General features: G+C 36.9%; 2 protein-coding genes across 5 annotated transcripts; one reads left to right on the forward strand and one right to left on the reverse strand.

The window, feature by feature from the left end:
* The first annotated feature begins 21,895 nt into the window (after window positions 1-21,895).
* Window positions 21,896-66,212, forward strand: ZC2HC1A (zinc finger C2HC-type containing 1A). 2 transcript variants are annotated; one of them, XM_036264110.1, is made up of 10 exons: window positions 21,896-21,971; window positions 30,740-30,813; window positions 32,850-32,966; window positions 37,607-37,748; window positions 40,261-40,409; window positions 44,165-44,264; window positions 45,099-45,198; window positions 52,128-52,244; window positions 55,906-56,013; window positions 66,019-66,212. In XM_036264110.1, exons 1-10 carry the CDS (start codon window positions 21,956-21,958, stop codon window positions 66,182-66,184), a joined length of 1,089 nt encoding a protein of 362 aa, XP_036120003.1. In that variant the 5' UTR covers window positions 21,896-21,955; the 3' UTR covers window positions 66,185-66,212. The 2 variants fall into 2 exon arrangements, with proteins under 2 accessions (XP_036120003.1, XP_036120002.1); XM_036264109.1 differs by lacking the exon at window positions 52,128-52,244.
* Window positions 66,213-71,169: 4,957 nt separating this feature from the next.
* Window positions 71,170-109,293, reverse strand: IL7 (interleukin 7). Of its 3 annotated transcripts, XM_036264207.1 has the most exons (7): window positions 109,231-109,293; window positions 102,940-103,068; window positions 80,702-80,714; window positions 80,179-80,254; window positions 78,967-79,098; window positions 74,215-74,268; window positions 71,170-71,594 (listed from the first exon to the last, which is right to left on the reverse strand). In XM_036264207.1, exons 1-7 carry the CDS (start codon window positions 109,238-109,240, stop codon window positions 71,475-71,477), a joined length of 534 nt encoding a protein of 177 aa, XP_036120100.1. In that variant the 5' UTR covers window positions 109,241-109,293; the 3' UTR covers window positions 71,170-71,474. The 3 variants fall into 3 exon arrangements, with proteins under 3 accessions (XP_036120100.1, XP_036120103.1, XP_036120101.1); XM_036264210.1 differs by lacking the exon at window positions 78,967-79,098; XM_036264208.1 differs by lacking the exon at window positions 74,215-74,268.
* Between the last annotated feature and the right edge of the window lie 34,886 nt (window positions 109,294-144,179).

Here is a 144,179-nt window from a genome sequence, read left to right on the forward strand (position 1 = left end):
TTAGTTGATACCTGTAAAGCAATAAGAATAATGCCTGGCACTAGGCATAAATATTGGCTGGCAACATTATTCTGGTGATTGTGTTATTACAAGGTAAGTATTTATAGTCTTAGATAATTCAGAGAGCATTGTCAAATGGCTCTTACCTCATATTAGTGGTGCCTCCCACCAGCACAAAGGTTTTATCTATTCACTTGTGAAGAAATATGAATGAGTTCCTTCCTTATACTTTTGGATGATAACTATATACAATGGTTTAACCACAGGGACGATCTCCAACCATATGAAGCTCATAAACTAGTAAAACCTGGTTTAGTTAGATCCTAGCAAATGATATACTTAGATCACTTCCTTCAGTCTATTGTATGAAAGCCAAATTTTGAGGAGCAGAATGAGAAGAGAGAAAGAGTAAGCACTTCAGGACTGCCTTAGAGTAAATTCAAGTTCATGTCTGACTTTTTCTTACAACTGTTACCTTTCATGTTCACAATGCCAGTAGATAGTAGAAGGGGACGTAAATTCTCATAATACATACAAAGCCACCAGGATTGGCCCTGGAAGGACAGGGAGGGTCATGGGATAGGCTCAGTCATTTGATGACATTGAGTTCCTCTGTCATCTCTTGATGGCACCCCGAGAGTTGTTTCTTTTTAGTCTTCTGATTCAGGTACATACAAAATCCCACTCTCTTGTTACCCTTAGAAAACTGAGACCGGACAAAGAGTCTGGTAAACACCAAGGTAATAAAAAGGAGGAAAAACAGAGAGAACGGATTGTTGGCTGACTAAAGAAAGGTTTCTCGTTTTTAATCTAGGCAACTTCAGTCCAGAGCTCCAGGCCTACCCGTTACTCACAGGATCCTCTCTAAATAGAGATGAGACACTATTCAGCAAATTCTCCTTTTTCGTTCATAGATCCTTTCTCCTATCCCAGTTTCTAGACTAAGAGACTCCTCTCCCACTAGTTAGATGAACATGAAGGCCATCTTTAAATAAGTATCACCTTCCAGCATATAATATTAATTATACAATTAATGTCACACTCACCCATTATTCATACATACTAAAGAAGTGTTTTCTAATCGATATATATTTTTAAATGGCCCTCAAGCCCTCATAATCTCAACTAGCATACACACGGGTTACAAAACTTATCAGCCTATTTATTCAACCAGAAAAGCTAACTTTTAAAATTATTTATAATACTTTAAAAATAAAAGGTATTATCCTGTTAATACTAAGAAAATTCATATAATAGATATTCTGGTCAATAAGATATCTAATGTACTTGTCCTTGAATAAATATTTGTGCTAAATAAGGTGCATCTCTCACTCCTACAGAGAAACCAAGTCACTTAACAATAATTAAATCAGTCTTTCATATATCTCAAGTGAAAAATAAAAATGTACTTTCATATTTCTCTATGTCTCTATATTTTCCTATATTTCTGTTTTCTAGCCTGTGTTTCTGTAAATATTGGTAAATAATAAGTAATAGATATCTGCCTCCTGGTGGCCATATGCAGTTAAAAAAAAAAAATACCACGTGTCTCTTACAACACAACAAAGAGGGTTTGTTTTAGAATTTTGTTTAGAAAGCTGCTCACTCTGAAAAGCAATGGTAGGTAGGCTTGGTACCAAGAGGGAAAGAGGCCGGCAGTGGCCGCCAACACGAATGACTTCCAAGGACACTGAGGACACAACACATCCCCTTCCACTCAATTGGCCTATAAACTGTAAATATATGCTCATAATCTCCAGAGTCCCCAGGAAAGCCAGTTTAATAAAACTGATGTGTTTGCCTGGTAATTCAAATACATTTATTACAAATATCTTCCCTTAAGCCTCAAAGTCCTAATGTACAGTATAATTAGCCTTTACTACCTTTAGGCAAATGAAATACCCTCATCTATATTCTCCTGGTGTTAGGTCTCTATGTCAGTCAGATATGACTAAAGAAATAGATGCTTCTTTGTTTGGTGAAGTGCCTTTACTTAGCAATGGAATACATCCTTTTGGGAAGTAGCCGACATTGCCAGGAAGAAAGCATTGCTAGTAAAACTGCATGTTAGAAATGCAGGAAACATTGTCAAAATCATCACTAACTGAAGCCATTTTTAAAACTATGATTGATCAAGATCCGAGTCAGTTTTTGAAGTGTTGCCTCTATAGAAATAATAGTAAAATATAGTGTATGTCATGCCACTAATAAATATTTAACTTAAATACTTAAACGTGTTATCATACAGAATAATTTTTAAATAGAAGGAGCATATTTCAATAGACAATCTTAGCAGATAATTTGTAAAAATCTGTAATTTTGAAATTTTTACATGAATCAACTCAAAACTAAGTATTTAAATCACTTTTGATCGCAACATTGGATTTAGTTGGAAAAGTAATATGGAAAATATTTATGATTTATTGCATGTATCTCACCATATTCTTTTGATTACAACTGGCCTGAAGAAGGAAACGGATTGAGTGGCTATTGTTTTAACATAAGTATAAACATAATAGACAAGATACCTAAACCCAGATCAATGAATATACTTGTATGTAAACTATTTTGTTCAACTGTATCAGAATTTTTTTACTATTGTTTGAGAATAAAAAAGGCTTGTATTATCATAGGAGAATGCTGTCTTAAACTATTGTAGCAACAATGAGTTCATGAGAAAAAATAATGTATTTGACTACCAAGGACAAGCATTCATTTACTCATGACACCTCTCTAATATGAATTTTAACTTTAAACATTTATTAACAAGAACTTTTAAACATATACTAAGTAAAAAAAATAAATAAACTTTCTAGTCACTATCCAACTTCAGCACTACCAGTTCTTAGGGAATGTGTCCTCTACACATCCACAATCCCCAACTCAACTGGATTATCGTGAGGAAGGCCCAGACATCGTATCATTTTACCTTTACATAGTTCAGTTTGTATCTCTAAAAGATAAAGACTGTTTTATACATTATCACAACTAAAGAAAAAGAATAATGTGCTATTATCAAATATTTAGTCACTGTTCCAGTTTTTGATAGTTTCACAAATGTCTCTACAGTTACTTGGCTTGAATCTGGGTTCATAATATATCCATACACTGTTATCTTTAATAGGTCTCTTGCAGCTCTTTTTTTAATTAATAAATGTTATTATTTAGAACAGTTTGAGTTGTGCAGATTAATGGAGCAGATAATATAGGGAGTTCCCATATACAACTCTCACACGAGTTTCCCCTTATCAACATCTTACATTATCATGGTACATTTGTTAGAATTTGTTTTTAAATGTTGCATCTCTCTCACTTCCCTATAATAAATCCCAGGTGGTCATGGTTTATTATTTTTTAATATGATGATAGATTCTATTTGTGCATGTATTTTTAGAATTTTATATATATAATTGGCCTGCTGTAAAGTCTTCCTTTCTGTCAAGTTCAGCAAGGATTTCGTTGAATTTTACAAAATCCCCGTTTCCCCATGAGTTAGCCTAAACAAGTTATCTGATATTCTGGCCCTCCTTCAGTCGGACCAAACGCGTATCTCAATGGGCAAGTGAAAAATCTCCCTCCCTGATATTGAGGAAGATTCCAATGTCCAGACTTTGGCTACAGTGGACTGGCTTTGAAAACCTAAAAATTCCATTTCAAACTCAAGAATATTGGTGTTTCGCATTTCACAAAATGCAGATAAGAATGAATTATGATTCAACAACAGACAAAAGCTTCCTTGAAAATAACATTTACAGGAGAGAGCTTCATGGCCTCCCTGAAATATTACTGCTATTGACCTAAAAGCTTTCACTGTGTGTGAAATTAAATATTCAACAGGCAACCCACTTGAACCACATTACTCAATATCCATTCAAAAAAATGCCTTCCCAGAGTTAGAACTATCTTTGAACTCTCATCATTGAGAAAAGATCAGTATAAGAAATTACCCACAAGCCCTGGCTAAGTGGTTGGAGCAAATGGTTGTGTGTTTGTGTCCCTGTCAGGGCATATACCTAGGTTGTGGGTTTGATCCCTGGTTGGAGAGTGCACAGGAGGCAACAGATGGATGTTTCTCTCTCACTTTGATATTTCTCTCTCTTCCTTTCTCTCTCTAAAATCAATAGACACATCCTCAGGTGAGGATAAAAAAAATTACCCACAATAAAAATGTTTCTGTACTTACATCTAACATTATAGTTGAAAACATTGGGCAACATCCTTTATACATAGTCCTATAGAATAAATTCCTACTAAAGTTAATGTGTGGTCAGAAAAAAAAAATGCATTTTCTCCAGACACTAATAGTATCTGCTTCCTGGAAAATCCAGCCTAAGAGATAAGTCAGGCATATGTAGGGTAGGGCAAAAGTAGGTTTACAGTAGTGAGTACATGAAACACAAAGTTTGTTCTTGTATCATTATTTATTAATTATTGTATTATTTTCAATATGCACAACTGTAAACTTAGTTTTGCCCCACCCTGTATGATATGAATAAAACAAAACAAGACCAGAACAGTAACAAACCAGCAGGACATATAAAACCAAATAGATTCATGGAACTCAAAGGACCACTCTGACCACCACCAACAGTCCTCTGACTCCAACATTTGAACAACTTCTTCCTTAATAAAATTCTAGAGTACACAGTTCTCCTTAGTGACTACCACTGACCCCAAGCCTTTGACCACCAACTATGCTTCCATTTTCCACTTGATTTTCCACTGGGCCACATTTGTGCCCATGGTGGCCAACAGAAACAGAACCCGTGAGCACTTGACAGAGCAAACCACATCCATAGTCACAGACGTGGGAAGGTTCAAATTTGTGAACTAGTGAAACGTATGAAGAATTTTAATCTAAGATTCATTTTATAATTTTAATAGAAGAGACAGTATTTCTTGATTGCTCTCATTTACCACTTCTGCAAAGTTAAAGAAATGTAACAGCTAACCAACCTCTCACCTACCACATTGTACTTAGGTCACCCCGAGAGCAACAGAGCCATAAAGTCTCACATTTCTGAAAATGATTATATACCTTTTGCTAACATGAAAATGGACACTGTAATAGTGCTGTACTACTGAAATCCTTTCTTCTTCTAAGTGCCAAGGTCAACTCTAGCTGACTCCGATACAATGATCTGAATTTTCAAATACTGCACATGTCAGCAATCCAGTGAAGAAAAGAACAAAAGAGACTTGTTTCCATTCACCCAGAAAATCCACAGGCTTGAGCTGACTTGTCTGGTGTTCCTAACAAACCGCAAATGGTGCTGGACTGCTGAGAACTAAAATACTTCCTGCTATTCCTAACAGAATGTAAATCTGTCTCCTGGCTCTCCAGCAGTTGTCTTTGTCTGTTAAGCAAGACACCACAGAGCCCCTTTGTGTCCCAGTTTGCCTATTACGCAAGGCTATTTGCTTTGGGGATAGAAAGTAGCTTAATTTAATTTAACTTTGGTTGAGAATGACCACACATTTAATTCATAAAAAAAAAAAAAAATAACAACAACAAAAATAAAAAACCTTATGATTGAGAATAATATAGTGTTCAGCAGTGAAGTTGCAGTTACAGATCCACAGAGCATGGTCTTCCAGGAGATAAACTCTTTATCTACAATTGTCTCAAAAGATTTACCATCCTGAAGATATGGGGTAAAATAATATTAAAGTTCTGAGGCAGTTCGTTTTATTTCAAATGTGGTTGAATGTACCCTGTCACGTGGCTCTGAAACTCGTAGAATAAATATTTTGCAAGTGCCGTGGGCTATAAATTTTGACTATAGCAGTGGCTCTCAATCTTCCTAATGATGCGACCCTTTAATACAGTTCCTCATGTTGTGGTGACCCCCAACCATAAAATTATTTCTGTTGCTACTTCATAACTGTAATTTTGCTGCTGTTATGAATTGCCATTGGAAATGTGTGTTTTCTGATGGTCTTAGCGACCCCTGCGAAAAGGTCATTTGACCCCAAAGGGGTCGCAACCCACAGGTTGAGAACCACTGGACTATAGAGAGAGCCATCCACTGGTGGTTGCTATACAAATTATGAGGTATATTTGCTTTCTTGGCTCCTAACATTAAGCAGATAAAATTAGGCTAATATGAAATATTAAGGACAACTTTAAGAAAATAAGTGTGTTACAAAACAAAAGAAAATAAGTATGTTAAAAGTCAGGAAGCAGGGGAGAGGCCAACTTGGCACCTGGTCCTCACTGCAGCCTTGAATGTTGAATCTAGAAGAAGACTACGATGTATAAAAAATTAGCTTTTTTCCAAAGTTATCAACAATGAGCGTCCTACTGAACATTCAAATTCTGTTCATTTTGTTAGAAATATTCCTGTGCAGGCTCCACAGAAAAGGACTAAAAAGCTACTCCTACCCTTGGTAGAATAGTGGCAAAGCATCAGGTTTGTGTTTGGTAACAACCATTATCGTTTCTTCCACCCAGTCCCCCCACCATGTCTCTACCACAGACTCAGGCCCTTTAACGAGGGATCCTCAGAGGACATTAACCATGCCATAATAGAGCCATAATTTTGGCAGCAGGACACGAACATCATATCCAGTTCACAATCTATTTCTTATTCATGAACAGTTCATATTTTGTAGTAAATATATCTTGCTTTGACAATCTAAAGCCTATTAGGAAAAACACACCCTGCCAAAACCCTCATCTCCTCCTCCACTCCCCTCACTCAACACGTACTTTATTCCTTTGTGTGTTTGGGAGTGCATCCATCTCCTGAGCACAGCAACTATAATTCCTCAGTTTGTATTCTTTTTGCTGGGAAAAAAAATCTCTCAGCATAGGCTTGCCATGTATGTGTGTATATGTATATGTACATCGATATACATATGTATGACATTTTTAATATGTACTGAGCTAGTTTTACTCAGTAAAACAAGACTAGCCCCCTTTTAAAGAGCTAATAGGGTTCAAGAATAAACGAACAAACAAAATTGAAACAGACTCATAGACAGAGAATAGACTGGTGGTTGCCAAAGGGAGGGGTTTTGGAGGACTGGGTGAAAAAGGTGAAGGGATTGAGAAATACAGATTGACAGTTATAAAACAGTCATGGGGATAGAAAGTATAACATAAGGAATATAATCAATAATACTGTAATAACTGTGTATGGTACCAAGTGGGTACTGGAAATATCGGAGGGAATACTTTCTAAAGTATATGATTGTCTAATCACTAGGCTGCACACTGGAAACTAATACAAATTTATATTGAATAGAAACTATAATTGAAAAATAAATGGTAATAGAGTCCAGTTGTTTCGGTTTCTTTTGTTTTCAGCTTTATTCATGTGTTTTTTACTATAATATATGGATCGAAGTAGAAAACTTCTACTAATTGGGATGTCCTCTCTTGTCTTTGGCCAATGGGTGACATCATGCTTGTCCTTAAGCCCTGACAGAGGAAGGATGAGCCATTTTGGGGGGACAAATGAGAGTGCGTGTCAATGTGAATATATTCATCCCGGTGGCCATGTGAGGAAGGCAGAGTTGTGGTCAACAGTGAAAGAGATCGCATTCCAAGAATACAGTGATTTCAGTCGAAAGAGTTCAAGAGAAGACATGCTGCACTGTATATGCTATGAAATTAAAAACAGTAAATATAATGTAAACAGAAAACGAATGCAGTTCCCATTTCCCTGTATATTTGGATTAAGCCACGGATTTGTAACATGGTCAATGGAGCAGTAACACACTTTGGGAGAGATGCTGGGAGACACTATTCATACACAGGTTGCATGATGGATGACTCAGCAACCTAAGTAATAATATAGCAGACTTTTTAAACTGTATTTGAAAACACATTGGCAAGAAAATCATTTTTAAGATATTTCAAAAAGAGTCATGGCATTGTACTAACAACTATCTCTTTATTGTAAATGTGAGTTATGATATTAACCGAGAGTGATAAATTTGACAATAGGAATATGATGAGATGATTTGGTAACACGAACAAGAAGATATGGTGTGGGGATACTACAAAGAACATTTATGTGCATTGATTGTACATTAAACAAATAACAAGGGCCTCTTCCCTACCTCATTCTAAATCTATATTAATAAATCTCTATTTATTATCTCTATTTATTACATTGGTCCATAAATTTTGTTACATATTTTTAAATCAAATTGCTAATAAACCTCACTTTTAATTAAGATGGAGTAATAGGGCCCTGGCTGGTTTGGCTCAGCAGTTAGAGTGTCAGCCTGTGGTCCAGAGAGACCCGGGTTCGGTTTCCATGAAGGGCACTTGCCTAGGTTATGGTTTGTCCCTGGCCCTGGTTGGGTCGTGCGAGTGGCAGCCACTCGATGTGTCCCTTTCACATCGATGTTTCTCTCTCTCCCTCCTGCTCTGTCTGAACAAAAAGTGGAAAAATGTCCTAAAGTGAGGATAAAAAAAAAAAAAAAGATGGAGTAAATGGAGTAATAGGGACAACATTTACCTAAACACCTGTACATAATGGCAAAGAAATGTATCTATTTTTATAGAAAGATATTATGAATAGAGCAAATGATTTAAAATAAGCAATTGAATACAAGTTGGTATTATGGTCCATATACTCTCCTATAAGTTATATTGTGTGTCCTGTAGCTTCAGTAGGCTGTTAGCAACATAGCCCTTGCCTTTGGTTTCTTTCTGTTGCTTAGCTTTTCAGTATTAAGCCCTTCTGCCCAGCCAGTGTGGCTCAGTGGCTGAGCGTTGATCCATGCACCAAGAGGTTGCCAATTCAATTCCCAGTCAGGGCACATGCCCAGGTTGTGGCCCAAATCCCCAGTGTGGGGCATGCAGGAGGCGGCCGCTCAATGCTCTCTCATCGATGTTTCTATCTCTCTCTCCCTCTCCTTTCCTCTCTCTCTCTAAAACTCAATTTTTAAAAAAAAGCCCTTCCATATCCACTCAGGTTTTCTCTTATGACTTCAAGTTCCTGAAACTATCCTCAGAGCTGTGCTTATGGTATGTATGATTGAGAGAGAAAATTTCAGCAGGGAGAAAAAGCTCTGAGTCTATCATTTTATACCAAAAGATTCTGCCTCCTGGTTTTCCTCTATGTGTTAGGAGAAAGGAACATGGAAACATACTATAGGGCTTTTATTTTTTAGATTTTCGCCCTGGCCGGTTTGGCTCAGCGGTTAGAGTGTTGGCCTGTGGTCCAGAGAGACCCGGGTTCGGTTTCCGCTAAGGGCGCGTACCTCGGTTGCAGTTTGTCCCCGGCCCTGGTCGGTTGTGCGGGTGGCAGCCACTCGATGTGTCCCTTCACGTCGATGTTTCTCTCTCTCTCTCTGTTCCTCTCTCTCCCTCCCACTCTACCTGAACAAAAAATGGAAAAATGTCCTCCGGTGAGGATTAAAAAAAAAAATATATATATATATATATATATATATATATATATATATGGCTTTTATTTTTTAGATTTTAAAACAGTAACCTTAACTACCCATGTACAAAGACAACCTTTCTTTCCCAGTATGAATTTTACTGCTAATTACTGTATTTCCTAGTCATTTACATTGACCACTTAGAAACTTGCATCATCCTTAGTCACAATCACACATACGGGGTCAGCTAGACATGTTTCTGAATCAAAGTCTTGTTGTCAGGTCAAGTGGGACTTGTAAATACATAATCAAAGCCCTTGAAAAATTCAAAACTGTATTTTCAACATAATTTTACCACAAGAGACAAAGAGAGTAGGTTGAAGTTGACTGTGACCTTTGGCCCTGAAGAATGGTACTAATCATTAAGAGAAGTTGGAGAAGCTCTGGAGGGAGAGGTTTTGGGAGACTGAGTGCATTTAATTTTACTATTTAGGATCATGACAAGATATTCAAGACAAAATGTCCTGCAGGCCATCAGAAATGGGAACACGTAGAGCTCTATGCACTCAACAACTATGTTGGCATTATCGTTACTTCACATAACGCTGTGAACTGGGCACGTGTAAACTTTAAAGATACACGTCTCAGACACCTCTGAACCACCAGTAAATTTCTATACCACATATAAAGTATAGAAATATACTTCTGAGATCTATGTTCTTATGAATGTCAGACTCCACTTTTCTTGCTCTAAAATAAACAGTAATGGATAGAAAAAATGCATCTAAATCACTTTCCCACTTCCTCTTTTTATTACACATACTGGCAAAAGTTAGATACTGTTTCTACCTCCCTGTCTTAACCGTCAATCTTCTACTCTTCCTTCAAACACTCTTGTTTTTAACAGAATGAAATCTCCACTTTGCAGAAAGTTCTCAGATTTTGAAACAAGAGTATTTTTAGAGACCTTGAAAATAAAATTATAGCATAACACAAGTCGACTTTACATGTACCTTTCATAATTTCTTCTGGACATAAACTAAACAATACTAGTTAAAAATGAAGATTAAAAAATTAAAGAATTTGAAGGAAACTCTGCTTTCTAAAAAATCTGAGCTCATGCTAATATAGATAGAAACACATTCAGGAAAAAATATTATCTTTTCAGCACTTAAGTAGAAAGTACTAGAACTTCATTATCTCTGCTTCTCACTAGAGATCTACATTTTTGTTTACAGATAATAGACAGAGACATACAGCAGTTGTTTGCCTCAAATCATATTTGCAACTAGCCAAAAGAGGATTCAAAAATCTAAGTTTTCTCTTAACTGCCAAACATAACTGCGTACCAGAAAGTATAAAGTGACAGGTAAATGTAAGCATTGTATCGTAGAAGATACAATAGTAACAGTAATTATAAAAAGTCTACACATGTTCCAACCTATTATTTTTATTTCATTTTCAAAACCTAAAAATGTATTTAATCCATGTTTTATATCTTGATCAGAAACATGTGAGATGAAAAATATGAGGAATTCAAATTTTATGCATGTGTAAAGTGATACTAAAATTATTTATTCATAAGAAAACAGCATGCAAAATCAGCAGATCTGGTAAATAATGGCACTCAATTCTAGTTACATTATTAAAATATAAACAGATAATTTCTAAGTATACTAATTATTAATAAGAAAAGTAAAATAAACATCTTCTAATAATTGCAAGTTTAGAGCAAGATTATGTCATTTCCATGAGCAGCTGTTAAATATGTTTTATTTTCCAAAAGGAAAATTTAAGTTACTTTTTGAGAAACTCTTCTTAAGTTCTTATTCACTATTTCTACAGTGATTTACTGATGCAGACTTAATGTAATCAAACAGCCCTGATAACTGTATCTATTTCACATAAACATAATTTACATACACATTTACGTCACGTTACTACACATATATTTTTCTTTGTGGTTCCCATTCTAATACAGCTTCTCCTCGTTAATTTTTAATGAAGCACCACTAGGGGTTAACCAACCATCATTTCTTTCTCTTGTCTTGTTCTGGTTACTAATATTATTCAGATAATATGAACATTGTATAAATGTCCCACTATAACTTAATTCTTTGGTATTCCTGACAATTTTCCAAGTTAACAGAACTGTTTGAACAAAACTGAATCCAATACAAATTAGTCACAAAAAGTTTAAGTATTTTCAACTCCCACATTTTGTTTAAAGCATTTGATCCAGCAGTTACAATCCTCTTAAAATCTGAATGAAGGTCAAATGTAAACTATGACTTGTTTATTCAAGCAGAAGTGAATTTTTTACTTACTCTGAGATTGTGTATTACATAAATTAACTGTAAATTTGAAAATAAAATAAGTAATCTGAAACAATGGGTTTTAGGAGACGTTCTTAGCATTTGAAAAAGTATATGCTAACATAAAGAAAATAAACTATAATAAATGGCAAGTCTATTTTGAGGAAAGTAATCAATTGGTTAGCATACAGATACATTTTTTTTTATTCTACTTTTCCTGGAGCTTATCTTGAGAAACATTAAAATATATACTAATAATCACAAATAGAAAAATTATAATAGTCTTTATTTTAAAAGAAATGTTTTCATAGTTTTAACTTTCAAAGGTTTGAAGCTTGATAAGACACTTGAAAAAATACAAATGAACTTATCTGTTGACATTTCTGAAATGATAAGCAACTATGTAATAAAGTATTTTGTATACAAAAACAGAATGAATAGTTATTATTTAAATCAATGACAATAGAGAGAGAAGTCTTTTTAAAAACAGGTAGTGACCTGTCAATCCTCCCAGCCTCAGATCATGAAGCAGGCTCTGCTAAATAAACAAGTCAATGCCATCCCCTTATTTTCCAGACAGAACATGCCTCTGGAGTCAAGCCAGTAGACTTTGAAATCAGGTTCTGTCATTTGCTAATTGTGTGACCTTGAGAAAACTAGTTAACCCCTCTAAGCCGCATTTGGGAGAATAAGTAGTCCCTCTCTCATGAGGTGGCTCAGGGAATTAGATACTGTATATGATGCATTAAGCGCCAAGCTCCCACTCAATAAATGTAGAAATATTATCTCATGAGAATGGGTTGAATGAGATGCATCACTTCACAGTACTCTTACCACAGTCTCACAGACAGACTAGTGTTACATACCGTCTCCTCTTCTCTTAGCTTTCAAATTCTCTCTCTCAGGTGTGTCAAAATATCCCATTTCAAGAATTTTAGATATTTGATTTCACAAAAGCTTTTGGAATCATAAAACAGGGCCTCTCCTGGCAACTCAGAGCACAAAGGAGACCCCACCCTGGAAAGGATGCCCTTCCATCCATCACAGGGCCACTCACACACACCCATATCCACACAGACTGGGAAATGTGGACAACCTTCGTCACCTTGGGATGTGAAAAAAAAATCCAGAGAACCTGGGAAAACCCACACAGACATGAGGAGAACATGCAAACTCCACACAGACAGGGCCCTGGCTGGGAATTGATTTTGTTTTCCCATCAACGTTATAATGAAATGACATTGAACAAAATAATGTTATGATCTCACTTATTCGTAGAATATAATGAACAAAACAAACTGATGAACAAAATAGACCCAGAGACATAGAAGTAGGGTACAGACTGACAAACCTCAGAAGAGGGGGCAGATAAACCACATAATTTATATACATGTATGCATAATCAATGGACATAGACAACAATGCTGGGAACAGGGTAGGGGGGTGGGTAGAAGGAGGGGGGTCAATGGGGAAAAAGGAGAAACATTTGTAACAAAAATAAATTAATAAAAAAATTAAAATAAAATAAACAAAAACAACAACAATGTTATATGAGGACCTGCTGTATGATAAGGCCACACCCCTGGATTTACCAAATCTGTTACCAGTAGGTCAGACCATCATCATGTCAGGTTTGGGTCATTTCAGGTCCTTCTACAGGATCACCCTGTTCACTGTCTCTACCAGATAGTGGCCTTAAATTATACTTTTAAAAAATGTTTCACCCTGTCCAAAGCCAGCAAGGCTGAAATCCTGCACTGTCTCTCAGCTGTATTTTAATCTGCATGCTTAGCACTCATGTTCCTCTGTTATCGGGGCCTACTTTAAGTTTTTCACATGTAACAAATGTTCAGTAAACACTTGTATAATTAATTTTCCATCTTTACATGGTCTCACTGTCCCCAGAACTTGCTATTATTATTCCTGCTTTTTTTTACCTTGGTTTCTCCTGTGATCAACCCTCTACCTAAAATACTTATACACTAAAAGAAAAAATACAAATCCATTTTCTATAAGAAACTTCCCCAATTCCAAACCACGTGGACATTTTTTTCCCTATAACTCTTCTGCTTCTTCTGACCTGGACTCTTCATTCTAGCACTGTGTGCATTACATGTGTGACATGTGTTCCTAGTATTTTTTAATATTCTATTACCCCATCTAGATTATAAACCTCTGTAGGGCTTCCGTTCTCAGTCCCCAGTCTTCTCTATTAATACTTCCCTGGAAACTGTCTCCAACAACCTTTCTATTGTGAATAGTTAATACTTAATTCCTATAGTTTTATTTGCTATTTGTCATGTAATATTATAGTCTTCACATGTTCTTGCTCAATTCACTAAATTTAAAATTCCCTGAGCTCACAAGCTTTTATGCTTATAATGCCCAGAGCTGAACTATGTAACTAAAAATTTGCAAATAAAGAGACAATTACAGCCTGAAAGGCAAAGAGCCAGTGGAAGTCCTGAGCTCTAGTTATGGGTTTAGCCAGTCAACCACATAAGACTCTATGGGAAACGGTGTGCACAGTAACATATTAATCATAACCATTATGCGTTAAATAAAATCTCTCTGCTTACTTAAAAGAACTGTTTGAAGACCACCCCATTCACTTGTATCTATTCAGTCATTTAGCAAATACTTATGGACCATCACTAAGTATTGTTTTTTCGTTATTGATTTTTAGAGAGAGAGGAAGGGAGAATGAGAGAGAGATAGAAACATCGATGAGAGAGAACATCGATTAGCTGCCTCCTGCATGCCCCCCACTGGGGATTGGGCCCATAATCTGGGCATGTGCCCTGATCGGGAATCGAACCAGCGACCTCTTGATGCATGGGTCGATGCTCAACCACTGAGCCACACCGGCCAGGCACTGACTTAGTATTAAACTAAGTTTCTCAAAATCAACACTGCCCTATGAAAATGTAGAGGATTATCAAAATGCACTGAATAAATACTTAATATCCAATATAGTTACTATCAACTCAAGCACAGCTGGCAACGGCTGGAATAACTTCTAACAGCAGCACTAGGTCATCAGATCGGCACGACTATGCATCTACAAACTGGGCTTGGGTCAGGTTCCCTAGAAGCAGAGACTGGGTAGGGGGAATCTTGTGAAAATGATTTTTAGAGATGGTTCCTCTGAGTGAGGGAAGCAGGTTAGGGCAGTAGAGAAGAAGAAACATAAGCAAGGATTTGATCTTTTCTGAAGACAGGCTTAGGCCCACCTTGAGTCAAAGGCTGGGCTGCTATATCCCAGAGTCAGTCAGTCATTGGCTGCTGGCTGCCCTCCTGCTAAGGACCATAACCTCCCAGAGATGGCAGCACTCTTTATAAGAAGGGCAATTCTTTAGGGAAGGAAGTAGTTGTGGGTTAACAGCCAACATTCTCATTAGCTGGGGCTGGATGTACCTTCCAGTAAAGGCAATTTGAGAAGGGCAATAACCACCTGTTATTGATGTAGTCAATAACATCAATGACTACGAAGGGTCATTGATGTTAATAATAATAACAGGCTCTGCCAAGTTGGTAAGAGCTCTCTGAATTTTCAAAGACTGATTGACATTCACTATAGTCTTTTATAGTATTCAAATTCTTTCAAAACTTGTTTTTCTTGAATTGCATGTGAATTAAGTTCCTAGGAATACTCATATTTTATTATCTAGAATTTCTCTTTCTTATGAAAGTGTAAATTTTATTATGTTTGAAAACAGAGCCAGCAAAGATTCTTATTTCTGTTTTGGTGATCATCTGTTAGCTGCCTAGAAACATAAATGTTCATAGGCTTAAGCAACTCTATGTTTATTGGAAATGCAAGCAAACAATTGTTGGCTTCATGTGATAAAATCAGATAGACAATATACCAAATTTATCATTTTGGTATACACTCTAAGAAGGAAGTAAATAGAATTTTATACTTTCAATGTAAAACTGCAAAGAAGAAACTTTTCTAGAAAGATGGGTTTGCAAAAGTGGGCATTTGTATACATAGTTAGTGGAAGATAATTCTAAATACATGTGTATCCACAATGAAAATTAGAGCTTTGGTTTTTCACTTATACCTGTTTTTTCTTAAGATAAAACCAACTAATCGATTATATTAGTAATTAGCATGTGGTTATAGGGCAAATTTTTACATAGCCATTTCCATTAAAAGGTAACTACAGAAAGGATAGTATCTAATAGTTAACTTTAACAAACAGAGCCATAAAGCTTTTAAAATTATAAAGAAGTGCTAAGATATTCATTAGGTGATTTATAATGGGAGAATTTTGCCTCTTAGTATAAATACCCTGACATCATCAACTTTATATAACACTTATTTGCACTTCTCAACATTTTAAAGGAAACTCTTTTTAAGGCCCTGGGAAGCTGCTATTATTAACAATAAGGGAAAAACGGGGAAAGGGTTCTTGATATTTTTGTCTTTTTTTCTGCTTCTCTTCCGCAGGTGGGAAAAGGAGCACCTGAAAATACTTGGCTTTCTTCAATAAAGCTAAAAATTCACAATTTCTCAAACAGTCTGGGCATTGGTTTCTATTTGAATTTTTAGAGTAACCAAATACATAAGAGAAAAATGATTTTATTGTGGCTTCCGGTTTGTATCTAAATTGTCTCTGTTTTCCTAGGACCAGGTTTGGCTACAGTAACAGGAAAATGTGTAAGCAAATGCCCTCATAATCTAGAGGTAATGAAAACTTGAATAAAAACTCAAATACACAATTTTTAAGTAAAATATATTGATGGACTTAACAGAATTAAAGTTAAGAATTTCTGTTCAATTAAAGGCATCATAAACAAAGTTATCAAACATTTGACAAACTGGAAAAAATGTTTAAATAATCATAATTAGCAAGCAGTTAACATCTAAAGTACACAAGGAATTTACAAATTTATATTAAAAGATGAGAATCTTAATATAAAATATGGATAAAAATGGACAATTCATTGAAAGCTAAATCTGAATTAGCAAGTATTTAAAGAGATTCCCAACTCTTGACTTTCAACAGATTGGCAAAAATGAGAGGTAAATCAGCTATTAGTGAAATATAGGAAGATGGGCACTGTTGCATATTGATGATGGGAGCATAAGCTAGCACAGCCATCGTAAAGAGAAATCTGGGCATACTTACTGAAAATGAATGTGATCCAGTAATCCATTCCAGGGATACATCCCAGAGAAACTGGACTCCAGGTTCATAAGGGGACAGGCACAAAGATGTTCATTGTCGAAGCAGGTAAGAGGCAACTGGATGACCATCACTGCAGAAATAGGTAAATAAATGTGGTGGATGCACACAGTAAAATACTATCCAGCATTCAGAAGCAATAAACTAGTGCTTACATAGAGCAGCATCAGTGAATCTCCAAATGAATATTTATTTTAAAACTACAAACTGAATGAAGTCAACTGTCATGTATATAAATTAAAAACATATGCATGTATAAAAAAGTACCATACATGTTTCAAGGAACCACATATATCCAGAGATATCTGTTAACTTAGAGCTTAAATACAAGATAATGGTGCTTATAGTGAGGAGGCTGATGAAGTTAAAATAAAGGATGCAAAAAAAAAAAAAAATGAAATGAAAAAGAAAGAGATGTGTTTGCATGGACAGTTAATGTTTGTGCTGTATGCTAGAAAGTATTAACTCAACAACTTGAGATTAAAAATATATAAATTATATAATAATGCCTGTACTTTGTAACTTAAACAGGAAAAAAATATACAGCATGTACAAAAATATATATTAATACTCTCCTTAATTTTTAAACTTTATTTTTATTGTTGACACTATTACAGGTGTCCCATTTTCCCTCCTTTGCTCACCTCCACCCCGCCCCTACCCCCGCTCCTTCCCTCTGGTCATGGGTTAGCACACATGTTCTTTTGCTAACTTTCCCAGAACTTTCCAGGCTTGCATTATTTTCTTAAGAATATTTAGGCCATGCTCCCCATCCTCAGTGATCTATACCTATCCAATGACACCCTTCAAGACACAATTTAAGTTCTATATCTCTATAAAACTTTTACAATTGTTTCACTCATGTACAGTAAATGTCTTCCTGAAACCAATTACTCTACATCTTCATAACATATTGAATACATTGTTCTCTACTGTTCTGTATTATGTCTTGTCCTGGGGCTTTCACTACTCTTGTTAACCTCTCAGGAAGTTAACAACCAGTACTGAACCAGCAGAGACCAGAGAGAAGTCTTTGGAGCTTCCTGTTATGCTTAGAACATTGTTGCATACATAGGAGTATTCCAGTAAGTGTCTGAATTCATAGATTTTCAGCTGAGATTTGGAATTGTGGTGGATGGGCTCAGGTATGGATAGATGGGCTCATAACTAAAGATGAAAAAATGTATCCTTTTGCAGCTAGGGATTAGTTTTGAAAGTGGAGGAGGACCCAGGTTCCTTCTGGAATTGGAGTTCCTTTTGAAACTAGAGAAAAAAAGAGATAGGCTAATCGCTATCACACTATGGATGTAGTAGCCATCTAACCCTCTGTCCATCGCTTGGTGTTTTTTTGTCTAGGACTATCACTAAATTTTCCCTGAACATGCAAAGAATTTTGTTTTTACTACAGTCTACAAAATAAAACTAATAAGAGCCAACTCAGATGTGCTTCTTCAATCTGGAACTGTTAAATAGCCCCTTCTCCTCAACATTAAGGGAACTATGCTTATATTTTTGATGAAAATTATCATTTTGTTATGATTGTTAAATGTATGAATTCATTTTTACATACTAAGTTGTAGTGGGTTATTCCTCTGTAGGCTGTGGAAGGAAGAAGCACACTACATAGCAGAGTTGATAAACTTTCGTTAGATTCTCACTGGAATTCAAAATCTCATTTAGCTGTGTGCTCTGCAAACAATTTGAATGAGAGCCAAAGGTTGTCTCTGATAGGGAAACTGATCCTTGTGTAAGAACAACAGAAGGTTGGAGCTTTGAAACAGAAGATATATGTAGCTTGCTCAGCCCTTTGAAAGATGCAGAAAAGATGTGGATTGGCTCCAGGAAATGGTGATTGAATGGAAAGGAATGCAAAGTGGAAAGAACTAGGGATATGATGTAATTTTAAAAAGGGTACAATATCTATTTCAGCTACTTGCTAGTCTTGAGATCTAGGTTGAGCCAGTAAATATCTCCGAACCTTTGCTTTTTAAAAATTTTTGTATCAAGGGTTCAGGAGATCTCTAATACATATTCATCTATGAATGTTATAGTCAGTTAAGAAAACTTGACAGCTAAAAAAACATATGAACAGAAAAGCGCTTAGGAACATAAGAGAATAAACTGAACTTCATTCATTTTAGTAAATGGCTAGTAATGAAAGCGGCCTGAAACATTATTGGTCCTCAACAAATATTTGTTGAATGAATATGTCAGAAAAATGGAATGAATTAGAGAGGAGGTAAAATCAGAAGAGAGCACCAAGATCGGAGAGACTTTCAGACCATACAAGTAGGAGGCAGAGGAAGGAACTTAGGACAGCAAATAAGATATTATCCTCTTCACCCAAGGTTCAGGACCAGAGAAAAGGTGCAGAAGCCAGGGTAGCGAGCCCAATCCTTGCAGAGGAAATTAGCAGGCATGGTTCAGAAGATTAACTTTCACAATAGTAATGACTACCCAAATATTCCTTAAATGGCATAACTGAACTTTTGCCTTTACCTTTAAGGCAGCTAGAAGGCAAGGTGAGGAATCCCATGAAATTGTCATAAAGTAGAATCAGACAGACCAGCTACCATTCATTAGTGTATAAATATTGGAGGGTGGGAGGGAATGTAATCTCTCTGAGACATCTAAAAAATGAAAACTTTAATTCTAAAAAATAAAAATTATGGTATCTATTTGGTAGAACTGTTTTTAAGGTTAAATAAGGAAATATATGAAAAAGACCTAAAACATGCCTAATGTGATTTTTTTAAATTGTTATCACTATTATTGTTTTGTTGTTACTGTAGCTTTTATGCCCAACAAGGTGTGAATCAGCCAACTCAAACTGTCTTGACTTCAGTTCAAGAACCTGTAATTTGTAAATTGCCTCTTTATTTTTTTACTCTTCCTCTTTTTTTATCCTCACCTAAGGACATTTTTGCATTTATCTTAAGATAGATCAGGAGGGAGAGACGGAGGAAGAGAGAGAGAGAAACACCAATGAGAGAGACACATAGACTGGTTGCCACCCACAGGACCCCAACCGGGTGAGGACAAACTGCAACGAGGTACTGCCCTTAGGGGAAACCAAACTGGTCTCTCTGGATTGGGGGCTGATGCTCTAACGGCTGAGCCAAACCGGCAGGGCTTGACATTTCTTTTGTGTGCTTTGTCTTCCTTAGTGTTCTTTTTAAAGTTGCCCCTAGCCCAAATATAACTTTGTCTTAGCAGCACTGAGAAAAGAGGACCTTTCCACACTTAATCCAAAGGTGGGGGTGGGAGGGACTGTATTAAGTGGGAAGCTGATTGCAGTTTGGCCAGCTAGGACCAGTGTCTCAGATCTCTGAGGCGCAGAAGAACCTGAGAGGATCAGACGATAGGCAGGTGTCCAAACAGGCAAGGTTGAAGTTTTCCCTTCTATGACTGCATGTAAGAGATGGACCATACCACATTCAAACGCACTTAAAGCACCTCCCCAGTAAAAGCTGGTCTCCCTCAAGTGTATGTTTGTAATACTTTCATCTGAATGCAGAATAGGACTCTTGCTTCTTAAAGGCTGCTGTAAGATACATACTGTTTATAATATACATTTAACAGTAAACAAAAAGAGATAACGTCAAACTTTACAGTTGAACAGATTAATAAGAAAAATCATTCTAAGATTTCTTAGGGAATAATATTAAAACTGATAAGTTGACAGTAGATATACTCACGTTAACAAACAATATAGTTTATCACTGCCGCATCAAGTTTTCAAAAAAATTTAGTTCTGGTGACATGTGTAAAACTGTCAAGCAAAGTTTTAGCTAGTTTTGAAGTTACCTTTGTCAACAAAAAGGTTGCTGCCCCCAAGCCGATGCCAACAGGTGTCCCCAGTCTGGCATGCAGTAAAAGGAGAAACTTCATTCTCTTTTTTGATGAAGTTTGCAAACTCTGAGAAACACAGCCTCAACAGGAGGAAATGCACTTTTGTGAAAATCCAGCCTCGAACGGAAACCCTGGAGAGTAGACTCCCAACCCTGGTCCCTGATTAATCCACTTTTATGCAAACGAGGAACCCATACTTGCAGTGTGATTGGCCCAGATAGCACTGTCATGATTGTTCAGAACTGCACGTCCTGATTGGTCTTTCTGGAGCCATTCTGATTGGCCAGCAAAGATGCGAATACCACTGTGCAGCTAGGACTGGAGATGCAGCTTTTCCCTCACTGGAAGCCCGAGGGAGAGGCCTCTGCAAACACTGTCTGCTAGATTCTGATTGTTCTAACTGGGCCCTTTTAACCACAAGTAGTCCATTTTGGCAGATACAGTCCTTCTTGCGAGTCGACACCTTTATTTCCAATTAGTTATGACTGATAGCAACAGGCCTCATTCGGTCAGCTGTAGATCAGTTCGTCCTTTAACTTAGTGTGGATGTTACCACATCAGTGGGGAGGCCAGCAGGCTACCTGAGCTCAACGATGGAGGGTTGGGGTGGGCCAAGAGAAGATGCAGATGAGGAATCTGTTTTCAAGTGCTCCCTACAATCTCAGTTCAACGTCCCGGACAGAAAGTGTGCTATCTGGGAACAAGGGGCTTAGTTCAGAAAGCTGTGTGAGAGATCGTCTAGGGAATGCTCTCTGGTCAAGCCATGTAACCAAAGGGCTGGAAATGGAGAGTGTGCAGCATGCAGGATGTGCATCTGGTTTGCGTGTTGGCTTAAACATTCCTTCGAGGTGCGGCCAGGAACACAGAACCGCAAGGACTGCTTGAGGGACTGGCCATGGGGAGCCTATGCGGTGCTCAGATCATCAGAACAGGAGAATAAGCCTTTCGGGCAACACGACTAGAATGGAACAAAGGCGCAGTTGCGCGGCGGAAGGCCATACACCGGGTTGGGTTTAAGGCCGTATCGCCAAGGAGCTGGCAGCCTGGAAGCAGCACCGCGGAGGCTGCGGGCGGCTCACCTCCCCAGGCCCCGCCCCTTCTAAGTCCCGCCCCCAGTGCTGACCAATAGGAGCTCAGGATGTTAGCGGGTGGGAGGCGCGGCCGCGTTGCTACAGCCGGAGCTGGGGAGCTGGGCGGTGGCGGGCGCTGCCCGAGGAGTGTCCCGGAGCCCGAGGAGGTGGCGCGATGGAGGGACTGGAAGGTGAGGGGGTGAAGGGATGCGGGTCGGGCCGCTGGAGCGGACCCGGAGCAGTTGTGGTGTCCTGGACACCGGTACCGGGGAGGTAAGGGCAGGTCCGGAGCGGCGGACGCCGCGGAGTCCCCGGAGGCCCGGGCGGGGGGGGGGGAGCCCAGGAGCCACCGACGCCGTGGGGTTCAGGACCCGCAGGCTCCCGCCTGGGACGGTCTTCGGTGGAGGTTCCCCACCCGGAGCCTCATCTGCCGCTGGCACACGCCTGCGGGTCCCTTCCGACCATTTTTTGGTATAGCCTGACTCCTACTGTCCTGTTGGTAATCACAGCCTCCGGCCAGATTTCATTTTCCTTGCAAAGAGGACCCTCCATGAATGGCCACAGCCTCCCCACCTCCAGTGTTTGCTGGGGCCCTGAAGTGTGTCGCCAGCCTCGAGCTTCTGACACTTTCCTTGGCCAGTTTTCCTAGGTAACCGTTTTTCCATTTATATAGCATCTTCTATGGGAAGGGTGCCAAGAGCATCTTCCAAGGAAGTGTCACTGGCCAGCTTTAGAGCGGGGACAATAGATTAACAGAAGGATTTAAGGGGTTATTCACAAGGACCCTGTATGGAAGAGCCATCATTGATTCCTTATCTTTGGGTTTATCGTTGTGCTGTAACCGTGACTCCAGATTTTGCTTTGTTCTCAGTTCTCCCCCCACCCCATACCCTTTACCCATTTTATCTTCTGTAATATAGCATTCGCCTAAAATCAACAAAAGAAAAAACAAAAACAGAAAAACACCCGAGTAGCATTGGCAACAACAGTTTCAAGATTATTTTTCAAATTGTGGTTAATCCTTCTGATGAAGAATAAACCTGCGGAATTGAAAGATTCTGTTGTCTGGATTTAGCTCTTTCTGTTGTCCTAATAGATTCAGGTGGAATTAAGAATAAGCAGATGCATTGAGCCTCTAGGCATTATTGCAAGTTAAAGAATAAATTATTTCAGATCGTGTTACCAAGTGAAAAGTTATAACTGCAGTGACCTAAGCTCACAAAAAAGCAAATGTAATGAGCACTATAGTCTTTCATGCTTTTGCCCTTAGTTGAAGTTCTCAGTAAACACCTCAAGGATTATGATAAATGTCTATTTGTGAGCAACTGCAGCATATTGTTCCAAATGAAGGTCTTGTTCTTTGCTTATGTAAGTCATTTTAGGCAGACCATTCAAGTTTCTATGAAATAGGAATTACAATGGTAGAACTCCTTACTTTCAGAATACTTTTGTTTAGAGGACTGCTGGAGGAATTTTTTTTCAATGAACTTTAAAAGGTAGTAGTATTGTCCGGCCAGTGTGGCTCAGTGGTTGAGCATCGACCCGTGCACCAAGAGGTTGCCAGTTGGGTTCCCAGTTAGGGCACATGCCCTGGTTGTGGGCCTGATCCCCAGTGGGGGGCGTGTGGGAGGTGGCCAATGGATGTTCTCTCTCCCACATCAATAAAGAAAAAATATATAATAAAAAAATAAAAGGTAGTAGTATTATAGCATAGTAGGATTTGGGGTTCTGAAACTCTCACAAAGTTATCATAGTACACATAAAAGTACCTAGAACAGATTCTCTGCAGATTTTTATTTTATTCAACATTTGTAATTAAGGCAAAAATCTTCATTTGATTCCTCTCTTGTGTATGCCAAGCACGTAAAACAGTGTCTGACACAAAGTAGGTACTCAGTAAATCTTTGTTGTTGAATAAATGACTTAGCTGTAATGGGCACTATTTTAGGGCCTGGGATGCAGCCACAAATAAAGAGTCAAAGCCCTGCTCTCACTGAGCCTACGTTTTAGTGAACTTATATTTTAGCAGTGCCAAGACATTGCTACTGACATCTTAAGAATGCTTTTAAAATATAATGAAAGCCTATTACAACACTCAGTTACATGGATGGAGAAATACATGAATTCTGGTATAGTAGTATGTTATGATGGGCATGTTTATGGGCCCAGCTTGTGATGTATCATGTTAAACAGTGTTTGCTCTTTACTCTTCATATGATTTTTTTGGTCCTTTATGTAGGGAAGAACAAGTGAATATTCATAATTTCAAATGGCTTAAACTAATAAAATAAAAGCTGAGAGTTTTTTTGTTGAAGTTAAAAGATAGTGCCTTTCTTTTTCTTTTTTTCTTTTTAAAAATCTGTCCCTGTGAGGTCACACTTTGCAAAGATCAAAACTTTGAGTCTTAAGGTTACCATTCAGTAATTCATCTATGTCTTTATTTGTAAACCTTGATATAATGATAGATATTTTTTTTTGCCCTATTGGAAGTTAAAGTCTAGCACCTTGAACTTGTCTAATAAATATTAAATTGCTGTATCCAGTGGAAAATCTTAGAAGTTTGCTTAGCATATCATAGTAACTGAGCAAATATTGCACTCCACAGAAAATATATGGACCCCTGAAAAATTCTGTTATCATATTTTCTTAACTTTATTTGCATGTGTACTTTATACCATTTATGTTATTTTTGGTTTTCCTGTACCTTTATGTTTCCTGAATTGTCAAGAGATTAATTAGGCTGAACACTATTTCAAAACCAAATATCAGCGATTTCTCGTGATTTTGTATAAACTATATCTGAGCACTTTTGTATTATGTGGATAATTAGACGAAAGCCTTTAATTCTTTTTCATCTATATCTTGTGACCAATAGGTAAATGTAAGGGTAGGGGGGTTAGTTCCAGACTTGGGAAGATTCCACTCTCTCATAAGCTTTTCATCTGTAAAATGGAGAGATAATAAATCCTAAGTAGATTTTATCCATATATAAAGCTTCGTCATTCCTTTGATAATACCGTGATAAGAGGTTTTTAACACCTGTGACAGAGTTCGATCAGGTTGCCCACCCTCTTTTGGACTGTTCAAGTTAGTAGATCTTGGTGTACTGCCTCTGCAACTTGATGAGAAGACTGGTTGCTCTTCTCTGGTGTAGCCCTTGATCTAGTGGAAGACAGCCATCCTGTCTTACAGGGGTTTCTTATTTGTTCTGCTTCTCTAAGCACACATTAGTTTACTGAATACTTATTCATCTTTATTAATGTATCTAACAGTCACTGTTTTTTGGTACTGAGTCAGTTGCTAGGTATTTTAGTAACCAGTATATTGGAGAGGCCTGTGTTTGGATCCTTGCTTTGTTTCTTTTTAGCTATATGATTTGTAGAGTTAATCTGAACCTCAGTTTCCTCAGCTATAAAAAATGGAGCTATTAAATACCAATCTGCCTGAAGTATATTAATTATTAAATGATGTGACATATTTAAGCATTTAGTGACGTGCCTAGCACATAGGCCTTCTCAGTACTTGTTTATTGGTTGGATAAAACCACAGAAAGTATGTTCGGAGCTTAAGAGCAGTTCAGTGTTAGTAAAACAGAGTGCTTGAAGGAATGAGGGGCAGTCCTTCTTAATAACCATGGCACCAGGAAAGTAGGAGAAGGGAGAGGTATAAATACATATGTGATGAGAATTTGAACTAAGGGAAAAGTAGCAGGAATTAAAAAGATAGATTAGATGATATTTCTGAGCTAGAAAGATGAGATACAACTGCTGGATGTGAGAAAGAAAAGGAATCAAAGATAAAGCAGCTTTCTAGCTTTGACTGAGAGGTAATATTAATATCTTTAACCAAGTTTAGGAGATGAGGTAATGAGTTTGGCTTTCAAAATGTTGTGTTTGTGCAGTACTTGGGGGATATCTGGTAGAAAAGTCTCATAGGTATTTGGAAGTATTCCTCTGGAGCTTTTAGTTTATTAGTCATCAGCATAGAAATGCTAGCAAATGGATGCATTCACCCAGGAAAGCTATATTTAAAGAAATGAGGAAAGAAACTTGGGCAGAACAGATGTAAGTATGAGCAAGAGGGGAAATTGAAGAGATTTAAACATTGTCAAGAAAGGACAGTATGTTCCAGAAAAAAAATGCCTGTGGCCCCTGGTATTCCTGGAGGTCTCTAAGTACTAACCAGGTCAGACTTAGCTTAGCTTGAGATCTGAAAAACTTGGGCTTAGGAGAGACAAACATTGCAGCCAATAGAGAAAGGACTTTAAAGTTGGAAACGATTGATCGACAGTGCCTAATGCTATAGAAAGGTCCAGTAGGATGAGGATTCAAAAGAATTTAACTTTTGAATTTGACCGTTAGTAGATGAATGGTATTTCTTAATGTCTCTACTCTAATGTCTCCTTTTTATCTTAGTTTTTTTTTTCTTTATTGATTCTAGAGAGAGAAGAAGGGAGAAGGAGAGAGAGATAGAAACATCGATGAGAGAGAACATCGATTGGCTGCCTCCCTGCATGCCCCCTGCTGGGGGCTGGCTCACAACCTGGGCATGTGCCCTGACTGGGAATCAAACCAGTGACCTCTTGGTGCATGGGTTGACGTTCAAACACTGAGCCACACCGGCCAGGCTAATATCTCCTTTTTAAAGCAGCTTTTTCTGATCCTGCCCTCTCCCAAGCACACATACACATAGCATTATATGACTGTCCTCTCTCCCCTTACTTTGCTTTATTTTTTTACATTGCACTTATCATCACCTGACATTTTATACATGTAATTGTTTTTATTTATGTTTTTTTCTGTTAGAGGAATAGAAACTTCATGAGATCTGCGTCTTTGTTTTTCTCATCACTGTTTTCCTACCTTTCAGAACAGCTCTCATCTCATAGGTGCTCAATACATATGTTCTTATTGAACCAACAAATGGATCTATTTTAATACAGTGATTAGACCTAATAAAGTTTGCCTGCAGTTTAGATAGGGAGTGAATGAGAGGTAGCAGGGAGCATCTAGTCAGTACATGAGTTTCCAAAAATGTGCTGCTTGGGACATCGGTCCTAAGTATCTCTTGGGGTGGGGGTCTGGAAAGGATTTCTGTTGGGGAAGTAACAGCATACAAACTCTCTTTTATAAAATTGAGAAAGTTTTGTTTTAAGAAAACCCATTTGTTTCATCTAAAAATTTCCAGACATTTGACCTTGGAACCAGAAATATGAGGGTGATTGGTCAAAGTTGAGAGAATGACTAGTCAGGTTCAAACTAGATAGAATGGGAAGTGCAGCCAGGATTAGGTTATCTGGAACATGGAGGTCACTCTGATATCGAGAAAGTGATGTAGAGAGCAGTAGAAGGTTCTAGTAGTCTGTGACTGGAAAGGGAGCTTGAGTTTTTTGAGTCCTGAGGCAGACCCTTGGTTTGCTGAACTGAAATGGAGTGAAGGGTGAAGGTTATGTGTTCAGTAGGTTAAGTGTGAAGGTTGAAATCTAGCATGAGCTGAAAAAGGGAAATCCTGTGAGATGGTAAAGATTGTTGAACTGGAAGTAATGGAAAGGGTATAGGGACACAGTTGATATCACAGATGCCATGTGCCTCAAAAGGGAGGTTTATTGAGTTTTAAAGGTTGGATTCATATGTGAGGAAACCAACATCCCACACAGAGGCCAGCACTATTCTTAATTTCCAGACCTTCTTTTCTGTTGAAAATGTTCTCTCCTATTTTTAAAATTTATGCATTTTAGAATGTCATAACTATTTTAGATAATAGCATATTATTTGACATCACCTACATAATGTATTATACAAAGATACCATTTTAAGACTTATTATCTTGCAGGTTTTGAAGTTGTTAAATAGAGCAACTCATAGCACAATCAATAATGTGTGCAGGATCAATTTTGTAAGGCGAGGTTGGCTTCTTGAGAGTTTTAGAATATTAAAGTACTTTATATACTTGGTTGTGTCCATCAGTTTGAATGTTTCTTTCCACAGTGTTTGCCCTCTGCTATAATAATCACCCCTCTGAATATCATTTCTCTACTGTATTTTTATAAGTTGTACAATTTGCTAGCTTTTGGTACTCAGGAGAGATTAGTGGAGTTTGCCTGCATGTCCTGGAGAGTGTATTTTTTTTTTTTATTTCATTGGTTGGGAAGCATTTTTATATGTACCATCTCAGTTGATCCTCTTAAATTTTAAGGTAGATTGAGTAGATATTATATACTTATTAAACTGAGGCTGCCTTTATGACTAGTCATACCTTATAAGGCCATTTCCTAAGACCAGCTAATATAAGAAAAATAGAAATTTATATATCTTTATTTATTCTGAACACAGTAATTTAAAATTTTTTAGATAATTGTTTATAAGTTTTTGGTTTTTTTCCTTTAATGTTGTACCTCTTTTTTAATGCCTTTTTGGTGATAATGATATTCTTTTCCTTTAAAGACAATTTGAACATGTTGCTTAATTTGTAGGAATTAATCCCAGGAGTTGAATTTATTATATTGTTGTTTTCTAGTTGCTGTTAAGTTTTAAGTTTTTGAATTAGAAAAGGTGGGAAGGTTATTTGGTTCTTAGCTATATGAAGACATAAATCATGTGGACTCTTAGCTTTATGAGAGCAGTGAATCTGTCATTCCACCCTTCTGTCATTATGTCATTATTACTGGGCATATAGTTGGCAAGTAGGTTTCCAAGTAGGCACTCACATTATTTCCATATGTTGAATTGATTTTTCTCAATAGTAAATTTTTATAAGATTTTACTTTGTCATCTGTTTAACAAAGAGATACTGAAATGTACTTTGAAGTAAAATATGTGATTCTTTTTAACAATTTGGGTTGAAGAGTTTTGAAATCATTGCTTAGAAATTAAAGGAATACTTGAAAACTATAAATAAGCAAACTAGATAGATTATGCAGCATGTGATATCACTTTGACCATCATTGTGAAGACATTTTTATTCTAATATACCTAATGTATTTTATTGACAACTGGAATTAAGTGATCCAGATAAATGAAGTTGCTCTCCCTAAATAACCTGGCCTCTGGTATTGGAGAAGGACAAATCAGGCAGATCTTAGCTTTGCTTTTGTAGTGCCCGCTGCTTAACTGCCACCACAGACATTGCCTCTATCTGAGGTGACAAATAGTCACTATCTGCAACTGAAATAGGGCAGTGGAATATTAGAAGAGAGAACAAACCAGTTCCTCTGTTACCGTCCATTGAATTACCACCAATGTCTCTTGATTCTCCTGATTAGTTTTCATGAATCCACTAAATGAAAGCTTTGGAACAAATTATATGAAGTCATAATTGTACTTTATGCATGAGTTTATTTATGTTACTTCTAAAAGAAAATGTTTTTCTATTTGTCTTTCATATGATAAAAGAATATGAACAATTAGTAAAATATTCATGAGAAAATGTGGTAAAGATACAGGTTCAAGTACCATTTTTAGAAAATTACAGGTATGGAAATAAATTTAGGTTGATATTTTGCTAGGTAATAAAATGACAAATTGATTCAGTTATGTAGAATCCCAGAGAATGTGGTTTCTATTATCATTTTCATAACAAAATTTGTTGCATGAAAGTACATGATATATGTATTCATTTTTTTTTTTTTTATCCTCACCCAAAGAATTTTTTTTATTGATTTTTAGAGAGAGACGAAGGGAGAGAGAGGGAGAGAAAGAGAAACATCTATTGGTTGCCTGCCTCACACATCCCAGTGGAGGATCTAACCTCAACCTAGGTATGTATCCTGACCAGGAACTGAACCCACAACCTTTTGGTGTAAGGGATAACACTGCAACCAACTGAGCCACCCAGTCAGGACTATATTAATGTTTGACTGAGTAGAAGTTGCTGCTACTTCTATCTTACTTAAATAATTTAATATTGTTAAGGTCAGAATATCTCATCTTGCTAGACTATTGAATTTTAATATGTCTAAAATAATGAACAATTCACATAATACACCTGTTTGCATAGTAACTGGGTGATCTTTTCCTTAAAGCATATACTTTCTACTTTATATGGTTTTAAACAGAACAAGATTCTTTTTATCCTAGATTATCTCATGAAGCCAACTCACTGATCACCAGTGTTATTTCTGAATGCTTTAAAGCAGTGGTGCTCAACCTGGGGGTCACGACCCCTTTAGGGGTCAACTGACCCTTTCGTAGGGGTCACCTAAGACCATCGGAAAACACTTATTTCCGATGGTCTTAGGAACCGAGACACCGCTCCTCTATCTGTCTCCAGGCGGGTCCGCCCATGCAGATAGGCCCACATGCAACATGAGGAACTGTATTAAAGGGTCGTGGCATTAGGAAGGTTGAGAACCACTGCTTTACAGATTAATAATGTATAATATTAGCCTTAAGATAAATTTGATTTTTTAAAGTTCAGTAATTTAGCCCTGGTCGGTTTGGCTCAGCAATTAGAGCATTGGCCCACGGACTAGTGAGTCAGTGGCACCTCCCTGGCCCCTGTCAGGTCGTGGGGTAGGCAACTAGTCCATGTGGCTCTATCTTGTTGATGTTTTCTCCGTCTCTCTCTCTCTTCCTCCCTTCCTCCCACTCTATCTGATGATAAATTGTAAAATATCGCCTGGTAAGGATTAAAAAAAAAAAGTTCAGTGATTTATAAAGGAGATATCCTGTAAATTAAGAGGATATGGTAAATTAATTTGGTTAAAAGTAAATCAGATACTTCCAACATATCAATTTGGTTATCTTGACTCAGTACTTCTGTATTTGGCATGGGTTTGTTGACCACTGATCAACTCTAAGTCTTGTGCCCATTTTAATTGATAATGTTGCTTATATCAAATAAAACGACATTTTTTCACAAGAACTGACAACTTACATATGAAGCTAAGAGCAGACATTAAAACTTGGAAGTTTCACAGTGTGAACATAAAATTTATTGAGTAAATTCCTTTCCGTTTTAGAAAATGGAAGTGTCCAAGTTGGAGAACTATTACCTTGCAAGATTTGTGGAAGAACATTTTTTCCAATGGCTTTAGTGAGTACCCTTCTTTTGTGATTTGATAGATCTGTAATTGCTCAATACTTTTGGACAACTTTTATGGAAAGAACCTGTGAAATAATTAGAAGGGATACTGGCTAGTGTTCTTTGTTCAAGAGTATAAGTCCCATCTATGTCTTTTTTCCATAGTAGTCTCTTCCCTTTAGAGTTAGGTTGGTCTTCAAAGCTTCTCTAATAAAGTGTTAAAGTATTCCTCTCTTTGTGGGGCTATTAACAAAAACAAAACAGAAAACTCTTAGAAATGCAAAATGTACTTAAAGGTACAGAATGATATAGTGTCTGGGATTTGCTTTAAAGTACTTCAGGAAAAAAAGCTGGGATAAATGAAAGAAGGTTGCTGAAATATTTGTAATTGTGGAAGCAGGGCAGTGAGTAAAGGGGAGATCATTACACTGTTTTCTCAGGAATTAAGTAAGTATGTTTGAAATAGTCCAAACAAAAATTGTTTTCAATTAAAAGTGTACCTAAAATATATTATGCATTTTTAGATACTTAGTATATACAAATAAAAAAGCAAATTTAACCGACTTTAACATAAAATAGCCATCTAAATAGAGAATAAGAAAAAAATGCCTGTGTAGCTTGCATATTCTATTATACCTTCAAAATAAATATACATTTATTAATATTTTGATGTAAAGACTTTTCTTTGAATATGGACCTGCTGATTAGAGTTCTACCACATAGCATTTTTCATCTTCTTAATAGTTCTAATTTGTTTCTTTAAAGCAAAGTGAGTAATTAATGATCCATAAATGTCAGTGACTGCAAACTCCTTTTAAATGACTGCCCCTTTCTTAATTCTTCAAACAGCTTTCCCACACTTAATTCAGTGGTTTTTAAAAATCAGTTTACTTTTTCAAATCATTTTCAAAGCATTCATCTGAGTTAGGAAAAAAAGTCTTTTTTTGCACTCATTTATTTATGTAATAGATTTAATTATATCGTGTAATCACTATAACAACTACAGCTTGGATATACCTCAGTTTTGGGGACAAGCACTACATATCTTTGACATAGAAACTCAGTATGAGAAAGACGTCTACTAGAAAGGCGCTTGCTAGCCACACTTTTTAATACTTAAAAGATTTTATTTTAATAACTATGATTACAGTGCTTCTTTGTCAAAATGAAAGCAAATATGTAAAACAATTGATTACTATTTGTATATTGAACAATATGAGAGGCTCCATGGCACTGAAACAGCCAGTTTGGAAGTTTCCTCTTGTCCCAGGTAATGTTTAACATTCTCGGCTTGTTCAGTTACTGTTTATCAAAATATAAAAGAAAAAAGTGCATTTAGTGCACTGATATCATCAGCATGTTTTATTTAGCAGAGGGAAAAGGATTATTTATCCAATAGGTTAACTGGAGGTCAGTTAAGAGAGTTTCCATTGTAGCATTCTTAATATGAATGAATATGTGAAAGATTGAATGCATGAGTTGGCAACCATGTTTAGAAAAATACCTGTAGGAATGGAACACTAGAGAGCTCAAGAAAAACCCTTGGTAAAGCATGGTAGGAAACTTGAGTCCCAGAGGGAGGAAAGGGATGATTGTGGAGAAAGGATACAAATATGACCACTTTATCCTACTGTTTTATGTTAGCTTTAGTAAATCAAACTACTTCTATTAACTTTGTAATCCTAACTCAAATGCATTCTCCTTATATACATTTTTTTAGTATTCATTTTCAAGTATTTAATGATGAAAATAACTTTTTCCTTACTCTAATAGCTTTGACTTAGTGACATTAGTACCCCTATTCTTAGCAGTGTGAAACTAAGAGAATATTAAATAACTCAATAAAATTTTGAGAGAGTATTTATCTATACTTTCTTATGGTGAGAAAGAAAGCCAATAGCATGCATTAAATATACTTTTAAACAGTTGTCTTATTTATGTATTATTTTATTTTATCTTCAGGTTTTTAAAATGGTCTAAAATGACAATTTAAAGTTTTCCTGTCTTTGGAAATGAAATTAATACATTGCATTTCTTCATCCTTACAGAGAAAACATGGACCCATTTGTCAGAAAACTGCCACTAAAAAAAGGAAGACTTTTGATTCGAGCAGACAAAGAGCTGAAGGGACTGATATTCCAACAGTAAAACCTCTTAAACCTAGGGTAATCTTATAACCTTTGAACAGTATGAACCTTGCTACTATATATATAGAAAAAAATTGTAATTATCTGTTATACTAAGATTTTATAATGTTCTCATTGTAGAATTGATCACACACTTATTTTAGACTTCAGAAATGGAAGAAGTCAAAACTCCAATTGTTGCAGTGAGGTTTTTGTAGCATTGGAGGTTCACTTGCTCAGCTGTAGCCTGGAAATCATTAAAAGTGTTCCTGACACGTTCCTTTAGGTCATTGTTAATAACCTCAGCTATACTTTAAGTGTGTTCAGGTCTCTCTTACCAGTAGTGTAATCTTTGTATGCAAAGGTAAAGCTATTATTTATAGATATTTCAGTATAATAGATATTGATGCTCTTGATTGATTGTCAATAACTATAATCTTGTTATACTTTCTGGGGGAAAGTTTTATTATTTATTTAACTATCCACACAGCAATAGTCAGCTTCTTTTCTTTCTTGTAATCAAAGCAATGAATCTCCTATGATAATGTCTCTTTAATACCACCGTGATAGGTTATACTACTCAGAATGAGTCATGTAAATATTTTATCCAAAAAAGTTTTAAAGATTTATTTCACTGAAATAGTCAAAATTTGAGAACCTCATGAATAGATTTTTTTAAACAAAACCCTGCTTTCAGTGGTAATAACTTCTCCCAGTGGTACTGGAAAAACATTTCCCTATGGGAAAATTAATCTTACTAACAAAATCTTTTGGTAATAAAAAAATCAGATGTTTTTTTTTTTTTTTTTAATTTTCACCTATCTAAGGGAATATTGGTGAAGTTTGAATAAGGTAAACCATAATTTGGAGTTTTCTTAGTCACCTGCCAGATATATGATTATATTAGCTTTAATTAGCTTACAAGATAAACTACTGAAATCTTTGGGAGCAGTGTAACATAGTGGGTTTAAGAAAGGGCTTAAGAATCAGACCGCCTAGTCTTAACCCTGGTCTGCTACTTACCATGTTGCATTGGGTGAGCTACTTACCATTTATATAAAATGGTGATAGGAGTTGTAGCATCTAGCTTTTGGTGTTGTTATGGAAATTACAAGTTTATCCATGGCAATCTCTTAATAAGTGGTATCCTATGTCTTTCTTACAGGTTTATATACTTAAATTATCTTCAGGAAAAAGCAAAGTAACAGCCATTGAATCACATTAAGTACTTTATATTCTTGCTACTTAATGGGTGATCCATAGAGTAATAGTATCAGCACCATTTGGAAACTTGTTAGAAATGCAGTCTCTGGTCCTACCCAGACTTACTTATTTAGGACCTTCATTTTAAGCCAGTCCTTGAGTGAGTCATATGCATATTAACGTTTGAGAAGCAGTATGTTAGAAGATTTTGAACATTGTAGCATAGTTCTCATATATTTATCTGTATCAAGGAAATTCTATAAAATCACAAGCGGAGTGGGGCATAGCAAATGCAGACTCCATTTTTGGAGAAAGTAAAGGCAGACATAATTCACAGACCCCCCAAAAATGGAAGGGCTGCCCAAAGCAACTGAGGTCCAGGAGAAGCTGCACATAAAGGAAGCACAGGAATTGCTCTGGGGCCTGTGGCCCAGAACCTGGGAACCTGGCATCTTACAGGTCAGGCTTCTCCTCAGTTTATAGGTAACTCCTTGACAGTGAGGGGTCTATCAGGAAGTGTATGTCCCTTGTTTACTACAGCCAGGGCAGGAATGGGATGAGCAGCAGGAGCCTGGATAGCCAGAAACTGGAATGAGCCTGGCCAAAATGGACTAAAGCCAGGAGGGAGGAGGTGGAGAGAAGAGGTACAGAGAGGTAAGAGGCCCCACCAGTGGCAGAGGCTCTCAGAAAGCACTAGCAAAAGGAAAATACCCTTTCTGAGAGCGCAGGGCCCACTCTACAGGGCCGTGTCTTGTGTGAGGGAAGTGTGCCTGGCAGCAGTATCCCTCTTGACCCGTATTGTTTTAGAGAAGCACAAGGGGTATGTCTAATCACACAGAGAGGCCTTATTTGCATCTGTATCTGATGCAAACAGAGAAGGGAGCTATCGGTTTGTGTAGCCTGGAAGGCTACCCTGGGCCTCTCCTTCTCCCTAAAACCTCTTGTAAATAGCTGTACCAGAAAAAACTAACTCATTCAATGATGAGTAATAAAAAACCATTAGCTCAGCACTGATACAGATAGTATGAGAAAAAGGTAGAAGAGGGCAGCAAGACTGACCAGTAGTTGAGTGATTCTCATTGTGGAGCATGGGAATGGTGTCATCAGACATTTCAGTATCATGTAAAAAATGTCAAAGAATCAGTCACCTCAAACATAGAAATGCCCTTATATTTAGTTAAGATTTTTGCATCTATGTTCATGAAAGACGTGGGACTATAATTTTTCTTTTAATCAAAATTTTGTTGCTCTTGTAAGACTAATAGAAAAGTTGTTCTTTTGTTTTATATTTTTTAGGGTTTTTAAAAGATTGATGCTATTTTTTTCTTAAATGTCTGCAAGAATTCAATAGGAAAGGCATCTGGGCCAGGAGTTTTCTTTATGGGTTTTTAACATAATAGATCCATTTAAAAATATATATATAAGACTATTGTGATTTTCTATTTCTTCTGGTATCTTTTTGTAGTGTTTGCTAAGGATGTTCATTTCATCTTAATTATCAAATTTATTGACATAAAATTTCTTTATAATGTTTTCTTTTTCATGTTTGTAAGAACTGGATCATGTACTATTTTCCATTCTTGGTAATTTAAAAGGTAATTAATTCTCTCTCTCTCTCTCTCTCTCTCTCTCTCTGTCTTTCTCTCTTTGTGTGTGTGGTTAGTCTTTCCTTATTAGTGTTTTGAAACAACCATTTTTTGACTTTGTTGATTCAACTTATATTCTTGATTTAAAAAATAAAGACATAATAAGAATAATTGGATATTTCAGTAATATGACTAAATCTCTGGTAGTACAAGTGCCAGCATCATGTTCAGTGGAAAGATACTTAGAAGTAGTTCCATTAAAGTCAGGAACAAGATTAACCTCTGACTAATATGGTAAGTACTAGCGGATAGATAGTATTAAGAAATTAGACGTATAAGGATTGGAAAAGAGGAGGTAAAATTGCCATTATTAAGAGACAAAAACCCCAAAGAATCAACTAATAAATTATTACCAATAATAAGAGGAGTCAGTGAAGTAATCAAGTATAATGTTAATATACAGAAATTACTAAGTTTTATATTTCATATTTCAACAATTTCAAATCAAAATGAAGAAAAAACCCTTTATTAAAGAGAAACACCAAATATAAAATATTGAGAAATAAACCTTAAGATAATAAAGGTATAAGAGTTCCACAAAGAATACTTTAAAATACTACTGAAAACAAAAGAACACTTCTTCAAATGGAAATATATCTCATCTTATATAGGTAGACTTAGCACAATAAAGATTTTAAATTCCTTAATGTAATGTTTCATTTTTACAGTTACAATAGTCTTTTTTTAATCACACAAACTAATTTTAAAATTAATATATAAAAATAGCATGCAAGAATAACCAGAAAAGATTGTAAAAGAAGCAGAATAAAGTAGGCTATCCTACCAGATGTTAAAATATCGTAAAATCTCAATATTTATAACCCTGAGACTGACAAAGGATAGTCACAAGAATGGAACAAAAGAGAAAGTTCAGAAATAAGCCTAAATACAAAAGAGAATATGAAAGTCATTATCCCAGCTTATTGGGGAGAAAAGTCAATAAAGGATACTGAGATAGCTGCATAGCTATGTTAACAAAAAAATAATAAAGTGAAATATGTATGTCACACCATCCATCAGGATAAATTCCAAATGAATGAGATTTAAAATTTTTTAGATGAAACCATGAAAGTTCAGGGTGAAAACATGGAAAATCCTCATTTTACTTTGGAGTGAGATTGGGCCTTGCTAACTGTGACCACAAATCCAGAGACAAAAAAGAAGAGATGTGTAAATGAAGCTACATTTAAAAAATAATTCTTCATATCAGAAGACCTTTAGACAAGGTCAAAAGACATGATTGTTAGGGAGGGTTGGGACTAGTCTCCTCTAAAGAGTTACTGAAAATTGTTATGTCTTTTTTAAAAAAAAGACCAATAACCTGACAGATAAGTTAACAAGGCATATATAAACAGTTCACAGAAAAGGCAATACAAATCAAATGATTGTTAATGATATGAAAAGATGTGTATTCATTATCAGAGAAAAACCAGTGCAAACCATAGAAAGAACAGTTTTTCACCACTTAGATAAAAACTAAAAAATGTGATGATAACATACTTAGTTGGAGAAACTATGGGCAAACAGGGAAATCCACTCTTAGTGGGAACTCAAATGCATGCGGCACCTGCAGAAGTCAACCTACTGTCTATCACAGTTACAGTTGCATTTTAAAAATTATATATAATATAGTTGCATAAAATTCTTTTTTGTAATTGTAAATTTGAGAAGATCATGTAAGGACTCCTGATAAGAGAATATTTAAGGTAATACGGCATTTCCTCAAGTTTTATCTCAATTAATTGTGAACAAAAAAGTTCTAAAACTGATTGGGTTTTTTGTTTGTTTGTTTGTTTGTTTGTTTGTTTGTTTGTTTGTTTGTTTTCATAGCCTGAACCACCAAAGAAACCATCTAATTGGAGAAGAAAACATGAGGAATTCATTGCCACCATAAGAGCAGCTAAAGGCCTCGATCAGGCCCTTAAAGAGGGGGGCAAGCTTCCTCCTCCTCCTCCACCTTCTTATGATCCCGGTATATGAGGACTGTTGTTGACAGTAATGTTCATGTGGCGAGAAAATATTGATAGAATTTTTATAAATTTTAAGTTTTTATTAAACTTAATTCATAATAATGGAACCTGATAAAGCATAATCCTTAAAAGCTTTCCTATGAAATAATGGTGATAATAACCATTTAGGCTTATTAAGACACATCAATGTTGAACATAGAAATGCATTATCTTTTAATCTCAATACTTTTATTTAAACATAAAGCATTATAATATCATTTTTAAAACGATTATAGTAACTATTAAATGTTAATATTCCAGGAAATATTTTAATCATGCCACTGTGAATTGAAATGTAGTCATTCAGTAAGATTAAGACAGTTATGTTGCATAGTTCTTTGGAATCTTCTCATCTGGGAAGGAAAAAAAATCAATATTGCTTCAAAAATGTACAGTTTCTGTAAGGAAATTATAATATAAACTGATATACCTAAATTATGCCCTAAAGGCATGCATTATTATATTTTCTTGATTGTGTGGGTAAAAGTTGCTTGTTATTGTTAACAAAAGCGAGGCAGAATGCTGGCCACCCCATTTGAGTTATTAAGATATTACAAGATTTAAAAATAGCACACTTGACATTTTGACATTGATTACTAGAGTAGCCTGAAGAGTAGTTATTTTAATGTAACAAATTAACTGCATGAAAGTTGTGTTAGTATTCTAGATTGGCATGCATTTCTTAGTAAAGAGAAGTTTCTTTAGAAAATCTAGATATGATCATTTTTAACATTTTTATAGAGAAGAAGTTGACAGACTATTTCTATAAGGGCCAAATAGTAAATATCTTAGGCCTCGCAGGCAACACAGTCTTTTGCAACTACTCAACTCTGTTGCCACTATTACAAGAAATCAACCATAGACAATATGTAAGTAAATGGGTGTGGCTGAGTTCTACTAAAACTTGATCCAAACAGGAAGCAGGCAGAATGGATTTGACCTAGGCGCCCTAGTTTGCCAATCTCTGTTCTAGAGTAGTTCGCTTTAATGCTAGGAGTGATTCTGGAGTGACCCAACTGAGTCTAATTTTCCCCGTGAAGTTGAATTTTCTCCGTTTTCGAGGCATTTTGTATATCACGTCTTATTCAACATAGCTGTGTTTCTCATGTTAACATATGTCAGAGAGCAAGAGTGCCAGTTGTTCAGCATGATTGGGGCTTTAGAAATTTTAAAATCTTACCTGGCCTGTGTGGCTCAGTGGATTGAACGTCATACCATGGACTGAGAGGTCCTAGTTCGATTCCCGGTCGCAGCACATGCCCAGGTTTCGGGCTCCACCCCAGCGGGGGGTGTGCAGGAGGCATCCAATTAATGTTTCTTTCTCCCATTGATGTCTCTATCTCTCTCTTCCTTCCTCTCTCTCTAAAAAATCAATAAAAACATTTTAAAAAAATTTTTTTAATCTCTTAGTCCTGACAAAACAACTTTTTAGCTATTAGAAATTCTAGAGCTACTCACAAATTAGCATGACAAGTTTCTGAGTTTCAGATGAGTAAATTCTAAAGGGTAAACTCCATCACAAAAGTAAATAAATTGAGATTTTTGGACACTGCTGAATTTTTATATTCATGTCTTTTCAGTGTCTCCATTGAGATATTTCACAGTGCTAAAAAACTTGGTTTGGTTTGAGGTAATTTGGAGATTTAATTTTTTTTAAGATTTTTTTATTTTTTAGAGAGAGAGGAAGGGAGAGAAAAATAGCAATGTGAGAACAAAACATCAATCTGCTGCCTCCTGCTTGCCCCCCACCAGGGACTGAGCCGCAAACTAAGCATGTGCCCTGACCAGGAATCAAGCTAGCAACCTTTCAGTGCATAGCATCACTCCCAGTCAACTGAGCCCCACTGCCCAGGGTTGGAGATTTAATTTTAAAATAAATGTTATTTACAGTATATATTGCATTATAGACTATTATGGAAGTATTTGCTCTTTAATTTGAATTAATTACATTAATGAGGTATATTGTTTTTACTACTTTCATCTGATGAGACCTCTAAAAGAATATAAAACTGTATACAGTTGATTAAACTACTTTATGACAGTTTTCCTCTAATTAAAATAATAGATTTTAATAGGTGATCCTAAATTTTAAAATATATTGAGTGTAATGTGTTATTATGCTTAAATAGTCTACCATATAAAATATGTACATATGATGAAAACGTGACATTATAGAGATAAAAAAGAAATAACATTTTCCTCTACTTATTTTTTTTGCATTGAGGATTTATCTTTTTTTCCCCCACTCAAATTTGATTCTAAGTTCAGAGAACATTGGATTTTATCATATACTAGCAGATTTTTTGCTTAAACATCTTTACTAAGATTGGATAAATCATGTTGGGTGGTTATAAGAAATGAGAGATTTTGTTTACCAAATGTTATTTATGCTAGTGTCTTTATATAAATTTATAATTCTTTATGTTCCATTTCAAATATTGTGTTATTAATTTGTTTTGTTTCCTTTTGCTTTAGATTATATTCAGTGTCCATATTGCCAGAGAAGATTTAATGAAAATGCAGCTGATAGACATATAAATTTCTGTAAAGAACAGGCAGCACGTATTAGCAATAAAGGGAAGTTTTTGACTGATGCCAAAGGAAAAGCGACTTCTCGGACGCAGGTGAAATGTGCTACTTAATCATTTCTACAAACAAATGAGGAAATGACTGTTTCAAGTTCACTATTTTATGTTTATGCTTTATAGAACATTTAAATAGTTTTTTCACCTGCTAAAATGTATATATTACTGTTCATGGATTTAGTAAGAAATGTGAATAGCTAATTGAAAACAAATAATTAAAATTAATCAACTTGAAATGGACTTGAGTTAGTAGAGGCTTGAAAATATACAGATTTTAAAGAGGTATTAGGAAAAATGTAAGAAAATAAGTTAAAAATAGGTGAAGCAGCTGCAGAGGAAACCAGAGGTGATAGAAGAGTAAGGAACTGGCAGTAAAATCCTGGTTTGAAAATCATGTAAGTACTGGTTGTTTCCTTATTGTGCATAAATAATGCATGTGAGGGAATGAATGTAGGGTCAAATCCAACTGCTGCTTTTAGCCTTTATTTCTTCATCTGTGAAGTGGGGATCTACATGCGTATTGTAAGAAGCAAATGGAATGATGTGTGTGAAAGCGCTTGGCGTACCATTAACCATATAAGGATTTTGTTACATGAAATGGGTTTTTACAGTACTATTGTTTTTCTTTAAGCATACTGTTACACAGTAACATTAATAATGTCTTACTTTCAAGCAGATTTCATTCTTTATAAAGCTTTCATTTGTAAATAATTTTTTTAGTACTGTTAATCTAGCAGGCAGTAAATCTATATCTCTTGGTATTTGTGGATAAAAGGACTCCATTATAAGTGGGGCCTCCTGGAGAGAATTCTTTCATTGGGTTTTTGTTAATATTATTGGAAATACAGCACCTCATTATTATTATTGTGGGGAAAGAATAGTAATTCCTTTCAAATAATTTCTAAAACAGATGTCAAACACATAATCTTTTATATAAATAGTTAATATGATTTTTTGTTTTGTTTCAAGTATAAAATATTAAAGCAAATGAAATATAATAAAATGTGTATATTCTAACAGTTTGGTGCCAAGTGATTGATAAGTGTGAAATCCAGGTAGTTGATTTTCCTACCTAAATGGTATCAGTGCTGATTCTATGCCTCGACACAGATGTTCGTTTCAGTCTAACCTCAGATTTTCTCATCTTTATGCATTCAACAAGTTTTTATTGAGTACCCTCTGTGCATCAGACACTGTAGCAAGTTTTGGGTGTACATTGATAAACTAAATACAGTGCTTTTCCTAAAGATCCTTAGATATGTCCTTGTCATATTTAACAACTGTATTTTCACCAACATGCAATATTATTTATCATCAGTTCTGGGCATTTTTAGTGCTTAGTTGGAGGAGCGGCCCAAATAGTGCCTTCTGTGATCTTATAAGAACATTTTATAAGAAATGAATGTCCTCCACGTTCTTTTAGCTTGTCCATTCAATAAAAAGTCTTTGTAAATATAAATGTTTTACTAAGGAAATTTATTTGAGTTGTGATCTTCATAAAAACACATGAAATAACCAGCACCTACCAAATACTTAATGAACGAAAAAAATATATATTGACTGTAATAGCATTAAAATTATCTTGTTCTTCTGAATGAACTTGTATGAAATTGTTGATAGCTAGAGTCATCCTGAAAGCCTTCATAACACTGGTCGAATTTCAGCAAGATGTTGTTAAATAGATAAAATACAGCTCAGTGAGGAAGGAGTCAGATTATCTAGGTCAGGGGAACAGCAACTTACAGAGAAGCAGGTGAATATGTTTTAAACAAGAGGCATTCAGAGTAGTATGAGGATTCTGAAAAGAAACTAACCTGACTAGATCTTGTTGAAACTAATAGGAAATATAGGAGATAGATAAGGTTGGGCTAGGTTCTAGGTACCTCAGAAAACCTGACAATAAAATTGAGTAAAGTGGTAGGAGGCCTAATATAGAAAGCAGAGAAACAAAGTACCTTTTGAAAGGCATATTCTGCCTTTTTCTATTTGTAAACAGTTAATAATAATAAATTCTAATATGCACATAAATATCTATAGTCCCAATGTACTGCTGCTAGGGCCCTTCCTGCCTGTGCTCAAACTAAAGGCTTCATCTCCCAATATGTACTATGCCGCCTTCATTTATGCAGATCATTTTACTCTTTTTTGGTAATTAACAAAATAGGAGTGGATCTCCAATTCTGTCCTCAATTCAGTTTTATGGGCCCTATTTTTAGAAGACATGTCTTATTTTCTAAAGACCTAATTCTTTGTTAGGTCTTCTTTTCCATATTGTGGTTCATTTTAAAATCTCGTCTAATATTTTCATTGGTATTTCTGTGGGAGAGACATACTAACATATGCCATTTTAAACCAGAAACACGTCGGCCCTGGCCGAGCAGCTCAGTTGGTTAGAGTGTCGGCTCCATATGCCAAGGTTGTGGGTTCCATCCCCAGTCAGGGCACATATAAGAATCAACGAATAAATGCATCAATAAGTGGAACAACAAATTCATCTCTCTCTGCCTCTCTCTCAAAATTAGTTTTTAAAAAATAATAAAACATAAACCAGAAACACCTCATTTTTAAAAGAAACTGTCTTTATATGGCTTATCTCCAAAGTCTTCTAGTCATTTGTTTATCTGACAGTTATTGAAGGTTTTCTATTTACCAAGCACTTAAAAAATTTTAGTTTCTAGCATAATAGTTTCAAATGTGCATGGTAGTTGAGTGTGTGTGAGACCCTCTTATCAAGATTTGTTTTTTTAAAGGTCACATACTGAATTTCCGAGTTACACGTTTGACTTTAAAATTTGTGTTTAGCCAGCAGCATTTTAGTAGTAATGCTACTACTGATTATTGGTTATAAAATATGATTTGATTTTTGAAAACCAGGTTGAAAACTCATCATAAACTCCTAAGCAGTGTAAATACTGCATTAGGCTAACTCAAGTACACACAAGTGCAGTAATCACCTTATAGTAAAGCACTGGGCTGGCACTAAGGTGGCCTGAGTCTTTATTTCTGTTCTGTTGTTAAGTTGGGGTTTAACCCTGAACCAAGTGCATTTCTTTATATCAGATCAGGCGATTGATAAGATATTTTGTATTTAGTGAATGAAAAAAATTTGGCTCAAGTTTGAACAAAATTACAGTAAAATAAAATTAATGGTGATATCCCTCTAGAAAGTGGAGCAGAAATAAAACTAAACAAGATAAGCTGATGTGCCCTGTCTTTGCTCAGCCCATACCCCATTCCTTTGGCACAGTGTGGCGAGGACATGAAGCCAGAATTGGCTGTCTCTCCCCGATGGGGATATGCCAAAGGCAGCTATTATATAACTTGTCTGGACTAATATGTAATCTTGGGAATTTTTATCAGGAAGTGTAGCCAGATTATACATTTGAACTATTAAACCACACCCAGGAACATGTAAAATTGTGACCTTTGAAAGCTGTACCGCCCAGTGAGCATTGTCTGGTGTCTCAAGTTTTTCTGTTAATACTTGCTTAGCATTTAAAATCTAACACTAAGGAAATGTTTTCCACTAAATCTTTTTTCCTCTGAACTGAGGAAGGTTGCTCTTTGTTTATTTTAGCAATAGGATGTCTGAGCCAAACTTTCAGTAACCAGTTTTGAGAAGGAACATTTCGGGAAACCTCTCTCTGAGGTAACACTTTCTAAGCTATGCTTTCTCACTTTGGGTAACAATAGGATTGTTCATTAAACAGGATGAAATACTGGTTGTGAAACACTAGTTTACTATTGATATTCAAAAATTATGTTTATAAAATATTTTATTTTTATTATTTTAGTATAAGCCACCTGCTCTTAAAAAGTCAAATTCCCCTGGGACCCTATCATCAGGATCTTCACGATTACCACAGCCAAGTGGCACCAGCAAGACTGTTGTAGGTAATGGCATCCATGAAATGACATGTTTCCTCTCTTTGTTGTCATTTACAGTGTTGGTAGAAAAGGAAATGAAGATAGTGTTCTATTTGGATTATTAAAATAGATTTATAATTAACAAGAAGCGGTAGGGAGGGTAATTATTTTTGGGTAAATAAAGTAACTTTCAATAGCTTCTACTTTAGACTTTTTTTTTTTTCAAAAATATGCTTTATTGATTTTAAACAGTTAGGGAGAGGGGGAGAGAGATAGAAACACTGATGAGAGAGAAACATCGATTGGCTGCCTCCTGTATGCTCCATATAAGGGATCAAGCCTGTGCCCTGACCAGGAAATGAACTGGTGACCTCTTGGTGTATGGTTGATGCTCAACCACTAAACCACACCAGCCAGGCTACTTTGGATATTTTATAGTCCTCTTTTCTTTTTTTTAGCTTCAGTGTATATCCTCGATGTTGTTAATGATATAGCATTTGTTCAGAATAGTCAACCAAGTTCTTTTATTGATTCTTTGACCATTTTCCCTCATTTCAACCGATACTGCTCTGAATTTGACAGTTGTCCTTAATAGACAAATGTTTAATGATTTGAAGAGGATATTGACTGAAGTGTACCTTTATATGTATGTAAGTTATAAGAAAGAAATATAGAAATTAGAAATGAAGAGTACTATATGTTGTTCCCTGGAAATTTCATTTTTTTTCAAAAATAGTTCTTAGTTGATAACTTGTTTAGATTTATTGCCGCAAAACCATTGTTGTCCTTGTCAGATGCTGTTTTGTGTGATTTTTAAAAATTTTCAGAGTGTCATTAAAACTAATACCTTTTTATTATAAGCTGTGCCTTCAGGTAAAGTGTCTTCAGTTAGCAGCTCTTTGGGAAACAAACTTCAGCCTTTATCCCCCTCGCATAAAGGGATAGCAGCCCCTCATTCAGGGTAAGTCTACATTGAGTCTACTTAATTTATTAGTGACATATATATGTATATGTGTATGTATATCTGTATAAATAATACTAAGGTTTTATTTTGTAGCTTTATATGTAGCTTTTTCATTAACCTTAATTTTTTTTCTAAGTTCTTTGTCTTATATTGCATGTCAGGACCACACTCGTTGCTAAATTAGTATAACAATATTGGAAGGATATCTGGTAACATTTACCAAAAGTCTTAAAACATTTATATTTTTGATTGAAAAAGTTTACTCAGGGAATATAGCTAAGTAATTCATTTTAAATATTGAAGATTTTTGTAATAACCATGATTTATTAAGCATTATGTATCAGGCACTGTGCTAGACATTTTACATATATTTTGGTTAAAACCACTCTACTATGGACAACCAGCGGATCAGAGAAGCTGTGCTCAAAGCCGCACAGCTGTGAAAAGTTGGAAGCAGGACACAAATCAGGGTATCTATAGCTCTAAACATTAGTCTCTTTTCATATGTTTTTATTATAATGTAAAAAATATAAAGTCACCTAAATATGTCTAGCTTTGTTTGAAGAGCAAATGTTGAAAATCAACAAAGGGATATTATGCAACCATGAAAATATATAAAAATGTTAGTAAGCGGATTCTGCTATAACATGAGTGGACTATAGGATACAAACTCCATGTTTGCTATGATAGAAAACTAGAAAAATAGGTGTAGACTAAAAAAGACCAAATATGCTGCAATAGTAATAGTGTGGGTGATTCTCTTCCTTTTAGTTAATACTTTCTAAGAACTTGTTATTTTTCTACAGTTTTATTTCATGGCTTTCAATCAAGTAGCATAATGAAGCTCTCAACCATTATGTTACTGTGGGAAAATTATTGATAACACTAGAGAGAGATTTTAATAGAAGACCTCATATTCTAGTAGAAGCTTACTTTCTCGTCCATTTTGATGTCAGAAAATGAAGGATTACTACGTGACCATTCGAACAAGGGCTTATGTCTATATTTTTAGAAACCCAAATAAAGTTGGTATGGGAAATATAGCACACATTACTTTCAGATATAGATTATCACTTTAGTTTTTATATAGTAAATATATATGAGGGTAAATGTCAAATAAGAGTAATTACCTTTTGCTTCCTAATATGGACGGTGTAGAAAGTGCAAGAATACAAGGAATTTAATTTCTTTTGTAGAAAAAGAAAATAACCAACTAACAAGATCTAATTAGTTAAATGTTTCCTTCTTTTTGTTCTGCTTCCGAAAAGAAACAGGCTATCTTTAAGAAAGAGAGAGGTTATCATTAGAACAGGTCGTTGAAAAGTAAAAGGTTCTCAGCTTCCAGTGCCAAAAACTTACTTGATTTTTTTCCTCACTTCTCTACTGATTTTACTTTAATAACTAAAGTATAGACATAGCCATATGTGTTTTAACTTACAAAGTCTTTCTAACCATATCACAAAGAATTGCTTTACATGTTATAGTTTGTGTTTGTAGTATTATTTATAGTTTCATTTGCAACTGAAGATGAATTAAAAGCTGGTATTTTTCAGTACTGCTCCTGTGCTGGTAATTCTATCAGTTGGCAATACTGAGTTGCACTGGCACCCTGTACTCTTAAATGGGGCACGTGAAGCTGGCTTGTGTAATAGAAAGGGGCACTGACTGAATTAGAAAACTAGGCATCTGGGCGCTTTTTTGCCACTAAACAGCTTTATGTCTTTGACTTTGTGCCCATCTTATTTCTCTGTCTCACTGACAACATCTGTGACTCTGCTTAGACCTTGTCAACTGACCTAAGAAAATCTGATCAACATTTACATGATCCCTTGGAGAAAATGGTTTTACTAACAATGAAAGATTTTGAGCACATAATTTTGTTACGTACTGCTTAAAATATGATGAACAGTTAAAATTTCTGATTCTCTTGCATCGTATTAAACTGTAAAACATAACTATTCAAACTCCAATTGTCCATTCATATATGATCCTTAAATATTAAAGGAGTGTTTTTAGATACTGGGAAGAGAGCGGTGGTGTTTGTATCTGGCTAATATTACTATATTAACTAGAACATTACTATATTACTCTATTAAACAGAATCATCTGGCTGTCTATTTAGTGGCAGACTTCATTCCCTTTTTAGAATTATTGGGGTAATGATCTGGTTGCCATTTCCCTTGCTAGATTCATAAGCTCTGTGATCATAAAGCTCTGTGTGTCTGCCTTACAGATATAACTACAAAGTGTTGTATAATGCCCAGTATATTTGCACACAATAAACTTTTTTTTTCCTTTATTGATCTGAGAGAGAGAAACATCAATGAGAGAGAACATCTATTGACCACCTCCTGCATGCCCCCCACTGGGTTTGGGCCCACAACCAGGGCATGTGTCCTGACCAGGAATCGAACCGGCGACCTCTTGGTGCATGGCCGATGCACAACCACTGAGCCACACTGGCCAGACTGCACACAGTAAACTTTTGACAAAAAAATGAAAAAAGGAAATGAATTAATAACTTGAATTCTTCTTTTGTCACCCTTTTGGCATATCATAGGATCATGATCCTGGGACTAATGGAATCATTATATGAAGTTTGTATGGCAACTATTACTTCCATTGACACAGGTGATTCAGGATAGTGTAAAGGAATTAAGACATCTGGTTAGCTGAAATGTTCAAGAAATTGAGTGCCTTCTGAGATTAGTAAAATGAAATAATTTCAGTGATTTGGAATTATTCTAAGCCTGTATATACAGTATTTATTTATTTATTTATTTATTTATTTATTTATGTATTTATATTAGAGAGGGGGAAGGGAGAGAGAGAGAGAGAGAGAGAGAGAGAGAGAGAGAGAGACATCGATGCAAAAGAACATCAGTTGGCCACTTCCTGCATGCCTCCCACTGGGGATCAGGCCCACAACCTGGGCATATGCCCTGACCAGGAATTGAACTGCGACCTCTTGGTGCATGGGTCAATGCTCAGCCACTGAGCCACACCTACCGGGCTACCCAGTCTTGACTGTGTTCAGCTTTAGTCGCGCATGCAAGTGATCTGTGATATTTAGCATATATTGGAATCATACCACAGAAAAATTTGTCTCTGTTCTGGGAAAAAGTCTTATGTTTGCTTCTGGATAACCTGTGGGTCAACCGATTTTAACCTTTTTTTTTTTTTTTTTTTTAAAGCTAAGCATACACCCAATGGACATTTTTCCCTTGTTCTAGAAGATGACTATCTTTAATCCTAGGAGATTTTAGAAGTATTATGAAATGCAGAGCTTTTACATAAATATTGCCACATATGAATTCTGTCACAGAGTTCACAGTCTTGCCTTGGGAATTGTGTTTTCTTAATGGTTAATTACCAGCTTTAAATGGATGTTTCAGCTGATAATTTTCAATAGCTAAACTATCACAGCTATACATCTGTTACTGTGTAAAACAACTTTACTTTGGAACAACAGAATGACTGTTAGGAATATTTCTTAATACAAAAATTGGCTTTGGTTTTTCATACTTAATATTAACAACAGTAAGAAATAAATGTCTAGTTTTTAAGTACGTTTTGCGTTGTCTGTGACTGCCTCCCTGTTCCGATGGCACAGTGGCATATTCGTGGTAGAGACGGTCTAGCCACAAAGCCTAAAGTACTTACTGTCCAGTTCTTTACAGGAAAGTTGGCTACTCCCTATTTTAGAATAAATAAATCATTATAGGCATTGGATATTTATAATTTGAAGATAGGAGTTTTTAAGGATTCTTCATTTACACCCAAAGACAGAGCTGTTATTTTTTAGCCACTTGGGCTCCCTAGGAACTTGGGCTATAGATGAGTGTTTTGTGAAACCAAAATGTTTTTTAACTTATTAACCCAACACAGTTTGGAGATTGAAATGAAAGAACAGTGAGGGACTGAAAATATACATTTATGTTGACTCTGACCAAATCCACGTGCTAATTTAAGGACATACATGAAATTGAAAATCTGTGTTATGTTGCATGATCATATTGTTGAGAATGCTAAAATGCTTGCTATGTGGGAGTGCTTGGTTAGCTTCAAATACCTTCCTTTGTCTTGCTTAGGAGAGCAAGGCTGCTTTTACTGCTGAATGGATTTGTTTATTCCTGCCTTAATTTCTTGCAGACCTTCGGTGTATAATAATTGCCATTACTGAATGGGAACCTTTAAATGAAAATGTCAATGCAGTACTCAAAAACATTGATATTGCTAGTTCCTTAATGGGGTACTATCAGATGATTGAAATTATACTCCTCAAAATACATAAAAAAGTGGATTTGTTATTGCACTTTCCCAACATCTGTGAATTCTCAAAGTAACCTCAGAAGTAGATGATGTATGAATTCAGTATGAAAATCAACAAAGGTGCATTTTTTTCATAACTTGAAACATCTAAGGCCCTTGAGGTCAAGGCAAAACCTGTAATAGATTTAGACTTCCTGGTTTCTATATTCATGTTCTTCACTTCCTTAACTGATGGTTTGCAAGACCAAGAAAGACAGAGAGAAGAAACTTCAGCCAAAGAGCAATCAGTTGGATTGAAGCCCTTAACATTCCTTTTGATAAGATCACCACTTCTGCAAAGATTTCAGATTCTTTTCAAATTTTCCTCATGCTATTTCTGCTTTGACTTATCTTTAGCGTTACTGGAGGTGGAGGCCCAGAAATTAGGGGTTTGATTGAAAAGGAGACAGGAGCAAGGAAGTATTTGTGTACACCAAAATCAATAAGAAGGTGATACATGAGAAATGTCTGTTACAGCATAGATATGGGTACTTTAAGGAAAAGATTTAAGTATTTGAAAGTTCTATCATAAACTAATATTTTAAAGATTTACTTAATTATCCCAATATTGACTATTGACTTTTATTACATGATATTTAAAAATATGTGTAATCCAGATTTTATATGTATATCTTTATATGTTTATTTTATATATAAAAAATATATAACATATTTATATGTATAAGTTTTTATGTAGGTAAAGTCGATTATATTGAAATTTATAAATTTAGTTTTTGTATGGTTATACTTTGATATTAGCATAGTATAAAGCAGCAAATTAGAACATAAATTTAAGTGATTTTAGTTTAAGACTAACATTTACTTACATTTAGCCTAAGTAACATTTGAATTGTTTGTTTATATTCACACGTGTGTACATATATATGTAGATAAATGAATAGATAAATTGAGTCGAATTTATACCATGGGTATGTGGCATGATAAATTGTCATTGGAACCTGCCTTTCAATTAGGTTTTCAAAAATCTGAAACTAACTGACAATCCTCTTATATATGGAATATATATAATATTTTCATTAGATAATTACCTCTAGATTTTTATTATGTTTTATACATCTCCTTTCTAAAATTTAACTTTGTTGTTTGTATATAATATGTAAGATCTGAGTAGTTCTTATGTTAGAGGAACCTGTCTTTAAAATGTAGTTTAAAATTTCCTAAATTTTAATTTTTGTAACTTTTTTTCTGAGACAGAAAATAAAATACTTTATTTTTTATTCTAAAGCCAGATACATTTTGTTAAGGTAGCAGTTGGAACAATGTTTTGATAATTCAAAGAAAGTTCTGATTTGTTAGTTTTAATTCCAAATATGGAACTTTTCCAGTAATCTTTCACAAATAAACTGTCAAATTCAATCTCAAACACTTTACAAATTATGTTTAATATATATTTAATGAAGGCATTTTTTAAAACTTTAAAATATTTTAAGTAATGTAAACACCACTACATACAAAGTATTCATATCAGTGACCTTTACAACAAAATGCCTGCTAAGTACAGGATAGGAAAAGAATGTAAAAGTGGGTGAAATATGTTTCTTCTTAGAGACCTTTATAATCCAGAAAAATAGATAGATTCCTTTTTAGGCACTAAACTCCATAAAACCAAGCATCCAGTCTCTTATTTACCATGATAGCCCCAGAATGTAGCACGGTGCCTGACACATTGTTAGGTGCTCAGGATTTGTACAGTCAGTGAATAGTGACAGAATGAACGAGCAAACATCCTTAAAAAGAGTGTACTTTAAAGTTACCAAGCATGGAGGTGTTTTCAGTAGGCATTTAAGGTAGTTCTCCTAATTTCATTATGTAGTTTTTCCCTGTTCCCCTACTATCAATGCATATTGTTGGTAATAGTACATATGATTCAGTTATTTGGTTAATGTACAACAATTAAATATCTACAAACCAGCAATTCCTCTATTGCCCTCTAGATGGAGATCCTTTATACTTCTGGCGTGGCCACTTCACATTTTTACATGTCATTTTTCAATTACTCTCCATGGTTTTTCACATAGGATCATTTTTACTTTGGGTAAATTTCTAAAATAGTCATTCTTTGGTAGGAAGTCAAATTGGGTAAAGATATAAATATTATTTGATTTCTTAGTTTGTATTTGGAATTTTAAAGTGCAGGGAAAATGATAAAAGAGTAAAGAAAAAAAGAAAGTTTCTGTGAATTCAGGGATGGGAAAAAGTGAGATTATATGGGAGTTCCATAAGAACAAGCGTCAGATAAATCTATCTTATTAACTAGAATAACATCCAGCATCACAAATTTTACTTGACCCAGTTGTTGTTTTCAGTGTCTTAATTGATTGCATTGCCCTGCTATGCATAAATGTGGCATTTCTTTGGCTAATCATCAGAACTGGCAAGGTGGCCTGCATAGTCGGAATTTTTATATCTAATACTGGGCATTGTATGAACTATCTGAAGATTCTTTTTGACATTAGTCCTTACCCTGGCAGTCAGATAATTAAGAGCTTGGGGGATGGCTTTCTGATGAACCGGAATAATGTCTTTAAAACAATTGATCTCAAGAAACAAACATAGCAATCTCCTTATGGGTACACCTTTATATATTTTAATAGTAAGATGGACAAGTTAGGCCCTCCACTTCGAACTGGAAGACATGTGCAAAGGTTGTATGACAGTGACACAAAATCAGACAGTGCCATCAAAAGACATGAGTTATTACCCATTTACAAGTAAGTATCTGTGACTCAGTTTGGTTAATCTTTTTCAGATATTTCCTTAAAAGTTTTATATACTGAATACTCTAAATTTGTACATTCCTATACTTTAAGAATCTTATTTAATCATTTTAATTTTTTTAAATATGTTTTCATGGATTTTTTAGAGAGAGAGATAGAAACATCGATATGAGGGAGAAACATCAATCGACTGCCTCCTCACGCCTCCTACTGGGGACCGAGCCCACAACCCAGGCGTGTGCCTTGACCAGGAATCGAACCAGGACCTCTCAGTCCATGGGACAACACTCGAACCAGGACCTCTCAGTCCATGGGACAACACTCAATCCACTGAGCCATACCGGCCAGGCTTATTTGATCATTTTTAAACCAGAAAGTACTAAATACTCTTCTAGGACTTAGTTTGCTCTTTTTGTTGAGCATTTCTATTAACCTAAAGCTGGTTTTAGAGCATATAATTTATCCATTAAATTTTAATTTGTACAGGGTTGAAATAGTAGTCACCTTTGATAATTGTTATTTTTAAGAAGCTTCCTTTTAGGAGTAATATTTTTTAAAAGAAGAGTATAGGGAATATTATGCCATATATATAATATAATATTGCTAGGTTATCTTTTAGTTAAGCAGATGATGAATTGTAAAAAAGGCAGAAAAATCTATTTTAGAAAATATTTAATCTAGGGATCTTCTGTCTTTTTATTAGATGGTTATGAATTCCACCTAAAACAGGAAAAGGGTATGAAAGTCATTTTGGAACTCTTCCACTTACATCTTCAAGGGTTACTAGTTTGGACTCCAATACAAGTCTAGCCCTCTCATTTTAACATTATGAAATTAAGGTCTAATAAGTTAAATTACTTAATAAAGTTGAAAAATATATTATTAAACAGAATTCACTTAGGTAACTTTTAAACCAAGGTGTACTATACTGTATTCTCTTACTCGTATGAAAAGTAATAAATTTAACCAGATATACAATAAAATAAAGATGGGAGAAGTCTTGAAGATATTAGCAGCCAGCAGCTCTGAGTTATTTTTAAGAAGTTAATGATAAATTCTAGAAGGAGGAATCTGTGTCCTGAACCATTTTCCTTTGTACTTCTGCTGCTGTCTGTAGCAGAGCACAAAGAAGCACTGAGAAGCAGTAAGCTAGATTAAGTACAATTCTAAAATTTAAACCTACTTGCCCTGGCCGGTTTGGCTCAGTGGTTAGAGCGTTGACCCTCAGGCCAAAGGGTCTCGGGTTTGATTCCCGATCAAGGGCACGTATTTGGGTTGTAGGTTCAATCCCCAGCCCATAACTGCTGAAACTATGTAAAGCTAACAGATTTGACCAGGTGAGGCTGGGGTAACATATGTCAAGTACTGATCAAGATTGTTCTTCACAATCTCTAAGAATGGTTCTTAACATTCAGATTCTGCTTTTTAGAAGATGTTACTAAAAATATGTGATCAGTATTTAATAATGGCAGCTATTTATAATTTTTTTCTCTATTTTTTCTAATTACATATACAACTTTAAATTATTGATATGGTGAAATTGTGTGTGTATATGCATGGATGTGTTTGTATTATCTGTATATCTCATGCACACATTATATGAAAATGATAGAATTTCTAACAAGACTTGCTTCTAGAGTCAAAAAATAAAAAGTGTGTCCTTTTGTCCAGCTGGTGTGGCTCAGTGGTTGAGCGTCAACCCATGCACCAAGAGGTTGCTGGTTCGATTCCCAATTAGGGCCAATCCCCAGGGGCGGGCATGCAGGAGGCGGCCAATCGATGTTCTCCTCTCATCGAGGTCTCTATCTCTCTTCCTCTCCCTTCCTCTCTCTATAAAATCAATAAAGAAAAATTATTTTTTTAAAAGTATGTTCTTTCTGTTTCTCTTATGACTTTCACTGGAAGAATTGCCTTTTATTGGCAATGATTTTTTACAGATTGAATTCTTAAAAAGGCATAGTAGCAGTTCTGCCACATCCTTAGAGAGGCTGTCTAACAGCAGAGTAGAATACACCTTATAGGTGGACTTGCAGTGACTATTTGAAGGTCATTTGAGATCCTGGGTAACCCATCCATGCACCAAGGTGCAAGGTGATTCTTGTTGAAGTTTAGAAATAATTTAAAGTAACTCTTTCAAAGCAGCTTCTCTTTGAATGACAGTGTTGCATGTTAAACATTAGATCTGTAATATGACCTACTTAAATTAAAGTACTCTGGCCATGTAATAGTTAATCTCTCTGAATATGAATTTCTTCAACTTTAAAATGGGAATAATATCTTTATAAATTTTTGTGGAGATTAAACACATTTACATATGTATCATATTTGGTATTATAGTGTTATTTGAGAAAAAATAGATGTATTACCTACATTATTTTCAAGGTCGCTATTTGAAATTTTAGGAAATTCTCTCCAACTTTGCAGTATAGTAGACAAGGAAGAATTTTAGCCAAAGTTTAAGAACTTTCAATCTAAAGAAAATTTAAGAAGTCTTTTGCTTGTTTATATAACACAACATTGCTTATCTCTGAAATGAAAAAATTTGAGTAAATCTCTAAAGAAGGGGAGGGAACTAATACTTTATTGAATAATCTAACCACTGGTTCAGCAACACACTGGCTGCGTCACCCTGGTAAGTTACTTACCCACTCTTCGCCTCAGTTTCTACATTTGTAAAGTGCAGTCATTAATTCTGCCTACTTCATATTGTTATTATGAGGATTAAATAAGTTTATGTATGAAGGCAATTAGAAATTAGCAGTACCAAATATAGTAAGCACTATTCTATAAATGTACACTTGTAGTAGGAATAGCCATAGTAATTATAATATCAGCATTGCTAAATATTCATATAAATTGCAATTTATATCTTGTAACTTCCTATAAGATAAGTGAGGATGGTCAAGTTTTATAAATGAGGGATCTTGGTCTCAGGTTGACCACTATCACAAAGTTGGTCAGTAGCAGTTGGGATTTCAGTACAGATTCATCTGCATTTCAAAGCCTGTATTTTCACTATTACCTATTATACAACCATCTAATTTTCCTTGGATTCCTGAAGTCTCAGAAAGGGCATTCAGTGATGCCTGGACCAAACCTTTCCCACTACTGAAAGAAATAGCCCAGGCTATGTGGTTAGTGAAATTAAATTTTTAAAGGGAAAATTATATTAACCCATTTATTTGAGTTGATGTTTCTTATAAGAGACTTTCGTAAATTTAAAAATTACTCTTTAAAGCAGCTAGCTAATGTTTAAAGTGGTAGCTAATTATTTTTACCACATCTCATATGCTTAGCATATTATTTAACAGTTATTTGTAGACGTTTAACAAACCACTTTTTTATTTTGACTGAACTATCAATTTTAAACTAAAAAAACTTTAAGCTTTTCAGAATGATTAATTTAAACATTTAATGTAAAGCATATATACATATTTTAATTGGTTTTATACACCCTCAAGAGAATGTTAGTAAATGCAAAATGATTTGGTTTATTTTTAGTTTTAACTACTGTTTTCCATTTTTAAATAATTTGAATTTTAATCTTTGACTTACCTCTCTGTAGCTTTAATTATTTTTCTAATCATGCAAATAGCAATTTGAGAAATAAATAATTATTTAATGCTTTTTCAATGCCACCTCTTTCTCTCTCTAGAGCTAACATCAAACCTCGAAATACCACACCACCTAGTTTGGCACGAAATCCTGCCTCAGGTGTCCTTACAAGCAAAAGAAAAACATACAGTGAGAGCTACATAGCCAGGTATGTTTAGCTCTGATATTTTAATAGCCAAAGTAAAAATGAATATATGTAGTTTTCTAAGAATCATATACAAAAATATGTATCAGGCTTTGGTAGAAAATCTGATTTCTCCTTTGCTTATATAATCTAGCTTTCGTATACTAAAGAAATAGTTTGAACATAAATAATATTGTCCTATACTTTGAACTTAGAATTACTGTTATGTTCAAGGATAGTTTATTCGGTTCCACTGGATCAATTTGTGTTTTTCATGTCTTTGTTTTTAACTGCAATATGGTTATTTTTACCTCTACAAGGTAAAACCACTGCTATTATAATTTCTAACAGCATTTTAATACATTTAAACTCTCTAAGTGAGGTTGTGATTATTCATGTACTTCCCTTTCTAATTTGTTGCAATATTTCTGTAACTTGGATATTTACTCTGTTTTTAAGCATATAATGAAATTGTCCCATTTATAGATATTTTTTATATACATCCTAACTTATTCCAGCAAATTTTAAGGCAAGGTACATAAAGGTACCATAAGAGCAAGGTACTTAGCTCTCAAAAAAGTAAGGGACAAAAATATAAAGAAAGCTAGAGGTCAGATTGGTAAATTAACCCTGACACCGTAGCTTCATTGAGATTTTGACTGATCTTCACTGCTTAGAAGCTTTGGGTTTAATGTCACGTTGGGAGAGAGGAGTTACTTTCTTGGACTTATACAAAGTGGAGTGGTAGAGACTCAGTTTTCCCTTCCCTCTCCACATGCCTCTTCTCTTAGCTAGAACTCCTGAAATGCCTACCAACGGCATCTTAGGCTCAGCTAGAGCTACCTTCATGACAATGTGTTACACTTGGCATTAAAATTAATTACAGGAGATATAGAATGATAGCAGGGCAGCTTGTAATGTTTCTCTTTCGTGGGAACCCTTGCACCAGTCATGGAGTTAGTGACCAAGTGACTCAAGTGTGAACAAGATCTCATAGGTGAGTATAGGGACAGTTTAATTAGAAATTCTATGTCCCCATGGGCACAGTATCTCTGTAACAGTTCCATATCCATAGCTTCCAGGTTGTCCTGAGCATATGATATTTCCATAGGCTGTTGCCTATGAAAACAGCTGGCAGTTCATCTACCTTTATTAGGTTTTCATTAAACAGCCAGGAAGTTATCCCAAGGTTAAATGTATCCGCTGAAAAAGAGAAAGTTATGCTAATCCTTTTCTCATGATACTCAATGGGTTATCTGTTAGTGAAAGGATAGATTAAGAAAAACAATTCCATCAACCAGGAAGAGGAGACTCCAAGGAAACTTGTTTGTCTCAGTCACGGCTCAAAGAAATATGAGAGTTCTCACTCATCTTTCATGACTCTATGCTTACCTTCCCATGAGTTTAAGGTTTGAAAGGACAATATCTACATCTTCTAAAAATTTTTAACTGGAAAAATAACTTAGTTTGGTTTAGTAGCTCACTCAGAGACTGTAAAAGCAAAACCACATTATCTGGTGTGAAATGCTCTTTACCCAGGCTTTCTGGTTCTCACAGATAAGCAAACATAAGCTCATAGCTCTGCCTTACAAGATACATAGGGAAATTACAAAATATACAAAGAAATTAGCAATCAATCACCAGTGAAAACAAACAAAAAAAAACGACACAAGCACTTATTACTTAAGATAATGAAATCATCAAACATTGGACAATAAAATAAGTCTGTTTAAAGTATGTAAAGAAATAATAGAGGGAATTGAAATAATTAACAATGAAGGTATACTGTCACAGAAAGATTTGAATATCTGCGCAAAAAAAAACAAACAGAACTCAACATGAGAAAAAACACTAAAGACTCAAAAGATAGTTTAAACTGTAGATGAGCCACAGCAAAAGAAGAGAAAAGTGAACTAGCGGATAAATTTAGACGCTATCTTGGGACAAATACAGTGCAAAAAAAAATTTTTAATTTCAGTGTTTACTAAAAGAGGTTGGAATTCCAAAATGGCAGAGTACCTAGAGGCTCTGTCCACTTGCTGCCAACCCCAGACCAGACTTGCAGCTAAACTGTGGAATATTTGGCTTGAAAAACCAGATGAAGTGTAGCTGATCTGAAGTATTGTAGGCCAGGAATGTGGACAGAGGACAAGAGGAGAGATGGAGCTCGTGAGCCAACTTGTGTACCTGCATGACAGGGAAGCCAGAGCAAAAGTGTGGCAGCAGAGCCCCCAGCCTCTGGGAGCATGAGGTCTCAGCCCCACACAGGGATCTCCAGTCCAGAGCAACAGAAAAAGGGAAGGTGGTTAGAGTTAATTTTAGTGTTTAAAACCACAAGGATAGTTTAAGGGAACTGTGGGACAATGTGAAACATAACAACGTCTGCATCATAGGAATATCAGAGGGAGAAGAAAGTGAGCAAAGGATAGAGAATTGATTTGAAGAAATAGTGATAGAAAACTTTCCTAATTGGGTGAAGGTAAAAGTCACACTGGTTCACAAAGCAAAGAGAGTTCGAATCAAGATGAACCCAAAGAGACCCACACCAAGACACATCATAATTAAAATGGCAAATGTTAAAGACAAAGAATCTTAAGGGTAGCAAGAGACAGTCAGTTACCTACAAGGAATACTATAGACCAGACAGGAATGGCATGAAATATTCAAAATAATGAAAAACAAGGAACTAAAATCAAAATTACTCTATCTGCATGGCTATCATTGAAAATGGAAGGTGAGCCCTGGCTGGTTTGGCTCAGCGGTTGGAGCGTCGGCCTGCGGTACAGAGAGACCCGGGTTCGGTTCCTGCTAAGGGCACGTACCTCGGTTGCAGTTTGTCCCCGGCCCTGGTTGGTCGTGCGGGTGGCAGCCACTCGATGTGTCCCTTCACGTCGATGTTTCTCTCTCTGTCTCTTCCTCTCTCTCCCTCCCACTCTATCTGAACAAAAAATGGAAAAATGTCCTTGTGTGAGGATAAAAAAAAAAAAAGAAAGAAAATGGAAGGTGATCTTTGCAGACCAAAAATAAAAAAGGCTAAATCAGTTTATTACCACCAATATTAACCTTAAATGTAAATAGATTAAATAAATGCTTCAATCAAAAGACATAGGATAGCTGAATAGATAAGAAAACATCACTTATATATATGCTGTCTATGAGAGACCCACCTCAGAAAAAAAGACTCCCACAGGATGAAAGTAAAGGGATGGAAAAAATTTTTCTATGCAAATGGAAATGAAAAAAAAAAAGTATGAAAAATAGACTTTAAAACAAAGGTCATAGCAAGCAACAAAGAAGGTCGCTACATAATACTAAAAGGACTGATCCAGCAAGAGGCTATAACCCTTATAAACATATGAGCATTCAGTCCAGTACAGGAGCACCTAAATATATTATTTAAAAAACTCTTGAGAATTTTAAAGAGAGATTGACAGCAACAATCATAGTAGGGGACTTCAACAACTCACTATCATCGCTGGATAGATCTTCCAGACAAAAAAAATCAAGGAAACAGTGACCTTACCACACTAGATTAGATGGATTCGATTGATATTTACAACACTTTTCATCCCAAAGCAGCAGAATATACATTCTTCTCAAGTGCACATGTTACATTCTCAAAGATAGACCACATGTGAAACAAAGAAACAAATTCCAAATGAAAGAACAAGAGACCTCTACTGAAGATCAGATAAATGAAATGCAGTTAAGCAAGTTATCAGAGGTAGAATTCAGAGCCATGGTCTTGAGGAAGCTGAACAGCATGAGTAAAGACATCAACACCATGAGTAAACACACAGGAACATTGAAAATCAACCAGTTGGAAATGAAAAACCACCAAGAAGAAATGAAGAATGACATAGCAGAAATAAAGAACACATTGGAAGGACTAAACATCAGAATAGAGGAAGCTGAGGCTTGGATCAGTGAATTAGAAGACAGGGTATAAAAAAATCAATCAGAAAACCAAAAGGAAAATACAGGAAGATAGCTTAAGAGAACTGTGGGACAACTGGAAATGTAATAATATTCGCATGATAGGAGTCCGTGAAGAAGAAGAAAATGAGCAAGGATTAGAGAATATATTTGAAGAAATAGTGACAGAAAATTTTTCTAATTTGGTGATGGAAGAAGGCATTTGAGTTCAAGAAGCACAGAGAGCCCCAAGTAAGAACCCAAACAGGCCCACACCAAGACACACAGTAATTAAAATGCCAAAAATTAAAGACAAAGAGAGAATCCTAAAGGCAGTAAGAGATAAGCAACAGGTTACCTACAAAGGAAACCCCATAAGGCTATCAGCAGACTTCTCAACAGAAACACTACAGGCCAGAGGAATAGCATGAAGTAATCAAGGTCATGAAAAACAAGGATCTGAATCCAAGACTACTCTATCCAGCAAGGGTATTGTTCAAAATAGAAGGTCAAATAAACATCTTCCCAGACCAAAAAAAAAAGATTAAGGGAATACATTAGCACCAAACCAGCACTGCAAGAAATGTTAAAAGGACTGCTGTAATTAGTAGAAGAAACAGGAAAAAATATATAACCACACTAAACAAAATGGCAATAAATAAGTACATATCAATAATCACTTTAAATGTAAATGAATTGAATGCTCTGATAAAAAGATTAGCTGATTGGATAAAAAAGCATGACTCACATATATGTTGTTTACAAGAGACCCACCTCACAAAAAAAGACTCACATAGGTTGAAAGTGAAAGGATGGAAAAAAATCTTCCAAGCAAACGGAAAGGAAAAAAAAAACAACTGGGGTAGCAATACTCACACCTGCTAAAATAGATTTCAAAATGAAGGCTATAACTACAGACAAAGAAGGTCACTACATAATATTGAAAGGATCTGTCTAATAGGAAGATATAACCTTGGTAAACATATATGTGCCCAATATAGGAGCTCCAAAATATATTAAAAATTTTCTGGAGGACTTCAAAGGAGAAATTGACAGCAATACAATCATAGCAGGGGACTTCAACACGCTGCTGACATCACTGGATAGATCCCTCTAGACAAAAAATTAACAAGGAAACAGAGACTCTAATTGAAGCAGCAGACCAAATGGATATAATAGATATCTACAGAGAATTACATCTCAAAACTACAGAATTCACATTCTTCTCAAGTGCACATGGGACATTCTCAAAATTAGACCACATGTTAGGACACAAACTAAATCTCTACAAGTTCAAGAAGATTGAAATCATATCAGGCATCTTAGATCACAATGGCATGCAACTAGAAATCAATTGCAACATGAACATGCAAAGACATTTGAACACATGGAGGCTAAATAGCATGTTATTAAACAATGCATGGATTATCAAGGAGATCAAGCAAGAAATTAAAAACTTCCTGGAAACCAATGAAAATGAACACACAACAACACAAAATCTATGGGAGGGAGGGATGTTCTGAGAGGGAAGTTTATAGCACTACAGGCCTACCTCAAGAAACAAGAAATATTTCTAATAGACTAACCTCACAACTTAAAGAACTAGAAAGCAAACTAAAATAAAACCTCAGAGCAAGTAGAAGGAAGGAAATAGTAAAGATCAGAGCAGAAATTAATGATATAGAGAACAAAAAAAAAAAACCACAAAAACAATTCAACGGATCAGTGAAACTAAGAGCTGGTTCCTTGAAAAGATAAACAAGATTGATGAACCTTAAGCCAGACTCATCAAGAAAAAGAGGACCCAAATAAAATCAAAAATGAAAGAGACAGAGTAACAATAGACATAACAGAAATAGAAGGAATTATAAGAAGTTGGACAGCAACAATTATAGTAGGGGACTTTAACACCCCACTATCATCATCATAGATCTACTATGGATAACTATATGCCAACAAACTTTACAACCTGGGCAAAATGAACAGACTCCTAGAAACATACAATTTTCCAATCAGGAAGAATCAGAAAACCTGAATAGACTGCTAACAACTAATGAAATTGAAGCAGTAAAAAAACAAACAAAGAAAACCTCCCAGCATACAAAGGTTCTGGACCACATGGCTTCACATCCCTCTCCTCTCTCCCCTCTTTCTTCTCCCTGCTCCCTTCTCCCCCCTCCCACTCCTCTCTCTCTCTCTCTCTCTCTCTCTCCCTCTCCTTCATTCGAAGAACTAACACCTATCCTCCTCAAACTATTCAAAAAAATTCAAGAGGAAGGACTTTCAGGCTCTGTTTTACGAGGCTAGCATTATTCTAATTCTAAAACCAGATAAAAACAATACAAAGGAAGAAAATTATAGACAAATATTCCTGGTGAACATAGATACTGAAATCCTCAACAAAATATTAGCAAATCAGATCTATAAATACATTAAAAAGATCATACATCATGACAAAGTAAAATTTATCCCTGGGATGCATGGCTGGTATAAAAATCTACAAATCAATTAATGTGATACATCATATAAACAAAATGAAGGATAAAAATTACATGGTCATATCAATAGACACAGAAAAAAGCATTCAACAAAACCCAGCACCCATTTATGATAAAAACTTTCAGCAAAGTGGGAATATAGAGATCATGCCTCAACATAGTAAAGGCCATATATGATAAACCTACAGCCAACATCATACTCAGTGAGCAGAAACTAAAAGTGTTTCCCTGAAACAGGAATGAGACAGGGATGTCTACTTTCACCACTCTTATTGAACATAGTACTGGAAGTCCTAGCCACAGCAGTTAGACAAGAAGAAAAAATAAAAGGCATCTAAATTGGAAAGGAGGAAGTAAAACTCATTTGCAGATGACATAGTATTATACATAGAAAACTTTAAACATTCCACCAAAAAAACTACTAGATTTAATAAATGAATTTGACAAAGTAGCAGGATACAAAATTAACATCCAGAAATTGATGGCATTTTTATACATCCATAATGAACTCTCAGAAAGGCAAACAAAAAGCAGTCCCATTTACCACTGTAACAACAAAAATAAGATACCTAAGAATATACTTAACCAAGGAGATAAAAGGCCTGTACTCGGAAAACTATAGGATATTTTAAAAAAATAGAGGAAGATACTAACAAGTGGAAGCATGTACCATGTTTATGGATAGGAAGAATTAACATCATTAAAATGTCCATACTACCCAAAGCAATTCAGTGCAATTCATATTGAAATACCATTGGCATATTTCACAGATCTAGAACAAATGTGCCAAAAATTTATATGGAACCAAAAGAGACCCTGAGAAAGCAGAACAAAGTTGGAGGGATAACAATACCAGATATCAAACTATACTCCAAAGGCATTGTAATCAAAACAGCCTGGTACTGACACAAGAACAGGAATATAGATTAATGAAACAGAACAGAGACACCACAAATCAAACCATGCCATTATTGTCAATTAATATTTAGCAAAGGGGGCAACAGCATACATTTCAGTAAAGACAGTCTCTTTAATAAATGGTGTTGGGAAAATTGGACAGATACATGCAGAAAAATGAAACTAGACCACCAACTTACACCTTACACAAGAATAAATTCAAAATGGGTAAAAGAATTAAATAAAGTCACAAAACCATAAAAATCCTAGAAGAATACATACGCAGAAAAATCTCAAACATCTCACATAGCATTGTTTTCTCCTATACATCATCTAGGGCAAGAGAAACAAAGGCAAAATAAACAAATGGAGCTACACCAAACTAAACACTTTCTGCACAGCAAAAGAAACCAACAAAATGAATAGGGACCCACTGTATGGAGCATATTTGCCAATGATACATCTGATAAGGGGTTAATTCCCAAAATACATAAAGAACTTCCACAACTCAACACTAGGAAGACAGACAAACTAATTACAAAGTGGGCAAAGGACCTCAATAGACACTTCTCCAAAGAGGACATACAGATAGCCAATGGACATGAAAAAATGTTCAACGTCACTAATCATGAGAGAGATGTAAATTAAAACTACAGTGAAGTGTATTACCTCACACCTGCCAGAATGGCTTTCATCCGTAAATCAACAAACAACGCATGCCGGGGAGGCTGTGGAAAAACGGAACCCTTGTGCACTGTTGGTGGGAATGCAGGTTGGTACAGCCACTGTGGAAGACATTATCGAGTCTCCTCAAAAAATTAAAAATGGAACTGCATTATGATCTAGCAGTTCCATTTCTGGGAATATATCCTAAGAATCCCAAAACACAAATCAGAAAGAATATATATACCCCTCTGTTCATAGCAGTGTTATTCACAGTAGCTAAGATCTGGAAGCACCCCAAATGCCCATCAGTAAATGAGTGGTTAAAAAAAAGCTATGGTAGCCCTGGCCGGTTTGGCTCAGCGGTTGGAGCGTCGGCCTGCGGTACAGAGAGACCCGGGTTCGGTTCCCGCTAAGGGCACGTACCTCGGTTGCAGTTTGTCCCCGGCCCTGGTTGGTCGTGCGGGTGGCAGCCACTCGATGTGTCCCTTCGCATCGATGTTTCTCTCTCTCTCTCTTCCTCTCTCTCCCTCCCGCTCTATCTGAACAAAAAATGTCCTCGGGTGAGGATTAAAAAAAAAAAAAAAAAGCTATGGTACATTTATACAATGGAATCTTATGCAGTTATAAAAAAAAGGATCTCTTACCCTTTGAGATAGCATGAATGGACCTGGAGATTATTGTGCTATGTGAAATAAGCCAATCAGAGAAAGTCAAATATCACATGATCTCACTTATAATCCAATGAGCAAAATAGGTCCAGAGACATGGATGCACAGAACAGACTGATAGATCTCAGAGGGGAGGGGCAGAAGGGAACTGGAAGAGATTACCAAAGAACATACATGCATAGCCCATGGACACAGCCTGGAGTGGAGCGGGGGTTCAGTGGAAGGGGGCAGACGGGGCAAAATGGGGGACGTCTATCTGTAATACTGTCATCAATAAAAAAGAAAGAAAAAGAGAAAATCTGAGCTGCACTTGAGGCCATAACTACCCATTTCAAACCATGCTAAAGCGATGCAAGGAGTTGAAAGAGCCCTGATTCTTAAAGCAGTCCTAGATTCAAGAACATTAGGCAATTGCGTTCAAGTGCCTGTGCCACATGAGGACAGGGCTTGGGACACAACTCTTTCAAAGGCGTTAACAACAATGAGTCATAGAACTAAATAATTGCTTTCTAAGCACTGACAATATTAAGGATATGGAAGCAGGAAATGGTTTTTAATGTATAAAGTTATTAATTGATATTACTAAAACAAAACATTTAACATTCACAAAGTTAGAATCCAATTACACTTATTTAATTGATTAAAGAGAGTAGATAGGATGAGAAAGAAAAGAGGGAAAAGAATTCAAAGTAACTAGTAAAGACAGCAAGCGGGAAGGTCAAGTAAAGCACAGGGAATATAATAACTACGGTGTCAAATGGGTAGTAGTAGACTTACTGGGGTGATCACTTTGTAAATTATATAGATGTCTAACCACGACGTTGTACACATGAAACTAATATAATATTGTATGTCAAATATTAACTGAAAATAAAAAATAATTTTTTAAAAGATAGGAAGGATATCAAAACAACGTGATTATAAAGATTTAGAAATATAAAGGTAAAAAGCAGAAGGAAGGTCAGATTATGTTTTATTCTTCTTCATGCATCGTTAAATAACAGTTGGGTTCATTCCAAAGACTAGAACATTTATTGTTAGTGATATAATTCAGAACAAACAGTATGTCTTCACAGATGACTTTTTTTTTTCAGAGACTAGATCAGAATGGAAGTGCAGAGAGTTCTAAAAACAAACTTACGTTGTCTGGCAAATGGAATACCTCAGATACATAATTCAAATAAATCTGTAACTAAAAAAAAGTAAAATAAAAATATATAAAATAGGTTGGGTTGTGTTCTTTTGTTGTTTTTTTTTATCTAAACTGGAAGAATATATAAATTGAGATTGAGCAAGTTTTTAGTCATGCTTAATATTATGCCCTGTTTCCAAGTATTATGGGGGTTGAAGACAACTGATGTGAACTTTTTTCTGTACTTCTCCAGGCCAGATGGAGACTACGTATCTTCACTCAATGGTGGAAACATTAAAGGCATTGAAGGAAACTCATCTGGACACTTACCAAAATTCTGCCATGAGTGTGGAACTAAATACCCTGTGGAATGGGCCAAGTTCTGCTGTGAATGTGGCATTCGAAGAATGGTTCTGTGAACAAAATCCCCAATGAACAAAAGCGAAGTCCAGAGTTTGATGACTATTGCTGCTTCTGGCTAGAGCACTTACTTCCTCTAGTCATTTTGTGCAAAAATTGTTACATTTTTTTTTTTTTTTTAGCAATTTTGGGGACATGATCCCCTGGCTATATAATATGTGTGTGTGTGTGTATATATGTGTACATATACTGTATATAATAAATACCTGATACCCCAAACTGTGCCATTCAAGGAAATACTTATCTGTTAGAAGAAAATTTCACATAGAATCATTAACTTAGGTATTATTCTTCTGTTGTTGTTGAAACACATTAAGTATACTATACACTCCTTCAAACTCTAGTGCTTAGCTCTTCAAACTTTAGGATGATCATTACTTTGAGCAAAAATTCAGAATAAACATTTTATTATTGGTGCCTATTTTCAGATAGTATCTATAATAAGATGAGATGTTTGGACTTTTGGAATCATTTTGTTTATTGGATTCCACATGTGAGTGAAATCATATAGTACCATATAATTTTTGTCTGCCCAAGAGTAGATAAATGAGCCACAAATAAGGTAGTACAGGTTTGTTTCTCACTGAATTTTATAGTAGCAAGGAAATGTTATAATGTACTACATGGAAAATAAATTCGTAAGATATCATCCAATCCCAGAGCACAGAGATTAATTATAAACAGGTGAAATATAGTCATGAATCATGAAACATGTTATGACAGTGTATTTAAATGCATTTTTTATATTATTTGCATATATCTTCTCACATTGATTTGTTGTGCAATAGTTTGGTTTTTAAGAAATTTTTCTAGATCTATGCATCATTTATATTTATTTTCACTAGTATTTGCCAGTGTGGTAGAATTTAAAAGTTTGTAAGCTTAAATTAAAATGTAAAAATGGCTTACATATTATTTTGAAAATTATTAGCTGGAAAAAGTAAGATTATTATAACTGCTGTTGTCTCCTGTTCAATCTATGTTTTTCATTACAAATACTTTTTCATTTTTGAACCTATTCAATAAAGACACTAAGCAAAAAAATTGCTAGTTGGTTTTCACTTACGACTCAACTTTTAGCCAGACATAGGTAGAAAGATAGGAACACACTGAAATATAAAGAAAATGTTTGAAGTCAAAATAGAGATTTTATAATATGAGAGCAGTTTTTGTGTGCCATCAACTGTCAAATATTATTTCATTGGTGTTTTTGACCTTAAAGATAAATATGTCTTGTCACATATTCTCAAGGCATTGAAACATTCTCTTCATAGCCATTAAAATTTAGCAACTGAAAGTATTGAGTGAAGTCGAGGTTGAAACACATTATGGATGTTTCTAATTAGGTAATACACAATCGAATGACAAAAAGTATTCATCTGTGATGAATACTTAATGGTTTAGACCATCATATTTAAATTTTTAAATGAGTTGTCTCTAGTTAAAATATTAGATTAGAGGTGTAATTTGTACTCAACTTTTCTTAGGCTAGAGGTGAACACTGCTACCATGAGTAGAAGCTCAGGAAAGGACAAAATAATGGAAGAGGTGTGCAGCTACAGAGTAGAACTCATGTCTATTTGTATTGCAGGTATAGGTATTTTGCATGGTAAGTACTAAGAAGATAGGTTGATTTTTTTCAACTGGTTGTATTATTGAATAGAGCAGTAGAGAATCATTAAAACAAAGTTAATGATAGACACACGTGTTTAGTCTCATTTAAAATTTTTTCCATTAAATGTTACTGTCAAGATACTCATTGATCACAGTTTTGCTTGCCTGTGCAACTGAATATGTGAATTGCTTTTATTGCCACTAGGGGGTGTTTTAGGATAATATTAACCAGCCCTCCATTATTTTAAAGGCCTCAGCAATATAGGTATGAATTTGGGATGGGGAAGGGGAATGGAATTACAGAGATTTATAAGAGGTTTTTTGTTTTGATTTTATAATCTATATGTTGATTTCTTAGAAACCTAGTCTAGCTCGTTTTAGGTACCAATATGCTTAAAAGTGGTAAGAAATATTTAATATTTACTTCACAGTATTTTGTTAGCAGTTATATATCATATTACTCATCCACATAACCAAGTACTCCCTGTTCTATTACTTTAATATTTTATCTTAGTTGTACAATAGTTATAATCTCCTTTAAGATGAGGCTTTTTTTTTTTCAATCATCTGGCCTAATTTAACATATGACAATGACCGATTTAAATAGAAGTGAAATAAAGCAATTAGAATAATGTAACATGCACAAATCAAAAACTTATAAACATTTAAAATATGCTTTGTATGGTTTTAATTCTGTAAGTGTTAAGAGAAATAAGATGTGATTAAGTTTCTGCCCTAAAGTTGATAAAATTTATTCGGAAAAGCTGATATAAAAACAGACGACTACAACTTAAGACAAAAAAAAGGATTTATTTTAATGGAACTTTTGTATATTATAAATGTACCAACAACATGCTGCAGAAGTGTTGAAAATGCAGCTTCTTTCTTATCACAAGTTAGGGGACCATTTCGTTTCCTACTTTTCTTCCTTGTCCCAGTGCTCAGTAGGAAGCCTGGGGGCATGTGAGCTGGAGCTGCACTAACTACTTTTTTTTTTTTTCATTTTTTCCCTTTATTTTTAGAGAGGAAGTTGAGAGGGAGAGATAAGAACATTGATGAGAGAGGACATCGATTGGCCGCCTCTTGCATGCCCCTCCACTGGGAGTTTGGCCCACAACCTGGGCATGTGCCCTGACCAGGAATCTAACCAGGGATCTCTTGGTGCATGGGCTGATGCTCACCACTGAGCCACACCAACCAGGCTGCACTAACTACTTAAGAAGGAAAGGCAAATGGCCGTGGAAAGGAGGAGGGTGTGGTGGGTCTGTCCAAGCTGTAAAATGCAGATGATTTCCCGTTGTACTGATGACGGAGAAAAAGCAATGTTGCATAAAAGTTACTAGTAATTGCATATAACTTCACTTTTACACTCCTTTATCTCTTTGCCCAAGCACCTCATTTTCTATCCTATTTTGAATTGGCAGCAATAAGGCTGGGAATAGGAGGTTGCCAGTAGTGCTGAATATACTCCACAGAAGTGCTGATTTTATTCATCAAATCAGCAATCTTGTAACACTGAAAACTGCCAAGGGGCATGAAGATCAAGGACCTTATCTACCTACAGTGGAAATATAAATTGTCAATTCTTTTTTTTTAAAGTTGACTTAATTTACCTTAATATAAAAGCCTTTAAAATATTCATGTCTCATAACCTAGTAATTTTATTTATAAGATGTATCTCTTGAGGGAATAATCTGAAGTATGGAAAAATATTTATGCAAAACACGTTTAATAGTACTGTTATTGGCCTCATGTACATTCTTGGTAATAAGGTATTAAAGGTTATATATTCAGTGAAAGAGACCAAATAGTGGGGCAATATTAAAAATCTTGTCCTAAAAAATCCTGTGGCTCACTAGTCATTAGGGAAATGCAGTTTTAAACCACAATGAGCAATGACCTCTGGCCATCATCAAAAAGACCGGAGGTGACAAATGCTGGCAAGGATGTAGAGAAAAGGGAACCCAAGTGCACTGTTGGTGCAGCCACTATGAAAAACAGTATGGAGGAGCTTAAAAAATTAAAAACAAAACTACCACATAATTCAGAAATTCCACTTCTAAGAATATATCCAAAGGACACAGAAACACTAACTCAAAAAGATAACTACACCTCCGTATTCATAATAACAGGCATGGAAAAAATCTAAGTGTTGATGCATGGATGGTTGAAATTGTGAATATTATTATTATATTATTCAGCCATAAAAAATGAGGAAATCCTACCATTTGTGATAACATGGATGGACTTTGAAGGCATTATGTTAAGTGACATAAGTCAGACAGACAAAGACAAATACTGTAAAATCTCATGTGTGGAATCTAAAAAGAAAAGCTCAAAGAGAAAGATGTTCTACTGGTTACCAGACATAGAGGGTGGGGGGCGGAGGAAATGGAAGCAGGTGGTCAAAAGGTACAAACTTCCAGCTATATGATAAATAAGTACTAGGGTTGTGATGTACAACACGGTGACTATAGCTAACACTGCTGTATGCTACGTAGAAAAGTTGTTAAGAGTCAATCCTGTAAGTTCTCATCACAAAGAGAAAATATTTTTCCTTTTTCCTTCCTTTTATTTTTATTAAATGAGAAGATGGGTGTTAGCTGAACCTATTGTGTTAATCATTTCATGATATATGTAAATCAAACCATCATGCTGTATGCCTTAAACTTATACAGTGATGCACGCCAATTATTTCCCAATAAAACTGGAAAAAATCCTATTGAGATTAAGTGAATCTGACAGTGTTAACACATAGGTCATTTATTATCAAATGAGAAATGTTATCCAAAGTAAGCAATTTGTTTGTAATACTGTATGAAAATATTTTTATATACAGATATAGTGTCAAAATTAAATACACACATTCCATGAATTAAAAAGAAAATATATATTATTCTCTTAAAAATATACTTCCCAAATTGCAAACTCATTTAGACAAGTTTTATTACACATAAATGACAGAAGAAATTCAGTACTATGGCTTAGCATCCTTGGAACAGAGGACTTGCTATTTTGTAAAATATTTTATTTTCATTTTAAAACATTTGCTATGCCAACTATTGGAGGGACTGTGTTATACATTCATGTTTAATTACATGTCGTGATACCCCTCTTAAGCATCTTGGACTCCTTTATGTTTCTGCTTTAAGATACACGACTCTTCTTCACCTGGGCATTATCCACATCTCACTGTTAACTCTGAAGCATTTCCGGCCCAGAAGACAACAACTTCCACGCTCATTGTAGTATACTGATGCGTAGCAGGCCATAAAGTTATTTGGATGATAAAGCAATGTTAATTTTTAATCCTTGTAACCTTTGTATATGTCATGAACTTGACATATCTTCTGAAATTTTTTAACAGGTCTGAAAATGTTTTATTGCAGCTAATACCCTACATGGATCATCTTATAAAAATCAACCCAAAATTAACACTAGCTGATATATGTCCACTTACACATGAAAGAGTTTGTTGATTGCAGCATTCAGTTTCCATTGTTTGTGTCCCTTCTAGTACCACAGTATGTATTTCTCAATTGCTCTAACCCATTTTTACCAGGACGCATTCAGTAACTTCTAGGAGGCGTTCTGTCCCCAAAAAATTGCACGAGCAGGTTGATTCCTGAAGGATGCAACCCTAGTTCATGTTTTTATATGGCCATGCCATATTTTTCAATGTTCTTTAGTGCCGCTCAAAATTTTATTCCAACAAGTTTTTATCTTTTCTAGTAGTATCTTTAGGAAACACATTTCATCCTGTTTTTTCTGTTCCTTTGAAGATTTTTTCTCTTCCTACAGAAATATAAATATAAAATTTTTAATTCACATTTTTATAAAATGACATGTTTTCAAATATTCAATCTTTAATTCCCATTATCTTATGTTCTACTGAAAATCCAGTGTCATGGAAAAGGAGAATCTTGCATGATATTTTTAAACTATGATTTCTAACTCTGGTTGTGACAATATATAGGAAATTCAAGGTTGGCATGGTTTAAGATTTAGAATTCATTGAAGAGCTATGTCGGGCGGCTGCAACAGTGAGAAATATATTTTGTGAGAAATATATATTTGTGAGAAATATATATTTTGTGAGAAATATATTTGTAAATTACTCAATACATTTTCTAATATGGGAAAAATGTATGTTTTATGGAAGGAATAGTTAACACTGAAAATAGGCAAAGGATTTTGGCAAAGATGATTACTAAGGATGTACCTCAGTGAGCTCGTGCCCTAAAGGTCCACCCCGTGTGCACCTGCCTCATGAGCTAATTTTAATTTGCTGATGAAAATCCTAAAACGTTTCCTGTACAACCCACAGAAAGTGGAGAGACACCTCACGTGGAAGAGACATACAGGGGGGCAGCTTTGCCTGTACTCTGTTAAAGTCCTGTGAGCCCCTGGGAAGTGGGTTTGGTACAGTGCAGGGGAATTTTTCATTGAGACAAGAACCAACTATTGGGTAATTTCTAGATCAGATGTTGTGCTCAGTGCTTCACATACATTATTTCATTGTATCTACTTAACTCTATGAAATTGCTGATTTTGCCTCCTTTCACAGATGAGAAAACAGCTACAAAGAGAGTAAATAAGCCAACACAGTCACATGTCAAGTCAGTATAAAGACTGGGTCTTGAGCTCAGCTGTTCTATTTTTAATTAAGTCACGGATTCAGATCTCTTTTGGGTGTGTATTTAGTAACATTGACACATAGCCTTGAAATCATCCATTCAAAAGATCAGATAACAGATACCAAAGATAAATATGAAGGAAAATATCTCACAGACTTTTTAATGAGGATCCCAGGACATATTTAAAATGTAGGTTTATGTGACCAAGCAGATGTGAAATACATAGATGTGAAAATTTTATGACTTTTCCTCACAGACCAAGATTGAATAGTCATTAAAAAGACAAAACAAAGGACCATCATTTTATTTCTGTAATCCTTAGAACATAGATGTTACCTCCCTTTTGTATGTTTCTTTTCAAATTCTCTTCTTTTTATTGTTGTCCTCATGTTCTTTCTTTTTTCAAAATTATATTTATTGGGGTCACATTGGTGAATATGATTGTCGGTTTCCAGTGTATATTTCTATGGTACATGACCTGAACACTGCATTGTGTGCCCGCCACCCAAACGTTCTTAGCAGAAGCCCACAGTGTACTGATATTGCTCATGTATTCGTTTCAATCAAATCTGCCACTTAAAGTGGAATTCCTACATTTCCTGAGTCCCAGGGTGAGCAAGCTAACCCACTTCTCTAAGAGGGATAAGGAATGTTCATGTTCCCATGTATCTATTGCTCAAATGACATTATAATAATAATGGAAATATGAAAGGAGAACCCATCATTCTTATGAACCAGATGTGTTCATTTGTACATATCCTTTCCTAGTTAATATTGATATCATTTTAATGTTTAATCAAATTTAATTATCCTGAGTTTTTAATTCATGTTTATTGCTATATACTTTTGTGCAATATTTACTAGTATAAATATTTAATATATAGAATATTTACATACATATATAGTATATATTGTATACTCTATATTAATAAAATAGGTACAAAATGGGTTCTCATGAAAAAATTTTTTTTTTCCTGTATTGATTTGAGAGAGAGAGGAAGTGAGAAGAAAAGAGAGAGAGAGACATCAATTGGCCACCTCTTGAATGCCCCCCACTGGGGATCTGGCCCACATCCCGGGCATATGTCCTGACCAGGAATTGAACTGGTGACCTCTTGGTGCATGAGTCAGAGCTCAACCACTGAGCCACACTGGCCAGACAGGTTCTCATTTTTAATCTGTATTTCTTTGCTAACGATCAGAGAGGGCTTTTGTGTTTTCTTCATATGCTTGTTTTTATAGTTTAGTTTCTCCTATATAATTTGTTCATGTTTTGCCTATTACCTATTGATGTTTCAATTTTGTTGCTTTAAAAAAAAATTAATACTCTGATATTTCCACTAGCTTTTTTTTATTTTAAAATAGTGGTTTTTTGGCCTGGCCAGTATGGCTCAGTGGATTGAGCATCATTTCATGGACTGAGAGGTCCCTGTTCAGTTCCTGGTCAGGGCATGTGTCCAGGTTGCAGGCTCGATCCCTGGTGGGGGGCATGAAGGAGGCAGCTGATCGATGTATCTCTCTCACATTGATGTTTCTATCTCTCTCTCCCTTCCTCTCTCTCCAAAAAATCAATAAAAACATTTTTTAAAATTTTAAATCGTGTTTTAAAAAAAAACAATTTAAAGCAATCCAATTTCTAAGAAGTACCTTCTTGCTACTTTTATTAACATTATAATGACTATTTTCAAAACCAACCATCAAAAAGAAAATTCAAAGAGAAACATTAAGGAATTAAGTAAAAAGCTGATGAAGAAAGAAAATTATATAATTATTCTCACCAAATTCTTAGTGGGTTGAGCTTCACCCAGGGAAGGTTGTTTTTTTTCTTTATCCTTAAAAACAAAGTTATATTTACAACATTGAATAATAATTCTTTATTGCTTCTCCCATTAATGTAATTGCTAAATTTCATATACTCTCAGCTCATCTAATTTTTTTTTTTGACACTCTACTTTAAATTATTTACTGTTAGTACTGTGGAATACTAATTTGGTTTAGAAGTAGAATACAGGCATACCTCATTTTATCACGCTTCGCCTTATTGCGCTTCCCAGATAATTGCATTTTTTTTTACAAACTGAAGGTTTGTGGCAACCCTGCACTGAGCAAGTCTATCGGCGCCATTTTTCCAACATTGCTTTGCATCTCTATGTCACATTTTGGCAATTTTCTCAATATTTCAAATTTTTCCATTATTATTATTATATTTGTTATGGTGATCTGTGATCAGCGATCTTTGATGTTTTACTATTGTAATTTTTTTGGGGTGCCACGAACTATATCCATGTAAGGTGGTGAACTTGACGGATAAATGTTGTGTCCGGACCAGCCATTCCTCTGTCTCACTCCCTCTCCTTGGGCCTTCCCATTCCCTGAGACACAACTGTACTGATTTAGGCCCATTGATAACCCTACAATGGCCTCTAAGTGTTTAAGTGAAAGGAAGAGTTGCGTGTCATTCACTTTAAGTCAAAAGGTAGAAATAAGTAAGTCTCGTGAAGAAGGCATATCAAAAGCCAAGGCAGGCTGAAAGCTAGGACCCTTGCCCCAAAGTTAGCCAAGTTGTGAATTTCCATCCTTGAAGGAAATTAAAAGTGCTACTCCAGTAAATACACGAATGATAAGAAAGCACAGCAGCCTTATTGCTGATAGGGAGAGGTGGACTGGATAGATCAAACAAGCCACAAAATTCCCTTAAACCAAAACCTAATCCAGAGCAAGGCCCTAACTCTCCTTACTTCTGTGAAGGCTGAGAGAAGTGAGGCAGCTGCAGAAGAAAAGTTTGAAGCTAGCAGAGGTTGGTTCATGAGGTTTAAGGAAAGAAGTCCTCTCCATAGCAATAAAGCGCAAGGTGAAGCAGCAAGTGCTGATACACAAACTGCAGCGAGTTATCCAGAGATCTAGTTCAGATAATTAATGACGATGCCTACACTGGACAACAAAATTTCAATGTAGATGAAACAGCCTCATTTTGGAAGAAGATGCCATCTAAAACTTTCCCTACTAGAGAGAAGTCAATGCCTGGCTTCAGAGCTACAAAGGACAGGCTGACTCTTGTTAGGAGTTCATGCAGCTGTGACTTTTAGTTGAAGCCAATACTCACTTACCATCGTGAAAATCCTAGGGCCCTTAAGGATATGCTCAATCTACTCTGCCTGTGCTCTATGAATGGACAACAAAGCCTGGATGACTGCACATCTGCTTACAACATGATTTGCTGAATATTTTAAGCCCACTGTTGAGACCTGCTACTCAAAAAAAAAAAAGATTCCTTTTGAAACATTACATTGACAATGCACCTGGTCACCCAAGAGCTCTGATGGAACTAGATAACGTGATTAATGTTGTTTTCATACCTGTTAACACAACAGCCATTCTGCAGTTCATGAAACAAGGAGTAATTTCAACTTGCAAGTCTTATTATTTAAGAAATACATGTCAAAAGGCTATGGTTCCCATAGAGAGTGATTCCCTGATGTATCTAGGCGAAATAAATTGAAAACCTGGAAAGGATTCCCCATTCCAGATGCCAGTAAGAAAATTTGTTATTCATGGAAAGACGTAAAAATACCAGTCTTAACAGGAGTTTGGAAGATGTTGTTTCTAACCCTCATGCATGACTTTTTGGGATTCAAGACTTCAGTGGAGGAAGTAACTGCAGATACGGTGGAAAGAGCAGGAGAACTAGAATTAGAAGCAGAGCCTGAAGATGGGATTGAATTGCTGCAACCTCATAATAAAACTTAAATGAATGAGGAGTTGCTTCATATGAATAAATAATGCAATCTACTCCTGGTGAAGATGCTGTGATGACAACAAAGGGTTTAGAATATTACATAAGCTTAGTTGATAAAGCACCAGCAGGATTTGAGAGGATTGACTCCAATTTTGTAAGAAGCTCTACTGTGGGTAAACGCAATCAAACAACATCACATACAACAAGGAATCATTGGTGAAAGGAAAAATCAATTGATTTGACAAACTGCACTGTTGTCTTTTAAAATATTGCCACAGCCTCCCTAACCTGCAGCAACCACACCCGCCCCATCAGTCAGCAGCCATCGACATCGAGGCAAAACTGTCCACCCACAGATTACTACTCACTGAAGGCTTGGATGGTGATTAGCATTCTTTAGCAATGAAGTATTTTTAAATTAAGGTATGTACCTTTTTAGGCATAATGCTATTGCACACTTAATAAACTACAATTAATGTAAACATAACTTTTATATGCACCAGAAAACCCAAAATAATTGTATGACTAGCTTTATTGCGAAATTTGCTTTATTGCAGTGGTCTGGAACCAAACCTGCAATATCTCTGAGGTATGCCTGTATGAGGGAAAAGGAAGAAGCAGGAGAGTTAGTCTTCTGAATACCCTGGATCCATAAGATTGCAGGTATGCCCAGCACTGTGCGAATGGCTGTGAGGTATGGAAAACTAATATAGAAGGGTATAGTAAGGGAGACAAAACTAGAACTTTAATCAACATAAAGTTATTAAATCGTTAAACATAACCATAGATTCTATTATGCTTTGCCCATCAGAAGCAAAATGAAATAAACAATAGTAAATGCCCATAGCAGGCTTGACTCACAAAGGAAAGTCAATGTAGCTGACTGTCTTTAACTTCTTACCTTATCATTTTAAGAAAAAGGTGAACTGTATCAGGTCAGTTAGTTTTGTAACATAGTTTATCTAATTTCAAAAATAAACCATTTAGCCCTGGCCGGTTTGGTTCAGCGGTTAGAGCGTCGGCCTGAGGGCCAGAGAGACTGGGTTCGGTTCCCGCTAAGGGCACGTACCTCAGTTGCAGTTTGTCCCCGGCCCTGATTGGTCATGTGGGAGGCAGCCACTCGATGTGTCCCTTTCACGTCGATGTCTCTCTCTCTTCCTCTCTCTCCCTTCCACTCTATCTGAACAAAAAATGGAAAAAAAAATGTCCTCGGGTGAGGATAAAAAAAAATAATAATAAAACAATAAAAATTAAAAATAAACCATTTAGCCCTGGGCGGTTTTGCTCAGTGGTTGGAGCATCGGCCTGCGGACCAGAGAGTCCCGGGTGTGGTTTCCGCTAGGCCCTAGTGGTTAGGGGCACATACCAAAATAAATAAATAAATAAATAAGTCATTTGTGTTTTCCTCTTTGAGAGTTAGTTGATTTTGCAATATGGTGATCCATGCAAACAAAGCTCAACACATGAGAGAAGGAATTATAAATATATAGCATACCCATAACCCTTACCCTTCCTAAGTCAAGAGGTGATTATCACTAGTTTGTCTGCAGTTTTTCAGTAGAGCCCTGACTTGAGGCTTACACTCAACATGGTGTTTCCAACAGTCACTACTAAGCAATTGGATGTGTAAGCAACATGGAACCTATCGGCCATTCTTGCATTAGACAGGAGTTGAAATCACTGTGAGTAAGGTTTAAGAGCTGGTAGACTAGACTATGAAGTCTTCATGAATCTTGAGCTTGGCCTTGAAGGATGCGGAGAACAGGACAGATCCAATTTACAGAAAAGAGAACAGTAGAAATGTCACATTAGAGACTTACCATAAGTAAGGAGACAAAATGGGAAATAAGCTTGGCAAACCCGAGACACCAAGAGGACACTGCCTTGCATCATGGAGGTAATATATGATAACTGAACTGGTTCAACTTAACATTATCATCACTGCCAGTAGGGTTCAAAACATTTCACCTTCTGTGGGCAACTACTGGTATTAAAAAATAACAACCCTTTTGCTATCATAAAAATGTTTAATTAAAAAAAATTGTAAGAAACTTTTTGGCTTTGTGTGACAGCTGGTAAAGTTCCGAAAGAGGTGGATAATAGTGATAGTAACAATACAAATTTATTGAAACGTTTTTGATCCTAAGCACTTCACATGAATTCTGCAATTGAAGATTTTAATAGCCTATATGTAGATACTATATTTTCCCTCCATTTTATAGTTGTCTAGGCTCAAGATGATGTCTTCCAAATTTTGTTTGGTTGCTTAAAAACCACTAGCAGAGAAATAGAGAAAAATTAGTCCTATACTTATCAAAATTGTTGAAACAAAGAAATAAAAAATTGTTGGACCTATATATGCACAGAAAGATATTTCTGTAGATATTACTGTAGAAAGATATTTGTTATATACATTTTTACTTGTTTTATTAGCTGTGGGTTTTTAAAAACTTATACATATATGGATTAAAATTATTAATAGATTTTAGAGATAAAAATTTACCTTTCCCCACCTAATTTATCACACTAGCCTCTTTGCAAGTTATTATGGCAATAAAGTATGAATTCATTTTTACTCCTCTTTTAAAAATGATTGATTTGCCGTAGCCAAGAGATGAATAGGTACTTTCCAAGTTGAGATTTTCCTCCTCCAGAGTTAAGGAAATGTAGAATAAGCACTTAGTATGACAATGGATCATTAGAGAATGAAAATATCCTGTCATTATATATTTTATATTTATATAAAATTATAGTAGTTTATATTTTTGTTCAAAGTAAACAGTCCTCAGCTTACCTTCCCGGTGCAGTTCAACAGTTTTAAAGTGCCCTGTGAAACTATTGATAAGTGGAGCTTGAATTCCTCACTGATATTCATTTTAAGAAATTGCTTCAACTTGCGAGCAGCAGTTTTTAAAAACATAGCTTCCTATTACAGAAAAAAATCAGAAGGGCTGTAGTTCAAATAAAATATTAAGAAATGATAAGCTTTCTTAAGGATCCTAAAGCCAGAACCCTATTGCTAAATAATGCCCCACCTCCACCCAGCTTCCTATTTCCAGTTAGTCATGTGACTGACAAGTAACTAGATTGAAACTGTTGAGCTCCTAGGTGACACCCTAAAGGGCTGGAACTTGGTTTAATGATTAGCTGACTTTTAAAATTGTCTTTCTCTGTTATATATGTGTGATCTTATCACTTGTGAGTGAACACATAACAAGTTTATTTAATATTAAGAAAGGTAACCAAAGGAGAGGTCTTCTGGAAACGCAAATAATAAAAGGTATGTGTGGCTTTTCTTACTGTTATTGGGTTTGCACCTTTTTAACTATGGATGAATAGTTGGTAATAGGAAAATAAAGGGTCACACTCACCTCAGACAAGTTTTTCAGACATTTAATGTAATTATAGAAATTTTGAAAAAAAGAATTTATGGATTTATATGATCAGATTCCACGAGGTTAACTCAGCTATTACGTGTTTGAAAGAAGATTGTTAAATATCACCTTGGGTTTTGTGGAAAGAAATCTCACAAACTTTAATTGGGAGTTTTGTAAATTGTATTATTACACCAACTACAAGTGGCAGTGGTGTGAAGATTAGCAAATATTAAAAGAAAAAATTTCTAAATGCCTACAACTACATTATGTCCATAGCATGTTTGTGTGTGTGCAAGCAACCGCCTAACAAGTGTTTCCTGCATAAAGATTTCAGAAATCAGAGATATGTATCTTTGAATTCAGCAGTTCTTCTAGCATTTTAAAAGTGAAAAATAAAATGGTAAAGTAAAACTAAATTCTTATCAAATAAGCACAGGGCTATTTGTAAAATAAAAGTATAAAAGAAGACCACAGTATGACTTAATAAATCAGTGAGAACTATGTGCTTAAAACAAAAGGAATATATTATTACTATAATCAATACAATTATCTAACAGAGATACAAAAAAAGATAATCTTCTATGAAATCAAGCTCAAATGACATATAAACTTCAAATGATTATCATTACCTTATCTTCATCACATGAATGCTTTTTAAAAAAGTTAGGTTCACTATTCCGGCAATTGCTATCATTTTCTCTTATCCTTTTCTGTAATAAATAATATAAAATTAAATTATTAAATTGAGGACTCTTCTAATATGGAGCAATCATAAAAATAACAATGTTATAATACTTGGTAGTTATATGTACATTTTAAGGAAACTACTTTTAGCTTGGCTTTGCTGACTAGGCATGAAGAATAGTTTTCTATAGTTGAAGAATAAAAAAGTATATGTGCAAAACCTCACAGACTAGCTCCCTCCTGACTCCACAGTTTAATCTCAGAAATCCTTGAAAGAACCTGGCTCATGAGGGAAATAGAAGGACCTATTTTAGAAGTTACACTGTATACAGTAAATATTATAAATTTTGAAATGCATTTAAGAGATTATTCGGTCCAGTGGGAATTTATATTAGAATGAAGGGAAACCCTGGAGAGTGAAAGTGAAATAGAAAATCAGTCATTCTGCAGCATTTTTAACAATCCAACTTGTCCAGGATGCCTGAGATAGAAATTTGCTAAGAAACTCTGGAATGGAATTTGTGTGTGTGTGGTAATATAAGAGTGAGAAGGCAGACGGGTACACTCTCATATCTCCTTTTTAAGGAATGTAGTATTCGAAGGTGAGGATTGCTGAATCAAGAACTTAGTGGACATATTAGGAGAAATTCCTAAGGACTCAGATTCCCTGATGCACAGGGTTGGACTAGGTCTGTCTGGCAAACTCAGTCCATGCTATCAGAGCTTCTAGGACTTCAAGCAGTCTTAGCTTGTATGTTGTCACCAGAATAATAGGTGGAGTAATGGCAGGATTTGGTCATGGGCTAATCTTTATCTGCATCTCAGAAAGTTCTTGTCACCTGTGAAAAGCATAGATGGTTTCTGGGCTCATCCTGACCCTAAATGAATATACTATCTGTTTTACCTGCAGGAATTGGTGTCTGAACACATAATTGTTCCCTTAACTAATTCAACACTTACCATGGGCCAATGTGCAAGGTCCTCTACAAAGCCCTACGAGGAATCAAAGATAAGAAAACACAGTCCCAGTTTCTTGTACCATTTGATATAAAGGGCAGATGCATATGTATGTAATATGTACTATAATATATAGTATATATTGTATATAATTTATATTATTTAAATATAGTAACAGTATCCATATCCATACTATAATATATATCATATCATATATCATTTATATATTATACACACACACCTCTCTCTTTGAAAACAATATTTGCAAATTAAACTCTTTTTTAGGACTTGCTTCCTAAGGTTGTTCACATAGCTAGGGAATCAACAGATTCCTACACTATCACTTAATTACTGCATCTGAGATTAGCCAGGCCTCTACAATGACTGATTTCTTAAGAATCTACATGTTTTTAAATGGTAGCATTCCACCCAGAGGTGACTTTACCTAGACAAGCTAGTATAGCAGATTCTCGAGTAACATTATTCCATTATAATGTTGATAAGATGCCCTAGGAACTTAACATTTATTTATATAAATTCACTTAAGATGAAATTGGTTTCCTAATAGGGTGTTTCTCCACAGTTGCAAGAACATTAAGTAAGGACTTACTGTATCAAGATAGAAGTGTGTGTCTGTGTGTGTGTAACATATATGTATATAATCTTCTTTTATATTAATGCTTGTGTTTCTTTAGAATTGGTTCCCATAATTGAGATTTGCTGATGAAAATTGTATATTTATTTTAAAAACAATTCACGCTTCCACCAGCAAATAAGGGAGCCTGTTTTGTGTCATCCTTGCCAGCACCAGATACTAATCTTGACGTGTGACAATCTGTACCTCATTAGAGTTTAAATTTGCCTTTCCATGACTACTGGAGGATGAGCATCATTTCATGTTAATTGACAATTTGCATATCCTTTTTATGAATAGCCTGTTTCTATTCACTTTCTTAGGTTATTTGTCTTTTAAGAACAGTTTGTACCTTTTATATTAGGAAAATTTTAAAACTTCATGTTTTATTTAGGTGCGTCTTTCATATAATGCATATTTTATACAGTTAGACTTCCTTAATTTCATAGTTTAAAATAATTCATATTTGTCAGAATAATAATAATGAATAGTATTTCTTTGTTCCTTTTCATTTGTTTTGTAATTTTGGCATATACATTTTAGTATGTAAAAGAAAACTCTTCTAGAAGTTTTTTCCAAGAATGTATATTTATATTCTCTGCAGTATAAATAGCAAACATAGCTGTTGGTCCTTCTGTAACTATATGCTTTTTAGGTGAAACATGTTATTGTTTTATTTCTATATTTTTAACAACTATCTAGGTTCACTCACCAGTTCACTATGTTATGGTAGTCACTTTATCACCATTTATTCATTAATATCTTATTCAGCTGGACTAATCTTAGAGTCAGATTTTCATTATTGTTTTAGACAAGGAATTTGTACCCTTACGAGCTCTGTGTATTGTAATTTCCTCGCACAGTCAATGAAATTGCCAAGGTCTAGGATCTTGGATTGCTCTTCTTATCACAAATCTCAGTAGAGACTGGTCAGTTGGAGGTAAAAACTGGTGAAAAATTGGAAGGTAACGCAAATTCATTTTCCTTTACTGGGAATCCTTCCTTCCTATCCTTCCAGAAAGGATGCTTGCTTAAACATTTTCTCCTTGGCATATTCCAGTGTTTGTTTCTTTTTATTATTGTTGACTCCTAATCAACAAACTTAATTTTTTAAATATAAAAATATATCTCTTTTCAATTCTGGATTTTCGGCTTCTGTTTTATTTATTATTTTTTCTTCAGAATCATTTATTATTTGTAGATTACCTGTCTGGACTCCATCTGTGGTATCAATTACCTTCTCTTAATTGTATACAAAGTGGGGCAAAAGTAGGTTTACAGTTTGAGTACTCAAAACACAGTTTATTCTTGTATTACTGTTTATTAATTATTGTATTATGTTCCATACAAACCACTGTAAACCTCCTTTTGCCCCACCCTGTATATGCACTAATACACAGACTAATAAGTATGTAGATGTGTGTGTGTGTGTGTGTGATAGAGAGAGTGATAGGAAGAGAGAGAAGAGAGACAGAGAAAGAGATAGACATGGATAAAAAGATAACATTTATAGTTGTGTAGTTCTATAAAGTATTTGCTTTCTTTTGGAGGATTTTATATGTGTCTATGTTGTTACAACATAAAGTCTCTCGTTTTTTTATTATTTATTTTTGAATCCTCATTCAAGGATATGTTTTTATTGATTTTAGAGAGAGAGGAAGAGAGAGAGAGAGAAACATAAATGTGAGAGAGAAACAGCGACCCGGTTGCCTTTCCCATGTTCCCCACTGGGGATCAAATCCACAACCCAGGTATGTGCCCCCCACCTGGGAATCGAACCCACAACATTTGGTCTATGGAATGACACTCAACAACTAAGTCACCCAGCCAGGGCCACTCTCCTTTTTTATACACACATTGTTAGCCTGCGATTTACAACCTTTTTCATCTCATGGCACACATAAATTAATTACTAAAATTCTATGGCACATCAAAAAATATCTTATATTTTTTGCCAATCTGACAAAATAGATATAACTTTGAATGATTTACAAAAATAATAGTAATAGTAATTACCCTTTTTGCTCCAAAGTGACTTTTTAAAAAATCAGGTGCCTATGCTTGCATATAAGGATTTCTGGTACCAAGAAGTACCCAATCTGATGCAACCTTATTATATGCCATGACCAATAAGATGCAATTCTACTACATGACCTATATATTTATAGTTCAAGAGAGGTCATTCATACCAGAAGGCTATTGTTGTATTGGCTGTTGTCATTTTTTATTTATTTATTTGACAATGTAAGGGAAAAAAGGCCAGCACTCCTGACTAAATAATCAGGTTTTGCATGTTCTAAAAATTATTGTGGCACACCAGTTGAAAATCGCTGTTATAAGCCTTTAACTTCCTACCTGATGGAGATGAACTCTCCGAGTACCATTTTTTTTATTTTTTTATCCTCACCCAAGGACATTTTTGCATTTATCTTCAGATAGAGTGGGAGGGAGAGAGGGGGGAAAGAGAAAGAGAGAAACATCGATGTGAGAGAGACACATTAGACTGGTTGCCACCCACACAACCCCAACCAGGGCTGGGAACAAACTGCAACCGAGGTACATGCCCTTAGCAGGAACCAAACCCAGAACTCTCTGATCCACAGGCCGATGTTCTGACTGCTGAGCCAAACCAGCCAAGGCTCAGAGTATCATTTTATTTATGAAATTCCCCATGACATTATCTAATGTGTGCTCTTTAATAAAATCAATCTCTTCCATTTGATATACTCAACTTCCTGTCAAAATCTGTCTCTAGGGATGATGATCTTCATGAAATCATCAGTTTCCTGAATAAAGCTATTTCTCTAGTGACAACCACCAACGTCCCCACTCCTGTTGTAAGAGGGATCGTAGCCTTTATTAAGTCCAAAGCATTTTCCTGGATGTTGGAATTCCAAACACTCCTATTGTGAAGGATGGTGTGGTGTTCCTTTCATCTTACCTGTTCTCCCCTCTTCATTATTTAGCAGTAAGGTGTGTTTTTATGGAACTAATTCCACTCCCACTTCTGGGCTGGCTTTGATGGGTCTAATACTTAGATATTAACTCAATAAAGATGATCCCATCTTCCCTGCCAGAGCAATTGGCTCAAATAACCAAAGTCTAGAGCAATCAGGGCCATGGTTTTCCACTGGTATAAGGTTTGTTTCATAGATAATCTAATCAGAGTGTAGCTAGGACCTTGGTTCCTTAGTTATAGGCAAGACTACGGTCATTCTTCCAGATCTGAAAGAAGCAAGAAATTCTGGTGATTACTGGCAAGCCACTAGCCTGAAGCCAAGTGACACACAGAGAAATGCAGAGTGAAAAGACTTGTAAAGAACTAGGACTCAAGTCCAAGCCACAATTAAAAGCACTCAAATGCTGGACTTTTCAGGCTTGTAAGCCAAGAAGTACCCTAAAATATTTAAATCCGTTTGCGGTCAGTTTTCTGCTTCTTGTAAGCGAAAGTGTACTAATATACCTTCTTGAACCTGTAGGATTTCATAACCAATTCCCTGGATTCGGGCTGCTCTAAAAACAGCCTCCGTTGTGATGAGCTATGTCTACTAATGAAAAGCTGTGGCTTGCTCCTGCTCCATCTTCACATGCCCAGAGGAATTTCATCTTGAGCATTAAAACATCTCCTCTCCTAAGTGAAATTTTTTAGAGCAACTTATTTCCAGCTCCAAAGAGAGGAGAGAGTTTCTCCTCTTTAAAAATAACAACAACAAGCTGTCACGTTTCCTACACCAGGAATGTCCTCTTTCTAGAATGACTGAAACAGCACCCAACACAACAATCACCATCACCATTACCATATACCCCATAATCCTGAATGAAGCAGGTTCACAAACAGACTAAATGGGAAAACCAGTGATACACACAGCTAGTATACAAAGAGGTTTGCCTAGTTACAAAGCCCAGGTTTTTTCTACCACATCAAGTTTTCCATTTAAGTAATGTAAACTTGATTTTAAAAATTTCAGTCAATAAAGTTTAATAGAAGGGTTGAGGTTATAAGTTTGAGATAAAAGAAAAACAGGAAAACATATTCTTCTCTAAATCTTGAACCCTGCCCACATGACATAGTTTGCAGTCTTTTTCTTTACATATTCATTCTGTGTCTACTTAGAAAATTTATGAGGTGTATGTGTATATTCATATTTTATGCATAAAACAGTGATAACTGCCTTAGCAGTAAAAATAAAAATGCTATTTAAAAAAATTACTTTTGACCAGTCTTAGGAATGAAGTATAACCTGAGCTTGATCTTAAAGGGTACTTAAATGTGAGCATGTGAGTACCTGGGGAGAGAGAGGAAGAAGAAAACTCCAAAATGAGAACACAGAGCAAGAGCATAGTGATAAAAAAAAAAAAAAAAAAAGGGTGGGGCTCGTTTGGGAAATAGCAAGTAGTCTATTTCAGTTGTGGTGTAGGGAGGGTGGGGGCCAAGAAGAGTGGCCATTAGGCTAGCAATGCAGATGGAGCAGACCACGCTTCCCAAATGCCCAGAGAAGGTATCTGTCCTGCGTTCCTGAGACAGTGAGCGGTAGTCTATGGAAAGTTGCTGGGCAGAGGTGTGGCACGATTTCAACACTGCCTTCTGATGATTCATACATGCTGGGAAGGATTCATAATGTACGGCTAACCATGACGCTTATCTACTTTTCCTGGAGAGTCAAGTTAGGTGGTGAGTAGATGTAAATTATGGAGAAATGCAATGTGAGGAAGTAGATATAGAACATCTCAGAAATACAAAAGGATCAGAATGAAGGTTGTATGAGAGATTTCTCTCTTTCTGGAAATATACATCTGGAGCAAGTCAAGCTGAATAAAAGAACTGATTCCAATTTGGAGATATCTTATTAGGTAAACAGGCTTCTTTGTTTTGGTATAGTCACTGTGAAACAAATGAAAATTAATCAACTCCAAACTTATAATAATGTTCTAAATTTTCCATCAAAAAAATTAAGATAAAGAAAACACATACGGAACTTTCATGAACATATCTATGCAGTCAATTCTGTGTGTCCTGTCTAATATTTTGTATTTCTCTATTACTGAGAATTCATCCTCAATGGACACATTTTGAGAAGATATCATGTATTTGCAAAGACTAAGACAGCACATCCTTATTAAATCCTTTTTTCTTTTCCTTCCCTTCATCTACTCCCCAACTTTTTGGGTTAACAAGGGGTGGGGGGGGGTAGTAGGGAACATCTTTTGACATTAGCATTAATTCTTTTGTATGACAATAAATATGTATTAATTATTCTCTGATGTTCAAGAAACAGTGGATATTGAATACAGTAATTTAATAGCCAAAACATGTTTCCGACAACATTTTATGCTAAAATTCTAAGGTGACTATGTAGCACTATTAATTACAACTGTAAATTAATTAACCAAAGCTCTGTGGCTACCAAAGTGTGATTTTGTTAATTCCCCAATCCTTTCTATGACCAAGAGTAGCCCAAGTAAAGCAATTTAATGACATTTACTGTTACTTAGCTTCTCATTTAACTTACACTCATAAAATAGCATGTTTTATATTGTATTTCTTCATAGGACACAGACAATAGCAGATATTAAAAGTTAAATGCTTTAACAATCATCCGAAGCAGAGAACAGTACAGGAATAAAGCAAAGAACACCAGTCTAGAAATAACATTGAAAATGACTATATTATCAAATATGGTGTTTCAAAATAATATCATAACAGTGCCCCCCAAATGCTTTTTATATAGGAAAGTTGGAAACGAAAACTTATGAGTGTGAATTTCCACTTGTGCAATTGCCTTTCTAGAATTTCTTTGATGAGGCTCAATTTAAGAACGATCTCTCAGCAGAAAACACTAGAAACACAGTGTTCTGATCAGAAAACAAAGGAGGATACCACCGAGGGCAATGGCTAAATTTTAGCTGTTAAACCCATTCTTTGTCTTGTGTGAAGTTCCATATGTAGGCAGACCTTCTTCTGGAGGTGAATATCTATTTTCTATTCATGGGAGGCCTTCCCAGCTTCACCAATACACTCTAGATACACAGCTTTTATTATTATTATTATTATTCATTTGTGTTAATCAAGGTGTGTTTATGTACTCTTGGGGATATGAAGTGATATTCCAGAAATGTATAATTTAGCAATTGGCAGATTTTCCTAAATATCAATGTTCATGTCAAATACAGACACTAAGAATTAGAAACCTGGTAACACACCCAGTATAGTGCCACAGATGAACACCTTACTCTGGGTGTGTAGGAGTGTTACTATGAAAGTTATATAGAAGTTTCACACAGGATATCCATTCTCTGAGTATTCTAAATAGACTGTAATCCTACCTCTTTGCAATGGAAAGAACACTGAAACAGAGGTGTGGATAAGTGCATCCTAATATTTCCACTATTGGCATTAAACAATTTTTCAGCAAGAATGGCTTTGCAAGCCAAAATTCTAATTTTCTGAATTATAAATTTTAAGGCCCTACAGCTTGTAATTGACTTGTCCAATGTCTCAAAGCCAAAGTGACAAAGCTGGAATTCTGACTCAAACATTTCTAGACCAGAAGACCTTTCTGTGGCACTGTGCTGATGTGAGTAGCCTCTCTTTGAATTTCCCCACTTGCAATATGAGTACAATGAACTTGATCAGTGGTTTTCACAAGGGCTGGTTAGAAATGGGCAGAAGGTGATGCAGAGTGGTCAAGGATGGAGGCCTTACTAGAGTTCAGTGTAGGATTTATTTTTTAAAATTCACAGGTAAAAATGTGAAAACCACAATTATTGATAATCTACTAAAATCTATAAATGCAAGATCATCTTGTATACCTTCAAATGTTTTAAAAGTTCACTCTCATAAATCAAGCAGTGTATAGTCATTCAAAAATATTATAGGTTTTTATTTGCTTTCATTTTGAAGGATGTGAAAGGGGAATTTAGGAGGTATTACTGCAGACATATTATTTCCAACACGGAAACTATGATAAGAGCCATCACTTCTTAAATACTGACTAAATTTCAGGCATTGTTTCATGAACTTTGCATATATTGATTTATTTAATCCTTATAATATCTACATGAAGTATGGGTTCTAATTGGTCCCCATTTTGGAAATAAGGACACTAAAGCATAAAAAGATGTAATTTAGCAAGTGGCACAGTCAAGCTAAACATTCACGCAGGGTCCATTGTGTTATGACATAAATGTGTTCATTACAAATTATTCACGGTCAAGTTAAAACATATCTGTGGTCTTTGTGGTACACAGAAACCTTTTATCTGTACAAACTTCATTTCTAACCTCATAGTCCTCAACGCCAGTGATGGCCACTGAATCAATAACCTGCATGCACAATCACCATTCGCTGAACACACCTGAAGCACACATAGGATCATTGTATTCTACAAGATCCAGAATATCTTGTCTGGTTACCTGGCTGAGATGCACTTTTAAATGTGCCTGGCAGAAAAGGCAAATTTCTGTAAAACTTACAATATTGCCAAATCTGATGTTGATATAGATCTGGCTTCAAAACCAATGTAAAAATTACCAATATGGAAATTAAAGGATGGGAGTATTAGCAACCCCACTGTCCTCAAAGCGAAACGCACTGAGCTAAGAGAAGCCTGGAGGGGGCTGAGTAAACCAAGACTTTAATAACAGGCACCTATAAGAAGGGAACTCCGAAGGGGTTCCTGCTTCATGAGGCCTGCAATCATTGTGTGCCTCTAGCTCTCAGCTCACTGTCGCTGCTTAGAAAGGCCTCCCCTTCTCTCCAGCTGCTGGAACCATCCCCTCACCCCCAGAGAACACTGCCATTTCTCAGCGAGGCCATGATGTTGTCTCTTCTGCTCTTATGAAGCCTGGGGACCCAGGGTGGATGGACGTGGAAGTGGCACTGTGGCGGGGGGGGGGCGGGGGGCAGCAGGCATGGTCGAGGTCGGCTGTGTTGGGGAACAAGGGCTGTACTCTTTGTTTAACAATTCATTTTTTTCCCCAGTCCATTGTGGGGTTTGGCAAACTGCTTTGCTTGGGGACAAGAGAGTGGTCACTTGGCCATCAAGGCTGCCTTCCAGTTAAGGGTGAAATGTTTTTGCTTTGGATGAGGACTGTGATATTCAGGGGGCCATCTGCCCATGTCGCTTGCCCTTTTCCCGGCAGACGACGCCACTGCCTCTCTCCAAGGTACAGTGATAGTGAGAACTTTTTCACTACCTGTATGCACTTTCTATGGCTCCCGTAACAAATGTCCACAAACTGGGTGGCTTGAAACAACAGACACTGATTCTTTCACAGTTCTGGAGGTCAGGTCTAAAATCAACGTGTTAGGAGGGTTCCATGCCTCTCTGCTCATTTTCAGAGGCTGCTGGACATCCTGAGCGTCCCTTAGCTTGTAACTGTGTAACTCCAGTCTCTTCCTGTGTCTTCATATGGCCTTTTGTGCGTGTCTCTTCCTCTCTGCTCTTCACTTTGAATGACACTTGTTGGGTTTAGGACCCACATAAGCCAGGGTTTTTAATTATAGCTGCAAAGACATTTTTCCAAGCTAGGTCACATATACAGGTTCCAGGTGCACGTATCACCTGAGGCGCCACCATTCAACCCATGACACCGCCGATTTTATTATTTGTGGAGGGGTGGTTGTTTTAGGAGATGCTGTTAGTCATGTGGTCTCTTGAAAGATTTTTTTTATTCTCAGGCTGCCAGTGTTCTATGACATTTTTGCAAAAAGAAGTATCTTTTCCTTAGTTTGATGTTTTGTTTTAATCTTTTAAAAATTGATTTTTAGAGAGAGAGGAAGGGAGAGGGAAAGAGAGAGAGAAACATCGATGTAAGAGCAAAGTATTGATCGATTGCCTCCCCTAGGCACCTCGAATGGGTATGGAACCAGCAACCTGGGTACATGCCCTGACTGGGAATCGAACCTGCAGCCTTTTGGTGTATGGGACCATGCTCCAACCAGCTGAGCCACAGCCAGGGCATGATGTTCTATTTTATACTTCTGCAAGGTTTTAGTTCATGTTAATGTGCTTCCATCTGTCATCTTACCCTAGCAGCACATTTCAAATCATGAATAACAATGACTGATGCATGTTACTTTAGTCTCTCTGTGTCACCACCTAACACAGTCTGTTAAAGTCCATTACAAACATTAGGATCTACATTATATCATTTTTGTTGTTGTAATGAGATCAGAGTTGTTTTCGAAACAGGTAGGAATGCCTCAACAGATTGCGAGTACTCAAAAGTCATCTTTACCATTTTTCCAATTAAACTAGTTCTATCCTGACTTGCTAGATTCGTAGAAATCTTTCTTCTCAGGCTTCTCAATTATGTGATCATATAGAGAGTTTAATTAGTGCCAACAAAAGACATCTCCTTCCCTCAGCCACATACAGAAAACAGGACTATCTGATCCATCCACAGTTTTTGGCTTATGCTTTTTCTTTCTGCTCTTGAAACTGGTGCGGAGTCCAGGTGACCAGTTCAGATTCCTTTCTCTCATGATGAATTCCCCATCAGTGGCTAGCAGCCAGGAGCAATTCAGTCTTTCATAAAGAATCTGATATCACCCTGAGCAGTATGAGTCAGTTGATTGGAGCATTGTCCTATGAACCAGAAAGGTCATGGGTTCGATTCCCAGTCAGGGCACATACCTAGGTTGCAGGTTTGATCCCTGGTCAGGGTCAGGGTGGGTACGGGAGGCAACTTATCCATATATATCTCTCACATTAATGTTTCTCTGTCTCTCTCTCTCTCTCCCTGCCTCCCTCTAAAAGAAAAAAAAAATCTAATATCATGGGACCACAAAAAAACAACAGGTTGGGTTCTTATTGTCATTGTGCCCAGAAAAATATCGGTAAAAATGTAATTATTGCCTCCCTAGCAACTAGTTATTCATACCAAGGGATGTTGGATTTGGAGATTTTATGTGCTCTTAACAAGTACTGCTGGCCTTTATTTATTATTTATTTATTTTTTATCCTCACCCCAGGACAATTTTGCATTTCTCAATCTTCCTAATGCTGTAACCCTTTAATACAGTTCCTCATGTTGTGGTGACCCCCAACCATAAAATTATTTTTGTTGCTACTTCATAACTGTAATTTTGCTACTGTTGTGTCTTAGGCGACCCCTGTGAAAGGGTCGTTCGACCCCCAAAGGGGTTGCAACCCACAGGTTGAGAACCACTGCTTTAGATAGAGCAGGAGGGATATAGGGAGGAAGAGAGAGAGAGAAACATTGATGTGAGAGAGACACATTGACTGGTTGCCACCCACACAACCCCAACCGGGGCCAGGGACAAACCGCAACCAAGATACGTGCCCTTAGCAGGAACCGAACCAGGGACTTTCTGGTCTGCGGGCCGCCGCTCTAACTGCTGAGCCAAACCAGCCAGGGCCTTCTTTTATTTTTAATTAATTACTTTTTTTATTTTCCTTTTTAAAATAGACTTTATTTTTAACACACTTTTCAGTTTACAGAAAAAAGAACAGTGTTCACATGAACCCTCTCCTCTCCATCCACAGTCTTCCCTATTATTAATGTCTTACATTGATGTGCGCTACCTGTGTTACAAGTCATGACTCAGCATGGTTACGTTGTTAACAACTGACGTTCATAGTTTACATTAGGGTCCACTCTGTGCCGTCAAGTTCTCTGAGTTTTGACAAACGTAAGTCATGTATTCACCATCACAGTGTCACAGACAGTCTCATTGCTCCACACTTACTCTGTATCTCCCCCTCCCCCCTCCCGCCTCCTTCCACAGCCCCTGGCAACTTCTGATCTTTTTAATGGCTCCATAGTTTTGCCATTTCTAACAGGTCATATAGTTGGAATCAGGCAGCATGTAGCTCTTTGAGACTAGAGTCTTGTCCGGCCAGTGTGGCTCAGTGGTTGAGCGTCAACCCATGCAAGTTCGGTTCCGGGTCAGGACACAAGCCCAAGTTGTGGGCCCGATCCCCAGGCAGGGCATGCAAGAGGCGGCCAATCAGTGTTCTCCCTCATCGATGTTTCTATCTCTCTCTCCCTCTCCATTTCTCTCACTCTAAAATCAATAAAGAAAATAATTTTTAAAAGACTGGACTCTTTCACACTATGTACATTTGGGATACCTCACATCCTTTGTGTCTTGGTAGCTTATCTCTTTTCCACTGAATAGAATGGTATGGTGTCTGTTCAGGTATTTTGCTCATTTTTTATTGGATTTTGTTGCTATTGTTATTGTTGAGTTTTAACAGTTCTTTGGATATTTTGAAAGCAATTTCTTTATCAGATATATCTTTTGCAAATATTTTCCCTTATTCTGTGACTTGTCTTTTTATTCTTGTAACAGAGTTTTAATTTTTTTTTATAATCCTTACCCAAGGGTATTTTTCCATTTATCTTCAGATAGTGTGAGAGGAAGGGGGAGAGAGGGGGAGAGAGAGAAACATTGTCCTGAGGGACACATAGACTGGTTGCCTTCCACATGACCCCGACCAGGGCTGGGGACAAACTGCAGCCAAGGTACATGCCCTTGACCAGAACTGAACCTGAGACTCTTTGGTCCACAGGCCGATGCTCTAATCGCTGATCCAAACTGGCCAGGGCCATACTTTTAATTTTAATGAAGTCCAACCTCATTTTTTCCCTTTCATGTACTACTGGGTGTTGTATCTAAAAAGTTACCACCAAATTCATGGTCACTTAGATTTTTTTATTATGCTGTTTTCTATGAGTTTTACAGTTTTGTGTTTTACATTTAGGTCTAGGATTCATTTTGGGTCCATTTTTATGAAAGATAAAAGGTGTATTTTTGTGTGTGTGGATGTTCAGCTACTTCAATATTATTTGTTGAAAAAGACTATCCTTTCTCCACTGAGTTGGCTTTGATTCTTTTTCAAAGATCAGTTAACTATATTAGTGTTGGTCTATTTGGGGTTCTCTATCCTGTTACATTGATTTGTATATTTGTTTACTAATATCATACTGTTTTGATTACTCTGGTTCTTTAATGAGTCTTGAGTTTGGGTCATGTCAGTACTCTGTTTTACTTCTCAATATTGTGCTGGTTATTGTGGTCTTTTAATATTCCACATGAACTTTAGAATCAAGTTGTTGATATCCATAGAACAACATGCTGGATTTTTACTGGAATTGCATTGATCAAGTTGGAAAAAATTGACATCTTAACAATATTGAATGTTCCTATCCATGAACATGGAGTTCCTCTCCATTTCATTCTTTATTGATCTCTTTCTTGAGGGTTTTATAAGTTTTCTCATATAGATATTGTAAATATTTTGTATTTATACCTGAGTATTTCTTTTTTTTTTGATGCTGATGTTTTAAATTCCAAATGCTGATTGTTCATTACTGATATATAGAAAAGCAACTGTCTTTTGTATATTAAGCTGGTATCCTGCAACCTTGCTATAATCACTTATTAGGTCCAGGAGTCCTTTTGTTGATTCTTTTGTATTTTTATGAAGACAGTTATGTCATCTGTAAACAAAAACCATTTTATTTCATTTGTATATATTTTATTTACTTTTCTTGTATTACTAGATTAGCTAGGATTACCCACATGATGTTGAGCAGGAGTGGTGAGAGGGTACATCATTAAATTGTTCTTACGATAAAGAGATTTGCCCTGGCTGGTTCGGCTCAGTGGTTAGAGAGTCGGCCTGCAGACCAGAGAGTCCCGGGTTCAGTTCCCACTAAAGGCACGTACCTCTGTTGTAGTTTGTCCCTGGCCCTGGTAGGGGTCATGTGGGTAGCAACCACTCGATGTGTCTCTCTCACATCGATGTTTCTCTCTCTCTCTTCCTCCCTCTCTCCCTCCTGCTTTATCTGAAAATAAATGCAAAAAAAACAAAAACAAAAAGGATAAAGCGACTTTAAAGTATTAAAAGTTTTTAAGGGAGTATTAGATTTGAGTTTCAAAAAGATAAGTCAAATGCCAGGGAAGAGGACAGAGGTACACTGGAGATAATGAGACCATCCAGGGGTCTACAGAAGGCTGTGGGAGTTGTGCCAGTGATATTTGAGGGCTCCCTGAACTAAGACTATATAGTGGAATTCGGTGGAGTGAATGACTTATACAGGTGTCATGGAGATATTCGGATCTATAGGATCTATAGGATTTGGCAATGAATGATATGAAAGAACGAGGGTGTCAAGGATGATTCTGGGCTTTCAGAATTGAATGACCAGAAAAAGCAAATGTTGTTATCTAAGGAAAAGAACACAGAAGCAGGCACAGATGAAGGTGATAGCCTGGCCAGTGTGGCCCAGTGGATTGAGTGTTATCCCATGGACTCAAAGGTCCTGATTAGATTCCTGGTCAGGGCACATGCTCGGGTAGCAGTGGGGGATGTGCAGGGAGCAGCTGATCGATGTTTCTCTCTCACATTGATGTTTCTATCTCTGTCTCCCTTCCTCTCTCTCTAAAAAAAAAAATCAATAAAAATATATTTTAAAAAAAAGATGCCAGGACTATGCATTGGGGTGAAGAATAGTTTTCTTCTCCAAGTATGGCTTATGGCTTATTTGTTGCTTTATAAGGTAATTACTTCTGAATAAATTTCATGCCAGTCCTTGATTGTAAGTTCACTGGAGACTGCTTAATACTATTATTGCTATTATTATTTGGAAGAATTTGACATAGAGCATTGCACATAGTAGGGGATTGATGAATATTTATGAAAGGAGAAAAATAATCAAGACAGGTCAGCAATGAAGGAAAAAAGGAAAAGGAGAAATAAAATGTGATTTCTTTCCCTATATCAAAAAATTTGAGCACTATGAGGAACCCCAGAGATAATTAAATTTCCATATTTTATAGGGGATTAAAGAGCCCAAAGAGGCAAGATGAGTACCCAAGATCACAATGCTTGCTAAGAAGAAAGCTAGTAACAGATTAGGTCTTCTGATCCTTCATTCAGTATCCCTCATACTGCACTGCAACTCCAGTTCACTGAAAATCAATCTAACCAAGAGTGTCAGCAAGAAAATATTTTTCCATGATGTAGAAGATTGCTTTATTTATCTTTAAAATAGATGTTCAATAATGGATTCTAAAATAAAATGTGTAACTTAAAAATAATAGGTAATTGCCTGTCCGGGTGGCTCATTGGTTGGAGAGTCATCTCATGCACCAAAAGGTTTCGGGTTCGATACCTGGTTGGGATGTGTATGGAAGACAACCGATCAATGTTTCTCGTTTCTCTCTCTCTCCTTCCTCTCTCTCTCTCAAATCAATAAAAACATATCCTCAAGTGAGGATTAAAAAAAATAGCTAACTGGATTTATGGTTACATTTTGTTTTCTATTTTGTTACTGTGGTTGTGCTAACTACAGAAAAACAGACAAACAAGCAAACCCAGATCAGCTAATACCCACAGTGTAATATATGGCTTTGAAGATCTGATGCAACAGAATGTAGTTATCAGACTAAAACCAAGGAACGCTTCTAATGTTTTTCTTTGAATTCATGAATTACTTCCAAATAAAGGATGGACATAAATGAAAGTATCCAGTGGTCCTTCCAGATAACTGAAATTTCTCAAAAACAGAAATCTCTGAGGGTGGGACCCAGCAACTTGTGTCTTAACAAGCCTTTCACTTTACTGTAAAGTATCCTAAAATTGTGAATCGCTACCTTGGTTTATGCCTATCAACAATTTTCACCTAAATTACTGAAGTTGTTTCCTACTGTTTCCTTGCTTTCCAACCTACCCCACAAATTATCTATATGGTTGCCACAAAAAAAAGTTGTAAAATAAAAATCTGATGATATTTTATTTTTCATTCATTCATCAAATATTTAGTGAACGTTCTTGTTCTTCCTGGTATAACAGTAAACACAAAGGACAAAGATTACTATTTTTATGGCACTTACGTTGAGTGTCTCCACCCCACCCCACCACCACCCCCGCACTCGCCCTAGCTCCTCAGTGACTTCCTGGTGCTTAGGGAAAAGTGCAGATTCCTTTGTATGGTGGGAACAGCACTGAGGGGGTCCAGGCTTCCTATGAGGATTTGGTTCTCATCTTGCATCCTACAATCCAACCACACCATGCCAACTGATTTCCTATTTATATTCCTTTGCAAGGTGATCCATCTGCTCCCTGATGGTGCTGCTTTTGCTAATGCCTATATGTATTTTAAGATTCAAGAATCATTCAAAAGTCATGTAAGAAGAAATAAATGATCTGAATTGGCCTATCACTATTAAATAGAATCAATAATTAATAACCTTCCAAAGCAGAAAGCACCAGGCCCTGATAGGTTCACTGGTGAACTCTACCAAACATTTAAGGAATAAATTGGACCAAATCTCTACCATGTCTTTCAGAGGATTGAAGCAGAGGAAATACTTCCTAATTCATTCTATGAGGCCAGTATTACCTTAAAACCAAAACCAGGTAAAGACATTATAAACCAGTATCTCCCATAAACAATGATGCAAAAGTTCTCAACAAAGTATTAGTAAATCAAATCCAAAATATATAAAAAGAAATGCAGTAAATGATAAACTGGAAAATATTTTCAACAAGTATAACAGTAAAATTATTATACTTAATACATAATGAGCTTTTACCAAATAATAGGAATATCAATAAAAACCAATAGGAGAACAACAAAAGATCTTGAGGGCTATAAGGGAGAAGATATCTTTAAGTTCATCACTACCCTCTCCATGGTCATTGCTTCTGTCCATGCCACTGATTTGACCATGCTTACAAGAGTGTGGAGTTATGTGATCAAGTTATTGCACAGAGGCATGGTATCACCAGAGAGTCTGAGTTTTTTGTTTTGTTTCATTACTCTTCACTGAGGATATATTTTCCACTGATTTTTAGAGAGAGTGGAAGGGAGGGAGGGTGGAGGAGGAGAGAGAGAGAAACATCTATGTGAGAAAGACACATAGATCAGTTGCCTCCCACACATACTCTACATGGGCCTCAGGCCAGGGATGGAGAATCTGCAACCCATGTATGTGCCCTTGACCAGGAATTGAATGACTGACACTTTGGTCCAGGAGTCAACGTTCTAACCACTAAGCCACACTGGTCAGGGCTCATCATCATGCATTGCATTTAAATTCTAAAGCTTTTAAACAATGGAATCCATAAAAAAGTGTAGACAATCTATAGGATAACTATAAATAACTGACTTAATGTAAATGATGGGGACCCATGACAGCCAAACAATCTTGAAAAAACAAAAACAAAACCATAGTTGGATAACACACTTCCAATGCCAAAACTCACTACTGAGCTACAGTAATCAAGACCATGTGGGACTGACCTTAAGAAAGGCAGACAGACAAAGTAATTGAATTAAAGTCAAGAAATAAGGCCATATATTTGGGTTGAAATGATGTTTCATAAATCAATTCAATGTGGGAAAACAATCTTTTCACCAAAAGGTGCAGGAATAGCTGGAAAAGAATAAAGTTGGACTTCCCCACATCTCATATCATATACAAAAATTAACGAAAATGGATCGAAAAGCTAAAAGTGAGCTTAAACTATAACTCTTAGAAAAAAATGTGTGTAAGTCTTGGTGACTTTGGATATGAAACCAAAATCATGACCAACAGAAAGAAAAAAAAAAGAATAAATACATTGGACTTTATAAAAATACAAAAACATTTGTGCTTCAAGGGACACTAAAGAAAGTGAAAAGACTACCCACAGGATGGGAGACAATATTTACAAATTGCACATCTGATAAAAGTCTCTAGCATCCAAAATATATTTTAAAATTCTTGCAAACGAACAATAAAAAGACAATTTAAAAGTGAGCACAGGATTTGAAGATATGATTCTTGAAAGAACATACACAAGTGGCCAGTAATAATGGTCAATAATGAAAAGATGCCTCATCATTAGTCAATGGGGAAATGCAGGCACTAGGATGACTATAGTAAAAAAGTCAGACAACAAGTTCTGGTGAGGATATGGAGAAATGGCTTCCCTCATTCACTGCTGGTGGAAATAGAAAGGGGTGCAGCCACTGTGGAAATGGTTTGGCATTTCCTAAAAAGTTAAACATACAGTTACCATATGATGCAGCAATTTCACTTGTAGGTCTATATCCAAGAGAATAGTACAAAAGCTTGTACACCAATGTTCTAAGCAGCATTACTCATAATGGAAACAGCTCAAATGTCCATCAACCGATGAATGCATGAACAAAAAGTGGTCTATCCATAGAATGGAATATTACTGATCTATAAGAAAAAAGGAAGTACTGACTCATGCTATAATATGGTTAACCTTGAAAGCATTATGCTAAGTGAAAGAAGCCCAATGCACAAACTACATATTATATGATTTCATTTATATGAAATGCCTGAAAAAGACGGATCCATAGATTCAAAAAGTAGATTAGTGGCTCCCAGCGTCTGGTGATAGGGAATAGAAAGTCACTACTAATGAGTTTAATCTCTCATTGGGGTGATGAAAATGTTCTGCAGGTAGAAAGTGGTGATGATTTACAACTAGTAAATATATGAAAAGCCACTAAATTGTACACTTTAAAAAGTAAACTTCATTTTATCTCAATGCAAAATAATTAAACAGAAGATACAAGATGAATAAGCATAAAAAAACAGGCAATGTCACAAGCAAAGAAATGTAAATGTAGGTGTAAATCAAAACAAAATGTCATTTTTCCATTGCCCTGACAGATTTTATAAAAATAAGAATACTACATGCTGAAAAGAGCTTTATTACTGTAAGAAGTGTAAACTGATTGGTCCTTTCTGGAAACTAATTTGGTTATATGTATTAAGAAACTTAAAATGCTGATTCTATTTAGCTCAGTCATCCCAATTTTAGGCGATTGAAATATTGAATCTGAATTTCCTTTATCAATTGCCTTTATCACTGTTAGGGATCTGCCTTTCCCTCTGTGGAAGGTAGAAAGAGTGAATCTCACCCTTGCCCTAGACCCTATTTGGACTCTGTGTAATGGTTCTCATCATTTCTATTTTCTTACTCCCACAACTAAATTCCACCTTATCTCATCTAGATGCCTGCAACAGTATTCACACCTGCTCGGCTTCCTGACTCCTTTCCCTACAATTCAACCAGTCCTGTCACCATCTTACAGTTATCATCACAACTCCTTAAACCATGTTGTCCCTCATAAAGGGGGTGGGGGTGGGGGCAATTAACTGCTTTGCCTCATAATGGCATTTTCTAGAACCAGAATGCTTGCATTTGAATTCCAGCTTTTCCACTTGCTGTCTATGTGATCTGGGTTTCAGTACCCTAATTACATAGACATGTACTATAATCAGTTTGTGTTATAGTGACACATGTCTCCATTGTACCTATAGATTATAGAACAAAGACCACTATTTATTATAATGGCCCACCTTGCACATAGAAAATGCTCAAAAATTTGTATTTTAATTCAGTGTTACTTTTATGATTGAATCACCATTAACTTTTAGTTATGTTAAGAATAAAGTATAAATACCATTATATCAAGATGGCTCCCAATTTTGCTATAATACATAGGTTCATTTGTGTCTTCCACTACATACGTGGTCTTCAAAGTGGAGTCTACGGTGCACAATTTAAAGTTTTAGAAATTCCCTCACAATTTAGTTTTTATCTCATCATGATAAATTTTCATTTTTGTATGAATCATTATTAATGTCTACAAAAATACCATGAAATTCTGTCATATGTAATTAAATGTTAAATGTGTATCGGAAGTACAGGCTCAAAATAATTTTACGAAAAGGGTGTACTGTCTAAAACGTGTGGAGACCACTGGCTACCCCACCACGTGGTGTCTCTCCTAGCACCAAGCAACCTATTCACCTCCTCCTGGAACACACTTTACATCTTTGTGTCCCAATCTGGCTCACAACCCATCTGCTTGTTTGAGATGACAGATGGCAGCCACTCCTTTTCAAGCTGCAACTTGAATTCTTCACCCCAAGCCCTAACCATCACCAAAGGTAAGCTTCTTAAAAGAAGTGTCTATATCTGGGCCATCATTGCCTTATCCTCAATCTTCCACCATCCCAACACACCAAAGGGTTTTCCATAATAACTGGTACATGGGCCCCAAATAAATGTTGGTTGAGTGAATAAATTAACATAAATTGCTATCAGGAGGCAGGAGAGGGTGCTGGTTACCAGCAGAGGCTCAAATCTTTCTAATATAACCTGTGCAGCCCCTTCCTCTCTGTGCGATGAAGGTAAAAGAAGACCTCTCTGATAGGGACACTGAGAAGTTTGACTTAGTTCTCACCTGGAATACAACAAGTACTTCAAAGTGTTAGTGTTATTACGGTCTCCCTGAGCTTTTAACACAGAAATGGCTGAAAAGCATCCAGTGAGCACTGAATGAGATCCAATCCTCTGTACCAGTTGTGTTGGTACAATTCTTTGTGACTTCCTCTCCTTCCCTCAAATGTATCACCACACAAATACAGCTTTCCTGAGATAATCAGGGTACTGTTCACTTGGATTGATTAGGTCACATGCTTTTCCATGTCTTGTGAATTAATCTCTTTAAGACCAGTAGCCATGCTTTGCTTTGTTTTAAGAGTATCATTGTTGGACTGGGTATTTTAATGAGATCAGCTCCTCTGTGTTTCCAGAGAAAAGAAAGGGTTGTGAATCTGGTGATTAAACTCTCCTTTTGAATTGCCAAGAACATCTTTTTTTTTTTTTTTTTTTTTTAGTTTCACATGAGTGTTGCTAAACTAATACTAGTTGATGCCCTGCCCAGATAATAAAATTAAGTAAAAACCATTATGTTGACTCAGAAAGATTAATTCTGTAGCATCATTTAATCCAAGAAATGTCGAAAAGTCATGAAATATAAAATGAAAAATGCTATAGTCACTTTGGAAGACAGTCTGGCAGTTTTATTCAGAGCTCCACATGGTCTGCCCACACAATCCCCTAATTGCTCTCCTAGCTATTTACCCAAATGAGTTGGGAACTTACTTTGTATGTCCACATAAAACCCTGCACATGAATGTTTATAGAAGCTTTATTCGTCAGAGCCAAAAATTGGGAACAACCAAAAACGTCCTTCTGTCAGTGAATGGAAAAACAAGTGGGGGTGAATCCCATCAATGGAATTTTATTTGGTAATAACAAGAGAGGAGGCATCATGCCACAGTAAGTCACAGGGGAACCATAAGTACATATTACTAATGAAAGAATCCAGTATAAAACAGCTATATACGGCATGTCTCCAACTACATGACATTCCAGAAGGCAAAACTACAGAGACCACAAGTGGCTCAGTGGTTGCCATGGTTCAAGGGGAAGGCAGGAGGGAGGAATCAGAGGAGCACAGGGGACTTTTCAGGGCAGTGAATCCTGTATGACACTGTATTGGTGGACACATGACATTATGTGTTTGTCAAACCCATAGAATATACAGCACAAAGAGTGAAACCTAATGTCAACTGTGGGCTTTAATTAATAATAATGTATCAAAATTGGTTCATCAATTGTAACAAATATACCACACAAATGCAAGAACTTAATAATAGGGGAAACTGTATGTGGGAATTCACTATTTTCTGCTCATCTTTTCTGTAAATCTATAACTGCTCTAAAAATAAAAGTTATTATTAAAAAATCTGTGGTTAAAAAATTAACTCACAGCAAATTATCTATACATATATAATAATACATACATACATATATAGATATATACATATATATGTATATATATGCAGATACACGTATTCAGACAAATAAAATAACTATCTGTTTTCATGATCATTTATCAATGTTATATTTTGTTATTTTCTCTCTCTTGATGTAATGCTTCTACAGAGACTAGCTGTTAATGTGAGGTGAGGAAATGCAGTTCTGCTGAATTATGCTCACAAGAAGTTAGATGGTAAAGGGCAGAAGAGCTGACGTGGAGAGTTGTGGGAGTCTGAAGGTCTAGAAAAAAATTATTTTTAAAAGGTAAAATGATGCCAGCTATGAAAATACAGAGTGGCTCACTGACTTTTATTCTTTAGTTATTTTACTTTCAAGAATTATAAATGGATACTTGACTATCAAACTGCATAGTGACCGTATGTGTCAAATTTCCCCAATGAGTTAAAATGTGAGAAAAACACAAGCAGCACATACCAAACTTTCGAAGCTGACCATGAAAACATGCTGATACTCTTCACCACTTTTACCTTCAATCTCACAATCAGATGACGCGACTGGCAACAGAACGAGGATCAGGGGAGGAATTCCAAAGATATACCTAAAAGAAACTAAAGTCAACAGTAAGTAAGAACAAGCTACACGTTATAAGTCATATTATCTAACATGATTGTGGTGTTTGAATGGGCCTGGTCACGTATTTCTAATCATTGTAAACATACACCTCGGTGTCAGGATAAAGTGGGAAGAACTCTAAAATTAAATATTAAGTAACAACCAAAGTAGGGCAGAATTTTAGTGTTTAGGTTTCTTTCACATTTTAGCTGAGAAATTACTTTTTGGAAAAGAGCAATTCAGAACAGAGGTGGAGCCTCTTTTTCTTCTGGGAAACACTACAGGGTATGAATATAACTCATTCGATCTGGACTTATGTTGAACATCCCCACGAGAAAAGCATCTACAGGTGGACAGGTAAACTAATGGTGGATGAGAAAGTTACATGTTTTTGGCATTTTATGATTCGTGGCATGTGATTGTGTGTACATGTAAAACCCGGTGCCCAGCTGCCTCCGGCAGAAGGCATTGCAGGTTGACCTCCATGCTACTACTCTGTGACTATATTTTTTATCTTTAATAATGGTTTACCCTTCCCAGAACTCTGACAACGTTGACATTTATATTTTGAGACTCATCTTTTCAGTAGCTTCTGTTTCTAAGTACCTAGAGACCCATATTCTCTTCAAACACTGCTCTGTTTAGCTTCTTGATATGTTAGAAAAACCCAGTAATTAAGTTCACATCCTGTTAACTAAAAATTTCTAATCTTTTTTTTTTTTTTTTTTATAAGCTTTCCTAGTTAGGGGCAATTGTCTAATCAAAAGGAATGAAATTATAAATGGCATCATTTAAGGCAGTAGTAATAGATTGAAAATTGCCCAGCTGCTATGGCTCAGTGGTTGAGCATTGACCCATGTACCAAGAGGTCAGCAGTTCTAATCCATGTCATGGCACATGCCCAGGTTGTGGGCCAAATCTCCACTGGGGGGATACAGGAGACAGCTAATCGATGTTCTCTCATCCATGTTTCCTTCCCTCTCACCCTCTCCCTTCCTCTCTCTCTAAAATCAATACAAAGGAAAAATAGAACAGAGAGCCTGTGTTCCCTGAGACATTAAAATCTAGTTATATAGGAACTTAATTATTCATAAGCCTGCCAGAGAATCTTTGCTACATCTTTCTGTAGACTCTTGGGTTATGTTAACAACATGTTTCCTGTGAGTTTCCCAAATAAACTATAACTATACTTGATAAGTGCAAGATGTTCTACATGTGTGCCTTCTCTGATTAAGATTAAAGACAACACCCCTTAGAACCCAAGGTACTAACATTGTGACAATGGCCTAAAGACTGTTAAATATATCACAAAGTTCCTAATAACATTGCCGCCTATCATATCATCTGTCATGTCAAAATCGGTAGCACTCCCCAATAAGGTATGCACTATTAATGACCCATATTTTACAAATAAAGAAAGTAGGCTGAGTGTCAGATCTGGGAAGAAACATGAGTCCTACATGACCCTCATCCTCATATGTCACTGACACTTGGCAAGAGAATAAATAAAAGACGTGGATTCTATTCATTCCTCTGCCATGAAACATCTATACACATGAAAAGCAATAATTCACTTAGGAGATTAATAATAATGATGATACTAGTGACCTCTAATTGAATACTTACCATGTGCCAAGCACTGTTAAGTATCATATACATATCAGTTCTAAAGATCAAAATAGTTCTGCAAGTTAATCTTTTTCTGAAACTAGACAGCAGCTGCCAGGTCTGGATTTTAACCTGAGCGTGCTGCCTCACCAGGATTTTATCAGAAACAGCCATCACCATTTTTTGTGGTTTTTTTTTTTATCCTCACCTGAGGACATTTTTGCATTTATCTTCAGATAGAGTGGAAGGGAGAGAGGGGGGAAGAGAGAGAAAAACATCAATGTGAAAGGGACACATCCAGTGGCTGCCACCCACACGACCCCAACCAGGGCCAGGGACAAACTGCAACTGAGGTATGTGCCCTAAACGCAGCGGTTCTCAACTTGTGGGTCGCGACCCCTTTGGGGGTTAAACGACCCTTTCTCAGGGGTCACTTAAGACATAAGAGTAGCAAAATTACAGTTATGAAGTAGCAACAAAAATAATTTTATGGTTGGGGGTTACTGCAACATGAGGAACTGTATTAAAGGGTCACAGCATTAGGAAGGTTGAGAACCACTGCCTTTGTGAACCAAACCTGGGACTCTGCTCCGCAGGCCAACGCTCTAACCACTGAGCAACAGGCCAGGGTGCTGTCACCTTTTGATAACATGTAATTACATTGGTCTTCTGAGTGCAAACTATTCTGCTGCTCTCTTCTATTTCTGTTCCTTCAGCCTGAAAATTCTCAACATGAAGAACTACCAATGGTTTACCAGGTCCTAACTTTGTCATCAGATTTGTATGGCTTGTAGAGAGACACATTTTTCTCTGTCACCTTATAGGTGTCCATGTAGTACGTATACTTTGGGTGGAGTAGATGATAAAGGAAAAGTTATACAACACACAACCTGAAATGAGCTGTAAGGGAAATAAATACAATTAAGTAATTAAATACTAGAAGGAAAAAGAGGCATTTTTACCATTATACATAAATGTTATTTCAAAGGACTGCCGTTTATGCTTTAATAAAGGAGGTTGTTTTATTCTCTATATGGAGCACCAGCTGTTTTGTCCTCTTCCCCCCAAGTTTTAGTAATTAGTGCTTCCAAATTCACATCAGCCTATTTATTCATTGAAAGACATTTTATCACTGCTTTAGAATGATGACTTGCTGGAAAACGTCATCCTTTTTTTCTGTTACAAGTTTCAAATTCTAAAACATAATTTGACTGTCAGTAAATACTGTCTTTTGTTGCCACTGTCGTTAAAGAAGTTAGCCCCTATAGGGTTTGCAAAGTGGAGATGGGGCTTTCGCCTTGGTGTGCCCATGGGTTGTTGACTGAAGGAATTACAGAACATTTTTTTAAGCTTCACTCCCTGATTTGTAAAATGAAAACTTTAGACTAAATGATCCCTCCATTTCCCCTTCTATTCACAAGCACCTTAATTCTCATAATCTACATGGGCACTGAAACACAGTAACTCTTTAGATTTGAAATCGCCTCAAGGACAATGCTGCACACTCACCCAGCGCTTCAGACCAACTTCTTCAGACCAACTTGGACTTTGGTCTCTGACTGAATTCTTTCCTCCACACCACGTAGAGAGTGATGTGAATAGTGCCAAGGTTGCGCTTGCTTTTAACACTGTCACAATGGGAAAAGGACTCTTATTTTGTTTTCAGATTATACATAGGCATCCACACTTCCCCCAACCTTGACCTTTTCATTAGGTAACAGAAAAGATAAACCTTAAGGAATAATGCAAGGCGAGCCGAGGTTTGTGGGATTTTCTTTAGATCTCCTGAAGGGATTGAAACTGGAGACTTTGTTTTCAGTAGGGAATATGGTTAAACCAAAATGATGTCTAAAAAATTCTTGTTGGTTTTTAAGTTAAGCCAAATTATACATCCAGGCCTCCGCTACCTAAGCTATGGGGTCAAAGTGAACATAAACAAATTAGTTTCCATCAAATCCAATCTTTTATCAGCCTTCAAGACCAATAAGTGTTAATTGACTGTTCATTATAAACAATGCATAGAGCTACTTTCACTGAGAATTTTTTTTTTTTTTTTGGTACATGCCCTCAGCAGGAACCAAACCCAGGACTCTCTGGTCCACAAGCCAATGCTTCAAGAGCTGAGCCAAACCAGCCAGGGCGAAAATTTTTTTAAATGGTCAGAAGACATTCAGGTTGCAGAGGAAGACATTGAAGTGTATAAGACTTGACTTTAATATGATCAACTGGCACAAGCAAGTGGGTGAATAAAAAGAATGATAATGAAGAGTAGAAAACAGCCATATGTTGTATAGAAATCAATTTTTTAAGGTCACAAAATTGAATTTAATGATGTTCATGTAAAGAAATCTAACAACTGCCACAAGTACATTCAGATTGGACTGTAAATTTTTTCCACAAATCCCATGATAAATACTTAAGGACATTTCTAAAGTCAACCTATGACATTGCATATAATATTTCATAACCGTTTCACGAGGTATTATATAATAACATGCCAATTATTAATATTTTTGCAGATGAAGAATCCGGAGCCCAAAGAAACTTTTTTTGGCCCATGTATAATGTGTCTGGTAAGAAGCAAGATTCAAAGCCAGGTCTGTCAGGTTGAAGAGTCTAGAAACTCAGCTTTTAAAAACAACTGAGTTGTGCAGTCAAAGGAAATTTACAACAACCCACCTTGAACCTCACTAAGGTACTAAACAAGTTCTGGAGCACTGCTTATCATACATTCTTATCTCAGGAACAAAGACACTGCTTATTTGCTGTTGTTACATTGGCATGTGTGTCAAAGGTAAAACCAGAAAGAAAAAAAACACCTCACATGTGAAAAAGACATGTAAGTTAATCCTACGAAATGACCTTTTCCAGTTTTGTTTAAGAAGACATTAAACATTGATGTGGTGCTGTGTGTAATTCTCCTTTATCCTTGTTCAGGTTTCCTGATCTTTCTCAGCTCTCCATTTTTGTTACTATTCCATTTTTCAGTCCTCAAATATAATTAGATTATCTAAACTAGACAGCACAGTTGGGGACCACATAGTAGGTCCTCAATAACTCCCAAAAGAAGTAGCAAAGAAAAATGATCAAGAATAACCATATCCTTAAACTTCTAGTGAAATCTATTGCGACAAAATACAGAAAGCCACTTATTATACTCATTATTCGAAGGTTAGAATTCTAACATTGCTTGCTCCTAACAATTTACAGTACACGATTAAGATGGATATATTGCAGGAAATAAAGGCTCCTTGTTCATGATGCACACCCTAGCTTCCTTTTCTTGTTTCAGCTCTCACTTCAGGTCAAAGGTGATGCAAGGACTGGATAGAACCAGAAGTGACCCAGAAAGAAGTAATTACAGGAGACCCATGGGCATTGTAAGAAAAATAGGGATAGACCTAATTTCTAATTTTCCGTGAACTCCCAGAGGACACCCATTATAAATCTTCCTCCACCACTGTCTTCTATACCTTGCCCCTTTATTTTGTTACTGATCTGGTAATGCTAGGCTATGTCAATTTTTGATTCTTTAATACCTACAGAGAGGAAAGGGCTCTTTTGATTTCATGGTGGACCCAGGAAAGCACACAAACCAGGTACCAAAGGAACCAACAAGTTGCTCCCTATTCCCGCGCCCTCCCCCACCCAGCTCCTTAGGCTTGAGGAAGAATTTACTGTAAAATATTCCAATTTCCCTCAGCAGATCCTCTCCCCGCACGACTCTTTGCCCCATTTCTTCTGCCAGTCAACTCCTGGGCTCTTACATTGGCCACATAACTGCCAACGGAACCCAGCTCGCCCCTCTCCGCCCTTGTCCATTTGAAGTCTCTATTTCGCGCAAATAAAATAGATTCGATCTCAGCAAGGGTCTAGAATTTAGAGTTATGCCCTTTCAATCCTGTCGCTATCAAGGAGCCCCCAAATAGCAAGAAATAGAAACCTAAAACTGGCCTCTACAGTGCCAGCCCGGGGACTTGGTTCCCGGCAAGAGGCACAGCGTACAGCCCCAGTCGGAAACTCCCAGCCTCGCTGGGGGAGAAAAACGGGGTTTTCCAGGGACCTGTCCCCTTAGGGTTTAAAAGTGCGTCCCGTGGGAACCGCGCTAGCACTTCTCGGGGAAGCTGGGAGCTGCTCGGTGAGTAGTCTTCCGGCGCGGACAGGAGCGCGGGCAGGGTGGCTGGGCGAGGGGGACCGAGGGCAGCTGGGCGGGGGCCGACGGACAGAGCCCCGGCTCCCTTGGAGACCCGGTAGCCGTCTGCCCCGGCGGAGCGGCGCGGAGACCGCCGCGCTCGGTCCCGGCACAGAAGCGGGCGTCGGAGACGGCTTCTCGCCGCCTGCCAGGCGCAGCCGCCCCAGGTGCCAGTGGCTTTGGGCCAGGGGACTCCGGCGCGGTGCCGGTTGCCTGTGGGAGAGCCAGTGCTCTCGGCAGGTCCAAAGTGCAAGGACAGGCTGTTCCCGGACGCGCCCTGGCGCCGGGCCCGGCAGCGCGCCCCGGAGCCCCCCGCGTGCCGGCGCGCGAACTTGTGCACCGGGAGCGGAGCGCTTACCATGGAACATGGTCTGCGGGAGGCGGACGTGGTCATCATGACCGCAGCTGCAGCACGAGCGGGCTCTCACAGCCCATGGTCACTGCCAGGACCCTGGTGTGCGCCGAGGTGCCGGGTGGCCGCCTCTGCCCCATGCCGCGCCCGCTGCTTCATCCATCCCAGGGTGGGCGGCACACGCCACGGCCTGGCTCTGCGCTCTGCCTTTCCTAGAACTTCCGTAGGATCCTCTGCAGTGTACTTTCAGTTTCTACTTCTCGCTGGGTCTGCAGGTTCGAGCTTTGGGTTCATCACCGGGCGCCTTCAGCGTCCCCCCTCCCCCGCGCACCTGCGTCCTCCCCTGGTGTTTCCTGTGCACCTGGACCAGGACCAGAGGAGGACGCCGCAGGAGGACCGAGGGGGACTTCTGACTCAGAGTGGTTCAAGGCAAGACACTTTCCAGATGACCTCTAACAGCCTTACCAGAGCTAGGCCACTGGGATTATAAAACATCGGCTGCCACTGTGTCCACGGAAGGAACAGCAGTGTAGGGTGAAAGCTGGGCTATTGCGAGAGGACGCCACGGAGGGGGCGTCGCCGCTATTGACGCGGTATGGTGCAGGATGCCAAGTCATCTTATTAAAAAAAGGAAATAAAAAGAATTGAGAGCGTCACGCCCTCAGCACTTCCAACCCCTCTCGTCAGTCTCTTTCCGCTCTTTGCCCATGCACCTGCTCAGGTGAGACCTCACGAAAAAATGATCCTGTAGGTCCACCTACGCTGGTAAGTGGTATCTTCTGGTGTAGAAATCAAAGCCCAAATTAGGTGGAGGAAATGGAGTCTGACTATTACAATGAAATAGCTGTGACACTCACATTTATCTGAATTGGCAATAAATCACACTATCGGTTTTTACTGTGTGTTACTGAGGAGTTAATTTTTTTTCCAGGTCTGAATTATTTAGTTAGATAGGTCTTGTTTTAGTTTGATTTCTGATATTCTCAAATGAAGGTGTACGGGGTATAATACCGGCTGTTCTGTGTCTGGCATTTGCTCTATACAGGTATTAAGCACTTTGCACATATGGTCTCTTGCAACATTTTCTATGAGGTAGACAATTTTCTTATCTGCACTTCATAGATGTGGGAACTGAGACTTCCATGAGTAACTTGGCAGAGTTCACTTAGTAGTTGGTAACAGAGCTTGGGCACAAACCTGCTCCATTTGGGCTCCGGAGTCCATGCGTGGAACTCTGAGTTAGAAGTGCTTACAAAAAACGTGGAAATTGATGCCAGGAGGGGGACAGGGTCATGTGTCATGAGGATACATCTTTGCCCCAGTGTGGAGACCTTAGGAAAGATTGTGAATTCTGTATTTCAACCCAAGCAGGAGTTCACTGGGGAATAGGAGCATTCCAGTTCTGTTAAGGAGGGAAGGAAAACAGGGGAGGAAGAAAGAGAATAGCAATAAAAGAGAGAGTGAGACCGAGTTGCTCAAGCCTGAAACCTGGATCACTCATTATTCTTTTAGTCTCATGTCCCACATCCAATCCATAGGCAAGTCTGGTCAGCTCTGCCTCTGAAACAAACCCAAATCCAGTCTGTCTGTTCTGATCATTGCCTGTGGGCTCACCATCAACACCCTGCAGTCCAGAATGCCCCTCTCACTCTTGCCCATGACCTGTTCTCCTTACAGTTGCAGGATATCTGATTTACACTTGCCACCCTCTGGGACCATCCTCTGGCCCCTTCCTGTTGTGACCTGGGCTCTGCTGTCTCCCCTGACCATCTGTGGCTCCAGCCACACTGGCCCTGTGCCAGCCAAGCTTCCTTCCACTAGGAACAGTGTCTAGCACTCAGGCGTTCAGACAGTTCTGTGAGGGACAGAGAGAGAGAGAGAGAGAGAGAGAGAGAGAGAGAGAGAGAGAGAGAGAGAACACCATGAATGGGAACATGCATGAAAGAGAAAGGATGTGAGGGCAGAGGGACACAGAACAGCATAAAGAGAGGAGGACAAAGGTGAGAAGGGGAGAGGGACTATGTGACTGGACCTAGAGCCCAGGTGAGCAGTGGAGACACTGGAGGCCAGAGTGACTTTTAAAAGGGAATTCTATACCTAAACACATTAGGTTGGTTATTTATTTACTTAACATCCCTCACAGTAGCATTGAGGTATAGAAATTGCATATAGTCTGCACTTCTTTTTTTTTTCTTTCACTTTTCAGGGACAGATAAAAGAACATCTATCAATAACTTCCTGGAGAGGAAATCTGTCTTCCTTTTTCACAACAATCAGCATTAAACCTCGCACAATAAGCAAGCTTTGGGGAAGCACGAGGGGAAATTATTCAGAGCTCCAAGAGAGATGTAAATTCCCCACTCTGACCCCAAATGGGAAGACTCACTCTTCAGAGTGTATTCATAAAGGATTTGGAATTTTTGCCGTTGTTTGAAAGTGGGCACATTCTTACCACATCAAGTTGGTATGTTTCTATCAGAGAATTAATACCTTTTGCCAAAAAACTCCAAAATTTTAAATGAATGGTTGAAATTTTGATGAACTGAACATTATTTTTCATAAGACAGGTGGACATGGATAAACTGTCTTATAAATTTTTATGTGCTGCTGTTTTGTGATTAGAGAAATGGAGTGGTTATTACACTTACTCATAGCCTCAATGGATTGTGCAGAAAAGTCAACATGGAAACAGTACATAAAGTTTATGAATTATAACCAATAAATACTAAGAGGGAAGACAACATTCTCAGAATGAATAGTACAACGTAATAGAAAAATTTAAATAAAACAATATGAAAATCAACTTAGAGACAATTGTTGGAAGTTAATCAATGTCTTTTTAAATGTTCTACAGTCTTCAATCAAAATAGTCTACTATCCTTAACCTAGAAACATTTTATTAACTAATTATCTGAACTACTTTTATACAACTATAACTATTCTTCATAGTCTGAAATCTGAATGCTAGCTGTTGTTCTTTCTAAGGATATTTTCTGAAGTTCCTATGACTTAATTTTCCAGCATACTATTCAACATATTTTGAACATACACACACACGCACAAATTTGATGTTTTTATGGGCATGTGTTCTGTGTAATTGCACAGTGGCCTGTGTTAAAAAGGGCTCCGTGCTTGGTTTAATGCTTATTTTTGGACAAGGGCACTCTTATTTTCACTTTGCACTGGGCCCTGTAAATTATGTAACTGCTTGTATACCCACACATGTTAAGCTACACACACACATTGTGGGTAGCAATGCATATCTTCAAGGTGGTTTCAGTCTGGTGGGGAGATCAGAAGTTAATATTATAATTTCAAAGGCAAAAGAATATTATAAAAAGGAAAGTACAGACTGTATTTCAAGCCAGAGATTTAAGGCAATCTGTATAGATTGATTTAAAAAAAATTAGTGAAACTTGGGTCCAAAAAAGGTTCATTTTACCTGTCCAGTGGGAAAATGGCTATAATGGATAACCTCATTTTAAATCATATCCGTTTATTTTTTCAAGCCTAAACATGAATTTTAAGTGTTATCAAATGACCACTGAGCATCTGTGTGCATGATTATGTTTTTTCCTTGCTGCATTTCTAAATAAACCACAAATGTACCATAATACAAATTCAAGTTGCTAATATTTAACTTAGAATTTTTCAGTTATATTCTTGATTGGTACATGTTTGTTCTTCATTTTAAATTTAACTGAGTGTGGGCTAATTTTGTCAGATTTTCTTAGCTTCATAAAGGGATTTGGGATTCTCTTGTTTTGTTTTGTTTTTAGAAACCATAGCAGTTTAAGCATCATATAAACTATTTGTTTCCAGATGGTTGACTGGAATTCAACAATAAAACATGCGTAATATGATAGGATGAAGTGCAGTGATAAGATGAGAGGGCCAGTTTTGAGCATCGTAAGAGTGAAAATAAAAAGGTTTCTTTTGAAGGCTGAATCAAAATAGCCACATCAAAATATCAGGAACCCTGCTATAAATGTATATGTCAGCATATTGATGATGGCCTGAGCAACGGAAATGAATGAAATTACTCAACCTACAACTTAGAAGAGGGAAAAGACAGAGCCAAAGCTGGAAGGAACCTTGAGAGGTGAACACTAAAGGTAGATGGAGAAAAGGTGCCCACCACCCAGTGACCAACATGGGCAGAAAGTGGGAGAGTCAGAAGTTGTTGTCCCAGAAAACAAAGGAGGATAGAATGTCAGATTAAGTAGAGGGTATTTCCAAATGCCACAAAGAGATTGAACGAGATGAAGATTGGAAAGCGTGTCCACTAACTGGCAGAGGAGAGATTGTCTAGCATGACAACAGTTTGAGAAGAGCAGTGTAGATAGAAGCAATATTGCAGTTTGTGGTTGTAAGCAAAGATGCAAACACAGTGAGAGCAACTCTTTAAAGATGTCTGTTCGAGATAAAAGGACTTGGACAATGATTTGAAAGGCATGTGCATTGTAATGGAGGTTTCCATTTTCACATATGAGAAGTACATCGAGCATATGCGTTACTTTATAAAATTGGGTTCTTCTGAAGAAGTAGAAAAGGGTGAAACCAAGATACACAAGATATCTGATTTATTGTTTCTTATGCTTCTTTCATTTCTCTTTCCTCTTTCATTTCAGTCCTTCAATTCTATAATTCTAAATAATCAGCACCCACTATAAATCTGGTGCCTAATATTATGTTCCTTGTTGAAATGTTTCCTATGATGCTCTCTTATTTGCTTCTGGATTGGATTTTGACAAGTCGAAGAGAGAAACATTTCTCAAATTGCTTTCGGAAGGAGCAGCTGTAGCTAGTGCAGTTTGCATTCTCCAATACGTTTGTACATTAGTGTTTGTTGGCAATCAGATGTACCTTGTATATACTAAATTTTAGAGGGATTATGTTTTAACCACTGCCTTTATAGATGTCTAATTAGAAACAGTTAGGTCTATGACAATTTTTTGCATGCAAATTATTTGAAAAAATGAAAAAATATTGTTCTTTATTTCCTTAAGTTCCTAGACAGATTCCCTTAATACCATCCTGTTCCTATGTGAAGATATTCTGTTGTTCTTAGGAGCTCTTGAACAACAGTGACAATGTCTTATTCAACCTGGAGTTCTCTGAAGTCAACAGGATCCCATTCAACATAAGACATTCCATCCAAGGGTGACTTGTGGAAAAGGGAGAAATCAGAATGCACAGGTCTTGACTTGTTTTCATGGAGAACCAGTTCTTGGGACAAACCTGCGGTAACATCCAGGAATGTTACAATACCAACTACTGTTTGACCTGGATATACCTAAGGTCCTGGTAAGCGTGTTAAAATTCTCATGCTAAATAGATTTAGGCCTTTTAAAATGTGGATGGCTGTGTGACCTAGTCACATCTCTTTGTTATTATATCAGATAATTAGTCTAATCTGCCTGTCCTCCAGGCAAACCAGGTTTGTCCCCCGCATTGTCACTGCCTTGGACTGTGATTGGACTCTCCGAACATCCATGAACGTGTACATGACATGGGATGATTAAGTGTATTGTCACAGTAGTAAAGTCAATAAGCAGTAATCTGAAAAGATTTTGTACTTCCCTGAGTTCCTAGGGTATCTATCTATCAGTCATTGCTCTGTGCCAATCGTGTGTCAATTAACTGGCATCCTACAAGCCTGGCACTACCTCTAACATGCCTGCCTAAAATGTTGCTCTATCAGCCAGCAGTGTCAAATACATCTCAGTGAGAAGAGCACAAAAATGGAGGTTTTTACGAGATTAAAACAGTGAGATATCAGCTTTGGTGTATCAAAGATTTCTTCAAGCAATGGGGTGAAGTGAGTAACATGTCCTATGAAATGGTAGCTAGATAATTTGATTTCCTCATTTCTTTTACTATGTTGGCAATTGTCCCTAATGTTTAACTAATAAGTTTTCCAATCCTGTCTTCTTTTCTATCTCATGTACACATAACTAATTACTAAAACTCTGCATTACAGCAAAAAAAAAAAAAAATTTTGTTTTTGGCCGATCTGACAAAAAAAAATAGGTATAATTTTGATTCATTCACACTGGATAGCTATTTTTGTGTTGGCTGTTGTCATTTTTCTATTTGGCAATCTAAGGGAAAAGAGGTTAGTGCCTGTGACTAAATAGTCAGGTATTGCATGTTTTAAAAATTTTTGTGGTGCACTGGTTGAAAATCACTGGTCCTAGATAAGACATTGTTTTTACCAGTGAAATGTAATATTTTCTATTTCTTCTTATTTTCTTCCTTTCAAAGTGAGATTCTGTGTCATTTCCATTCTCTGAGACCTCTGAACTTCTATTCAGATTTTAAAAGTTAGGTTCCTTTGATTCTAACTTCAAAATAATCCATTTTATAACTATTTTATTTTAAGCTATGAAATCGTTGTTGCTTACCAAATACAAATATGTCCCTATGTATTAAGCTGTGTGAGTTTATTTTTAAGCTTTTCAGTATACATATTTTCACATTCAATACCTGGGATAAGTGGCCTATGATGAGACAACCAAAAACACCGACACAGAAATGAACATTGTGTCTGCTGGTGCACTGATCACTTAAGAATGACCCTCTCAGACTGGAGGTTTTTCCAAGCACTTTCAATCAACAGCCAGATTTAAATAAATGACTTTAAAGTAAAATTCAATAATGATTAAACCAAAACAGCAACTTTGAGGACTTTCAGGAGCTATAAGGATCACGATAAAAAGGCAAGAAAGATTAGAGGCCCAAAGAAATCTCAGGAGGTTGAATCTAGAAAAGTGGTAGATCTGGAAAAGGTCAAATTTATACTTTTCTGTTGTTGTTGTTGTTATAGTTGCTATTGTGTTCATCTTACTTGAGACTACTTTTTTTATGACTTTAGTTTTTCTAGGTCTTTTGATGCTCTTAAATAAAGATTTGTTTTGTTGACTTGAATTTGACTTAATACAATTCTTTTCATTTACCTCTGGCTAAATCGTGTTTGAATATTAAGCTCTAAAAGGAAATAAATAAGCCTCATGGCAAACTTGTCTTTGCAAGTAGACCTCTTTGGCAGTTCCTTTTCGTAGGTGCAGTGAGTTCAACATACCATATCAAATGAAATTAACTGGACATTCGCTTTTTTGTGATAGTAAGTACCAGCTCAGTGTGTGTTTCTGAAATGTACTGTTGCCAAGGTAATGAGTTTTCCCCCCTGAAAAGGCACCAACAAAATTTCTTGTAGCTGTTCTGGTGATGCCTTTTCTATTACTAGAAACAAAGGCCCAATAGGGAGGACACACTTGGTAATCAGTTCACTCTTTTATTGGTTGAAAGACATTATGAACAGCTTTCATCTGCTTACTACTATAGTGTACTCTATACACTCTAGGGGGATACAAAGGAAATCTCATAAGGATTGCTTCTGCCATCCTGAAATTCATTAATTGAGTGTATCTTCCTGGTAATAGTCAAGTTCGGCACATACATGTGCTCAAGTCTCTCCCAACCCTAATAACCCTTTTTTTAATTCTGCTTATAAAGTAACACTATGTGCCTATCCACAGTTCTAGGTGCTTTGGATATTGTAATGCACACAAAAAAATAATTTTTGTTCAACTGAGTTTACATTCCAGTGGAGGAGATAGACAGTAAACAACAAACAGAAAAAAATTCTGTAAAACATTAAACATTTACTAAGGTCTATGAGGAAAATTGGGGTCAGCGTAGGGGATTTGTGGATGTGGAGGGTGAGAAAGTGGTGTGATTTTGAACAAGCTTCTGTGGGAAGGTGAGATTTGAATCAAGATTGGAATGAGGTGACCGAGGCACATGGATGTCTGAGAAAACATCTTCTGAAGAGAGGAAATCCAACACCTGAACTCATGGCAGAGAATGCTTGCCTGGAGCCTGGGATGTCTGCTTTTAGTTTCTCTCCTGTGTGCGTTCTGGGGTGCCTGCCTCCTTCTGAGTAGTTCACACCCAGCCATTTTTCACCCTGCGGCACCCTGGCTTCTGTCTATTACGTCCCATATCATCAGTGAACAATGTGGCTCCTTAAAGTGCCTTTCCAAAATAATAAAAGCAGAGCATGTAAAAGAGAAACATGTAATAAAATGGAGACGAGCAAAATTTTAAAAATTAAAACTTTAACCATTGCACTTGGGACAATAATATGCTGTGAGTATTATTTTTAACCAAAATAAGATCGCACTGTATGTATTGTTCTGCAACATGCTTTGTTTTCAGTCATCTATCTCTACCTTTATGTTTCAGTAAATTCTTACCTAATAACCAGATATTCAGATTTCCAAAACTGACCCCAAAACATCCATGACATTGGAGCTCTGGTTTCTTTGAGTAGAGTTTTGTATTCAGGATCAGTACCTGGGCACTAGAAGTACCCATTGCTACTAGGTCATTTTCATGGTCACAGCTGGAAAAACTATGAGTTTGTGTTGATCTTTCTAATTACATTTTACTAGTTCTGGTTTATTCAATTAATTTGTAAATTTAGAATGTTATCACTTTTCTCTTTCACTGAAAATCTCGATTGACTCCTGAGATCATTAACTGAATTACTTATTGTTTTAGCAATAGATATAAATAAAGTAACTGCAAAATATTGACACAATTGTTATATTGAACAATATCATTTCTAAGGGAATTTTAAACTATCATTATAATTCTCCTGTTCCCTGAATGCCTCTCTCAAGGATGTATATACCAACAAAATGTTGTATTCCAGAGTCACTTAAAATCCGTCTTTTCTATTTATGGTTATTTTATCAATTTAATACATGTTCTGTTCCATTGTTTCCAATGTTGTGTTTTTAAATCTAGTCACACTGACAAGCCCACTACAGAAGAGTTGTGTGGAAACGTCTACCTCTTTCCTCTTGAACCCTTTTCTCCTTCCCCCACTAGGTAAATATTTCCCCCATGCAAGAACACAGAGACCTTTTGTGAGTTTTGAGTTAGTTGTATTGTATACAAATGGCTGGTAGTTTTCCCACCAGTTCTCTGTGGCTGGCCACTTGGTGTGGTGCAGTCTTGTAAACACGCTTGGGGTACATTTCACCACCCAGTTTGCTTGACATCTCAGGAACACTGGACACTTACTCACTCTTTCCTGGATTATTTTTTTCCCTCCTATGTTTCTCTGACATCATTCTTCTAATTGAAATTTTTTCTTTTCATGCTCTGGACTCCTGTCCTCTGCCTGTCTATTGTAACATCTCTATGCTGCACCCCCTCCCTGAGTCACCTCATCCACTCAGTGGTTTTCACCACCGGTTTATGCTCATCCCCACATTTTGTGTTTCCAGCCGAGTCCACCATGACCTTCAATTCCAGCCCTGTCATACAACAAGCTATGCGTGTCTCCACCTGAGTGTCTCAACAACGTCTCAAACTCAACATGTACAAACACTTACTTATTTTGTACCTTATTCGTTTTATCCTCTGTCTTTTCAGAAGACATGGTTTAACTGTACATTTTATCCCCCAAGCTAGAAACCCAGGAATGATAAAATTAATCACTAAATTCTGTTTGCTACCAGTTACTTGATACTGTTCTCAGTCCACTGTCCCTGCTGTCTTTAGGTGTTCCTTCTCTCTCTCCTCAACTACATCATCTCCTTAGAAAATGTTTTTGAAAAAACAGACTATGTCACTCTCTGCTTCAAGTTTTTCAATGGCTTCCTGTTTCCTAAGGGAAATGTCTACACCCTCTGCATGAAATACAAGGTTTCCATGATTTATTTTTATATTTTATTTTTTAAATTTTTTATTTATTAATTTGTTTTTGTTACAGATGTTTCTCATTTTTCCCCCATTGACACTCTTCTCCCCTTTCCCTCCCGCCCCATCCCCAGCTTTGTTGTCTATGTTCATTGGTCATGCATACATGCATATAAATTCTGTGGTTTATCTCTTCCCCCACAAACCCACCCCTCCTCCGAGGCTTGTCCGCCTGTACCCCACCTCCATGTTTCCGGGTTAATTATATTCCACAAATAAGTGACATCATGTGATATTTGTCTTTCTCTGCTTGGCTTGTTTCACTTAGGATAATACTCGCCAAGTCCTTCCATGCCATCTCAAAGGATAAGAGATCTTTCTTTCTTACAGCTGCATAGTTTTCCATTGTGTACATGTACCACAGCTTTTTAATCCACTCATCTACTGATGGATACTTGGGTTGTTTCCAGATCTTAGCTATTGTAAATAGTGCTGCTATGAACATAGGGGTACATATATTCTTTCTGATTGGTGTTTCAGATTTCTTAGGGTATATTCCTAGAAGTGGAATCACTGGGTCAAATGGCAGTTCAATTTTTAACTTTTTGAGGTAACACCTTAGTGTTTTCTACAGTGGCTGCACCCGTCTGCATTCCCACCAGCAGTGTACTAGAGTCCCCTTTTCTCCACACCCTCACCAACACTTGTTGTTTGATGATTTGTTGAAGGTGGCCAGGTTTCCATGATTTAATACCACCCAATCTCTTAGACACCGTACCTGGCATCTTGAACCCCAAATCATTCAGAAAATCAGGCTTCCCAACCTCTGAACATGCTGTCCTTTCATCCTGGAGTGCCCTTGTCCACCATCCTTCAGGGTGAGCTCAGGTGTTATTTCCTGAGGGATGTTCTGTCTAAGGTCACTTGTGTGGACTAGGTTCTTCTTTTACCCAGTGCTTCTCAGCTATGTTGTAGTTATTGTGATGATTTTTTCCCTGCAGTGTGAGATCCTTGAAGACACAGACTTCTCTTTCTTTATGGAATCTTTGAGCCCAGTACCATGGCTGTCTGGCCTGAGGTGTATGATGGAAGGCTGTTAAATGAACGAATGGACAGCCACCGCTGCTGTTGCATGTGTTACACTATTAGACTGTCACAGTTTCCTGAGAACAGACACCAACCTTGATTGTAGTTTTAGTCTCAATGTTTCATGCAGCCCCTGGACATTGCAAGCTCCCAGTAAAAGTGCAGCCAATATCACCTTAGAGGTAGATGCATGCAGTCGAGCTGGTGTATTTATTTACTCATCGGTTGGTAACTAGGATTTGGATTAATTGGAGTATCTCAATCTTCAGAAAATCTAGATATAGGTAGACTCTGCCTTTTATGCACAGTCAATTGAGTCATACATTTGAACAACAAATCCACTACTACGGTTTCATTATGCATATCTGACATCAAAAGTGATATCTAGAATATTTGGCTTTCTTAAAAATTTAATAAAAGAGATGACTCCTGTGAAGACAATCCAGTGTCCTCAAAACTCATATAATTTGAATAGAAAAACACTATAAAAATGAAACAAGACTTTCTTTTTAAAAACAGTCTCCAGGTGGATTTAATGTAAACCAAATAAATGTATTTCTGTGTGTTCTATAATTAAGAAATAGATATGAGGATATAGCAAAGTGAAGAGGAATAGAATTTGAATTTAATATAAAATAGCTTCTATGTCAAACATTTTTTATTTAAATATTTTCATTTACATACATTCTATTAAACTGACATATAATTATATTTGTAAGATCTGCTTGAGTTATTTTATCCTCCTCCTATTCTTTCCAAAAACACAAACAATTGAAAATTAATGAGACTGGCTCTAGAAATTATTACAGAATTATTTGTCTTTATTTGCAGCATTTGACTTATGGGAATTGCTTGGTTATAGTAATATTTAGGGTGACTAATAGTGGTTTCTAGGCAGCATTGCAAATAAAAAAAAATTTAAGTATACGTCTTGGCAGATGAAAAGTGATGTTTCATTAACTGAATCCATAAAATATGTTCTATAAACCAGTGGAGGTATTGGTTTTGTCGTTTGTTTTGAAGTTTATTGGTATTTTGGAATTGTGAATTTAAAAATGGTTTCTCTGAATTGAATAGGCAATAATTTTATAAACTTCATGCTACATTCATTGACAAAAAGATATTTGCACTGATTTGTCATTAATTGGGCTAAACTCCTCCATATTATCTCATATATAGTAAATGCTTTCAAAGTATGAAATCCCACTTATATTTTAGTAATGCTAATAGGGTAAGGGCAATCACAAGAAAACACTGTTGTCTAAAACTTATACTTTATATTCATAGACACAGTGAACAATATGACTATCTCTATAATGTTATACATCTCATTTACTAATACAAGGTATTACATATATTTAACACTTTGGAGATTGTATTTCCTGATGTTCACTTTTTCCTTCAAATTGACTACTTTATTTTGTACACCTGTTTTATTTTCATGCTATCAATATTCAGAATTTTTTGGAAACCTCTCATAGAGCAGGGTACAGAGCATGTAGTATATTATTTTCAAAGTTTTTGTGCTTTTTATTTTTATTTTTTCCTTTATTTATTTTTAGAGAGAGGGAGAGAGAGATAGAAACATCCATACGAGAGAACATTGATTGGCCGCCTCCTGCATGCCCCCCACTGGGGGTTTGGCCCACAACTTGGGCATTTGCCCTGACTGGGAATCCAACCAGTGACCTCGGTGCATGGGTCAATACTCAACCACACCAGCCAGGCAGGTTTTTGTGTTTTGATTGTGGGATTGATTTTCAAAAGCAATTTAGAAATGAGAGAATTATGAAATTCTTTAAAAAATGATTATTGATTAATTCTGGCAAAGTCACACATTCAAAAGGCTGCAGAGGCCAGGGAAGTAATGAACAGTGAGTGTGGACAGTCCGCTGGGGACCACGGTGACTGACTGAAGAGTTGGCCTTGTCCAAACCTGCGAATGCAGGGTTCACAGTGCCTGGTTTTCTGATCTTGCAGGCGAGGCTGAAATGTGCATATTTCCTGGACCCTCCCAATGTTTAAATGCTGGCTCAGTTCTTTAGAACACTTGATTTGCAATATTTGCTTTACAATAATATCTCTTTATAGTGCTTATACTCTATATAAGTTCTTCTAAAAGTCTTCATAAATTCAACTTTCTTTTTATAAATTCAACAGTTTCCCCCTTTAATTTATCCAGAGCATTATGACAAAGAGAGCAGAGAAGGAATTTATCCTATGGTATTAGGTCAGTGAGGCTTCCCCATATAAATTAGTAAGCCCCCCTACCTCATCCCACATACTTTTCTCCATACCATTTATCAACATATGACAGGTTGTATATTTACTTCTTTGTTCATTGCCTTTTTCTTCCCACTCTACCGTAAGCTCCTTGGAGACACTTTTTGTTCACTGATGTATGTACTTAGTCCCTAGAACACTTATTGACAAATTGTAGACCCTTAATAAATATCCATGGAATGAATGAATATTCCACAGACAGTCAACTACATGGGGGAAAATAACTAAAGAGTCAAACACGTTTAACTTTGACAAGAACAGACATAACCGGGAATACAGCCCAGTGTGAAGGCACGAGCTCACACTGCCTGTGAGAGCTCACTGTGTGGGTCATGTCCCTTCTCAGCTCCGTGTTCAGTGAAGTCCATTGGTTGTATGAAGCCAGCCATGGTGAGACTATTTCTGCACACCACTGGACTAAAAAATTGTGAGGTACTGACTTAGCAAAATAAAGCATTTTTTCAGCACTTAGAGCTAACCAACATTGAAATGGCCTAACTCACAGGCAGTGGTTAGGTCTATCTTAGAGGTTTACTAATTCAGGATATACACTGTGAAACTTATTCAGGCATGTAGAATTGCTAGATCATAATGATGCGTTGCTCTTTTGAAAATTATTTGTCTATTTTCCTATGGCTCTTTTAAGACTTTCCTGTTGTCATTAATTTTTCTAAAGTTTTAGCATGGTGTATCTCAATTTGGATTTCTTTTTATATCTCCTGCTTTAAATTCATGAGCTTCTTGGACTTGTGGTGTAGTATCTTTTGGCAGTTCCAGAAAGTTCCAGCTATTACTTCTTCAAATATTTTTTTCTGCCAGATTCTCTGTCTACTTCTGAAATGTTATACTTTTTCATTGTAACCCTCAAAATCGCTTTACCCATTCCTCCATATTTTTCATCGCTTTGTCTTTCAGTACGTTTCACTTTTTAGTTTCTTCTCATCTTTCTACCAGTTTATTAATTCTTTGTTTAATTAATTCAGTTTACTAATTCTTTCTAATTAATCAAATGATAAATCCCCTAGAAAGCTTTTTCAATAGTTATTATGTTCTTAATATTTTATTTAGCTCCTTTTTAACATGCTATGTCACTTTTTCATTTGTAATGCCCCCAATGAAATATTTACGCTTGATCGTTTATTTTTTGTTGAATAGGGTAGGCTGTAGGTTTTATAGTCTTCTTATACTTCCACTTATTTATGATAAGGTAGTATATCAAATATTTGTGGGTAAGGTTTTTATCTCCTGTTGTTTCTATTTATTTTCACAACTGGGGTCTCATTTCTTTATGTTCCTGGTTATGGTCATATCATATTGTGTGCTAGACATTGCCTTAGAAATCTCATTTAAAAAAATAACTGGAACTCTACAATGGTAGCTGTCCCTCTTCAGAGAGGACTTTTATTTGCTTTTGGCAGGTAACTTGAGGCATTTCCGTTCTGGGACCATCTTAACCAAGTTCAAGGTTTATGGTTTCTTGGACCATCCAGGTGATGAAAATTCAGACTATAAGTCTATGCAAGGGTGTGTTTCTTAACAGTTCCTGCTTACAATGGGGGTATTCCTTTTTGGAGTCTCAGTATAAAGCAGGGAGTGGTTAATTAGAGCGCCCATTTTTGAGCTCTGATTCTCATTCTTTCCTTTTTTCGTATAGATTGTTTCATTTAACTGCAACAAACAAACGGAGAGAGAGACAGACCTAACCAGATGCTGCCTGGTCAGAGGCAGGCTTACTTGCCAGGTCCACAGTCATTCATGGAATATAATCCCCACCCTGCTTAGCCTAATTCACCTTGCAGAGAATTTTTGGTGACTCTTGGCTACAGTGGTTTCAGGGGAAAAGGAGGTATGGCTTCCTGGTCCCACTGACTCAGCACTGGCAGCTGCAGCAGCCCTTCCAGTGTTCTGCCTGTGCAGAAGCATCAGGTCCATAGCGTCAGCCTACAATGCTACTGTCCATTACAATGTCCCAAAAAGTTGCCATCTCTATATAGAACTGGTCTGGGGGTTTGATTTTGGAGAGAACGAAAAAACATTTGCATTTGTTTTATCAGTTACTGTTTTTGGAAATCCATTGAATTTTAACATCTGGAAGGGGTGGGGAAAAAACCCACATACAATAGTAATATTTCTGTGCTTTAACGACAGGTCTCCCCAATATCAGCTCAGTCACATTTCTAAAGTTGTAAAGACACAGATCAATGGTTTAAGTGATCTGGTCTCATTTCTCCAATTTGATATCTTCGAAGACAAGTTTGTATATTCCACAAATCAGAAAGCATTATTGTCCTTTATCACAAAGTGATACTTTTAACATAAAAAACATAGTTGCATAAGTTTTTAAACATAAAACACTATAGTCAGGAAACAGTCTAAATACTTCTAGTGTTGTGTAGAAAATTAACTGGGTGTAATTTCTACTTAAGACCTCCAGCTGCACCCGGGCAGGTTATCTATACCAGAGGTCACAGAACAGATGGAATGACAGACTAAATTATGGTACATTGAGCTGCCTATTTTAGTCAATAAATTTTAATATGCTGTGATGACAAGGAAAAGCATGGGATCAGTTAACAGTCTAAGGTTATGAGGCAAGCAGAGTGGAATCCGGGCACCTGAATCCAGAGATATCTCAAATCAAACTTGGGGGATCAACAAAGAATCAGCTATAGGTATTTGGAAGTATCTTGTTGATTTTCTCAGCTTTAAATTAGGTATTTGTTTCTCCAGAGAACCATTTTGCTAGCTGTAAGAGTAGAAAGACTGTAGAATAAAATTTTATGTAAACAATAAGACAAGGGAGCATCCCTGAAAGGAGTCGCTCATACACGTTTGTGTCTGTCCACAATGACAAGTTCGTTAGGGAAGACTTCCCCAATAAGCCAGTAGAGTCACACCCAGGCTACACACAGAGAGGGGAGCTTACGCCAGAGAAGTGAGCAGAGCCAGCATCAGGCACGACGTTTCTCCCAGTCACTGGCGGCTCTGCAGGTGGACAGGTGTGCACCGGTCTCAAGCCAGGCAGCTATGGCAGGGGTCTGAGTAGTGGCCCTGGTAAAGGCGGCTCAAGGGTCGGGTGGTCGGAGCTCTGAGTTTTTACAGCCCACCAGGAGTGGAGGTCCCACTCGTATGGGTGTCCTTATCCAAGTGTCCAGATTTGTGGTTTGGGGTGTTCCAGGCCCCTCCTAAGAGTATTCCCATTACACTCATTACCTCAGCCTTGACATAGCACTTGACAACTGCCATGGCTGACAGTGACTCCACATTGGATTGTCAAAGGTGTGCAAACCTCGATGCTGCTCTTGCTCTAGACAAGCGGCTTTAGGAATACGGGGTCACTGGGGACCACGATCTGAACATCGCCAGTGGCAGAGGCAGAAGAAGGAAGGGCACAGGGGCAGTGTGCACAAGGAACAGAGCAATGGGGTAGAATCATGGCGAACTGGGAACAGAGTTGAGTGTGTATGTGTGTGTGTTTAATTTAATAGGAAAAAATACCGCAGCGCTTGAAGGCTAATGGGAACGGTCTGGTATAGAGTGAGAAAGTGATGATGGAGGGAAAGAAGAGAGATTTGAGGAGCTGCGTCCTTGCATGAGCTAGGCTGCATGCAGCTGAGCGCCTAGCTGCGGGCCCGCCTTAGACAAGGAGGCAGCAGTTCATCTATAAAAACAGGAAACCAGAGACTAGGAAGGTAGTGACTATGGGTAAACACGATGGTGAAAGCCAGTGAAGGGGTTGTCTGACTGCTCCGGTCTTTTTAGCAAAGTAGGGAAGTACAGCCATAAGTCTAGAGCAATGTTAGGAGAGGTGTTTGGAGGCATGAGGAAGAGATAGTTGTGAAAAGTCATTTGGAGAGTGGATTAGATCATCATAAGGCACATGTCTGCAGTGAGTGAGCTCTTCAAACCCTTATAGTGCAGGCCAGTTTGGTACTCAAATTCCTACCCTTGGCCCCTCTCTTCTTCTGCATCTGATTCCTGAGGAGCAGACCCACAATCCCTCTCCATTTCCTCCTCTTAAAAGCACTGCTTGTACTTTGGTGATTTACCCACTGTCTTAGGCACTAATTGTCTGCACCACGGCACTTACGTCACTGTTTTATTACTGTTGAGTATTGACATGGTTGCCATGCTTGGCTAAACTAAGATTCAAGACTAGATGTAAAAGAAAGATTTCTTTGCATCTGAATTAAGTTTGTGGATTAGAATCCGGAAACTGTGATTATAAAATAGTTATTACTACTTTGTTAATAAAACAGTATCTAGTATCTGGGTTAGGGTTAAGGATGGAGTTAGAGTTAGGGTTAGAGTTAAGGGAGTCCATGAACAGGCAAGGAGGACATGTGTTTTCTGTGAGTGGATATGCCAAGTTTATCTGTTTCTGTTCTTAGATGGATGGGGAGGCAAGCAGGGGTCAGAGGACCCCCTGGGAAGGAGAGTTTCCCGTTTTTAGTTTTATTGATTTGCAGGAAATAACTATCTGGTGACTGTGACAGAGTGGTCAGTATCAGACGAAAAAAGTACACACAAAACTTTTGATGCCTGGCTAACCTAAATCCTTCCAGCTCCACTGATAAATTCAACTAGGTCAAATTATAGTGTGGACTGAAGTAAGTGTCTTATTAATACTCTCAAATCTATGTTCAATTAAGCAATGTTTAATACCTAAAGCATTATTAGCAATATAATGAAGAGTGAGGTGGAGATGAAAATTTAGGTAAAAGTAAAGGAAATGTGAACTCAAAATTGGAAGTCCTGGCTTTTATTTTTTTCAAATTGGAGAATTTTCATTGTTTTCAAATATTATACAAAGGAAAAATAGTGTGTATTTCTTCATTAACAGATCTAGAAATAGTGCTTCCAAATCAAACTTGCTTTTTCTCTATTTCAATAGTTTGAGATACTAAGACGATAATCCAGTGAGCCCTGCTCTCTTTCATTGATTACTTTGGCTTCATCAGCATAAGAATTCTTGCTTTCTTTCCCACAAATTCCATAAACCAAAGGCCTTTCTTTGTACGAAGGGGACAATTTCAGGGGTTATTTTCTTCTCTGAAGCTTCTTGAATCCTTAGATATCTGAGAGTTTGCTCTCAAGTTGCTGTTTTCTTCAAGTGTCAAACACAAAACACAAAGAAGTGGAGCTGTGAGTTCATCACGTGGAATCTTCCACAAAGACCACTTTGAATAGTATTTCTAAATCCATGTCTGTTTTTCTAAATCCCCCTCCCCTACTTTTGACTATTTCTTTTAAGAGGCAACTTACTGTGCAGCAGATTAAATCATTTTTAGACTAAGTACGGATTCTTTCACAACCATCGCCAAAACCCACATACACCCATCCCCCCATTTCCATCATATCTTCCCATAAACTAAAGAGATTTGAGAATATGTCACGTAACTGAAAAAGTTGCCATCTTACTCCATTTTGCCTCTTTGAAAGACAGTAATGGCAGGATGCTCAAGGAACAATATGATGAAAAGATATTGTGATAAAATATTAGAAGATGAAGTAGCTGGCAGAAAAATATAACAACATTCATGCTGAGTAACCATAATATTTCTATTAAAAAAAATTCTACACCTCTGGTCAGTTTGGCTCAGTGGTTAGAGTGTCGGCCCGCAGACCAGAGAGACCTGGGTTCGATTCCTGCGAAGGGCACGTACCCGGCAATTTGTCCCCGGCCCCAGTTGGGGTCATGTGGTTGGCAACTAGTCAATGTGTCTCTCTCACATCGATGTTGCGCGCTCTCTCTCTCTCTCTCTCTCTCTCTCTCTCTTCCTCCCTCTTTCCCTCCTACTCTATCTGAAAATAAATGCAAAAATGTCCTTGGGTGAGGATAAAAAAAATTCTAAAGATCCACCCCTCTGGGACAATGCTTTAGTGACTTTCACCTTAAATCCTCTATAAGAAAATAATGTATAATATGTTAGTCTGATACTGTTATAGGCAGTTAGACAAACAAGAGCAGAGCAAGGACTATGGGTCAGGTACAGAAACTCACCAGGGCACAAAGCCTCAATGCAAAACTGGAAAAATAAGGCCTCGCATCCAGGTTAAACTTTCCTCCCCTAGCATATTACTGGTCAGGAGGCTTGGAACCCATGGCCTTTTCTTCCCTGAAGATAACATCTAGGACGCAGTTGTATTTCAGCTCCAGGTCCAGAAAAGCAATAATACCAGACCAATGATCCAGTATCTGCTTTGAGACCAGCTGCTTTGATGCCAGCTAATCAGTAGAGACCACTGACCCTCAAAGAGCACACTTAGAAAGTTGAGGAATATTTGATTGCGACCCTTCCCTGAGACCTCCCTTAAGATTTCCACCTGCTGGAGAGAAAAATACCCTCAACACAAAAGAACCAGCTCACGTTCTTCCTCAGGGGAGCATGCTGATGCCATTCCCTTCCCCCTCCTTCTTCCCTCTAAGGGACCCCAGGAGACTTGCACACAGGGGAGCAATGGGCAGCAGCAGTTCATCCTGGGATAACCCCCTGAACCTGTCTCCAAGGCCCCCTTTTCTCTGACTCCCAGTGAGCCAAAGCAGCCCAGCCCAGGCTCTCCTGTTGCTTCGCCCATGCCTTCCCCTGTGTCACTGTCCTAAGTGTGTTTTTACTGTGGCCGATGAATTGTTGCTTACCTTGCTGCACTTTGTCTCTTGATTGAAATCTTTCCTTCAAGAAGACAAGAACCAAGGTCTTGTCATCTCACTGGTAACAATACCATTGAGCAATGATTTAAGCAGATGATTTTTTTTTAAGTCTTTTTTTTTAAGCATAGACACCCTTGATTATTTAATACAACAAATTGTTTGCAGACAATTAGTCTCATAATAAATATTGAGTCCTAGTTTTTAATCCTGGCTTTGTCATTGACTAGAAACTTTAAACTAACCCTGTGAACTGTGAGGCCCTAATTATCCTATTTGAAAACGAGAGCTTGAGTTAGACATCTTCTAAAGACTCTTCTAGTACTAAAAACTAGTAAATAAAATAAATAATAACAATATATAAAATAAAAATAAGTAAAAAATACTTTTATGAACTGAATATCAATACATCATTTATTAAAATAGAATGGTAAAATCTGTTGATGTATTTTCAATTTTTAAAGAAAGTAGATCTTAGATATTGACAATAAAATCAATGCATGTTTTATTTAAGCAGTATAGGAAACTAAAAAAGAAGTGGAAAAAACACAAGTAATCCCATCTCTCACTATTGACATTTTGATGCGTCTATTGAACAACCATTGCTATTGTGAATGGAGTATGTTTATTTTCTTCTAGGTAGTTACTTACTGATAAAAGGAAGGTACATTTAAAAACATAAATTTTGTAACTAGATGCCTTTGCAGCACTCTTTTATTTTAGGTTATTTTTAGTCAATGTTTTTGTTTTCTTTATGTAGGAAACTATTTTATCTGCAAGTTAAAATTATTTAACAATTTTGAGCCTTTCTTGTGTAAAAACTCCTTTCAATTATTTCTACTTCATATTTCTAGAAAACATTTTAAAACAATTCCTTTGTTATTCATAGAACAGTATTTAAAGCAATATGTCTAGAACAGTGTCATTTATTAGTAATATTAATAGTAGTGTTGACAGAAAAAATCATCTGGCTGTTAGTGAATTTTTTTTTAATCATGTTAAAGAACTTCATTAAGAAGTTTAAAAATTGGAAAATAGATGTTTGACTTGTTGACATGATGATAAAAGAGCATTTCCCCCCTGTATTTCTTTTTCTTTTTCTTTTTTTTTTTTGAGAAAAATTATATCAACAAGCCTCCTAGCATTAAATCATTTTTACATGCTGGGAAGGAGTATCTGTTGGTCACATAGTAGTAGAATTTGAATACAACAATAGGGTACAAATGTTGACATTTTAACAATTTTTGCTGTTAGATTTACACTGAGATGAATCTGTGGTATTATTATTTGAGCTGTTTTGGTCAGGTGTGTTTCAGGGTTACGTTTATATAAAGTCCAGTGAAGCTGTCTTCTCTGCTCACGGAAGTAACCTCTTCCTTGAAATCTGAACGAATTGTGCTCTAAGGCATTCTTTGTTGTTTCATAATAGCTTTGTCAGGGCTTTATGTTATAGTTGATTTCTTTACAGATAATTTGATTTATTTATATTTTTCCAGAAAAAAATTGTCTTTCATATAGCTTTTCAAACTAACAGTCATAGAGTTGAATGCTTTACATACATTTAATAACTTCCCGGGGAACTTGAAAAGAAGAATCACCTGCAGATAATAGTTTATTTTATTTCATATATTTATGATTCTCTTGACACTACATCCTCTTTTACATTGTCTTCTCCTTCCTGGAGTGAATCATTTTGCAAAGAATATGCTTAATCTCTGTTTTGCATGCTGCGCTTTCTGACATATTTTTAAACTCTTTTACTTTAAAATAGAACACAAAGAAAGAAAATGTAGACATCAATGAATTATTAAAAAGTGAATAATCTTTTTTTAAGACCACTGTGGTGAGGTATGACTGACATGTAAAAATTGTACATAATTAATATGTACAACTCAATGAACTTGCAGATACACGTACACCTATGAAACCATCACCACCATCAAGACTACGTATATTTATCACCTCTCAAAGTTTCCTCCCTTTATTATTATTGTTATTAATTTACCTTGTAAGAAGAACACTTAACATAAGATCTACCCTCTTAACAAGTTTTAACAGGATGCTAGCTGTAGACTCTATGCTATGGAGCTCTCAAGAACCTTCTATTTTACGTAACAGGAATAAAATGAATAGTTATTCATTTTAGGTCAATAAATAGAACTTTAACAGCCATTTCAGAAGCCCTTCCAATTTTCCCATCTTTTTATTTTTGTGGTTTTTGTTTTAGGTAAATTTTACTTTTGTAACTGAGATATAATTGACATATAACATTGTATTAGGTTAAGGTGTATAGCATAATTTTTTGATATATGGATATATTGAAAAGTTAGCCCAATAAGTTTAGTTAACGTTTATCACCACACATAGTTACACATTTTTCTCTTGTGATGAGAACTTTTAAGATCTACTCTCTCAGCAACTTTCAAGTATATGGCACAGTATTGTAACTGCAGTCACCATTCTGCACATTACATCCCCAGGACGAATCTAGCTCATTTCCCCTCTTATTGTGGTCCATATCCCTCTGATCTACCCATTCTCCTGAATTTCATAAGAATTGCTTCCTTGCTTTTCTTTATGATTTATCACCTGAAAACACCTGTCCATTTCTAAAAACATTATATTACTTTTAAGTGTCTTTTAATGTACACATTTTCTCCCCTTCCCCTTTTTTCTCGTTATAATATGTATCTTGAAGAACCCTGGGGAATTGGACCTGTAGAGTTGTTCCTACTTCACCATATTTCTTTGTCATCTGCATTTCCTGTAAATTGACAAGTGAAACCGAATGCTTGATTAGACTCTGGTCCCATTCCCTTGCCGATGATAATACTGATGCATTCTTTTATTAGGAAGCACATAATGTCTGTTTTCCACATTTAAAAAAATTTAGCACCCACTGATGTTCAACACCTAGGTCCATTAAATTAGCGGGGATTCTAAAATGTCGATATTCAAGTTCTCTCATTTTGTTTTCATTCAATAGCTGGAATAATTTTGCAAGGAGATGTTTAATCATTTGGTTACTCAGGTGCAGTTCATAGGAAAGTAAAGATAAATGCTTGGTTCATTTCTTTTAATTTAGCAATTGAAAATATTGTGAGAACACATGAGATCTACCTTCTTAACAGATTTCTGAGTGCACAATGCAGTAGTGTTATCAGTGGGCACAGCAGACCTCTGGAATAAGCCAGTCTCAGCACAGAAACTGTATGATTCTGCCATGTTTTTTAAACTAATTTGTTTTGCTCTTATTCATCTTTGAATAAAGACTACAGGACTGCTATGATTCACATAATAGCACAGCTAGATTATCCATGGTTCCCTCTTCTGCCTACCTGACTCCCATATGAATTCACCTTTCAAATTTAAACATAAATTCAGTCAGGCTACAGCTGAGGCAGGTAGGAAAAAATAATGTGGCCTCAGCAAGCTTGCTTTCTGTATGTTTTGCTCTGTCTATGTGATGGGGAAGTTCACCCAAGTTCTGTGTGTTGTGTGCGCTCCCGTGGGGGGGGGGGGGACGTGGAGGTGATGGGAGGATGGGGGAGGAGTCTGCATATGTCCTCATGGAGGATTTGAAGAAGCGCCTCTTCTTTTATAGATTGGTCACCTACTTTAGCTAACCAGGTGTTACGTACTGAATGTTTGTGTCCCCCCAGATTCATATATTGAACTCCCAAGGTGATGGTATTTGGAGTTGAGCCCCAAAGGGTTAGGGTCAGGGTTAGGGTTAGGGTCAGAGTTAGGTTTGGGGGGGTGTAGATGCAGTCCAGAGAAGCAGACCCTTATGTTAGGACCAGCGCCCTTTTAAGAAGAGGAAGAGAAAGCATGCGCACCAAGGAAAGGTCATGCGAGCATCCAACCAGAAGGTGGCCACCTGGAAGCCAGGAAGAGAACGTTCTCGACACCCATGCTACTGATCTTGGACTTCTAGGTTGCAGACTGTGGGAAAAATCAATGTTTGTTTAAGCCACTCAGACTCTGGTGTTTTGTTTTGACAGCCCAAGAAGATTAAGGCAGAGGTGAGAAGTCAGGTTGGAAACAAACCACAGGCCTAAGGGCTTTCAGTTTAATGAGGCCACATGTTTTGTTTTCCCCTGTTTCTTACATTACCACATTTGCATGTGCAGAAATTTCTCACTGTGGCTTCTGGAGGCTCTAGATAAGACTCCTTTCCCCACTGTCTAGTCGGAGAAAATGTGTCACTTTTAAGAAGATTGGCACCATTCAACAATAACAAAGTGGTTGTTTATTTTCACATTTGCTTAGCCATGGGCAGGGTAGTCAGAGCAGAAGTATCAGTGAAGATTGCCAGAATTTGCTTTAGTTACTTCTCCAAAAACTGCACATTTTCAGGAAGGGAAGTTGCCCAGCAACCTTTGATATTTTTTCTTCACATTGATTCCAATTTGTTGTATTTGGTAGTGATTCCTACCAAAGACTGGAGCTAGATTTTTGGCAGTATTTACTAGATTCAGTTGATATACATTTTCTTTCTCATTTTTATTTATTATTGATTATATCTGTTTCCAAGAGGAGGCCTTGATAAGCGGTTCTCATAGGTATTGTCCATTTTTTTCTTTTTAAATAAAAATGAGTGAGTTTATTTGAACCATGAGATGGTTAACATCTCACGTAGCAGTTCTCAAAGCGTATTCCTCAAAACCCAGTTCCACATCTTGTTCATAGAAGTTACAGGAGAAAAGGTTTTCATGGTCAAATAAATGTTCATAACACAAGTGAAACAAAATTAAACATGATTCTTTACTGAAGAGCTTTTCAGCATCTGGATTATGCAGAAGGACATTATGAGTCTATGAGACAGATATAATATGCAGTATTTCCCCAGAATTCATTTCAATTCAGCATCGTTTATTTTCTATAAAGCATCACAAATGAAAACTAAATGTGTAGAACAGATTCTGTAAAATACTAATATAATAGCATACTTTTCTAATTGTAGGTGGAAAAATTAGGAATAAAGGAAAAGTCTTTAGAATGTGAGGCTTGCAAACTTGTTCATGAAAACATCCCTTCACCCCCTGCCCTCTCGGATACCTCCTCCCCTCCTTTCATGCCCCAAATGCTGAAATGCCCCCTTTTCATACAAGGCAGGTAATATGTTCATCATCCACTTCCCAGGAACACTGAGAACTGAATGAAGCAGTGTGTGTAAAGTGCTATAGCAATCCCACTGTCTGACAGTGAAACCCATGGACAACATTTCTCTTTTTTAATTGTATTTGTCAATTATAGTTTGCATTCAATATAATTTCATATTGGTTTCAGGTGTACAGCATAGTGGTTAGACAATCATATACTTTACAAAATGGTCCCCTCAATATTTCCAGTACCTGCCTGGCACCGTACATAGTTATTACAATATTATTGACTATATTCCCTGTGCTGTATTCTACATTCCCATAACTATTCTGTAACTGCCAACCTTTACTTCTCAATATCTTCACCTTTTTTGCCCATTTGCTTAACCCCCTCCCCTCCAGCAACCAGCAGTCTGTTTTCTGTGTCTATGAGTCTGTTTTGATTTTGTTTATTTTGTTCTTTAGATTCCACATATAAGTGAAATCATATAGTATTTGACTTGTTCTGTCTAACATTTTACTGAGCATAATACCCTCTAGGTCTATCCATACTTTTGCAAATGGTAAGATTTCATTCTTTTTTATGGCCAAGTAATATTCCACTGCATATAGGTAGCACACAGTTTTTTAATTCACTCCTCTATTGATGGGAACTTGTGTTGTTTTCATAATATGCCACTGAACATACTGGTGTGTTGAGATTCCTTGAGAAATATGTTGCAAGTTCCTAATATTTGCATATTTGTGATATTATATACTTTTTCTTTTTAAAAACAAAACATATACAGTGTTCCAGGTTGTACTTACAACAACACCACTGTTACTCTCTTGATTTCTGACATTTCTTAAGAGTTGTCACTGTGTGGCACATGAGAGTAGCATAAAGGGTGGGAACAGATGCAACAGACTCTGCGCCTTGGAAGGATAGACATTCATCATGTTGATAAAGTAAGAGTGCATGAGTCTTGAAGTTGCCAAGACTTAATCCCATGCACTGTGAAGCTGAATCACAGGCAATGAGTCACATGGTAGTGACTGAGCTTGGAAGCTCTTGACAGAAACATGATTTGGGAGAAAGTCTGAAGCTTGTGCAAATCTTCCTGGGAACAGCAAGTGATGAAGGCACTGGTTTGGCTGTTGTAATTTGCTGTGAATGAAGTATGAACATTTGAAGGAGAATTTTTATTTGCATAAGATGATGTTCACAGAAGCCTCTAAATCACTCTGACACCTTAGATTGGGGGGGGGGTGCTAAAGAGTTTCATATAGGGGAAGAATTATGCAATGACCAGAAGTAATGGTCAGTGCAGGCGAATTCGAACTTGGCTGGAGAATAGATGTGATGCACATGTCCAATGATGAGAAGCCAATCTGGCACTTGAGGAAAACAGGCACACTGATGTTTCTGCTTAATTGCAACATGATGGACTTTATAATTCGGGACAGACTTGTTCTGCCCTCCTACTAACCTGAGGGCACCTGGCAACAAGAACAAGTGCCTTGTGCCTGCGTGTTGCTGCTCCAGTACACACAACAGTGACATGGTACAACCCTTTGGGGCAGATGTCTTTGGGACTCTTGCAGACAGCACTAGAAACCCAAAGCCACCGAGACTTTTCTGTGCTGATTCTCCACATTGAATCACCCCTTATTTATCTTGAATGGCATATATATATTTTTAGATACAGGAAAAATACCCCCCAAATGACAGGGTCTTGTTACTCAAGCTTCCTTTGGGAAAACATGTTGCTACCAAAGCACATTTGACCTGGGTCTCCCAAGTGTTCCTGATTGTGTAGTTCACCTAGCTGTTTGGTGTCTGACATGCCAATGGGCGTTTTAGAATTCAGAGCACTTTGTTTCTAGAAACAACCTTAGTCATGGTGTTCAGCACCTGGGGGAGACCCACAGAGCCTCTTCAGAACACAATGTATCTGACATGGTACTGTATCTGACATGAACTGTTGCTGTTTATATGCCGCATGTAAGGGGTTTTAGGCTTTATAGAATGTGTTTCTCCCACTTAACCTCAGTGCTTTCATGGTAGATTGGTTAGAGTTACAAGTTTGGATGCACATCTCCATAACAGGCATCAGGCCTGCTGAGGTCTGGTTGGAAGGTGCAGAGGAGCCAGGGCTGGGTTTGGGGACAATGACCTTACTATCAAGGCCAGCTCAGTGGAGGGCAGTCAGATGGTGAAGAATCTATCTCATTCCTAACTATGGGTGTGCATACCGAGCTGTGCTGTCCTACGGGTGGGGCAAGACAGGTGTGAGTCATCTGTGGTTGGAAAGTTGGAGCCCAGGTGGTTGGCATGTGTCTTCCCTAGAGAGCCAAGGCTTGGGGGCAGATCCCTAATCACAAGGGACGGGCATATCTTGAAGGGCCTGACAAAAATTACCTGTAGGCTCAGGGCTCCAACATGACCTAGAGTCCAGGAAAGGCTTCAGTTCCTAGAGGGCAACCAAGAAAATTAGGCAGAGGAACAGGGAAGACAGAGAGTGGGAGTCAGCACTTCAGGAGATGAGCAGGTCTCTCAACAGGAGGAATCCTGGCAAATGTCTTCTGGCTCCACTGAGCAGACAACCCATGCGTTCAGCTGTTGTGGTGGGGCCCTCAGAAAAGTGTCCTGAAGATGAGACCTGGTCCAGTTGACAAGCAGAGGTCATACATTAGGCTCTCCCCAGAAGATTTCAGGATGAAGAAATACACCACTTATTCTGCTTACACTCAGACGAACCAAGAGATGGGGGTTGCATGTGGGAATATGAGCAGGGTCACTTGAGGGCTTGGAACCGTGGCGGCCTGGGGTGAGGAGCGAAGAAGAGCAGCTGGTTGTTCCTGTCTCCCCTCGACTTGGTTCCTCCTGCCACCGCTGCTCTTTACCCAGCTTTCGGTGAGGGAGTGTAATGGTGACATGTCCCCCACAGCAGTGCTGGGCACAGAAGACGAAGGAGGTGAGAAGAAAACCTGGAAGTCATAACCCAGAGGGAAGGAGGTGTCATCCGACTAGCTTGGGTGTGCAACTTGATGACCTGAGTACTTCTAAACATATCAGTGTTTGGGTCTTATCTCAGAACATTATAATCAAAGTCACTGCGTGTGACACCCAGATATTATTGTTTTTCATTTTAAAGCTCCTCAAGTGATTATAATATGTAGTCAGGATTAAGGTATAGTGAATCTACCCATATACCATTACACAGGCATGTAAGAATTGTAAATAGGGCACAAGAACGTGGACAGTGCATATATATTGGAGAAATCATATAGCTGTGTGTGTGTGCAGAAATCCTCTTCTTAGTTGTTCACTGAGTTACTACATTTACATGAATTCTACTATTTACATCAAACTTTCCTCAAAGTACGCTCTAGGATGTTCTAGAATTCTCCCAGTCCCAAACTTCTTTTTTCTCCCTTTCATTCTCTCTCTCTTTTTCTTTTTTATATTCATTTAAAAGAATAATAATTATATATAAAATGAAATGTATTGAACATTCCTTCCCTTTCCCCCCCCTCCTTTTCTCCTTCTCTTTCTTCATTTCCAATAGTATGATATGAAACATCTCCCAACCCCAGATGATCTAAGAATAGATTGTTTTTCTCCCAAGAAGCATCACCCGACACATGTTCTGTGACAACTTGGACAGGTGATACTGTGGGAACAGGCTGAGAGGAGGAATGAACAGCGATGTGCAGTGTGGGTCCTTGGCTGTCTCCTTCAAGTCTGCCAACATTCCATCTTTGGGGTGGTTCCCGATGTTGCTTTTAACTCTATGAATAGCTCTTAAGATTTTTCTCATATTGTTCAGTGAATAACTCAGTAGAGCTCTCGGGGGTAGGAGGAGCCATGGTAATGTGACAAGGTGAGACAGATGTTCCTTCTTCCCCTTTTGCTGTGACTGCCCCAGAAACAAACCAGGCTACTTAAAGATGAACCTGTGAACAAATATACTTATGTAAATGTATATGGTTTCAGAAGTGGGGAGCAAATAGGTTGTCCTCACATGAGAGAGTTTGATGGTTTCTGAGAATGCTCAAATTAATTTCTTTTTTAGTGTTGATCTTTTTTTTTACTAATTTATTTTTGTTACAGATATTTCTCATTTTTTTCCCATTGACACCCTCCTTACCATTCCCCCACCCCGTACCCAGTTTTGTTGTCTGTGTCCATCGGTTATGTGTACATGCATATAAGTTCTGTGGTTCATCTCTTCCCTCACCCCACCAACCCTCTTCTGAGGGTTGTCAGTCTGTACCCGACTTCCACATATCTGGGTCTACCCTGTTCCTCAGACTGTTATGTTCATTATATTACACAAATAAGTGAGATCATGTGATATTTGTCTTTCTCTATTTGGCTTGTATCGCTTAGGAAAATACTTTCTAGGTCCCTCCATGTCGTCTCAAAGGATGAGAGATCTTTCTTCCTTACAGCTGCATAGTACTCCATTGTGTATATGTACCACTGCTTTTTTATCCATTCGTCTACTGATGGACACTTGGGCTGTTTCCAGATCTTAGCTATTGTAAATAGTGCTGCTATGAACATGGGGGTACATATATTCTTTCTGATTGTTGTTTACGGCTTCTTAGGGTATATGCCTAGTAGTGAGATCACTGGGTCAAATGGCAATTCAATTTTTAATTTTTTGAGGTAACACCATAGTGTTTTACATAGTGGCTGCACCAGTCTGTATTCCCACCAGCAGTGTACTAGAGTTCCCTTTTCTCCACACCCTCGCCAATACTTGTTGTTTGATAATTTGTTGATGGCGGCCATTCTGTCAGGTGTGAGGTGATACTTCTTTGTTGTTTGAATTTGCATCTCTCTGACGATTAGTGATGCTGAGAATTTTTTCATATGTCCCTTGGCCATTTATATGTCCTGTTTGGAAAGGTGTCTATTTAGGTCTTCTGCCCACTTCTTAACTGTGTTCTTTGTCTTCCTTTTGTTGAGTTGTATGAGTACCCTATATATTTTGGAAATTAACCCCTTATCTGATGGTTGTCTCTTTTGATGCGCAGAAGCATTTTAGTTTGATGTAGTCTCATGTGTTCATATTTTCCTTTGTTTCTGTTGCCTTAGGTGATGTATCACTGAAAATTCTGCTGCGTATGATGTCCAAAATTTTGTTGCCTACATTTTCTTCTAGGATTTTTATGGATTTACGAAGTTACATTTAAGTCTTTTATCCATTTTGAGTTTATTCTTGTGTATGGTGTAAGTTGATGGTCTAGTTTCATTTTTTTGCATGTAGCTGTCCAATTTTCCCAACACCATTTCTTAAAGAGGCTGTCTTTACTCCATTGTATGCTCTTGCCTCCTTTGTCAAATATTAATTGAGCATAATGTCTTGGGTTCATTTCTGAGTTTTCAGTTCTGTTCCACTGGTCTATATGACTGTTCTTGTGCCAGTACGAGGCTGTCTTGATTACAGTAGCTTTGTACTATAACCTGATATCTGGTATTGTGATATACTTTGTCCATTTTTTTTTCAAGATTGCTGTGGATATTTTGAGTCTTTTTTGCTTCCATATGAACTTTTAAAGTTCTAATTCTGTGAAATACGTCATTGGTATTTTGATGGGGATTGCATTCAATCTATAGATTGCTTTGGGTAACATGGACATTTTAAGATGTTAATTCTTCCAATCCATGAACAAGGTATGTGCTTCCATTTTTTATATCTTCCTCTATTTCTTTTTTCAATGTCCTATTCTGTAAATAGGTCCTTTACTTCTGTGGTTAAGTTTATTTCTAGGTATCTTAATTTTTTTGCTATGATGGTAAATGAGATTGCTACATTAGTTTATCTTTCTGTGAATTCATCGTTGCTGTATAAGAATGCCGTTGATTTCTTGATGTTAATTTTGTATCCAGCTACTTTGCCAAATTCATTTATTAAGTCTAGTAGATTATTTTTTTCCTCACCCGAGGACATTTTTCCATTTTTTGTTCAAATAGAGTGAGTGGGAGGTAGAGAGAGAGAGAGAAACATCAACGTGAAAGGGACACATCTAGTGGCTGCCACCTGCATGACCAACCAGGGCTGGGGACAAACTGCAACCGAGGTATGCACCCTTAGTGGGAACCGAACCCAGGTCTCTCCAGACTGCAGACTAACGCTCTAACCACTGAGCAAAACCAGCCAGGGCAAGTCTAGTAGAATTTTTATGGAGTCTTTAGGGTTTTCTATCTACAATATCATGTCATCTGCAAATAATGATAGTTTCACTTCCTCCTTTCCAGTTTGGATCCCTTTTATTTTTTCTTCATGTCTGATTGCTATGGCTATGACTTCCAGTACTATGTTAAATAAGAGTGGTGAAAGTGGGCATCCCTCTCTTGTTTCTGTTTTTAAGGAAAAGGCTTTTAGTTTTTGCACATTGAGTATGATGTTGGCTGTAGGTCTTTCATATATGGCCTTTATTATGTTGAGATATGATCCCTCTATTCTCACATTGCTGAGTGTTTTTATCAGAACTGGGTGCTGGATTATGTTTAATGCTTTTTCAACATCTATTGATATGGTCATGTGGTTTTTATTCTTCATTTTGTTTATGTGGTGTATCACATTTATTGATTTGTGAATATTGTACCAGCCTTGCATCCCTGGGATGAATCCCACTTGGTCATGATGAATAATTTTTTTGGGTGTATTGCTGGATCTGATTTGCTAGTATTTTGTTCAGGATTTTGGCATCTATGTTCGTCATGGATAGTGGCCTGTTGTTTTTTTTCTTGGTAGTGTCTTTTTCTGGTTTTGGAATTAGAATTATGCTGGCCGCATAAAACGAGTTTGGAAGTCTTCCTTCTTCTTGAATTTTTTGAAATAGTTTGAGGAGAATGGGTGTTAGTTCTTCTTTGAATGTTCAGTAAAACTCCCCCTTGAAGCCATCCAGGTCTGGGCCTTTGTTGTGCTAGGAGAGTCTTGATTACATCTTCAATTTCTTCTGTTGTTATTGGTCTGTTCAAGTTTTCTATCCCTTCCAGGTTCAGTTTTGGGAGACTATGGTGTTTCTAGCAATTTGTCCATTTCGCTTAGATTGTCTAATTTGTTGCCATATAATTGTTCATAGTATTTGTTAATGGTCCATTGTATTTCTGTGCTGTCAGTTGTTACTTTTCCTCTTTCATTACTAATTTTGTGTATTTGAGTTCTCTCTCTTTGTTTCTTGGCACTCTAGCAAAGGGTCCATCAATCTTGTTTATCTTTTTGAAAAACCAGCTCTTTGTTTCATTGATCCTTTGAATTGTGTTTTTGGTCTCTATGTCATTTATTTCTGCTCTATTCTTTACTATTTCCTTCCTTCTACTTGTCTCTGGGGTTATCTTTTTGTTTGCTTTCTAGTTCTTTAAGTTGTGAGGTTAGATAGTCTGTTAGAAATTTTTCCTGTTTCTTGAGGTAAGTCTATAGTGCTATGAACTTCCCTCTCAGAACAGTTTTCGCTGCATCCCATAGATTTTGTGTTGTTGTGTGTTCATTTTCATTGGTTTCCAGGAAATTTTTAATTTTTCCCTTGATCTCCGCGGTAACCCATTCATTGTTTAATAACATGCAATTTAGCCTCCATGTGTTCAAATGTCTTTGCATGTTTTTGTTGCAATTGATTTCTAGTTGCATGCCTGAGAAGATGCTTGATATGATTTCAATATACTTGAACTTGTAGAGACTTTGTTTGTGATCTGAGAAGATGCTTGATATGATTTCCATATTCTTGAACTTGTAGAGACTTAGTTTGTGTCCTAACATGTGGTCTATCTTTGAGAATGTTCCATGTGCTCTTGAGAAGAATGTGAATTCTGTAGTTTTAAGGTGTAATTCTCTATAGATATCTATTAAATTCATTTGATCTAGCACTTCATTTAGAGTCTGTGTTTTCGTGTTAATTTTTTGTCTAGACGATCTATCCAGTGATGTCAGTAGGGTATTGAAGTCCCCTGCTATGATTGTATTGCTGCCGATTTCTCCTTTGAAGTTCTCCAGAAGATTTTTAATAAATTTTGGTGTTCCTTTATTGGGCACATATATGTTTACCAAGGTTATATCTTCCTGTTGGATAGATCCTTTCTGTATTATGTAGTGGCCTCTTTGTCTCAAGTTCTGGCCTTCATTTTGAATTCTATTTTATCAGATATGAGTATTGCTACCCCAGCTTTTTTTCTTTTCTGTTTTCTTGGAAGATTTTTTTTTTCCATCCCTTCATTTTCAACCTATGTGAGTCTTTTGTTGAGAGGTGGGTCTCTTGTAAACAACATATATGTGAGTCATGCTTTCTTATCCAATCAGCTACTCTGTCTTTTTATCAGAGCATTCAATTCATTTACATTTAAGGTGATTATTAATATATACTTATTTATTGCCATTTTTGTTTAGTGTGGTTATAGTTTTCTTTCTATTTCTTCTACTAATTACAGCAGTCCTTTTAACATTTCTTGCAGTGCTGGTTTGGTGCTAAGGTATTCACTTAGACTTTTTTTGTCTGGGAAGCTGTTTATTTGACCTCCTATTTTGAATGATGTCCTTGCTGGGTAGAGTAGTCTTGGATTCAGATCCTTGTTTTTCATAACCTTGATTACCTCATGCCATTCCCTCTTGGTGTGGGCCTGTTTGGGTTCTTCTTAGTTGGGGTTCTCTGTGCTACTTGAATTTGAATGCCTTCTTCCTTCACCATATTAGGGAAGTTTTCTGTCACTATTTCTTGAAATATATTCTCTAACCCTTGCTCATTTTCTTCTTCTTCGGGGACTCCTATGATGCAAATATTATTACATTTCCAGTTGTGCTGCAGTTCTCTTAAGCTGTCTTCCTGTTTTTAATTGTTTTTTTCTTTTGGTTTTCTGATTGGTTGATTTTTCTCTACCCTGTCTTCTAATTCACTGATTCGGTCCTCAGCTTCCTCTACTCTGCTGTTTAGACCTTTCAATGTGTTCTTTATTTCTGTTATGTCATTCTTTATTTCTTCTTGGTGGTTTTAATTTCCAATTGGTTGATTTTCAACATTTCTATGTCTTTACTCATGGTACTCATGTCCTTACACATACTGTTGAGCTTTCTCAAGATCATGGCTCTGAATTCTAGCTCTGTTAACTTGCTTAACTGCACCTTATTTTTCTCATCTTCAGTAGTGGTCTCTTTTTCTTTCATTTGGCATTTGTTTCTTTGTTTCACCATTTTGGCTATCTCAGTAGGTTTTGGAGCCTGCCAAATTTTCCTGTGGGTGTTGGTGTTCTGCTGTTTGTGGCTCCCTCTACTGGGTTTGGATGAGTGTGGGAAGACCCACATTAAATACCACTGTCAAGTCTTACTTTCCTGGGTAGAGTTGCAGGCCCAGGAATGGTTCAGTTATACTCTAGCTTTTTTCCTGGAAGCTATTACATGCGTTTATTTGAAGAGCATTGTGTTCTCAGTTGAATGAAAAACTCCCTCAGGTGTTCAGTGTAAGGGAATTTCCTGGGGGGGGGAGGGAAGGGGCAGATGCTGGTTGTTAATGAGCTCAATTTGCATTTCAATGGCCCAGGTGGGTGGGGTCAAATCTCCAAGGGAGGGGCCGCCACCTCTCCCCAGAGCCCTGGGAAGGATTAACATGGCCACCATCCTGCGTGGCTGCAACTCAGAAAAAGCACTGAGTGCTCTTCAAATCCTGAGTGTCCCCACACAGTTCCAGTCAAGTCCACCCTCTCCATGCCAAAGCCCAAGGTGAGTGGCTGTGGCTATTTTAGTGCTCGGTCTCAGCTCTTGAGAATGCTCAAATTCTTAAAGCCAATATTATAAACCTGAAAAAATAGTTGTATTTTTCTACATTTGAAATCATTTCTCTCTGGATATATATCTTTTTTTTTTTATCCTCACCTGAGGACATTTTTGCATTTATCTTCAGATAGACCAGAAGGGAGAGAGGGGGGAAGAAAGAGAGAGAAACATCTATGTGAGAGAGACACATCGAGTGACTCCAACCAGGGCTGGGGAGAAACTGCAACTGAGATACGTGTCCTTAGCAAAAACTGAATCCGGGTCTCTCTGGTCCACAGGCCGACCCTTTATCTGCTGAGCCAAACCAGCCAGGGCTCTCTGAATATTTTGTAGTTCTTACAGTATTGATAATACAAC

The sequence above is a fragment of the Molossus molossus genome, unplaced genomic scaffold (assembly GCF_014108415.1).
Source record: "Molossus molossus isolate mMolMol1 unplaced genomic scaffold, mMolMol1.p scaffold_m16_p_16, whole genome shotgun sequence".
Taxonomy (NCBI): Eukaryota; Metazoa; Chordata; class Mammalia; order Chiroptera; family Molossidae; genus Molossus; species Molossus molossus.

What these genes read in the sequence shown, in the direction of transcription:
- IL7 (XM_036264207.1), bottom strand. An exon ending in TGTTGAACTGCACCGGGAAG is followed by an intron (nt 74,269 to 78,966) that starts GTAAGCTGAGGA and finishes TTTGTTTTTAAG; the next exon opens with GATAAAGAAAAAAAACAACC. An exon ending in CTCAACCCACTAAGAATTTG is followed by an intron (nt 71,595 to 74,214) that starts GTGAGAATAATT and finishes ATATTTCTGTAG; the next exon opens with GAAGAGAAAAAATCTTCAAA.
- ZC2HC1A (XM_036264110.1), top strand. An exon ending in AAGCGACTTCTCGGACGCAG is followed by an intron (nt 40,410 to 44,164) that starts GTGAAATGTGCT and finishes TTATTATTTTAG; the next exon opens with TATAAGCCACCTGCTCTTAA. An exon ending in GAGTTATTACCCATTTACAA is followed by an intron (nt 52,245 to 55,905) that starts GTAAGTATCTGT and finishes TTCTCTCTCTAG; the next exon opens with AGCTAACATCAAACCTCGAA.